We start from the raw sequence: 144,179 nt of genomic DNA on the forward strand, positions 1-144,179 counted from the left end.
TCAAATTTTAACAAAATTTTAACTAAAGAACAAACTAAGACAGTCACTTCTGCTCCATGCTGACCATGCTGAACTGCCAGCTTGCAGCAAGGCTCGGTGCTGCCTGCTCAGCTTCCCACCAGCCCCAGGCTTCCCACAGTGAAAGGAAATAATTCCTGCTGGATCCATCTGCAGGAACGGGTGGCTTCTTAGGATGGGATTCTACTTTACAGAAGGTCTGAAAAACAGCATCACTGTGTCTCTGCAGTTACAGTAGTACTGGCCAGGGGTACGGTGCAAAAGGAGCATGACTAAGCTCTACGAGCAGCTCCAAGAGACAGAAAGCTGGAAGAGGTGATTATATTCCCTACACAGAGGCTGATTTAGGAGGTAAGAGGTAGTTGCACATCTACTTCTTATACTAAGCAAAAGTAGCATGGATCCTAAGTAAGAGGGCAGCAGTAACGGGAAGCAGAGCTTGCTGGAGGCAGCTTTTAATGCTTGCTTTGTGAATGAGCCATGTTTTGAATTGCCATTTGGACCAGACTAGACTGGACAGCCTCCAACATAGCCCAACTGTTAGTGTGTCTGTAGGAATGTTTTTCCGAGTTGCAAAGTCACGGAAGTTACAAGGCATCCCCTTCCATCTGTTTCTAGGAGTAGTCACTGATAAGAGGGCATGCTTTGGGGATGCACAGTATAACTCCAAACATATTACCTCCAGCTTTTCAAACTCACAAGAATATGAACTGCTGGAGACAGCAGAGAAATTGCTAGGAGAATTCTACAACAAAAAAGACCTCATTAACTTTGAACTACAAAAAAAAAAAAAAAAAAGTCCAACACATTCACTGGAGTCAACCAAATTGCTGCTTATGAGTTGACTGATAAGAAAAACGCTAACAATCTTAGAGGTAAATCTTTGTCCTAAGTGGCCTGCTTAAAAGACGTGAGGCTGTGTAATAAGGCATTGCCAGTTCTCCCTGTTTTTGTTATGGGCTCTGCAATATTCAGTGTTTGTCTAAAGCCTGGAATCAAGAGATTAGGTGAACGTCTCTGTTTTAATTAAGAAACAAACACGAAAGGTTTTCTTCATTTTGTCATTGCTGGAAAAAAAAAAGGGGGGGGGGGGAGAAAAAGAAGAAAGAAAAAAAAAGCTCTCCAAGGGCTCAAAAGCCAAAAAGCAGGCAGAAGAACCTTCATATTGATATATAATTTAGATATATTAAATCACCTGATTAAAGTCAGTTACGTTATTTATGAGATTGAATTTAAGTCAATTACATTATTTATGGAGATTGAATTTTTAATGTTCGTTGTTTAGTAACACTGACGATGCCATATCCATGAGGCATCAGGTTTCTTTATTAAAAAACCCATCCTTTAATCAGCAGCAAAACAGCTTCAGAGAGATCCACACTCAAGCCAGCTGATTCCTTTCTGATATCACCGGTGAAGGAAAAATAGCAGGTAGCACCGATAGCTGCTGCTACCTGTATGCCTGCGACTAAGCAGGAGAGAATAAGGAGCATGCATCCACGGCTGTTTCCAAATCGACCTGCCACATGACTGCCATTAGATGCACAGCAGGATGGCAATGCCGCCCTGTGGCACGTAGAAAAGGAAATAACCTTGTGTGGAAACTTGCAGAGCTGTTGAAGAGGGATCTTCCCCTTCTGGCATGTGACCGTTGGTGAGACTGAATCACAAATATCTGAGCTAAAAGGAAGAACTTCTGCTGAAGCTGACCCTCAGTTGCAAGCAGTGCGTGCCTTTCTGGCTGCAGTACGCACGTGGTCTTGCCATTAGGTGGGACTGTGAATGAGCGTAGGCTGCTTACTCTCTCTGCATGAGACAGCTTCTTCCAAGCTTCAGAGACAGCTGAATGTAATGAACTTTCACGGTTAATGGAAGCCTGCTAGGTGGGTTTTTAGCAACTGAGCTAGAACCTGGGTCTTCTGGGCTCGGCGCTCTCTTGCTTTCTATTTTTGAATTTTGTCCTGTAACAAGTCTTAGAGCCCTTGTATGAATTGGCAACTAAGGCTTTTGGAGCTGTAATGTTTTTCTTCCCCACCCTTTTGGAAACTGATAGACCTGATCTCTAACTTGTTTTTTAATAAAGTGATTTTTCTCCAACTCATCGACTGCTCCAGCCTTCTTCAGTATTCCTCCCTGCACAAAACAGTAGGCTTACCAGTTGGGTGTCTCTGCCACAGCCTGATCAACACCGAAACAAGGCTGATATTTCTAGGAGTCATCACAGGCGGGAGATTCATCACCCCGCTGATGTGAGGTGGTGGGAGGAAGCAAGGCGTATCACTTCTCTTTCAGGATAACCGCCATATGCTATGCACAGACTTCCTCAGACATGCGGCCCAGTTTTATGCCAGGTGACATTCTGATGATAATCTTTACACTTTGGAGAGGATAATGCTTTACCATCTTATTAAGTGAATGATTAGATTAATATTATGTGGATCAGGATTATGTGATAAATTAAAAAATAACTTGGTAATTATGTGAGCATGAATTTTTCATGAATTATATGCTTAGCACTCCTGCGTAACAGTTAAGAATTTCCATGGTTTCCACATTCTTGACTTTTATCTAATTTTTGGCAAGATTCCCTGATCTTTAGGGGTTTTGTACAGTTTTGAAGTATGAGAGAGTTAGGCTGCACAAACCAAAGACTTATAAAACCAGTTCTTTGCAGACTAAAATTCCAGAAGGTGTTTTCTAAGCTTAGCATAATTACTAATTGCTTTTATTGATTTCTAACTAAATTCACTTTAATTTGCCCTTGAACTTAAAGGAAATGGGGGTGATCATCACTGTGAAAAAGAATCTATTTAGAAAAAAAAAAAAAATTATTTGTTAACTTTCAGGTTCAGTTTGTTCTGAAACTAGCTATGATTTGCAAATGATAGTCAGGTTACGATCCATGCTTTTTCCCTACCTCTGGATATCTAGAATGGCAAAAGTTAATTCATTTTTCATAATAATCACTTCTGTGGAAACAGAAAATCTTTGTAAAGACAGTTAAGCCAAGCTTCTTGAATACTGAAGGAAAAAAAAAAAAGCTTGGATCACACACAGAAAATCCTTGAAATGTCTGGTGCAATAAAACTTGGTACCGCATTTCATGGGGCCTATAAAATCTGCTCCAAAGCCACCTAAAAAATGGCTCAGAACAACTCAGAGAACGCTTGATTTAAATTATGAGAACTTCTTGTGATTTAATGGACAGAAGAGATACAGTCACCATCAGCTTAGATTTTTTTTAGCACGCTCAATCTTGTACTCCTTATGCATAACTGAATAATGTACTAAAGCATATTAAAGCACAGCGAGACAGGCTTTCCAAAATACAGGCTCTAACCGAACACCACAAATATTTCCCAATAGCAGAAGAACATGGTGTTGTGCCTGGTGTCACCAGATGGTGCTCTTCCACCATTTGTCAAAGTGTTTGCCTTCGCGTAAGCAAGTTTCTACTCTTAAAAATATGTTGTTCTAATGTCAGTTTTGGATTGTGCCAGAATCTGCTTGGAAGTAGTTGGAAGACGGGGGCAATGGAGTCAAGGTAGCCAAGTTTGCTTTTCATTTAGGGCTTAGTTGCTGTCAGTATAAAATTCCTAAAAGATATTAAAAATGTCTTTTAGGCTAAAATTCCTAATGTTAGGAATTCCTAAATTTAGGAATAAAATTCCTAAAATTCAGGCTAAAATTCCTAAAAGACATTAGACTATTAGTGTCGCAATGAGGTAATAGTATCAGAAGATGGAAGATTTGTTAACGTTTTTGATCCATTTTTTTCACCAGAAAAGGTTGTTTTCAAAGTCAATAAATTGAAGTAATTCTCAATACAATGATTGTAGTTCACATCAAAGGAAAAGTCCTATTTACTTGAATAAAGCAGGAATCAGGTAAGAAGTGGGACTGTCTTTGGCACCTCACAAGCCCTTCCGCTCAGCCTTCAGCCTATTTTCGTTTTTGCCTAACTCTGTTCAAGGCTGCACTTCAAGTGCTTGCCTTGCATCTCTACTTTTCTGTCTTTTCTACTGCTACATCACTGATATTTTCTCTTGCTCCGCTTACTACTTCTCCATTTTCAATTGTCTTTCACGAAAACTGACGTGGAAAAAGAAAAGCTGGAGAAACTCCTCCACCTTAGTCTTTCTCTTGGCAGAGATGTGCACCTGTGAGGTCTGTTACTGTTCCAGATTATCTGTCTGCACAGGGGAAATTAATTGCTCATTCTTATAACTATTTTAAGGGAAGGATGTGCCATACTATCATGACACATAGGAGGTAAAGTCTAAATCCATATATTTTGCCTAAAAAAAAGCAAAGGTGAAAATACACAACTCTCTGCCCCTTTGTAAAGATTTGTCCAAGACAGTCTGTGATCCAACAACCTCTGTTCTTTTGTTTGAACAACGAATAAATCTTAAGGCTTGATTCTATTTGGAAAAGTTTTACCTGTTAAAAGCATAACATAAGTTCTGCTTTTTCTTTTCCAACAATTCCAAATCAGATTTGCCCAGTCTAAATATAAAAATGAAACAAAACATTTCTCCCTGGTGCTAGCTTCACAGATACAGCTGTGATCCGACTGAAATTTAATATCCTGGCCCAAATCGAGGGCTGCGTGATGCATTTACAGTGCAATTGTTCTCATTTGCTTTGTACTTTCTCAGGTAAGGACTCCATGACTCAGACTTAATTAGCTGTTCCGTGGATGATACACGAGTCAGAAAAAGCCCACTGCATTCTCCCATAGATGCATTTCTCCCAACAGTAACAGCTACAGATGTCCTGAGACTTTCAAAAGAGATGTGTAACAGCATTGTCCTGAACAGGCTTCACCATGGATAATTGCTCCGTGTTGGTCTGCACTGTGCCTCTCCTTGCCTGGACTTTGCAATTTGCACCCATGTAGAAACAGAGCTGTCCCCGTGGTACCCATCCTCCCCATGAGCCAGAAAAGCCCCTGTGCCATCACAGCTCTGGAGAGCAGGGCAGAGAGGAAGGTGAAAGGTTGAAACCAGATGATTTGCTGCTTTTCAGTGCAGCTTTTCTGCCCGTCTGCATGTGTTCTGGGCTTCTAGCAGGAAACTCCATAAATATCAATTGTTAACTCCAATTTCTTCTTGGCAGCTCCTACTCCACAGTCAAAAATGTCCCAGATGAGAACCACAATTGTTGTTTGAAGGATGTTGTACTGACAGTTTTTAGGTCCTTATTATAAATAATGCCAGCCTAATTAACATTAGAGGAAAGAGATTATTAAGGCCAGAAGAGGCTTCTGAGTACGTTTCTCTCCCTTGTGCCACTATGAAAACGATGCCTCTATTTACCAGTTATGAAAACAAACTACTTTTGGTCTCCATGAGGATGTTGTCCATGGAAGAGGACTCCTTGGTAGCCTGATATTCAAAGTGGGCCCAGTAGGCACTCTCAAAATGAAGTTTCTTATCAAGTTTCTCCAAAATCGAAGAACCCAAAATGACCAGTCATTCGAATATTCTGACCATAGCCTTTGAGTGGTGTGACCAAAATCATGTTACTGCAAAAGAGAAGTCTGGTAAAAACTTTCCTATTAATCAGGTCTTCATGCTATTATCTTATTCTCCAGCCAGACCACTATGAGAGAGGTTTCACAGATGAAACTGTAAAGAGCATCAGCCACCAATTTTGCCAACTGTAGCCTACATAGACCTTGAAGGAGCTGTGTTTTTTTTTTCTTATCAGAACATCAAGATTTTCACCATTGGACTGTCTTGATCTCTACAAATTCCGCAGGCCATAAAGTTTTTCCTGTTCCACCTACTTAAAAACCAAACTGTTGCATGGCCCTTTGCTAACTACTGTCACCAAGAAGACAACTGTGAACGGGAGCTTCTTCCGTTTTCTCATCCATTACTTTCATCTTTTTTTTTTTTTTGCCTATATTTGCCTTGGATTTGCTTGCGATAAACGAGCAGCTTACTAAGTGAGATAAAAAATGGTCACATTAATTTTGCCAATCTTAATGAAAGAGTATTAAAAATGACACACATCATTTTCAAGAAAAAATTCTTGCTGTCTCCCTCTATGTTTTAAACTATTAAATGCTGGGAATAGGAATTATTCAGAGGAGAGACTGAATAGGATCTTGGTTAAACTGCACCTTCTAAATGTCACCAACGGATGCGATAGTAGGCATGTTTAAAACATCACTATTTAATGTCAACTGTGATTGCTGAAAGGGCACCATACTTTACAAAACATATCAGCCTGTCTGATGGGATGCAACGGTCTGCTGCAGCTTCTAACGCAATGGCTACTGTAACAGGTCTGTGACTTTTTCATTTCACAGTGCACAGCATCTCACTGCCACAGATGATAATTGGGAATTTGCAGTTGCCTACCGAATGGCCCCTCATGCCTATTACACTTAAGCAATAGATGAAGGGGGACTGAACAACTAAAAGGAGTTGGGCTACAACCAAGACAACAAAGAAGAAAAAGACAGTAAATGCATATAGGGGAAGACACTGCTGCTGTGCCTGGCAGTCTTGCTAATTCCAGAAATCTAGATGAAAACCTTCATGGCATGAATCATTTCATTGTGGATTGGGATGAAGGTCATTGGTGTGCTGGAGCTGCCAGGCACCAACATGGGCTGCAAACAGAGCTCACCCAAGAACTGAGCCACAGAAAAGAGGGCAAAAAATTGATACTGGTGTCAGAAGGCTTGGGTTCAGTCCCCCACAGTTGCCTTCAGCTTCTCCTGAAATTAGGTACACAACTGAGAAGATGCAATCATGATATTATTGAGGTCCATAGTCCAGGGAAATGACTTGGATCCTTTCTATTTACTCCAAGATATGTCCATGACAGTTTATTTATGTCATATATAAAAGAACATATTACCCCATCCAAAGGACCCTATACCAAAGGACCATTATGCAGGGAGTTATACTTATTTTATCGTATTTTATCTATCATGCAGAACTTACATAAAAAAAAAAAAAAGTCTTATAGACCATTGGAAAATTATCTAAGCCTATCTGACTATTTATCTAACTTCACCTGCCTAAGGATGAGTGGAGCCCTTGCTGTCGCTGTCACTACTCCACCTCATCTTTTAATTCTTGCTATGACAAAAAGCAAATATGTGCTGAAAGATACAGTGAAACCTGATTGCTACATTCAGTGGTGACCAAGTCTGTTACTGTCAGAAGTCCAGGCTGAACAGCAAAATAAATTTTATAGTTATAAAAAGTGAGGAAACTCTTTAGTTCAGCTTCATGGGGTCAAGATGAATGAAACTGAAAAATCAAGGCAGTATTGTTCAAAGCAGCTGCACCAAGAGCCAGAATGTGGCTGACCTTCACAGATCAAAATAGAGCAGGGAAGGGGAAAACTACGACTACAACTGAACCTCCTACATATTTGCAAGTACAAAATCTAGAGATCTGAGGGAAGGGAGGTTTTCCTTTTTACATTGTATGCCTCTTGGGACTTTTTTAAGACCTAATTGGTATTTAGAAGATTGATTATCTGAATGTCATAGGGGACAATGACTCTGAATAATCAGGTGGATTTGCATCACAATTAGGTATCAGAAAGCAAAGCTTCTGTAGACTATTTTATTGAGTTTCAAGTAATCAAAGTTGAGTTGTAATGACAATGGAGATGCATTTTTGTATTTTCATGCCTAGCCATATATCAGGTGTAGGAAAATTTCAGCCTTCACTGCAAAGGTGAAAAATGTTTCCAGTCCTCATGATCACACAAACAAAGAGCAAATTAAAAGAAGTAAGTATATCATTTTAATCAGCTTTGTGATGTTGGGTATCAATGCATGAGTTTTAAAGTCTATAGGACTTAGTTAGCCATCTGCCTCCTTTTCTTTACTGTGCTTCAAAAAGCCAACAAAACAGTAAGTTTTCCAGAGTAGGTTTGATTCCTCCCTTGTCTGATATGCAGTTAGTACTTAAGCCTCCAGTTCATACTGTCTTCTGGTTTTTACTTATCCTTTCCCTTTAATGTGCTTCTTTGGAAAGGAATTTTGTGACAGTACCATGGCACAGGAATCTTGTTTCTAAGTTGATGCTTCTTTTCAGTAGTTGTACTACAACCTGTGTAGGCCAATGCCTCCAAAGGTCCCATCCACCCCAAACACTGCTTCCGTTCAACTCTTCTTGTCCCTCTGCTTTGTTTCAATCTTTCTCTCCATGACAAGCAAATTAGAACCTTACAGTTCTCTGTGAGTAGAAAGCAGACAAAAAGCAGAAAGCTTGTATTGCTCTGGTGAGCACGTTAGCCGCTGGGCTGCAAAACAGTTTTCTGCAACTCTAATTAAGACATGGCCTGTGGTTATACCAGGACGCAGACTGAGCCAGTCTGGCATATTTTCGCTTTTATTATTATTGTTTTGATCACTCTGTCACAGAAGCAGTCAGTACGGACTTGCTTGTGTATGCTCTGCTGCCCTCCAACGGATGGAAAAGATGCTCTCGCATAGCTTTTCTTGTTACTTCACCTCCCTGAGATGTCTCTAGTTGCAGCCTAATACAGGGTTTATTTCTGATGATGCTCGGTGTATGGCAAAGAGCCTAGAAACTGAACGCCTGGGGTAAATTTGAAGAGAGATCGCCATCAGGTATTTCTGAAGCCGTAGTCAAGAAGAGAAGCTACCCTGCCTCCAAGCTGTGGATTAGTTTATTTCTGGGCTGTTATCACCCTGCAAATCCTTGTGTATCCACCTAACTTTACTCATGAGTCCAAAGTGCGGGCTGGGTGTTAGGAACTGGTGTCTGACGACAGCTTTCCAGCCCCTGGCCCTGCCAATGCGCTTAGTGCCACCACTGGGCAACAGGAGGCCTGCCTTGGGTAGATCTAGTGCTTGCAGATCCATTTGTGAGCTTGTGGTTTACGTCCACTGGATCTGCCAGTGGAATATGACAGAGGAATACGTATTCCAGTGGAATATCCAGCTGCCTTCCTAGTGGTCCGAACCCATGCGCGGGCCCCAGATGAGCCCCATGTTCTTTGGACAGTCGCTGCAGAGGCAGCACCAACCTAAGGAGGGTTCCTGAGGGGGAAGACCCATCTGCAGGCCAGAAAATATGTATTTATAACAGCCCGCCACCGCTGTTACTTCACAGACCACCACCAGGCTACAAACGAGGGGTGGAACCGCCTAGCAGGGCACGAGGCGTCTCAGATCACACCTCTCAGCAAGCTGCCAGACCGCCTCCTTTCAAAAATAAGAATTAAGGGGGAAATACAAAATAAATAAATAAATAAAAAGAATAAATTCGATTCAAACAGCGGTGCCAGGGACGCGAAGAGATCACCTCAGCCCGCCAGGGGCACGGGGGCACAGGGGGGTACCCCCAGGGGCGCTGCGGGCGGGGGCGGGGGCGGGGCGGCGCCGCGGCGGTTGCGCTCCGAGCGGTCACATGAGGCGCCGGGGAGCCGCGCAGCCCCCGCCCTCTTTCCCCCCCCTGCATTCCCCCCCCTCGGCCGCGAATGGCACGGCCCGGATGCGCTTGCACGCAAGGAGGGTGCGGGCGAACCATTGAGCGGGGGCGGGGGGACCCGGCAGCTGCCGGCTGGGAACACCCCCTGCTCTCGGGTGTTTGAGGGGGGGGTGGGGGGGAGGAGAGAGGACGTGACAGGCGGAGCGGCCGAACACCGGAGGGCCATGGTCGGCCCCCGGGGACAGGAGAGCCAGGGCCCCCAGCAGGTACCGTAGCAGCACCCCTCCGGCCCTTGCCCCGCCGCTGTGGGGCCGGTACTGGCCGCGGATGGGCCCGGCCCCGCGCCCTCCCTGCCCCTGACCCCATGAGGGGGTGCCTGGGAGGGGGTCTGGGGGTGCCGGGCTGCGCCCTGTGGGGGGCTTGGCAGGCTTTAACGGGCTCCGTGGGAAGGCGTAGCGGCCCCCTTCGGGTTATTTTTCCACCTTTCGTTTCCCTCAGAGGGTAAATGGGGGGGGCTGTGAGGTGGGAGCCCCCCAGCACCGTTGGCTAGTGCTGGCCTTGGGCAGAGAGCTTGGGTGCGCTGCGCCTGTGGTAAGGCACGAATATTCTGGTAGCTGGGGGAATTCATCCTATATCGTGGTGAAAAAGCACTTTACAAGAGTGCCCTGATAAAGCTTTAGGGCATTAGACCTATCCAGACTACCAGTCTGGAAAAAAAAAAAAAACCAGTTTAGTTTTTGTTACCTCCTTCCTTTGCATTTGCTTAAAATTGCATTACTTGAAAGGTGGAAATCCACAAAAAATTATCTACCTGTTTTTGTAAAAATATTACAGAAGTGCTAATGTGACTGTTCTGTTTTGTGAACCCTGAAATTGAAAGAGATCTGCAAAACAGAGAATAAATGAACTGTCTTATGGCCACAGGAGCAAAAACTATCAAGTGTGAGGCAAGCTGTGGACCTGGAGTTTGAACAGCAAAAGCAGATTAAAGTATTTAAATGTGTGGAGAAAAAAAAAAGTGATGTTTAATCCGTGCAGAAATGCATTACGTATTTAATGTTTTTCAGTTTAATGACGGAATTGTTAATGGAAGTCTAGGGTTTCCCTGATATGTCTCCTGTGTTAGGATAAAGCCTGGGAAATGTTCACTGGAAGAATGGAAGAGAAATACTGAATTAGTGTTGTATTGTTCATTTGTCAGGTTGAAACAAGAGAAGATGAGGAACAAAACATCAAGTTGACTGAAATTTTGGAACTGTTGGTGGCTGCTGGGTATTTCCGAGCAAGAATCAAAGGGTTATCACCCTTTGACAAGGTAAGACCAATGCAGTATTTTTTAAAAATCTTTTTTTTTTTTTTTTTAAGTATATGTGGGTTACATTTTTTTCCAAGTTAGTTTAGCAATTCTAGTTGATTTTATTTTTATTTTTTTAAAGACGCTTGCAACGCAAGAGGCTTTCCTATGTAAATGATTCTGCAAATGAGCCCCTTTGAGACAGGTCTCCTCTGTCTTGTAAAACATTTTTATGCAGCAAGGCCTGTTTTAAAAGAGACAATTGCAAGGGCAAGCAAATTGCTGATGTGCTTTTCTATGCATATTATGGCTTAAGTTAGAGTCATATACAGGGAACTTTGCTCCTCTCTGAATTGCAGTTAAAATTGCTAGAAAATATTTGGAGATAGCAACAATGCTTTTTACAAAGAAGTATTCATTAATTAGAAATGAGGAAGGATTTGGCTCAAGAGGCTTTGTGAAAGAATGGAATAGCTCGCTTAGTGAGGTTATTTTGGGGCTGTTTTTATGTGTCTTTAGAATGTCACGTATGTCAACTTTTCATTGTCCTAAACAGGAAGTATGTGATACCAACAGGGAGTGGAGTTCAGGCTGAAAAGAGACTTCTGAATTGTTCTAGTGCTGACTCGGTGAGAAATTCCTGAACCAAGGTTTCACCACGCAGAACTATGGCACAGTCTTTAAATGGACACTTCTGTTTTCTGCTCTTCCTTCCGAAGTAGCACAGCCCTGCTTTGCAGTACGGTTTTAGTTTCCGCAACCTGCGTGGGGTTACTGACCTTGGCTGTTAAGGAGACTGTGCACACAGACATAAAGTAGTTTCAAGGAGACTGCCTTAGGATGGGATGTTGTTGCACTTATGTCTAGAAGTGGATGCATCAGGTTTATACTTGCCTAAATATAATTGCAAAGTTACCATTTCATGACAATGCTCAACCTTTACAAAATGAGTGTTGCTATTGAAAAGGAGCTGGCTGTTAATATAAAAAGGATACTGGTTAACTGTTTTAGACTGGAATGTGAGAGGCCTATAGGGTATTGCAAGGTTTTCTAATACCTAAATTTGGTGTGTGACATGAAGTTATTTCACATTTAATCCCTTCTTTATGCTCATTGTCTTTGCATATATTTAGGTTATCTTGCATATGTTTTTGTAGGGTTGTCATTAAATGCTCAAGTAGTTTATGTAAAGTTGATGAGATGGCTCAGGAGTTTAAATATGCTTAAGGATCCCTAGGAATAGGCTCTGAAACAGATTTCTGTAGAGTTAGACATTTCCATTACAATGTTTACACTGTGCCTAGCAGTTGGTGTTGCAAATGTCAGCAAGCAAAGAATAACAGTGACAACAGTATTGTTAAATATATGAATGCAGAAATTATGATCCTTTATAAAATTTTGGTGTGGAATTATTGTATTGTATTACATGTGTACATAAATATTTATCCCATAACTATTTTAAAACTAATATTTAAGGCTAATAGAGTAATTTAGAGCATCATTAATTGTTCTGGCCTTTTTCCACTCCTTTTGTACATGGATATTGTAAGTAGAAGTTGATATATGCCTTCTATCCGTATGAATTTCAGTCTCTATGTAATAGTAGTGAGGATGGAGAAATTACGAAGCTGTAGTTTCTAAAATAAATAAAGCCTTTAAGATATGTTTGTTTTTACCTCTTCAGATTAAAGTGGAACTAACCATGCTTTTGATCCTTTGGTAGGTTGTAGGTGGCATGACATGGTGTATCACTACTTGCAACTTTGATATCGACGTTGATTTATTGTTTCAGGAAAACTCTACTATTGGTCAAAAAATGTAAGTTGTTGAAATGACGAAAGTGGTATTTTTTCTTCTTAGACAAGGAGAAGAGATGGGGGAGAATCACCTGATATTTACCTGTTTATAACAAAGTCAGAGTTTTTCCTGCTTTTCGAGATCATCCATTTTCAAAACAGTCTGTGGGTTTCTGGATTGCTCAGACTGTAGTTCCGTGAGCTGCAAAACCAGAAGGAAGCTTATTCCAAAAAAGGCAGTTACCCCCTCTGTGATGCCATGTCTGTGCATCCCTACTAAGCAGTGAAAGCATTTATGTGGCTGCACGATGAACTGGATTGGGAACTGATCCAGCTTAAAACCTACCAAAAAAAAGGAAAATAGTTGTAACATGAATCAGTTCCTGGCTCCAGTTCTCTGTGCAGCTGCACAGATGCTTGTGCTGGCACAAGAGGATGATGCAGAGGCCAAAACAAAGGGCAGAAAGAGACCACGCTGCTGGAAACTGGGGAATGCAACATTAGAAGACCTTCCTTGAGTTCTCTGTGTCTGCTGTGTTGCTGTGTAAATAACCTTTGGTTCTTCTTTCTGGTTCTGGGGTGGAATTGGAGGCATCAGCAAACGGAATCTAAATTGCTGCCAAAACAGTTACCTACTGTGATGATGACCTGATGAGACCATTTTGGTTTTATGTCATTTCTTATGCATGGAACTTAATTGTAAGCCAACCAATTCCTGTATTAGGGAAGGCTGTAAAAATCATTTATGCTGAGAAAGGGAATAATTCTAAACGCCATAATTTTTTTTTGTGTTTCTGTGATGAGCCATAATTAAAGTTTGCAGGAAGTAAGAATAGCCTGTCAAATTACAGTTGCATGAAGAGACCTATTTGCTCAACATATCTGGAAAGAACATCTTCCTGTGCTGTTATCTCAAAAGTCATTTAGCATTGGCAAGGCTTTAACACGTTTTAAAATAACGATTTGTTGGTTTTCTGTTAAATTTAGAAATGCTCAAATCATCATAGCTAACTACATAAAGCATTGGTAAAACACAAAATTAAATTTAGACTGAATGAAGATGGTGGTAGTGTGGTTTTGGTTTTAACTGCCAAGAAAATGTTTCTTATCTTTAAGAATAGCTGAATAGGAAATAATTAAGTTGTTCTGAAAATGTTCTCTTATCTTTCAAGCTGACTGTATGTAAAACTGGTGAAACAAAAAACAGGCTCATCTCCCAGAACAGCAAAAATGATTTATTTATATTCAAAGTCACACAAGTATAGTCAATTGTGATGGTCTGTAATGTTTAAATGAATGGTGGGTCAGTGCTTCTGTGATCTCAAGATAAGGAAAACTTGTGTTTTCTCAGTATTGTTCTGAAAACATTTTGATAGTGTCTTACTAAATTGCTGTGTCAACTGTTAGAAATGTTGAAATAAGCATGGAAACAAATTAGGAGATCTTGCATCTGTTGGATTAAGCAACTTTTTTAAACTACGTTTGCTGAGCATTTAATTACACCGCTGAGAGACAGTGCTGTTTCTGTGTAGTAGAATATTAGTGTGGCGCCATAGTGGAAACTGTCTTAGAAGAGTTCTGTCAGATTCTCACGTCTCTTAATAAGTGTAAGTTTTCAGGCTCCGTTCCCAGGCTCTGGTCTGTCTTATCCCTCTCACTGCCCATTTATTCTTTCAGAGTACCAGTTATCCATTGGGGCAGCGCAGAATATCACTGAGGTCAATACTGGACCACTTAATTATTTTCCTTCTTGGAAAAATAATTCTAATTTTCGCAAGTACAGTGTTCGTCCTCAGTGCTGACACCTGTTTTTGAAATGTGCTTGACAGTAGGCAACAAAAAAAAAAGTCTGGCTCTAAAATAAGGGATTCTGTAGAAGCCGAATGGCGTTCTTGTAGATGAATGAGTAACCCTTTCATTTTATCAGCTCTTACCTGAACTGTAGAATGGGATGGTTGCTAGCAAATTTGGTTTTATTCACTTCAAACCAGAACCATATGAAGTATACTATGTGCTTAACTGTTAGATGCAACACACATTTATACTCATAAAATTTCAGTAGTGACATTGAGATATTTTGGCAGTTTTATTAAGCAGGCTTTTAAGCCCTTAAAAGTGCATATCTTGGTCTTTCTTTGAGCGCCTGTCTTAAAGCTAGTGTTTTATCATGCGTGCATATATTATATCTACAAACACCTTTTCATTTCATCTGAGATGATGAGGGTTTTAATTAGCTCTTTATGGACTGATAATAAATAGCACAATGTAAAAGCTATTCTGTAAATGCATTTGATTGCTTTTCACAGCTGTGTACAATGGAAGCCACTAGAGGGAACCTTCTAACTGCTAATTGTGTTTGCAAAAATCATTTGAAATTTACAAAAGAAAAATGAAGCATAAATACATTTGTGGTTTGGTTTTGTTTTTATAACAGTGCCTTAACTGAAAAAATTGTGTCGGTATTGCCAAAAATGAAGTGTCCTCATCGTTTGGAACCACATCAGATCCAGGGACTGGATTTCATTCACATATTTCCTGTTGTACAGGTAATAGTCAATATTTTGCTGAGAAAGGTCATAGCATTTGCATAAAGATATTAGCAAAGATTTATGTTATTGTTTGTCTCTTTACTTAATTTTGGAGTAAATAATGACAGATGTACTTTCAATGAATGCTTTTGAAGAACTGAGTGGCATTGTAGATGATCCATGTTTAAGAAAAACACAAACTCTCTGAATTCTTTGAAATGGACTCATTCCGCCTCTTGCGGAACTTGTCTGCTTAAAGAAACTGAAATTTAAGCTTCTTTCAGAACCTGGTAATCTATTTTGTCAGACTGGGAAATAGAACAAGTATCTTACAGCCTATCTTTAAGCTTACCGAGTGAGTTACGCAGGTGGTGACACAAACAGCAGGATGTCAATAAGATGAAAGCCAGCTGGGATTGTTTCTTTAAACATAATTAAGCATTTCTTTTCTTCCCCTGTTGGTATCACTTGAAGACTGGGTAGAAAAATAAATTTCTGACATGTGATCCTATTACTGTGTATTTGTTGAGCAATACTGACTGACTGCATGCATGCTCACAGTTCTTCATTTTATTAAGGTTGAAGCTAACATGTGATATGTTGCGCTTGTGTGGTATCTAAAGAATCCTTGGTATGCTGTTATCGTTCTTCAGATTTTACTTTCATCTGCACACAAGAATGTAGCCCTGATAAATAGGGAAGGTGAAGACAGGTCAGCAAGCTTTCTCATTAAGTATCTCCTTTCCTCTTTCCTGTGAAAGAGTGTAGCAAGGAAGAATTTAATCAAATTCTACTTTGTAAGAAGTGGGGAAAACTTCCTGTTGTCTCTTTCTTGTTATCTTGTAGTGGGAGGCTCTGGAGGAAAACCACACTTAGCTGTCTTTCCCACAAAAAAAAAAGTGTGGTGTATGCTACTGTAATAAAGCTTTCAAGCTGTGCTCATGCTGCCTAAAGTGGGAAGTTTGTGTATTGTCAATGTGAGTTTTTGCTTCTAAACTTGTAACTTTCTACCAAAATAACCCTACCCTAGATTAATTTTTTGCCCTGGTCAGTTTAAAATAATAATAAATGGCTACATTTATCATATGTAAGACTTGTCTCATAGGAAAAATAATTCCTGTCCTAAAGTGAAAACAAACGATTTCTCGTGTTGTAAAAACGTAGCATCAGGAATTCTTTTTTCTCTGACCTGCTTTGTCAAAAATTCTGATTAGAGATACTACCTCTGAAAAGGAAAATACATGGTTTTGAAGTGATTTCTGTGATAGCAGTGATTCTCAGTCTTCATAGCTGGCCAGTAGGCAGTATATCTAATCCATGCCTGGTGAAGAAGAGTTTCTTGATGACCTAAGTTGTTGTTTTTTTTTTTCATGTGTAGAGGATCTTTTTCAGGAAACATGGCTTTACCTCAGGTCCCTGTATTCTAGAAGACCGTATAAGATCTATAATAGGCCTACTACACCATGGTGTGTAGGAATTCTGTGTTTGATAATGACATTTGACTCGATGCCATGTTAAATTCAAGATTCTGCTTACCGTCTAAATTGCAAGTCTGTCCCCAGATGATACAGAAGCTTTTTCCTTAGCTCAGCTCTGTGTCCCAAAAGGTCTTCCACTGTGCAAGTTAGTCCAGTGAACTTGATGGCAGGAATTTAGCTGAATCCTTCTCTACAAGAGGAATTGAGATTGAGCTGGCTCACTGCCATGGACTGTAGCTAAATAAACAAAAAATAGACTTTAAAAATGGGAACCCAGTGAGCAGATATGGTGCTGTTCTTCCTGCTAACTTTCCTCTGCAGACAGAAGCAAAGTTATGTACAAAATCTTGTGTTGGGATGTGTTTTGTAATTAATAGCCTGTGTTTTCAGCTCCCTTGTTTTCAGTGTAGTCCCCTGGCTTTCCAGGGATTCACGGTTGTAGCACAGAAAACGTTTGCTGGCTCAAACTTGGATCCCAAGCATGATCTGATCTCTGATATGACCTGCTGCACAGGCTGTCAACAGCCCACAAGATTTGTCTCCTCCAACATTATTTAAAGTGTACTTGAGTCTCCTGTGGCTTTTTTGTGTGGTCTTATAAATGTCTGAAGAAATGTTTTTTCTTACACAGGCATGTGGTTCTTCTTGAATGCTTCATAGGCTTAAAGATGCATCTTTTCATGATGTTGCTGTAGTTTGTGGAAAAATATTAATATCTATAACAGGGAAATTTGATATAAATGAGCATAGCCTAGTTGTAATGGCTTCTACGTGGGGTACAACCAATATTACTGGGATGAGGTCATGTCCTAAGTGGTGTCCTGTGCCGTGGACTGATGATACAAGACAGGTTCTGTATTGGTTTCTGGCATGGGGAGCCGATAACATTTTCTGTTCAGCTTGCAATTGTGTCAAAATCCAGCCCGTCTGCCCCCATTCAGACCATTAAAGATGAATGCTGTGAACAATTGAAGCTTGCTTTGTAGAAGGATGCCCAAGGACTGTAAAAAGGCCATGTGGACTATTTAGTTGTTTGTTTGAAAGTATGCTCCCAAGGACGGCATCTTTGGAGTAAAGAGGGGTTTTCCTGCTTGCGTGCAGTTTAATCGTATTTTTGTATACATGCTGTAAATCTAATACTTTCTGGAATCGAGGGATATATTGCATTTTCAGTATGGCATGTGCAGTACAAAGATAGTATTGATGGCTTGTGTAGCACAGCAGAGTTTTGAGTTTAAGTATAGAATTCTAGGCAGCAAAACTTAGAGCCTATAGCTGAGGCCTTGGTCTGGTGAGTTTTGAGGTTTGCTGGCTTTTCCGTGGCGTAGATAAAAACGAAAAGCCAGAAAACTAAAGTTTTGACATTTAAAGTTGCAGGCTAAAAGAATAATGTTTAAAGCGGTCCATGTCCATTTGTATTTCACAGTTGCTCATCATTTTCTTTTTTTATAATAAATCTAGTTGACATACAAATATTTGGATTACAGAAATCCATATAGGCAAAATCCTAACAAGCTTTGCTTGTAGTTGTAAAGATTTCATATGTTTTGTTTATGAATCGAGTACTATGAATTCCTACTAGCTGAGGCTTGCAATAATTTTTTTCCATACTTATTATAAGAAATATATTGGTATATAAAAGCAATTCAGTATAGGGGAAGCTGTAGTGCAGGCTAAATATAGGAGAAATCATGCAAGAGCATAACTAATTCTGTAATATACTACTTACAAATAACTATTCAGAAAAGTTGTTTTTGGAGTACCAGGCCCTGTTCCAAGAAGTGCTTAAGGGAAGGCAGTTTTGATCTTTAAACTGTTGAATCCCACTGTAGTGTGAACTCCGTGGATCTTTGAGGTTTGCATGGTTCAATATATTTCAGCAGGATGAAGAATGTTTGTTTTATAGATAAAATTCTGAATGTAAGGATAGCCATGTGATTTCTTGGAATTTCTTACTAGGTATGTGATTTCTTCTTTTGTTATCTTTTTAGCCAATCAAAGAATAGCAAGCATGAAGCTTATAGAAAGGCTAGTTCCGGATCGTTTTGTTAGGAGTAGGTCTCTCAGTTACCATGCTTAAACATAAATGTTCATTTGTGTGCTTAGCATGTGCTTTTAGCTTTTATCATGTATTAAAAGAAATTATGAAGCAATTTGCTGGTCGCTGCTGTTGTTTTTCTTCCTCTTTCCACCGACTAAAAACTTCTTTTTCAGTGGCTGGTAAAACGTGCAATAGAAACAAGGGAGGAAATGGGAGACTATATCCGGTCTTACTCTATATCACAGTTTCAAAAAACACACAGACTTCCAGAGGTAAGATCAAAGCTAGTTCTTTTTTCTATTACAGTGTGTCAAATGCATAGGTACAGTGTCAGCTTCACAGCTCTGAAAGCCAGCATGGATGTACCGGAGTTGTTTAGACTACGCTGATATACATCAGGCTGTGGGGTTTTGCCTTTGCTATCCCTTTGTTAATGGGTACTAGAGGAATCCATGTACAGATTCAGCTGGGGAGAAAAAAAATTAAAACTTCATTGTGACAGAAATTTATAGGTGTTAGTTAACTGTTGCTTACTATTTGCCCTAATTTTTCAGCAATATTTGTTAATTCTCTGTCAATGTTGCTTGCCAGGTAGCTTGCTCCTGGAGTGCATATAGAGCCATGCAGTGTATCCGGGCTATCTGTATGACTAGAGCTATGCTGCCTGAAATACGTTCTGAAACACGTGGCATGCTGTAGAGAATTTGATCTATCTAAACGAGTATTGTTATGCTGTTAATGCTGTGCATACGTAAAATGCCACTTATGACTTAGGTGGTATTTTAGTGTGCTCAAAGTCAGCTCTTTGTCTCCATGGATCCAAAGAACAAATCTGTTCTTGAAAACTAGATGCCTGAAAAACTGAACTTGGGAAAGACAGAAGGGGTAGATTTGCGTTAAAAAGTGATACTTCTCTCTCTTCAAAATATGATTGCCAGAGGAGTCAGAGCTGCAGTTTTATCCAGAAGTGGAAAGAGGAATCTTTGCGGTGTTTGAGATATCTCGGTCAAATTTCTTCTGCTTGTGACAACAGTCAAATGCTGCCTGCTTTGAAGTTCCATGCTTAGAACAGTGATGTGATCCTTTCCTCTTCTGTTGAAACTCTTCCTGTTCTGCAGTACTGATACAGAGCTTTCTTGGGCCAGGGGGAGAGCTGGAGTGAGCTCGGATCTCTGCGTATAGTGCAGAGTCATCAGTTCTGTTTATGCATATCCCGAGGAAGTTCCATACTTAGAAACAAATCTTTTGGTTCTGGGTTTTAATTCAATAATATCATTAAAGGTAGATATCCCTAGTATTGGGAATGACAGCAGAGTTTTATTAGTTTGAGCGCTATGGTTTTTTTGGTTTTTGTTTGGGTGTTTTTTTCTTGATTGTTATTAATGCTTAGGAGCTAAAACGGTAGGGGAAACTTCTTCTTTCACACTAAGCTTGTCCTAGCTTTTTTTTTTTGTAGTGTAGTAATGGTTGGAGGTTCCAGTAGTGGGCTGGGATTGCATTTTTGTCAGGTACTTTATAAACAAAGAACAGAAAGACTGCTGATCTGGATATGGTTTTAAAGACCTACTTACCTATCTGATGAGAGAAGCAAATACTTTTCTGTTGCAGGAAATCTCTAGTGTTTCACCAAACTATTGGTCAGCTCAGTTAGAAAGCATTTGACAAATTTGCTAAACTCGTTACAAAAGTTGAGAGTTAGTCTCATTTTTTGTATTTTTAATCACTTCTTACATTTTGCAGGATGATGAATTTATGCAAAGAAAAGAGAAGGCCGTCAAAACAGTTACTGATATCTTTGTAAGTATATTATTTTTTATGATCAAGAAGCAAGCAATTTTAGTAATGAAATCACTTTGCTGAGGAGCAGAAGTGGTTTTAGGGCTCAGATTTATGTCCTAATAAGTTGTTTTTTTAAGTATATTCTACTCTGATGTATTTATTTAGGAGAAGCTGTCTGAAAAGGAGGAATGCAATCTATTAGCAGCACGCAGTTACCTAGTAAATGTCAGCTCTGTTCGAGTGTCTTGTCCAAAGTCCCATGGTTCTTGGTAGGGTTTTCTTTACATGTCTACCAGCTCGTTTTCTAAAATTGCTTGTCAGAGCTCAGAGAATGACACAGCAAAGGTGAAATAGGTACAGGTATGCCAAATTGGGTGTTTCTTTGTTAATTGAAGAGAGTGAGTTCCCTTATCTGGTATGCTAGGGCTGTTACTTTGAAATTCGTAGATCGTGGCCCTGGAATCAACTGTGTATGTGTCCACTTCTGCAGCCAGGGGAATAATTCCATAGTCAGGGTCCAAGAATGGAACAGATAATGGAAGTCAAGGAAGACAAGGTACAGTCTGGTTTGATACTATTTTATACTACTCAGCTGGCTTGTCTGAATATCTCTGAATAGCTCTCCTGGCTTTGAGCATGCTGGCTGCTCTCCCCAGTTTGGATCTATCTGCAGAGTTGATGAAGATGTGTTCTGTCTTTTCCTCTGGATTACGGGTCTCTAGTATTTAGGTACATCTTCACGGTAGAAAAAATTTTGACATTTGTTCATCATTGCTCAGGGTATCAGACAAGCACCTTTTCACTAAATATATGCGCTCTGTCAGGATTATAGCCTCTACTGCTGGCACCTGATCTTCTTATCAGAAGATTAATTCATGAGATCTTTTAAGGTGTCAACACATGAGTGCAGTCTGTAGGAAAATGCACAGGGAATTTTAAGGGGAGAAAGCATGCAAGCTTTCCTATCTGTCCATAGGAACTGGAAGAAAGGGTATAAGCTCAAGACTCTTTTGCAGATCACCTTTAAATCACTGTGCATTGGAATTGGAAGAGAAATCAACTTTCCTAAAGGAGAGAACCAGCGAGAGTGAAAGATTAGTCTGTTGTATGAATTCATTATTAGGCCTGGGGTCTAAGAACCTACCTTTTCTCAAGGGGATGATACAATGAGATTTATGGTCATAACCAGGTCTAAAGGTTAGAAAAGGGAATATTAAATATCAGTAATGCTTACTGGGATAAGAAGTACTGCTACTGAAAGGTGAATATCTAGTAAACAGATTCTCTGGTTTTGTTCAAGTACTCAGTTATCTAATACCAAGACTAAAGTTCATGGTATGATGTCTATTCTTTATATAGCACAAGTATAGTATACAATACCACCATAAAAGCTAGAATTATTTTCATGATTTCTACTGCTTTTCTGTCGGTGTTGAAGTACATGTTATGGGAGATTCTTGATCATAAAAAGCAAGTTCATTGTGATGGGCAAAAATGTAACAAGATTTAATAACTAGAAACAAAGATGACAAATTCAGATTGGAAATGAGGTAAAAATTGTAGAGAATAACTGGCAAATTCCAGATAAACTTGCCAAGAAATACTATTTTCACTTGTTCAAAATCTCTACTTTGGGATTACATGTCTTGCTGAAACAGCTTTCAATCTTTTTTAAAGGTTATGGTTCAAGAATTGCTTGTTGAAAATCATAGTTCATGTTGTGTAAGAAATCCTATCAAGCAAAAAATGATCTTTCATTTTCCTTTACAGTCTTTGCAACTTCTTGCATTGAATCTTTTGTCCTGTGTGAATATACTTAATAGTTTGAAGTTAAGCATATATAGGAAAAGCACAAGCTTTTCACTGATTTCAGCATTTGTTTTAGTAATGTGTTTGTTTTAACCATTTTAAGCCTAGCCATCAAAGGACTTTAAGTTATTTCAATGTAAAACAAACCAAAAGGGAGTGGACCATTCCTTTTTGCTGTTGGCTCTTTGGTCATGATGATGATGGTGTGATGAGGGCTGGAATTCCCTCTCAGGAAGAAAGGATGAGAGAAAATGTCAATCTAATTGATTTGGGATGTGAACTTTTTTTCTGGTGTTTTGACATCAAATGGAGTCATAAAATTATCTGAGGTCATAGGTTCTCGGTTAATGTCCCCCTCCACCCACCATGCCTTTGCTAGCAGGATGGTACTGAATACTACAGTTCGAGTAACTTAATCTTTGGTCTGGCAACAGGACAGATGCATTTCAGGTTCACTGCACCCTAATCTGTTGTAAAACAAACAAAAATAATTCCAGTTAAAGTCAATGTTATCTTAGTTCCAATTTTTAATTTTGGGAAAGCTAAGGATCCCCTGATTTTTTTTATTTATTTATTTAGTCTGTGCTTGGGCTGGAATATTTTTTCTATTGTTGGTAAAGAGGCTTTTAAACTGTATAATTGATCTATATGGAAAGAGGAAGAAAAAAGTTACTACTTTAATGTAGTAACATATTTCATATGCCATACTTACAGTGCTGTAACAGTTGTGTCCCTGTTAGCAGTCTAACAGGATAATACCTCTGACCTTTTTTTTTTCCACTTTGTTTTTAAATTAAAAGTAACTCTATTAGCACAAAACAGTTTTCACGAATCCTTGTTTTGTTTGACGAGTTGTTGTCCAGCTATAGCATCCCATTGGGATAATGTGAGACAGAAATACTGTAGTACCAGACTTACTAAGATATTTTTGTTCTTTAAATTGCAATGCGTTTAAGGAGATAATAAAAATGATTTTTTAACTATTAAATAACTGTTTATAGTTTTTTTAAACATGGAAAGACAGATGCTGTAACAAAATGTTTAGAAATAAATTTAGTAAGATTTTATTGTGTATTTCCAAAAATGATGATGTTTATTTTAGTAAATATATCGAGTTGGAAAGCAACCAGTGGTATATATCACTCTAGATAGCAATGCCACACTTATTTAAAAATAAATTCTTTCTACAAGCTCTGAATTCATTTACTGTCTTACAGGAGGTTTACAAACCCCAGAGAAAATATAAGCGTCAGAAAGGAGCTGAAGAACTGCTAGATGAAGAATCAAAGGTTCATGCTACGCTTTTGGAATATGGCAGGTAAAAGATTTCATTTGATTGCCTGAGTGTTTTGTATTATGTCTCTTTAGAAGTATTCCATATAAAATTGGTGTGGTGGTTTCTTTAATACTACTTGAGAATCATATTGTTTCAGATTCACTCTAGTTTGGTTTCAGACTTTGTTTACTCATCCTGTAAATTCCCTGGGAACTGGAGAGTCATCTTATATATGTGTACAATGCCTGATACAGTGGGAACCCACTTTCTGACTTTGTCCCTTTAGCAGGTTATGTTTATTGAACATACTTGTTCTTTGCTCCATAAAAATAGCTTATGCAGTGATGGCAATACTACTGTTTTTACAACACAAAACAGTACAACTCGTGTCAGATTTTTAACCTCAAAAAAAAAAAAGGTAGAAAAGTTTGAGTATATCTTTTAAGATTTGAATACTGTGCTTCAGAAGGACGTTGCAGGTTCATTTAAAAAAAAAAAAAAAAGTGAGTGGTTTTCTGGGCCATAGAGATTGCACTAAGAATATCATAAGGCCTTTCCTGAGTTCATGAGCTAATAGCTCAGGATTAATTTCCAAATGGAAAGAGAGCATCACTTCTTCCTTCCAGTAACTTTACATGACAGTATTTTAAGCACAGTCTAAATTTGCAGATCATAATGGAAGAGCAGATTGAATTTGAAAATATTCTGCAAATATGCTGCACTACCTGCTTATTGAGTTTATTTGAAACATTCCAAAACTAACCTGGACCTGGTTTCATATATATTTTTTTAATAATCCAGTTTTTAATGCATTTTTATGTTAAAAACTGACGGGAATTTAATTTATTTGTGGAAGCTGGAAACAGTAATTCTTTCCTGTTGTTTTAGGAGATACGGATTTAGCAGGCAAGCAGGAAAAACAGAACAGGTAAAAAAAAAAAAGATCCAGTTGGGAGTGAGTGGGTGGGTAGGTGGACGTCTGCGTGTTAATGACATATCCTGTCTGCTACATGAGTAATGAGTATCTTTTAGCTAAATGTTCCATGATGTGGTCATTGAAGGAGGGGAGTGGTGGTGTTGTGTTGTACTTTTCTTTTGAAAGAATCACACTGCTCAGTAAAAAAAATTTGCAGCCATTTATTGCATACAGGTCATTTAATGTGAAAGAGAAACGTGATACCATGCAGTAAATAAATAGTGGTGCCTCTTGAAAAGTAGGATCCTTTTCTATGCTTTTGATGACAATGGAATCATAAGTTATCTTAGTCAGAGTATTTGCAGTGTTGTTATTTCAGCGTAGATACTACTTTGGGTACAAGTTTTTATTATAGACAGAGATGATGAAGAAATGCATCAATTATGTCATGGACTCAGCAGTAAATTGAGCATGTTAAGGTTGCCCTTATTCATTATCTCAACATTCCACATACAAATTTAGCATTTACAATTTATACATTGAGATGTTTCCAAATCTCAGCATACCTCTTTTTCCCTCGAAGTAACTGCCAGGCTGCAGTAATGTTTTATAGAGTTCATTTTGTTTGTTCATCAACTTGACTGTCTTTGAAATGTTATATATTGCAGCCATCATGTTTGTTGTGTGAATTGAGTCACCAGTAAGGCAGAACTAGAATATGAATTAGATTAGTGAGGCAATGGAGGGACCTAGAAATTGAGTTGGTCTGTCACCAATTCTTGTTATTTTAGTGGTATAAATTCCTGTGATTAAATTAGGCAATTCTACGCTTTGTGTTGCATGTTTATCGTGCCAATGTTAAGTTACTAAAAAAAATATTTTGGTCAAAAATTACAGCTTTACCCTCTATAGGAGACATTTTGGTTTAGACAATTGCCTTGTCGAATTGGTAGTTTCCAGAAGAATATGGAATAAGGGATCTTTGCCCTGGAAGTGTCTGTAGCAAGCCAGAGATGCTGTATCAAAGACCTTCTGAATGCTTTTGAAATCAGTGAGGGATGGCATGAAATGGAGTGTGGGGATGTTCTGGTAGCTGAAATATAATTATAAAGCAGATCAGCTATGTTCCATTTTTCCTTCATGTCTGTATTAGTACTTTACATTACATGGACTAGATATAATAGTTTCTTAATTTCTCTTCAAAAGGCTGAAGATAAAAAAATTGTGGTACCTTCAGGGCTCGCAGCATCAGGAAAAGCTGAGCCTTGTGATGAAGATGACCTTCAAGCTGCTGAAGAGGTGTGCCATGTACTGAAGTAGGCATGGATGTAACTAGCTTGGGTGGAGGGCAACAGTTATCTGTGCCCCTCCTTCCTCTGTTGGAAGGAAAAATTAGGTGCTTAGCTGAAGGGAGAGTTGCTTTCCAGAAGAGTATGGAACTTGAAATCAATGTACAGGAGTTAAATGTTTATTGATGTTCGATACAAAAAAAAAAAAAAAACTTCGGTTTTGGAAATTGAGCATTTTTAGGAGGTCAGTTTTTGGCTTGATACTGGGTTCTGAATACTGTGAGTTAGACTGTACTTTTGTAAAGAATTTTCCTTTATTCGGTGACTTCATCCACTTCTGATTTAACTTTCATAGACTTACTGTCCCGTTACATTCATTAAAGTGCATGTTACGCAATGTTAGTTGTATACATATGCCACTGTCGCTAGGCAGAAATAAATAAGATATTTTTATGTATAATACCTCATATTTTGTCCTAGCTTCGCATTAAAACTCTGATGACTGGAATGGCTGCAATGGCAACAGAAGAGGTAAGCAGCATGTAAAACTGATACAGTTTTTTTTAAATTGTTGTTAGTTATGTTTTAGTGGTCACTGTTCAGATTCATCATTAGTGTTTCCTACTTCATCAGGCTCTGTAGTACATTAATGTGTGGTTATAGGGGCAATTTTTATCCAATGTAAAAGTTTTCTATGTTTCTGTTAACATTAGAGTTTGGGGAAATTGCCATATATAAAAAAAAAAAAAGCACAGGCAGTTCAAAAACTCCAAATGTCTTTTTTGTTTCTTTTACTTTGATACCCTTGCAGGGCAAATTGACAGCAAGCACAGTAGGACAGATAGTTGGACTCCAATCAGATGAGATCAAGCAAATAGTGTCAGAATACGCTGAAAAGGTAAGTGTTATGTGGTTATGATTTGCCAAATCGTGTTTGATAATTAATTTATTTAAGCTTCTAAATCAATTGCTGTGATTCTCCTAAAACAACACTGTTCCATATATTGTGTGCATGACAGCACAGTCAGGATTCAGGGAAGTGTTTTAATTAGACTTAAATATGCACAAGCTTTTGGCATGAGAGCGCATATTCTGTTATCGCATATATGAGTAGTTTGGCTCTTAAGCACCTGCTTAAACTTGCTCATGAATAAAGAAAGGCCTGAGCTGATACCTATTGAAACCAGCGGCCTGAATGCATTTGAAAATGTTAAATGTTAAGCACAGGAATAGGGTTCTGCGGGACTGCTCAGAGAAGAATCTACGCCTCCTCCACTCAAATTGTTAGACACTGGGATCTTACTTGCACTGGGCACCGTTTATCAGTCATATGCTAGATCTCTCATTCTGAATCTGGTATTATCAAAAACCAAATCTTTGCTTTTATAAGTCAAGGTGATTAACCGTGTATATTAGCTCCATTCATTGTGTTCAGCAGTGATTGTTTTCTTTACAGTAATGTGAGGAAGAAATCTGGCTCTTGGAGCAATTAATACATATAATACATCACTGCCAGTTATGAGTTATAGGTCGCTCTTATTTGTCCAATAGTCTTCTCATATTTCTTCCTTTTTGTTGACACTTATGAGGTATGAAGCTTTCCCATTTGGGAGATAAACCCTATAACTCAACAGAGTCTATAGCAAATTCTTGGCCTTTCTTTATTATAAAGGATTGGAAGAACAGAAGCCCAGGGGTCATATTTCAATGTTACATTTCTTCTGTTCTGAGAGAAGGCAGCAAGACCTTGACTATTACAGTAGAACAATGATTAATACTCTGGGAAGTAAGAACTGATTCAAGTCAAACCAAAAATATATCGCTTTTCAGATCTACTGGATATGACGGAAAAGAAATACTCTGTGTGTGTGTGTGCATACACCAGGAAAAGAGAATTAAAGATGTTATCAAACAGCTTATTAAAGCATCAACAATGTTTGGATATGGTTCTAATAGTTTTAACCCCTTCTAGGTACTCCTAGTCTGAAGAAAAAAATGGTTCTTATTTGTCAATCAGAACCTTAATAGGTTTCACAGGCCCATTTTCAGTGCAGAAAGCTGGCAAACAAAATTCTAGATCTGATTTTGCCATATGCCAGGACTGTGCTTACAAGATGGTGTTTTTGCTGAAGATCAATGCGTAGTTTTCTGCATTTCCCCTCCTTTCTGCTGCTCTGTTAACTTGCTTGGTGAATTGAAAGGAAAGCTTCTAGTGTTGTTCCTCATTTTCTAAAAAAATCTTGGCAGAAAATTGTTAACATGGCTTTTATTTGCCTATCCATCACCAGCTTTTTAAGGACAGTCATTCAAAGTAGCTTGGATTTTTACTGTGCTAGAAGGATACTTGCAAATTCTCAGAGGAAGAATTCCCACACGTAACAGGTTTTGCTAGGAGTAGAATTGGATGAAGAGCTTGTTAAAATGAGATGACTATAACTAGAGAAATGCTGTCTCAAAACTACACCTTTCAAAATGCTTGAAGAAGAAACTTTTTCAGAAGTGTTAAATGGTGTTTGCAAATTGCTCTCATATCATGAAGAGTTGACTTGGATTATTTCTGGACTTCTAGATTTGTATTTGACATTACTACACACCCTACACATTGGATCGGAGTAGCATAAAATAAGCATTTCAACCATTTAGTGTGGTTAAAGTTCGTTGTTCAAGGAAGATACTAAATGTGCTATTTATTAATTTGTTGGTTTGCAGAAACCCTGAAAGGTAGGGTGAGATTCTGTGATTTTTAATGTGGGTTCCTGAGACTCAGGAAAGTGTCAAGGAAAAATGATGGCAAATTACATTGGAATGACTGCTAAGGATTAGGAAGTGGATATCCTTATGCTAAGGATAAGGAAGTGGAACTTGACTGAAAACAGATTTGAACTGTTAAAGAGTTGGAGATTGCTTTTGTTTTCCCAATGGGCTTCAGACAGTTTCAAATTGAGGCAACTATGGTGGAGTTCAGTCTCCTCTGAAGTGTATTTAGTGATAGGAGGTGGTTGAAAATGAAGAGATAAAGTTTACTGCTACAACATTTATATCTTCATACAGAGACTCAATATTTCTTCCTTTAAGAAGCAGGCTGTGAAAGTCATTACTAGCCATTTATTTTGGCTGGCAGTTTATGAGCTGCAAATAGATTAGCAATACTTATGAATATAAAATAACGTAATTAATACTGAGTTTTAACTTACAAAATTTTGTCTTGCAAAGTGAGTTTCTGAATAATGTTTGACTTATTTTAATTTGCTAATTCTTTTGGGGGCAGTTGGAAGGAACCTGGGAGGAGTGCAGAAGTGAACCTATACCTACGTGCCAGTGGGTGGGGATACCATACGTTGACTGGAAAGTTGGAGGATGTATCTGTTCAGTCCTTTTTGTCACATGCAATTGCAATTCTTTTGAGACACAGCAGCAAATTGATAATCTTGAACAGGCAGAGACACTAATGCTTTCTTAAGTAATGTCAGCTACTGGGACAGTCTAGTAAGAGACCAGGTAACAACAAACAATGTCAAAAGCAAAGTAGTTTCTATAATGTGTGCTTTCTTCCTTCTGTGCTGAAGGTTTCGCTTTCTCCACTAGTTGCAAATCAGTTCCACAGTAACTGCAATGCCGTAGTGTTGCTGCAGAGCAAATCCTTTTTAATTTTCATACCAGAAAGGTTTTTCTGCAGAAACCTCTGTATGTGGTGGTTATTTCCCAGTTTCAAAAAGCAAGCTTAGCAGCCCACTTCTTGAGGCATGGCCTTTTCTTAATAAATCATCAAGAATGGTGGTGTGGAAACACATTTTTCTTTTAGGTTCCCAAGAGGTTACATATGAGGCAGAAAATACTTTTAACAATGTACTTAAAGCAGGCATGTTTTAATGATGTCATTTTAAAAACGAAGGAAGGAGAAGGAAAGAAAAGGAAGGAGAATCTCGACACTACTGTAGGAACATTATGGGCGCATTGTGAATGTAGCTCCCATAGTAACCGATAAATTGCATCAGTAACACATGCTCTTTTGAGTTTTAAAGATCAAACCAGGGTTGATTGCCGTTTTTTTCAAGAGCATGGAGCATAGTACAAGAACAGAGGTAGAATTTGATGAGGAACTGAGTGCTCTTTGTTTCTCACGTATTCAAGAGGGGGGAAAAAAAATGTTAGGACAATAAGAATGTGAATTGCCTAAAGAAGTAGAAGTTTGTAGAGACAGCAAAAACTGTTTTGACAGTGCTTCCTAAAAGAAAGGGAGTTTTAGGGTTTGGCTGTTCTTTGGGATTTATTAACAAAAATATAAAATGCTTTGTCTTTTTATATTCTTATATATTAGTTTTGTTTTACAAGGCCTACACGGAAATGCAAGAAGTTAGAACTACTTGAATAGATTGAACGTTATCAGCCTGAAACAAAAGATTAAAAGATTATGAATATGAAATAATTATAATATGCCCTACAGATCTTTTTTTAAAAAAGAGTTAAAAAGAACAATTGTTTTTTGAACATCCCATCAGATCCAGTACTTCTACACACCTTTCCAAAATAAATGGACATGTTAAAACTCTGTGTCATGGAAGCAAGTCTAGCATTTGTCAGTTTCTGTACTGAAAAGCATTTTGTTACAGAAAAGCAATTTAGCATAAGCTAGTGTTATGATAGGCATTCCGCTTCCTTCATTGTGTGCACATTTCAAAAGGAGAAATAGTAAATTTATAGGGTTCAGTGCAGGTTTAGAGTATCATTTGTCACTACAGAGTGCCAGTTTTTAGCTTGTGATCTGTGAAGCCCCTGATACTTCATAGACTACTACAGATCTTTATGCAGGAAATTAAGCAAGCTAGTTTACCTTTTACAGTAAAATTAGATTTGTTATATAGGACTTTGCACTGTCACAGAAAAAATAGTGGTCTACAATCAAAAAAGTAAAAAAAAAAAAAAAATAAATAAAAATCACTTACTAATGGAGTAGAATGTCTTTTTCAGTTGTCTGAAGCCACGCAAAGACTAACATGGAAACCAACAGGAAAAACAATACTAACTATTTGCAAAACAACATTTGTAAGATACATGTTGTGGTTCACTTTTAGTGTTGTAACTGAGGAGTGTGGAGGAGTATTAAGGAAAGTGAAGTAGATCACTTCCTTCAGCAGTGGGTGTTTTTAACGTCAGTATTTAATCTTGCCATGTTTTACGTCATTCCTGCCTAGTAGGCACTAGCTGAGAAGGGTGCAGTGTTGGTGCCTCTGTTCATGTCTGCTCGGACAAGTTAAGGACTTACCCTTCTTTCATCATTGGTCTGCTCCAAGACGGGCGTCAAAGGAGATTTTAGTTTGTCTTCTACCAATCATAACACAAGTAAATTTTTCATTTCAAGTTGAGAAGAAGATAACATTTATGCCAAGTGTATTATATTGCCTTCTGTGGATGAGGTATTCTGTTGTTTTTTCTCTTGTCTTCAGAAGACCCCTCTGCCTTTCCTATACTTGTAATAGAAGCTTTGATGCTATGTCTTGAAGCCTCCACACGAGGCACCAGTATTTAGTCTCTCTGCTGCAGTTCGTGTTTGATGTATTGACTTTTACTGTGCACTGTTGTCAACAAGCTGTCATGAAAGCTTTGAGATCTTCAGCGCAAGTTCATATGAATTAATGTACTATTAATATAGTAAAATAGTTATTATTAATAATATATCAATTGCTCTTTAATCTACTGCAAATATACAATTTCTATTATAGATGTTATTCATGGTAAAGTATGTTTCTGGCAGCTTTCCCTTCAAAATTCAGAGAGAACAGGAGAGTGGATCCAGATTGTTGTCTTAATTATGTATTTGTGAGACACTTTCTTGGCAGTGCAAGCACTTTTAAAGACTAGTGTCCATTGCACAGAAACACATAAAAATAAAAGCGTAGAGAGGTAAATGTAATTACCACATTGTAATTATGTCAATCAGCATACTGTATGTAAACCAGTATTTCAGAATCTAAAGACACAAATGTTTAAGGCTTTTAAGAGTTATGGATTTACGTGTTGAGGTATGACATTCATATCTCCAGTTGAAGAAGTTCAGTAAATACCACTTAAGCAATAAGATTGCTTCAGTTTAAGGGGGGGGGGGGCGGCTGCTAGGCTGCTTTCTTTTTTTTTTTTTTTTTAAGAACCCTACTAGGTTTAACTGTGTTGCTGATGGAACAATTAATTTGATGTAGTATGCTGTAGTATTTTTAGTGAGTCTCATGGCACTTGACTACCTTACTTTACCTGATACCTCTGGGATATAATTTATTTGTTTGGCTCATTTCTTATCTTGATGCAAGACAGATTGGTGAGTCGTTCTTCCTGTTGGATAGTGGGACACAGCCCTTGATAAGGAAATATCACAAGTGTGTCCCAGTTTGGCATTTCCTTAGCTACTGTAGAAGTAAAAAGTAATGGTTTGAGTTTCAACAGGCTTTACTACTCTTTATTTTAGCAGTCTGAGCTTTCTGCTGAGGAGCGACCAGAAAGGCTTGGAGCTGCCCAACAGCACAGAAGGAAGGTGGCATCTCTGAATAAGCAGATTTTGCAGAAAACCAAACTCCTGGAAGAGGTAAGTATTATGTGTGTAACAAAGAAAACATCGATAAATGTGGTTGATCACCAAGTTTATGCCATCCAGAAAAGATTTGCAAGCTGTCTTCTCTACCAGCAATTTGTCATGTTCAACATCCATTTCAGCATCTCTGAACATCTTGCTTGCACATTTATTACTAAGACAATATGCCTGGTTTCATATTAAAAAAATGGATAACCCTGTGAGGGAGGGGGCTAGTTGATCAAAAGATGTTTTTAGTTTTGTTTGGGTTTTGTGTTGGTTTGTACACCTCTTTTGGAGATGCTCTGTATGTTTTTTCTGCATTTGACTTGATAGGTATGATGTTGAAACTGAAAACAGTCCACTGAAGAAACAAGTTAGGAAATTGCTCTTAAATATGTTTCATACTTCTTTAGGCTGATGGGTTTTTCACTCTGTATGCCCCATCTGTCAAAACCAGTATTTTTTTTATAGTAAATAGCACTAAAATTATTATTTGCACTATAAGTTGAATGTAAGTGATGTTTGTCACAGTTCCTCTTCATTCTAGAGTGAAAGGTTAGAAAGTATTATGCTATATTTATTGCGATATACTGAAACTTATTATAGGTTTTTTTACTTGAATTTGTATTATTTCAACACAGTAATATGAATTTTCGATGTCTATTTCAAATACAACTTTGGTACCTGGTCAAAATGATGACTTAATGCTAGGTATTGTCAGTATTTTAATACTTAAATGCAGGCTGAAGTGTCAACCTTTCAAAACTATAACGTGGCCTTATGAACAGTTAAATTCTAGCTTAATTTCCTTATAGGCCTATATAGGTTTATTTTTCTGTTTGTTTCTTTTTTTTCCTCACTGAAATAGGAACATAAATTACAGAATGTGATCTTAAAGCATTTCAGAAGTGGGGAAAGTAGAAGGATATTCACTGTATCCTAAATCATTACTGTAGAGTGGAGGCAGATACGAGCACTTTGAGCTTGCCGGTTGCAGACCTGTTCCAAATTGAAACCTGTGCTGTCATGACTGGCAACAGTTCGGTACTGCCCTGTGATAAAAGGGCATGTTCACTTGGGTTTAAGGATGTTCCAGTACGGTTCTAGAGATTTGGAGTGGATGTTGGCTTGTGTCCATCAGCCCACATCCATCTGCAGTTTTTCTGCAGACAGCAGACGTACTTGAGGAATGCTCAGTTTGGACGTACGGATACTGGAACAGCGCACCACAGCTCTTGTCCTTTGCCCTTGCACAGTGAGAGCTGTTCGTGTTCTTGGAGACAATTAGCTCAAGGTGAATTTGGGGAAGGATCACCTAGGTATGTTTACATTGTAGCATTGGAGAACTGCAACGGCTAGCTCAGGTTTAAAAAACAAATTTTGATATTGCACTAGCACACTGACCTCCAGCCATGCTGTTTTTTTTTTTTTTTCCCTAGTTGAACAGTAGGAGAGGCTGGTATATGAGCTTAGCAGTTGTAATTGGCTTTTGCAGTGGGGTGAGATAGAAGAAGTTAAAATCAGTGACAGTCAAGACCTCCTTTTAAAAGGTGTCTGTGAAATTCTGTCTTCAGTACTGCCAGTATTAAGTAATTTCTGGCGAGAGTTCTCATATCAAGTGGTTCTTTAATCTTTACGTCTATTTTAATGAGATGTGGACTTCAGGTTTAAATTACTTTCTTTTTCAGCTAGTTAGAATTCAGTCTGTTGGTGATTTGTGAAAAATACAGAAATACTAATGCAAAAAGTCTTATAAATTTGTCTGTGGAGAGGGATGATTAGAGTGAGTCACAGCTCCGTGTGGTGAATGGCAAACTCAGCCATCAGGAAAAGAGGAAAAGAAGAGGATCAGAAAGCCAAATGTGCATTTCTTTACTTGCAGTGCTTCTGCTTCACTTCTCTAACCCACGTCCTGTTTTTATTGTTAATATTTGCAGTGTTACCTTAAAATATATGGACTTTAGGGAAGATATTTATGTAAAAATTAACCTCTAAACTATTTGACAAGTGAAATAGCCAGTGGCATTTTGGTAATAATATATATCAGGAAGGTCAGGTGGAAAGTATTTGCTGCTATTAATTAAATATTCAGAGTTCTTGCAATAAGATATACTCACCTGATGAGAAAAGCCCCTGTTTGTGATGGCTTGCCTGTCATTTAACAGACAACCATTATTAACGTCTCAAATATTGCTATTCTGCATTACAGGTGTAATTAGCGTGAACATAGAATTTAACTCACTTCTTTCTCTTTGTAATAGTTGCAAGCTAAATGTGCTGATCTGCAGACAAAATGTACCGAAGCAAAAAAGACATTAACCGAGGTAATCTCTTTGTTTGTGCGCTGATTCTAGCTGGATCATTTTTGAGATATCTCTTTTGAGAAGTTATGTGTAGAGGGATGTATTAAATGCTGAAGATGACTGACAACTTTTCTATGTTAAGAAGGTTTTGAGGTTGTGAATAGGGTTATGATTTTTTTGTCTTATTGCCCAGTAGCTTTTCTGGTCCAAAAGAAAAACTCACACACTCTAGAATGGGAGGAAGTGTCAGGAAGTGGCTTTACTATGAAAAGAAAATAATGTTTATAATGGCAACAGAGCGTATGAGTCAGTAAAAATGATTGCGTGAAGTGAAATGTTAATCTATTGGATTTCTTCATGGAGTTATTTTTGGATTTAATTATTTCTGCATGTGAAGACTGCTTTTTGACATTTTATTGCTTTTAATTCTTAGATTGTTGCTCTGTTTTTTTTATGACGATGCTTCTACATAACTCTAGATCCGAAATATCGTGAATAGGATTTTTTTGTTTGGTTGGTTGTCTTTTTCCTTTCAGTGGGAAGGATTACAGACATAGTAAAGGGATTGAACTAAACATTATGGTCTGAAAGAAAGTTGTATCTGATTTTACTGTCTGATCTCATATGTCAACTGTGGAACCCTCTTCCAGTTGTGAAATCTCATTATGACTGGATTTTGTTCTTCATGAGTCCTTGCAGTCCTGCTCAAATTCAGCACTTAGATCTTCATGTTCTGTGCCTTGTATTGCCAGCATTTTGGTTGTACTCACGGCTTGCTGGATGGCATGGTTACTGCCTTACCCTGTGCTCCAACAGAATATAGAATAGTTAAGATGAGCATATTGAAGTCACTTGGCACAATGTAGGGGACAATCATGTTTTTTATTTTAAAAGTGTATCTTACAGAATTATTATTTATAACCCGTAGGTCAAGAGTTACAGTGAAAAGCTGGACAAGGAATTGGCGGCTTTAGAAACAATAGAATCCCAAGCAGATTCTAGGTAAGTGTTTTTCCTTCTTTTGTGACATTTGAAGTTCTGAAAAATGATGGTTTTAAAACCAAGTAATTGAATATTTCTAGCTTTTTTCAGCCTAAACAAATAATTAGAATTTAAACAAGTACATTTTCCAGCTTCCTTCCAAAGACAGCAAAAGATTGTCTTATTATTAAGTCTGAGTGAAAAGTGTCAATACGTAGCTGAAAATAAATGTAGATGCTTAAATATAATACAAGCAAAGAATACTAAACACAATTGAAATGTATATGAGGCCTTCCTGTTCTTATTTTCTTTATATTTGAAGCCTTCATCTTGCATAAATTAGGGTACTCTTTCAAAACTTCCACAATAATGAGGTGAGAGCATTGCAAAATCATCAAAATATTTAGGGTAATACCACGTTTTATTTTGACCATAGTAATATTTGGATTTGTCATTTACACGGATTTTATTGGAAAATTGTATAGAACTAAGCTTATTCTAGTATCTTTTAGTTCTCAATCTGTTTAATTTAAAAACTAAAAAACTAATGCAGTTTGCTGGATCTTCAAATTTAGCATATTACAGAATCTGCGAGCACTGGTGGCCATGAATGAGAACCTCAAAAGTCAGGAGCAAGAATTCAAAGCACATTGTAGGGTAAGTTTTGATTTCTTATATAATGCTTCTTTACCAAGCTTTAAATGTATCCTTTATACTTCTTCCCGCTTTGTCCCTTCTTCCCCTTCCTGTCATTTACTGCTTTTTACAGGTTTGTATTAAATACTGCCACTAGTTTGATTTTTTTGCAGAATTATGGACAGTTGCCCAGTTCTGCAGTGTATCATATCTACAACGAGGCTGTCAACCAAGAAGGTTGGAACTGAACTAACCAGAAGGACTGGCTCCCTGCTATGAGGCAGGGAGCTAAAAGGAAGACAGGCAGGGCATCTGAAGTAGTGTGGTCTTCAATGTTTTGTTTTGCCCGGGGTCTTTGTTAAAAGGCAGTTTCTAGAAAAAACGCCAGATCAGCCCTGTACTGTGGCTCTTCTTGTTCCCGTCCCTATTCTGCTAAGAGTATCTGGAGATGTGGCAACAGGGATTACAAATAGATAATAATATTACAATAAATCTAAGTTTGAGATCAGGCTGTACTAGATACCATCTGTGCTATTCACAGCCTGAAACACATTCTGTGGTCTTGGACGAGCAGTGACCTGAGGAGCACAGTGCACAAGAGGAAGGCGTCTTGAAAGTCCCTAGCTTTGGAGCAAACCACCGGAAGAGACAGAGATTGAGATAAATCTACAGTTTTCAGAGTAGAGTTTGTTTTACTGCTTAATTACAGTGTTTTGCTGCCATGTTTACTGCTGTGTTTATGGGCTGCTTAGAAATACGATCAGAGAGAATTGTTTCCTTCTCTTCTGTTTAAACAGTGTTAGATCAAATTTAATGGAATGAAAAAAAGTAAAAAGACATACTGCCTGTGGCAGATACTGAGCATAGAAACCTCATTTTCCCCAAACATACTGTTCTGGAAAGCTGTAAAGGATCCTGATGGAAACGACCTTACAACTAACTTTGTTCATTCATTAGTGTGAATACCATGTGTTGTGGTTCTGTGTCATGCTGTTGCTATTGTAATATTTCCTTACTTCCTTAGTTTCTCATTTTCTATGTCACTCATTAGTTGTTTCAGCTGGCTCTAGTATATTTGTAAGTAAGAAATAAATCCGTTCCTTTGTTTGATAAAAGCAGGCATTCAATTTTATGTAATGAGTAATAATGGATGCCTTACCCCTGGGCAAGGAATGCTGTTTAATCTTACAAATTCTAAAATAAAATATGTTGTCAGTGCCACAGTTTTGTTACAGGTCTATGGCATCAAGCCTCCTTCCATCCCCTTTTAGGAGAGGTCTCAATTAAAGGCAACATAAGTTCCTCTCTTTTTTTTTATTTTGTAGGAAGAAATGGAGCGTCTTCAACAAAATATTGAGAATCTGAAAGCTGAGGCAGCAGAAAGCGGGGAGGAAGAGGTAAATATCAAATGTGTTAATTGTTTTCAGTTTGCGTTTTAAAATGCTGGTTTAGGTCCTTCTGACTTTGGCACATTCTGGTAAGAAAATCTGTTGCAATCTCTGAAAAATTCTATTTTCTATCACTGGTAAAGCCACAATTCTGGCTAATAAACAGAGAAGTGCAGTAGACCGAAAATCACCATCAAATCATTTTGTCATTTTGTCAAATCATATATTTGACAAAAACAAGTCTTCCTCAGAAAGCATGTTTGTTTTGGTTGTCTTTTTTTTTTTTTTTCCTTAAAAATGGATTTATTTGAGGGATGGAGGCACAGGTTTTTAGTGGCTCAGTGCATTGTATGCAGTGAGCAGCTGTCTGAAGGTAGGTTTTAGTACAAGTGCATCTAGACCGAAGGCAATGAATAACAAGTGAACAGAAAACGAAAAGCTTGACTCGCTTGTATTTTCAGTGAGTAAACATTTGGTGTATTTGTGTGTCTAAAATGAGGTAGATTACAAGTTCCATGATGCTGCCGTCTTTCTGAACACAGTGTGTAAAAATGAAAACATAAACCTCAGTGTTGTATGTTTTTAAAGAAGGAAAAAAAAATCTTTAAATCTGCAATCCAGAAAATGTAGGACACACATCTCAGAGGGTTTATGTTCTGTCCTGGGCCTTGTTTATCTTTAACCCTGCCAATGAATCAAAGTATAAACATTCGGACAAGTGCAAAGAATCTTTTGATAGATGTCTTCATTTTGTGTGACTGTAGCAAAGCAGTGGGGAAAAACTATCGACAAATCTTAAAAACTAAAATATCAGTATTAAAATTATCAAAACACACTTGTTTACAGTAAAAAGTCGTCATTTTTTAAAATGCAGATTATGAATCATATTTAAAAAAGCAAATGGTTGTGTTTTAGTGGAAGCCATTAAATGGAAGATACAAATATAGAAAACAAACCCATCTGCACATTTTTGTAATTGCGCTCTCATTTGTTGCTGTAATACACAATTGTTTTGGGTTCTCAAATTCTAGGAGCCGAATAAGCTTATAGACCAGCAGTACAAAACTGAGAAAGATAAACTTCAAAAGATCCGGCTGTTATTGGTGAGTCTTCATAAATTGGACAAAATTACTTGTGTTTTTCTTACCTTGTCACTTTTAATACCTCTCTTCTTGTTGTTTAATTAAACAAAATAAATCACAAATCAGTTACAAAATAATATTGAGCCTCAGCCAACACTTTTTAAAAAAAAAAAATTGATTATTTAGTAACAAAATATTGCTGGGGGGGCTTCATCCATTTTAAGAAAAGAACGAGAAGAGGCTTTGTTTTCTCCCCTCCTAACTTTCTATTCAGGCACGAAGAAACAGAGAAATAGCGATTTTACAGCGCAAGATTGATGAAGTACCCAGCCGAGCTGAGCTAACACAATATCAGAAGAGATTTATTGAACTTTACAGTCAGGGTATGTATATCAAGCAGGAACATTCTGCTGAAAGCTAAAGCCCTGGAAGGAGGGTAATTGCATTTTAAGCTTACGGAGTGTAAAACAGCGCTTGCTAATTCTGAGGAGTTTAAGGGTCGTTTGATATTCAAATTATACAACCTATTTTCAAGGTTTTATATGCTGGCTATAAGAATTCTCTTGTGGGTGAAACCTGATACATGAGGTCTTTGGAGTAAATTCTGGCTGCAACAGGTTCAGTCGTATAGTTAAATGACCAATGTTTCTAAAAATTCCTTAATCTATTTACAAACGAGGTTGCTATAAATTTAAGTCATGCTTCATTAATTGCTCTTAACATTAGATAGTTTGGTTCGGAATCTGATGTCAACAAAAATAATGCCAAGTAAAGACAAGAACTTCAAAGAAAACAAGGCATTGTTTATTTCATTTTTGATTTATAAATATTCTGCAATATCTTGTTAGGATCAGAATACAAGTTATCTTCAACTTCTTTTAAGATAAGTTATAAAAAGTGGACGTTTGCTTGGTTGACTGTTTGGATAGCGATGTGTTTGCTGCGCATGGTATGGAGCATGCAAACTGAATAAAATTTTAAAGTTGTTCTGTCAAGCTGACAACGGACCTTACTTACTGGTGCGTATTTAGTGTAGCCTGTATAATGGCATAAGCTAAAATATATTTCTCTGTAGAAGAACTAGCTAGTATTTTAAAGATACTTTGCATTTATTATATACAGGTGCGAACCAAGCTCTTGAAGGTTGAGCAGTTCTAAAATTGTTATCTAACTTTGATTCATATCCATTGTCTTTAAGTCATCTCTAGTTGTATAGTCGCATGCTATCTTCCCATGTGCATTATCTAGCTCAGTGCATGGAATAGGTATGCTTCTTTAGTGAGTGCAAATCCAGTTCTTTTCTCCCATTGCCCCCCATTTGCTTGTTACGTGCTATGCAGTTTATTTAATCAAGTCCAGCATCTACCTGCTCAGAAGATGGAGGCTTCGTTTACATATGAAGGACAGGAAGATTAAGGAGATTTGTGGAACCTTGGGTGCAGATTTAAGAGGCTTTGAATCTTACAGGACTGTTTTCTGTAGCGCAAAATATGTGCGGTAACTTAGGATAACACTGTGCTTGGTCTCCTGGCCAGGAACCTGTACTGTTCAGGCTAAGCTTCTGGAAATTTGAGCTGAAAATCTCTTGCAAGTCTTTCTGTGAACTGTGGCATAGTTTTTTAGAGTTCTTGCATTTGACCAGATTCAGGAGATCTTCAGAGTAGACGAAAACTGTTTTTTGGACTTCTGGGTCCAAGGCATGTTGGACAAGACAATCTTCAGAGGTGCTTTCTGACCTCAGTGGTCCTGTACTGAAATGCTTTTAAATGCCAATATTCCCTTTCTTAAAATGTATAAACCAGAGTGAAATCATCCTCATGTATATGTGACTTAATCATGAACTCTGGAATAATTTTCATTAAATCATTTGATCTTTATAAACATGTACTTTTTTTCAGTTCAGGATTCTAGGCTGCATAATATAATCGTGGTAACTTTTGCCAGCTGTCCTTCTCAACTGAACTTTTTCCCTTGAGAATCAAGTGTCTTAGATTTCCTTAGACATTGAAGAACTAAAGAATAGACTTCAGAGACTTGAGTATCAATCATCATCTTGTGGACCCAAAGGGGAAAGAGTGTCTGAGCCTTACCTTCTGCACTGAGCTGTGACCAGCATCTGCTATAATCACCTAAAATAGATGGCATTATTTGAAAAGAAATGTTTTTTTTTAGTTCTGTCAGCATGCATATGTTGTAAGAAGAGAAAGGAGGCTTTCAAGCAGTAAAACCTTTCTTGTGCATTGTGAACGTTTGTACCTTGAAAGATACAGTTTAATGCACTCCTTTTTTCCATGCAATACTGTCAGATTATCCATTCCTTTTCTGTGCCCCTGCACTCCCCCTGCCCACCAATGTGCCAGCTAGGCCAGGGCAACTGTTACCAGCACAGCAGCCTCCATGGTGTGAGGTTAAAATTCACGAAGGAACGATGAACAGGTATTGGTAAGGAAGCACAGCTGATAGTGCCAGTGTGCGTTCGTGAAACGGACTGTCAGCAGCTGGGCTGTAATTTAGACACTGAGCTGTGTTGTTCTGGAGCCCAGTTATCATAAAATCTGATAGCTGTGAATGCTGCTGAAGATTTACATGCAGAGGGAACGTTCTTCCAGAATGTATTATAGACTGTGTTCCGTTATTGATAATCGTATATTATAAAAAGTCTACAAAGTATTTTTACAGGTTCCATTTCACCCCATTTATTATTCTACCCTTTTTTTTCTTTGCAGTCTCAGCAACTCACAAAGAAACAAAACAGTTCTTTACTCTTTATAATACACTGGATGATAAGAAAGTATATTTGGAAAAGGAGGTAAGAGAATGTTCCTATTGTTTTCTAAATATTCAGTCTATGGAGAAGATAGTGAAAGCTAAGTAAAAACTACTTACTCAGCCATGTCAGAGCAGGGTCAGCAGTCTTTGAGAGTAAAATTGAGACAATGAGTTCATAAGAACATTTCTAATGTTGAGGTAGAAGTGGTCTGTGTTGTAAAAAGTGCTGTTGTTAATACAGCATGTTTAATCTGCTTACTGTGCTCACAAAACGCGAGTAACATTTGATTAGCAAATATCTTTGTCACAGGACCAAATTACCCTGTTTCTTTCTTCTTGGTTAACCTAACCAACCCATCTCCAGTAACTCTGGAAAGCAAATTCCACCTGCTGGCTTGCAGCATCATTTGGTTCTCGGTGTCTCAGTGAAAGGTTTCTGCTCATATGGTTGATGGTTTCAATCACAGTTTTTTAGAATACTTTTTAAAAACATAGTTTTTAAATGTTTTTAAAATCATTTTTTTATTATGTCTTCAATTTTGGGGGTTTATCCACTAGCTTTACTGTTCTGCATTGTAACACAACAACAGTCTTACTGTGCAGTAGTCATGCTGTGCTAATACTTATTACTTGAATGTTTTGTGGTATAAACTGCGTAATTGCATTATTAAACGCAAACTTTCAAGGCAGGGATTTGGGCTTGGCAAGTATTGATGAATCATGCAGTAATTTCTTTGAGTAACAGGCATTTTTAAGCGTCACAGCTTCTTTGGAATCTGCTCAGAACTTGTTTGAATTTTTCATAGCGAGGTCATGAACAACTGTGGCTGCTGCCATGCAGCACCTATTGCTCTCTCATTTATATCAGAGATCTTGGATTTAAGGGAAGTCAGTTTAGCTTTCTGTGCCAGTGGGGCAAATGCTTCTGTTTGCAATGCTCAAGTTTGTTTAGTAAAGAACACTTTAAAGTACTCATCAAAAGGAGAAACTGCTTGGAAGGTTTAACCGCAGGAGACTTGTGAGAAGTACTGAAAGCCGAAGGGATCATGTTAATTGCTGCTGCTTGGTGAATTTTAAGTGCCCTCAGAGATGTTTAGAAAGCACGAAAAAAAATGTATGGTTTAATCTGCACAGTGAGTTTATACCAAGAGCAACAAAATACTAATGTTACAAATTCTTATGTCTGTATTGTTTAAGTGCAATGTTAGTATCTTTGTAACAGTAGCTATGCAAGTGAAATGCTGTTCTCTACTTCTTAGAAGTTCATCTTTAAACAGACTGTGAAATAGGTAGAGGTGAAGTGTGTAATGATGCATGGCTTTATGGAAGCCAGTAAAACTGACCAGCACAAAGAATACAGTGCAGAAATTCACCTGTTCTGCACTGCTTGGTTAGGCTGTATGGTATTAGGTGTGGCTGTGTGGTGAGCCTGACCGGCTCCAGTCTCTAAAGCAAAAGGTTTTCTATTAGTTCTTATTTTTTAAGACGTTTAAGCAAAACTGTTCTACTTTGACACTGCAACTAGGACTAAGTATGCTACTTTAATATAGCTATAATATACGCTTGTGCACCATCACAGTTGAACACTGGACAACTACCTGTAAGCTTCAACACATTTAAACAGCTCTTTTACTTCATTGCTTTAGTTTAGAAAGCTGTCCTGCACGAATATGTGATTTTTGTAATATTCTCAGTGGTGTAACTGGGCATCAGTAAAACTAAAAACCTCAATTTTGATCCAAGACTTGCTGCTGCCTTCTGTGGTTCCTCCACTAGGACAGATGTCACTTACAAAGACGGATTGTGGTTCCTTTTTCAAAAAGAAGCTCAGGATTTCATACAGCTGACTGCTTGTCAGGGAAGCCTTGATACCAGTCCATTTTTAGATCTGAATTTCATGTTATTGTCTGTGAAAACTCAGAGTAACATCAGAAAGGACAAATGTATATTTTCTTTCTTTTTTTTAAATTCACAGGTTAATTTACTAAATTCTATTCATGACAACTTTCATCAGTAAGTAATGGTCGTTTTTCTCTTGATAGTTGCAGTGGGTGGTGTGGTTGTTTGGAAAAAATGGGAGGGGGCATGAGTTAGTGTAAAAATTTGTTAGAAGATTTTATTAACTTAAACAGTTTAATAAAATAGTTTATTAATTCTGTTTAAGCTAATGTTTGGGGAATCACAGACTTAAAATTACTTAACTTTTATAGTCAACATATGTTTTTAATATCTGGCTGTTCGGTTGCAGTTGTGGAAAGAAATCATTCAGTCATAATTTTCCTGGCATTAATTGAAGTATTTTTCTTCATTTTGTGAGTTTGTGGTTATTACATTATGTACAAAACATTAGGCTCGAACATATTTCAGACATGTTTATTATACACTAACTCTGTATTTAAAGGTTTTGATGAAGTGTGAAGTCTTTATGTAAAATCATGGTTCCCTTGGAAGTTTAAGGTCGAATATCAGTCTGTGATGCAGCCAGCATTTGTTCCTCTGTTTTTTTTTGACTTTGGGGGCGGGTGGGGAACTCCATTGTGATTTTTTTTGTCACAACAGTACAGTGCAATAGAGTCATGGGGGAGGATATGGCCTCATAAGTTATAAACATTTTTTTCTGTTATATCTTTTTATAATTCTGTTGTGAAATTGTTTTTTTCTTATAGAGTAATTAATGATCTCTGTAATCCTATACACCTGTGCCTTTTTGTGTTTGCTCAGAAGTGTTGAGCTTTGTGATGTTTTTTCCCATTATCTAAAGTTCTAATTACAACTAAAACAACAACAACAAAAAATCCACAGCAGCACAAAAAAAAAATTAGTTATTTCAAATGTTATCCTTTGCAGCTTTGCAGCAGGGATCATAGATCTGTTTTGCTCGGTGATAAGATCTTTTTGATATTCTGTCCAGTCATTAGAAACCAATTCTTTAATTGACAACTGTGTTTTGGATTGTTTTTATTGATGGTTGGGTGTGGGGTGGCATTTTCTTTATTTTGTTTTCCTTAATCTGTTCAGAAGTATTTTGGGGCCTGTAACATATCTTGGCCTCTTCCTGTTAGGGCATAAATTATTATCATCTTTTTTTAGAATATTTACTGTTCTAGTCCTCTACTCACCTTCTTTATATTCTAATCAGCTGCCTTTATTATAGGTTTGTGCTCTTGGTTAGTTAATAGTAGTTCATTGTTTATTACAACACATAAGAGAAAGGAACAGATGCAAGCTGTCAAGGAAAATGTTTGCGATGAGCTCTGTAGTCTGTTCCCATCTCTTTGATGGTTTATACCAGCTGAAGATCTGCACTGTACTTGAAATCATTGATTAAAAAGATGAGTTTTTTACAAAGGATATTAAGCAATGTGAGTACTTGGACATGGGTAAATACGCAAGGTAATTGTAGATGAGACACATTGTCCCACGTCCCTATCAGTTATTATCTTTTTTTCTTTCCAGAGCAATGGCATCTTCTGGTTCTCGTGAGCAGTTCTTACGGCAGATGGAACAGATTGTGGAAGGCATCAAACAGAATCGAATGAAGGTCAGAGACTCTTCTCGCTTTCTTTTCTAGAACCTGGGAATTATTTCAGAAAAGCCTCTTGGTTAATAACTATGAATGCAGAAATTCATTATATGAGGTGCAAATTAAGGAAGCAACTAACAAGTATTGTCTCTTTCACATCCATAACAAACTGTTCACCACTAAAATGGTAATGGACAGACTAGAAGAGAGAGAGGAATTTTGTACCCCTGAACTTTGTTACTGGGAGTGTAGAGACTTAGCTCTTTGAAACAGCTGGTTCAAGTATCTCGCTGATATCCCTGAAGTTGATAAGAATTTTTTTCCATTTGGACTGCATAAGCACAGCCAGGCCTATGTCAGACCCACTTTCTGGATTTAACCTGATTTAGAAAAGACTAGATGTTGCTGCTGAATACACAGCCTCAGTGGAATTGTGTTAAGTGGGCTTGGGGCAATGCATGCACACAAAGCAAGCATGAGGTTCAACAGCTGCTCCAGCTGAAGCCGTCTATGGATTTATTTGCATACAATGGGGTAGTTTTAAGTACCTGGTAATAGCAGTTACTAATTTGTAATTATTGTGTTGTTCTACATTCTATTCATATGGAAATAGATTTATATACCATTAAGGGGCTTTGAGATGGTTTATTCTGTAGAGCCAGGAGATTCTTGGTAGTGGATTATAGTTGTTCATTTGAGTTGAAGTGGAAGTATGGTGCACTTCAAATCAACATATACCAGAGTGTGTACTGAAAAAGCCGTCTTTCCAGGTAAAAGGCTGTTTTATCTTAATAGCTAAGCAGAAACTTCTGATATAAAATGCAATAATTATGTGTATATAGGAAAAAAAATAGGATGGAATGCAACTCAAGCTGTCATAAAGCCCTCTGCACTACCAAACTCATAAAAACATATTGACTAGAGACTATTGTGTTGGAGAACATTGTTTTCAAAGAGGACAAAGGACGGCAGAATAGTTGGTGATGCTGTTGTATGTATGGGTCATCTTTCTGTTACCAAGGCTGATGTAACGAGTGAGTCAAGGTCAAACTGAGATTATGAGAAGACTTCAGAACAGTGCAATTCCAACGAGCGTAGATGAGTTTGAAGATGATTACACTTTTTTTTGGAAGAGTGACATTCTCTTATTGTTGTAGCAAGCAACTGCAAGAAATTGAAATGGTCTAGGAGTTCATTGTTTTGAGGAGTTCATTGTTTTGTTTTCTGTCTTGACCTCCATTATGCAGACAGAAATGAATAACAGCACAATAAGTCAAAGGAGTGAAAGCAGACCAAGAGCTCTGTGTTGTTCTTTGGGTTCTTAAAAATGAACTCTTAAATCTTCGAAGTCCATTAAAATCAATTGTTTCTCACACTTCATGTGCATATGTGTGCGTTCCTTATACAGTAGGTGACCTTTTATCCTTCCTATATACTTACAGATGGAAAAGAAGAAGCAAGAAAACAAAATGCGAAGAGATCAGTTGAATGATGAATACTTGGAGCTTCTAGAGAAACAGAGGCTTTACTTTAAAACAGTGAAAGAATTTAAAGAGGTAAGAATGTTTTGGGTTTTTTTTGCTAATGTAAGCTGATGAGTATTTGAACTGATAAAGAGTTGCTTAAGAAGTTCTGCTCAGATACACTGATTGTTTTCAAGTGTGTTATAAACCTTGCTTATGTTTAGGAGCAAAGGAGCAAATTTCTACTAAATACATGGATTTGTCTAGAACTTAAAAAAAAAAAAAAAAAAAAAAAAAAAAACACCTGCATTTCTCTACTGTACCTCAAGAGTTAAATCACAAAAAGTTAGCTGTCTGAGGAAGCTGCCAATCTCATTTTGAGAAGGAGCTTTGTAGTGCTACCTAGAAATGAGCAGCATTCGTGTTGTGGGAATGGATGAATAGCTCTCCCCTCATTAGCAGAACTGTGAACTTTTTTCTCTTTTTTTGCAAGGCTCATGAGGTAGTTCGTTGCTGCATTTCTACTCAGTGAGAATTTAGAAGGCAACAAATAGGTCTGCAACAGCAAATGCTTTCATTAGGTATTGGGGGCAGGCAGCATCTGACTTGCTGGTACATTAGGGACAGTTCTAGAAACCACCTGGAGACAAGGTGGGATTTCTGGTGGAACATCTGCCTGCCTGACTGCTCTCACTGACATCAGTGGCAGCAGAGGCAAATCCAAGTTGTTTCATTTCTCAAGAGTGAATTTGAATAGTTAGTTTAATTAATCCACTAATAGTATTCCTAAAAGTAAGAATGGATTTAGGCTTATTAATGCCATGACAGCTAATAAGAGCTATTTTACTTTCTTAAACTTACAGTATATAACATGTATCTTTTGGATGAGGTTTTAGGCTTTTGAGGCACCACAATAATGGGAAGGAAGGAAGGAAAATTGGAATTGAATTTATGTCCCTCCTACTTAGGAGTAGACAGTGGAAGCAATTCAAATAGTTTATGCTATCTTGAAACAGACATGCAGGATTGCTCTTTGACACTTGTTGCTTAAAAATTCCATGAAACTGGGGTAAGACACAGAAGCCTAGTATTCAGGTAAGAAAATTGACTACATAGTAACTTAAGAGCTTTGTTAAAGCCTGTCAGCGGATGAAGGAGTAGGTTTGCATGTTTCTGTTGCTTCTGTTTTTCTGCACTTCATTTAAAAAAAAAAGTCAATTCAAGGTTTTAAGGGTTCTAAACGTGTAAGCTTTAATGTCTAGTGACCCATTTTGGCTTGACTTAGGCATTTACTTGTGCACAAGTGTTCCTTACAATGCTTATTGCACCATGTTAACGATGTCTCTTGGTGTGATTCTTCATGTGATTCTTTAAGTTTTATTCTGAAAAATTCCTTTGTCACTGATCAGCAGGCACCACTCCATGTTACATGGGTTTGTTACTGAGTAAGCTGTATATTCAGGTCTATGAGCAGCAGCTAGGTATGTGTGAGTAAGGGAGGGAATCCAGAATCTTTGTAGTCCCTAAATACTTTTAGGGACCAGCCTCGTTTTCTGACCCCTGTCAAAGGACTGATTAATACTTCATTGATTTAGCCTTGCCTGAGTTTATCATAATGTGCTTCTGTTAATCACTGTCTCCATGATAATAAATGAAAGTAGTGCTGCCAGGCGAAATTGTTAATGGCCTCAGGAGTTTGGGGGAAAAGAAGACTTTCTGGTTTATTTTGAGACAGCTCCTTCCTGTTCTGGATGGTACACTCTGGGAGATTGACAGACTGTTCAGCTACTTTTCTGACAGAATTTTGCATCCTCTTTGTAGAAGTTAGGTGGATTTTTTTAAACAATAAATAAGCCATTTGTCTTCCTCTGCCTTGTGAGACACCTTCAATCTTGCTATCCTTAAAAATTAATAGTGGTTGTGGTGTTGAAAACTGATGGTATGTACCTATGTAAATACATTTCTTGACTTGGAGTTATTCTGTAAACACTGACTTTTTTTTGCAAACTGTCTTGTGAATTTTTAGATCACCTAAAAGTAATCTCAGTTTCAGATTTATTCAATTTATAAATAAATAGGTGGATATGCTTTAACTACTTGTAACCATTTTAGACTAATGGTCAAGCAGCATTCCTTTTGGCATGTATGTTGTGAAGTTTAATGAATGTCCTATTGAAATACGTTTATGGATGAATCAGAATTATCTTCCGCACTCATTCCAGGCTACTGTGGATTTTGGAGATCTCTCAAAATTAGAGGGTTTGGTTTGCTGATGTGAAGATCTAAGTAATAGAATTGAGAGCTACTACCTAATTTGTTTCCTTTCTGTTAACAGGAATGTCGTAAGAATGAAATGCTGCTCTCCAAGCTAAAAGCTAGCTCCTCCTGAACGTCTCCAGCTGGTGAAGTTTATACATGATTGTTCAGTCCATACATCAAATCTTTTTTGTGAAGTGATGGTTAAAAATGCAATTGTAGATATATATATATATATATATATATACATAAAAAAATATATATATACAAAAAATATATATATACAGACACAGCTGTAAAGTCTGGGTTTCTTTTCAGCATGTACTCTTTTACATTCCTTCATCAAACGGCCATGCTATTCATTATTGCCTCCACTACACAGTAAAGAGTTAATGCAGTACAGCAAAATAGAAATTATTTATTTGTTTGTTTTTCACAGAATGAACAATTAAGATGGTTTTTATTTGGGTTTTAACACTGAAGTACATCAAAACTCTGGAATAAGTAGATATGGACTGTTTAATATGTCCGGTACCATAAGATGAGCACTGCAGGATGCAATAGCTTGTTAATTTTGGCCAAAAATAAACATAAAAAATGGTTCTTGAAACTCTTCACCAGCTAATAACTCCATATTACTTTAATTTACACTCCTAGCTATAGATAAAATTCCAAAGGATAAAAATCAGTTTCTAATGGTTGACAGAAGAAAATGGAAACTTACCTTGGATAATTCCTCATGTAAAACTATAGATCTATATTTTTATAAAGTCTAGCTGTTGTATAAATTTCTTTGAAATTTCATTTTTATATATAGAGTATGTGCTTGTTAAATTAATAGATCCAGGAAAAAAACACCCTAATCCCTAGGACCATCGCATTATCCCTAGCTGGGATGAAAATCAAAGTCTGTGTCAGCTGTAACATAGGAAGATAAAGATTCAGACTTTCTACTCAAATGAACTGATGCTCACCTTTGAAGACAACAACCTATCTACCCTGCTGAAGATTTGTCCTTGAAAGTTTAGAAACTTTGTGGAACACTTTCTGAAACACTTTTATATCTGTATATACAGTATTTTATAATTCAAACAGTTGCTTTTTGTACTTAACATCGGGATTTTGGACTGACGTAATGTACATCACATATTTTGTTCAGGAAAAGGAAAACCACATTCTTCTTCCCCAATAACATTTACACTGCTGTTAGATTACTTTCTATGGCAGCACATATAAAATAAAAAGATGTTTAGAATCCAGTGACCTTCTGCTATTGTTTTTGAGGTGGTACTTTAGGCCATGTTAAAGGGCAGCTTTAGAAGCCTTAATATGCTTTTGAATTACAAGTGCATTAAAAGATGAATTCTGTAAATGTAGTATTTTGATATTCAGTCTTAGAAATGCTTTCATGTGTCACATAGCATTCAGTAACACTTCTGTTTTCTCTTGCTGCTCTTGTTAAGCTTGATGTTTCAGTGTTTGGGACAAACTATCAAACCTGCTGTATGCCAAGGAGATCCGTGGAAGGGTTAGATGTGTCTTGCACAGGCATCTGTTCACTGCACAGAATTCTCGGTGGAGACGGTACACGTTCATCACACTGCGCTACCTGATTCCACGCCTTTTGAGGACAGGGGAAGGTTTGATAGTTGTATGTGATCTCATGCAGAGTCTGTAGTGTTAAAATGGAGAAATGTATGGATTTGTTAAGATTTGCGTAAGGAGACTGTTGACATTCTGTCTGGATAAAATGTGGTGAGCTACCCCAACCGTGGTAGGCTAGATTCAATGTGTTGTGCCTTCTCATAAACGAGACTCTGTTTTTGTGACAACCAGAAACACTTTTCCTGTTCCTTCAGTACAAATAAAAAGAACCTTTGCACTGAGCCAGTTTGTACCTTACTCTCCCCCTAGTTAGTGACTGAATACGTGCAGGCTGCTTCTCTTCACGTGTATCTGAAAAATCTAGGCAAAATTAAATACCAGAGTACCTGAGGAAGGAAATCTGGATTGAGTGCTACTTGCAGACATTCTCTAGTTGGCTTTGATAGCAGTAAACATAAATGACGTCTACACACTTTGCCCTCTATAAAAACTGTAATTATTCTTCTAATTTATACATTGGAGGTAGCATTTCTTCTGATACTTGAGTAGAAATCAAGAAGTAGTATTAGAAAATGGGCACTTCTTCTAACAGCCAACTTTGTTCCTCCTCCTGTTCAACATGATGCCTGTCAGGCTAACTACTTGATCATTCTGTCCCCAGCCACTTTTACTGTGGAGGAACAAGTGTACATCATGCTATGACTACTCATGGGAGGGTGATTTTTGGGAACAGTATCCACTGCTCTAGCACTATAAATATGACAATCCTGCTAAACAGAACCAAACAAATTAATTTTGGATTCCACTGAAATTATGACAGCTATTTTTCAAAGTGAAAGGCAGTGTCAGGAGGTAACTCTTAAGTGGAATTTTCAAAGACAGGAGGACAGTTCTTAAGCAGTTATGTTTTCATTTAAAAATGCTCATTTTTTCATTTGCTGCTCATTTTCATTTTCCGAAGCTTTTGGATTTCTGCACAATCTGTGGATTGATTCTGAGAGCACAAAAAACCTGAGGCCTTAATTCATACAGCACTGCAGGGTTCAGAGCCTTGCTGCAGGGTGCAGCAATGAACTTTCTGCTGAGCAATAGTCCCACTGAGTTCTAGGAACAGATTCAGCATCAGGAAATAAAATTAAAATTAGTAGTCCACTGTGTATGGGCAGAGATAACTGGTGTATTCCAAATGGGCAACTGGTATTTGGGGAAATAAATGATCCAATGTTGAAGCACTGCCAAATGATTACTTTTTGGAATAGCTTTTTTTTTTTCCTCGTTCTTTCTATCTCTATATTCAAGATCCTGTATCATTCACCGTAATGCACATGGGAGTTGTATTTTCCACATATTCATTGGTCTGTCTTGAAGCTAAGGGTAACAACACAGCGGTAATGTGAGATCTGAACTCTAATGCGTGAACTGCCAGAAGGAGGAATGCCTCCATGCTTCATTTTACTCTTTCCTCTTTTTTCAATTAGAATAAAGTTCCAAGTTTTAGTAGTGAGAATAATTAATCATGGAAATCAAGTACCAAGGGAGGTAGAAAATTAGGCACTGTTCCAGCTTTTTTAATCAAGGTTGATGACTATCCAGGAGAGATGCTCCTGCTGTACCAGGTTACTAGGTTTGGTACATAAATCCGTGGGTGAAACCCGGTGCTTGCTGTGTGGGTGGTCAGGGGCTGGCAGCGCCTGTTCTGCTGTTAAACAGGAGGCAGCAGGCTCAGCTCTGACGCTGTGCAACGCGGTTCTCCTCCTCCTGCCCCCCGAGCCCAGCTTCTGTGTGATTGAAATCCAGGATTTCACATCCTGAATATGTATTGCTGCTCTTCTAAATATAGACGTGCAAGAACCAGTGTGGGAAGCTGATTTTTAAGAGCTTTCTAAAACTGCACTGTAGTGAAATGTTTTTCATCTCTGGATACGAAGCCAGGTTGCTTTCAGTGGCAGCATGTCACTGTGTAGCAGGTCACTGCTGTCACAGATGCTTGGGTGGGCAGAGCACAAAACTAGCTATCCTGAGAACTCACAGTGAACCTATAAGGCCTAAAATTCACCTCTTAAGGAAGCTAAATTAACATTTGACAAGGTGAAGAGTTCCAGTGCATGCTCCATCAGTAGCCCTGCTACTATCAGTTCTCAAGCTAGCTGAGACAGCCCTGCTGCATCTCCAGCCTTTGCAACAGCATCGGTGCAAGCAGACAAGAATTGCACAGTAGTCTTCTAGCCTCATGGTGCTGGCTCAAGTTCCAGATGTCAAGCCATGGTGAAGCCTCCAAACCTTAGTTTGAACACCAGCTATTCCTTTTGTAGGCAAATTGAGATTCACAAGGGAAAGGCTTATTTAAGTTGGCAATTATGAAGCTGAGCAAGTATCTAACTTGCTGCTGGGACTCTGTTGCAGTGAAGAGCTGCCATGCTAGAAATATTCAGAAACACTGTCAGCATCCTCCCTCAGGGAAGGGGAGGAAGTAAAACCCATTAGAGCGACAAATGTGGAGAGACAGATTGAGTAGTATGCGTGGGTATCTGCTTCTCATCTTTTTGTTATTGTTGGGATGGGAAAATTAGATGTTGGGCAAACAATTTAAGGCTTGATTCTAAGTCATTTAGGATTTTTTTGGAGTCACTTCGACCTGATGGCATCGATACCTAACTCATAGGAGGAGAAAGTTGATTAAAAATGACAAATAGTGGAATTCTCTCGGTTAGGGTGATGAGTACAACACTTATGATGCCAGGACTGTGGACAGGGCAGCACAGACATTCCTAGTTTGTCACCTACCTCTGAACAGCGTTACACTCGGCCCTAAACCTTCACGTAACCCCGGGGGACATAACTGACCTTTGCTTCACAAGGACTTCCTGCTGAGAGCTGCTGCTTGCAAGAGAACACAGCCCTTCGGTTATGCTAGGGTGTGGTTTGGGGCTGCTTAGTCACCCCTCGTAATTTCACATAAATTAAGCAATGGGTTGAGCGCAGCATGTTTATTCCCTCCATTCCAAACAAATCTCAAGAATGAAGCCAGCATCCTGCCCGCATCTCAAACATTTCAGTGTTGCTCCCTTAGCAGTCTCCTTGGTGCCTTTGCTAAGATGAGCAGGCTGCAGGACGGCACCTGTGTTTGCCTGGCTGGGATCACTCTGGTTGGCTTTGGCGGTCACGGTATTAGACACAAACAGCGCTTTGCTTGCAGACTTTAGCCCACGTTGCTTCAAAGAAAAGAAGGGAGATGTTCACCGCTTCTTTCTTTGCCAAACCCTGGAGCAGCATATACGTATTTCCAAAAGACAACTGCAAAGTGTCAGTAGGTTTCTATCCAACCATCTTCCAGCTTCTTCTTCACTGTTGCTAAATCCCCTTAAGCTCTTGTGCTTGAAAACTGTATGTATCACAGGCACATCTCCTTCGAGAAATCTCTGCATTATGCAATAAAGGAATCACTTTCTCCTCCGTGTCCCCTTTTATCTCTGCTTTACAAAAAGGTTCTTGAAGGCATTGTTGTAATTTTTGTTAAATGCTGTATAAATGAGAGGATTAAAGAAAGAATTGGAGTAGCCAAGCCAAAGAAAGATGCTTTTCCAGACGGGTGGGATGTTGCAGGAACAGAGGGGACTTATTAATTCTGTGATGAAGAAAGGGATCCAGCACAGCACAAAAACGCCAATTAAGATGCCAACCATCAGAGCTGCCTTTTTCTCTTTCTGTTCCCTCCATGTTTCTCCATCTGTCTGGAAAGTGATAGCTGCATGACGAGCTGTAAACACCATCTGTGGTTCTTGCGAAGCTTCCTTCACCTCAAAACAAAAGCAAACACGGATTCTTACCAAGACGATTTGTTTGAGCAAAGTATTATTTTTAAATGACAGTACGACATCTGCGCACCTACCACAAAAGGCTGCAACTCCTTCCTTCCACGTTAAAAGAAAGAAAATGTCCCCGAGTGCCAAAAGTACCAGATTTCTCATTATGTTGGAAAAGCTGCTCAGAGTGACTGACAAACCAAGGTCAGCAAGGAGTCACCGATGCCGCGTGTGTTGCAGACATTATTTTGCAGTTTATCTTACTGGATTCCTCGATACCTACCGGGAAATCAAGTTATTAGGGTCGCCTAACAAAGGGAAGTACCTCCTGCACAGCCCTAAACTAGGCTCTCCTGTGGTGTTACGTGATCTTTAGGGTTTCTCAAGGCCTGAACAGTAAATGAATTACATTCCATGGCTTGTATCAACTATAAGATAAACTTATTTTCTTCAACCTAACTGCCTGGAGGCAGAGCTCAAAACCCCATCCCTGGGGGGTGCTGGAGCACGGCAACACCACTTGTTCTTCAGAAGGGACAGAGCACACCCAAAAAAATCTCAGCTAAACCTGCAGGAAAAAATTCTATCAGAACCTTTTTAACGACAGAATGGGACTTCAGTTAAAGGCAAGTTATATGAAATGCATGTGATTTTTGGAAAATGCCAGCATTAATCACCCCCATCCACCCACTCATAAATACCTGAAATAAAAATGATTATTTTGGAAATATTTCAGTGGAAAGTAAACCCACCAGCCAGAGTCCCTTACGGAGGGCAGAACTCAGGCACCTTCTGCTCCTCCTCGACAGAGGCCGTCTCCTCAGGCGCGTCCCCCTCCTGGCGAGGCACCGAGCCCTGCCCCACAGCAGCCGGGGCTGGTCGCAGTGCCCACGCTGCGTCTGGCCAGGGGAACAAAGCACGCACCTGAAATGACGCAGCCTCAGGCACCGTGCCCCCGTTTTGAATTGGCATTTAAAATACTCCAGAAGTAATCGATGTATTCTGATTTAAAGAAAAAAAGCTTTGCTGGAGAAGCAGTATTTTCAGGTCCTCGCTTTTCCTCTTCTCTCACCTGCCCGTTTCACCCACATGGACTTGGTGTTCTCACAAAACGTCCGTCGCTGCCTGAAGAGCACCATTTCAATCGGCCTTCTGTCCGTGCTCCAGCTCCCACAGAAGTACGCATGAGAGGGGAAACGTCAGCTCCCCCGGGGTGCCTCCCGCCTCCTCCTCTCTCGGTGAGGGCCAGACACCACCTGCGCAGTGAGCCCGGCACAGAGCTCCAAGGGGAGGTGGGACTGGCCACCAGCTTCTGACCACAGGTCACCAGCATGCAGGAGCCTGCCCAGAAAATGGAACTGATGGTACACTGACCATCTGAGTGTCTGTGAGCTCAAAGCTCTTCTGGGCACTACAGTTTTAAGGACAAAGCAATACCACGAACAGTTCAAGGATGCAACCTGAGGCCCCAGAAGTTGCCCACATGCCCATAACTCATGAGAACCACAAGAACTTGACCCAGCTCCAAAGATGGCCCTGGGTTCAATCAGCCACGAATTCCACACGCGCGGGCTGCCTCCATGCAAGCTTTGTAAGGGCTGGAGGGCTGCTATTAGCATGGGCAGAGCGACTCGGAGGGGGAAGCGCTGGCGAGAGCTAGGCAATCACTTTTCAAGATGGATATCCCTGTCGTCGCCCTCCGACACGAGACGTGGCTGCAGAATGCAAGAGCGGCAGATTATGGGCGCAGGCAAATAATGGAGGGAAATGAAAATCACATCTGTCCTGACAATTAAAATGGGACACCCCTCATGTGGCAACGATCACATCGTTTGTCTGCAGAAGGACTTGCTCCGCATGTCCTTAATCACGCTCTGTAAAAAGGGATGGATGGATGACACCAGGGCGGATTTGTGACAAGCAGCCCTGAAAGATCACCTCTTAGCCCTGAGGAATAGCTGCAGAGCTACGCCGCTTGGGGAGAGCCACACAAAGGACCTTGTCGCTAGCACAGGGCATGGTTTGGTACCATATTTAACCTTCAACCCTTACTCAGAGGAGTAAGAAGAGTTCACAGCATCCCATCATCAAACCAGAGCCTTTTCTTCTTGGTACTTCAGATTTTAGAAGGTTTGTGGCTGAACTGCAGAGTTTACTAGCAGAGGTTCTTCTATCCCTTAATTTCACTTGGGAGAAAATTGATTTAATTTATTTTGACACATGATGCCACAGTCCTCGGATATTTTTCCTTGGAGCAGACATTTACACCCTGATCCAGCTCCTACTGAAACAGGAATTTCTGCAAGCTCCTCTGCTTGTTAGATCAGATCTCTGAATACTAAACAGCAAGTGAAAACAGATCATGTTATTTTCTGTAAGTTACAGAACAGCAGTTTCCTTACATTTACATAATTTTAACTTTCTCTGTTTTCATAAGTACATTTTCAATTTTAATTTTTTTTTTTTTAACTAGTTCTGCTTGGGACTTTGTAATAATGTTGTAATAGAGCAGTCTGTTGCCTGAGGAAAAATAATGGGCTCTCTCATAGAGCCTTCTGTTCAGTAAGTAAATTGGGTAAATATCCCTGGCAGGCTGGAGATACATTGCTTCAATTTTCCGTAAGAAATCCTTTGAAAGGATTTAATAACACAAAATGTTATTGAAAATGTAACTAGTATCCCTGCTCAGCAAGGCCCTTCAGCCAGTGCCTGCAACAGGAATTACAAATGTGTTTGAACCTTGGACGCAGCAGAAAGCTCACCTCTGTGTGCTCGTCGGTGCCCGGCGTACTGCAAAGCGGGGAAATCCCAGCCTTTCACAATCATTTCAAGTCGTTTGATTTTTATTGCTCTCTGTCTTTTGTGCTGCAGACCTGACTCACCTTTCTGTCCCGGTTGGTGCAAGCTTCTCCTCACTGCAAGTCCCAGTCCCCACGAGCGTGCTGTCAAAGCTGTTTGCTATACGCCAACCCACGCGGAGTACGTGGAAGGTAAAGCAGTCTGCTGTAGGCAAGCGCTGTTGCGGTGCACAGAGCTGGCAGGGGAACCACGCTAAAGGATCCCCCTCGTGCAGGCATAGGATAATCCATTGTGATTTAGCATTGCCCGAACAAGGGCACATCCAAAGAGATTATGTAGCTGCTTTCCAGCCTTGCCAGTTGTCATTTCCTGAACAAAACACAGCTCTGACTACAGCAAATCTGCGGTGTCCAGTGCCAATCCTGGAGGCTTTGCATGACTCCAATTCCTAACGTAAGTTGCAATACTTGACCGTTATCTCTGTGCCACATGGAACAAAGGAAAAGCCCACCATAACACCTTTCACCCCATTTTGGGCCTGTTGATGATCAGTAGCCAACAGGCTGTGACAGGGGAACAGGTTGCCACGGAGTCTACCACAAAGATACCTCAGTTCATACCAGGGATATGAGCACCTTTGCAGGGTGCTGAGCACGCGTCTCACTCAGCAGCTGGCAGCCCGCTATGCCTTGGGCACAGGTCTCCTCCCCTCCACCCAGACTCCTCTCCCACAGCTGCGAGTCAGGAAAAATAGCTGGCATGAAAGCACTGCTACTCTGAGGCCAGAATTAGCTTCTGAATTTGTGAAATCAGCTATTTCCAGGACAACAGGCTCTGAGAAGGGAAGAGAGGGCCACTTTCCAGTGAGAGAGCCATGAAGAGATTTCAAGGAAGGAAAAGAGCTCTCAAGTACGCATTCTCCTTCTACACTAAAGACACAAAGGAATTGCGGCCAAAAGGAGGTTGGTTTGGGTTTCAGAATTCATTCTGCACATTCATCAGCAGTTCCAGCTCGGTGCCACTTCTGGTGTTTGTCCCCAGTACCTCACTGCCGCTGAATGGGCACACGCAGCTCTCTGTGGAAACACACAGTCAGTTCCTGTGTTCCCAGTGTTCCAGTGTTATGAAGAACACGCCACCAAGGAGCTTCTGGGGAAATCTCTTGATTTAAGATGTTCCTTATAGCTTTAATGACTGTTATTACTGGTCCTTCGTGGCAGGTACCGTGTATGTTTGTACTGCACCTTGAGGGTCTGCAAGAACTTCTGATTTAAACAACAGGAAAGAAACCTTTTGGAACTTTAGAACCACTGTGATAGTCCTGATATATACTAATCAAATCTAGCTTATTACCACAAATTCAGAGTTTTGCCTTTTACGGTGTGGTTCAGCACAGAACAAGATCATTACTGCCTCAGTGCAGCTTTGGTGTACTTCTTGCTCTTTGAACAAGAGCATGAGAAACTAAAATGCACAACAAAAGATCAAAACACAAGAACATCTACACTTTTTTGGACGGTCCACCAATATTATAAATAGTACATTTGATAGGGAAAAGAATGCCTGCTTTCTCTCATGGGATTTTTTTTCTGCCATCAGCAGGAATAGCTCTGTGTCTCCCAGGAAAATCCCAGCTATTCCACTTTGCTTCCTGCCTCATCTTTTTCCTACCAGACATCTGCTGCCCCTCTTCTGCAAAGCTCCACTTGTTTTCTGTCCCTTCTCTTCTACAGCCAGAGGCAGAACTAAGAAATCGATGTCCTGTGACCCCTTCGAAGAAGAAGAACCTTCTCTCGCTCCTGTATTGTCCTGACCGTCTCCGTGGGCTGCAGAGGCTGCACTGGCCAAGGTGCAGAACAACGCTGCAGCTCCTCGAGCACTAGGACCTTGCTCACATCCCATCAAAGCAGTGGGAAGGACTCCTGCAAAACTGATAAGCTTTGGGAAGACAACAATGACACATCACCAGAACTTAATTTCTAACTCCTTACCCTGAAATTTAATCCTGACCCTGTAATTTTTACATTTAAGCAACCCTGACTTGCAGATTCTGCCATCCTTGTTTTTGCAAAACTGATGCTACAAGTGACTCAATTGATTTGAAAGGGCATTATCCATCAGTTTCTGCTGTCTTTCAAGTTGTCTCATTTATTTCAATTGGACTGTTTACAGGGAGAATTATTACCTACTGTCAACCAGGTAGGAAAGAGTATAGCTGTCAGCGACAGCGTGTCACTGCTTTTTTTCACACAATGTTCATTCACATCAGTACTGACTGCAGAATTCACTTTTTAAGGAATTTCATAAGTAAACAAATAGTTATGAAAGCACCAGCCCAGTTTAGGCTCCCAATTCTGCTTTATTTGTTTGTTTCAAGAGAAAGTAAGAAAAAAGTTCTCATTTTCAAAGGGGGAAGAGAACTGCACTATACTGTATTATATTAAAACTAGAAGCACCTCAGCTACTTCATGTCCATCTCCCTCAATTCTTTCCAAATACTTTCTAAAGTGTTTTTTAAAAACTCAGGTAAAATTTTAACCACAAAGTGACTCAAAATAGCTCTTGTAAGAGCACGGAAACATACCCTAGGTATGCCACCCCTCAGCTCGGCGAGGATCGTCCCTTCTCCGCGTGCTTATACCCACGTACAAACCACTTCAGCACCTGGCTCTGTTAGTGGAAAAGCAGTGTTTAAAAACGTCCCCATATCATCGTAATGATATTTTATTCAGAAAAAGAATGGTGAAAGACAGGAGAGAGAGTAGAGACATTAGGGGAGAAAGATATGGAATAATAAAGTGAGCTGTTGGGCAATATAGGAGAAGTGGAACGGAATTAGCCCCATTAGAGAGAGGGCAAGGGCTGGTGCTGACAGCCAGATCACTCCCGGATATGGAGAGGGATAGCCAGATCCCCTCACTAGGTTTGCACTTCCCCTGGAAATGTTATCTTTTTTAGCACATTATAAAATATATATTTTTTATTTATTTATTTATTTTTCCAAAGGAACAGTAGTGAAGTATTTGAAGATTCTTCTCCAGAATTCCCTGGGGGACTGCTATTGTTCGGTGGGCATGACGGACCCTGCTCCTATGTGCTTAAATGGGATTGGGATAAAAATCAGTAAGTCTCAGCCTCTTAACTTAGAAAGGAAACCAAGAGGAAATGCATCCTGAATGCCAGCTCCCTCAATCCACAGGTTAATTTAATGAACGTGTGCAGCAGGGCGTCAGAGTAAAGGTTTGCATGTGAATCACAAGTCTTTTTATTTAAGTCAGCAAACGAAGCTGATGGGACAATGGGGAAGGTTGGCAGTATACACCAACTGCAGATTCAAGAGGCACACTTAGAAAAGAACTTAATGTCAATCACTGCAAATATAAGATGAAGAATTGCTGGCTTGAGCACTTGCTGAGATTGTAATAATAGCTATACTGGCAAACGCCTCAGCTCCCACTGACAGGAGCTCTTTTGTCAGTACAGCTTCTACCAGCTCTCAGACACTGCCTCAGCGAACAGCACTTACCTGCCAGCCGAGCTGGGCCATGCACGGGCCTTTGCTGACAGAGCTGTGACAATTAGGAGCCAGACTTTGCCGTTGTAAAACTGACTTGCCAACAAAGTGCCTACATACAGACTAAAACTTGAGCAATAATGCCTCAGCCCAATTAACTTTCCATACTTTTAGATTACCATTAGTCCCATATGAGCATGTGTGTATGTAAAACATAGAGCATATAAAAACCCTACAAATAGTTAGATTTTGTGTTTTGAAAGATTGTAGATTAACTCCAAGCAATACATTCATCACACTTAGAACAAACTGGAAAGAAATGTGGTGCAAACAAGAGGATGGAGGCTGTAGGAAAAGAAAGGATGCCACTAGAAGAGACATTCCATCTTTTCTAACACTTTTTCTGTGTTTGTATAGAAGACAGCTTCAAAAATCAATTTATATTATAAATGTCTTCAAGAGATCAGGACACAAATATGCAAGTATGACCACATATAACTGCCAGGGCTGTCATCTCTCGCTAGAAACCCCAGACTTTTATTTATGGCCATAATAACATGTTGCCTACCATGACTCAAAATCAAATTTAGAGGGATTTAGTGGATGAGTGAGGATTGGCCCCAGCTGCATAGAAAATGCTCCATGTCTATATAGATCTAACAGCCACATACTCATCTTTTGTTATTGGGAGAGAACTGGACTTAGTAAGTACAACATGCAAACACAAAAACATACCTTAACAAATCAGTTCCACAGTTTGGAGTAAGAGTATGGGTATGTGACAGAAAGTGGAGAGCTCGCAGTAAGCACTGCTGAGCACACTTGGCATGGGTGACAACATCATCATGCAAAGACCCTGACTTAATGGGACACAAGGGGCCTTCCTCAACCCTTCCTCAGGGATGCAGCTTTGCCTTCAGTTAGTCATATCCCTGAAACAAATGAGACCTCCCACAGGTCTAGGGCTTTGCAGGATTACCAGGAATACCCTGCTCTGGTACTATGCAGCAAGCACTATGTTCCCGCTATACAAGGTAAAATAGCCCAAGTACATAAATAAAGTGTTGAATATAATCTGCTTACTAAAATCCCTTCAGATACTGATAGACCCTACAGAGATCCTACATAAAGTCTGTACTGGCAGAAAAATGCGCATGCATTTATTCTGTATGTGACCTAAGGGTTTGTTTATGTCGTTGTTTACCCTGACTACACTGTAAAAAGATAAAGAGAAAAACAAAACAATAAGGAATGGAAAATTCAAACTAAAGGGACATTTTTTAAATGGGTCTCAAGACTTGCAGTGAATGCACCTGTCACATATTCTCACAAGACGTGTAAGAAAAAAAACAACAAGAATAAAACTCTTGGAGCAGAGTAGCACTTTTTGACTGGCTAATTACAGCTCAGGTCCAGACCATAACTGAGCTAAATCCATGAGAGCCCCAGGGCACGTCTCAGTCCTCTCGCTGTGCTGAAACCACCGATGGGTGCAGAGGTGAAGCAGGAGCACAAGCGGCAGGGGGAGGCAGTGCAGGGTCTCCTCCCCATCCCTCACCCTTACCTGGGCAGCCTCGGGCAGGGGCACCACGGCATTCCTCCTGCGGCCCCCGATGCGGAACTTGGCCGCCTTGTAGATCTTCCAGTAGACGAAGAGGACCACGCAGAGGGGCAGGTAGAAAGCCCCACCGGTGGAGACGATGGTGTAGGAGGGCTCCTGGCTGACCTGGCAGCGCTCCTGCTCGGGGCTGTAGCTCTCCCCCCAGCCAAAGAGGGGGGCGAGGGAGATGGCAGCTGAGAGCGCCCAGGTGAGAGCAATCATGACGTTGGAGATGCGGCGGCGAGTGAGCAGCGTGTACTCCAGGTGGCGGGTGATGGACCAGTAGCGGTCCAGGGCAATGGCGGTCACGTTCCAGATGCTGGCCGTGCAGCACAGCACGTCGAAGCAGACCCACACGAGGCACAGCTCCCGGCCCAGCCACCACCGCCGCCCGGCTGACAGCTCCTTCACCAAGCTCAGCGGCATCACCAGGGCCGCCACCAGCACGTCCGACACCGCCGTGGAGGCCACAAGGTTGTGGGGCACCCTGTGGAAAGCCTTCACCCGCAGGATGGTCGCCAGCACCAGCAGGTTCCAGAGGAAGGTGGCGATGGTCAGGAGCACCAGCAAGGTCAGGATGAGGACAGTGAAGATGGAGAAGGGCTCCCTGCCCCTCCACGAGCTGCCACCCACCAGTGCGAAGGCAGCTGAGGAGGTGTCGGCGTCCATGTTGGACGACGAGGCATTGGCGCCCATGCTGGCTTGACACTGGCCCCGAGGGGCGCAGGGGCTCAGGGGCTCCGCCATACCCGGACTTTCAGCTCTTCCCTGCCCTCCTCTTCCCTCCCAGCACCTCCCTCCCCCTTCCCAGCGCCAGCTCTCCCCTCAGCGGTCCCCCTTTGGGTGCTGTCGCCGCCCGCTCCCCCCCGACTGCGGCGGCGCCGGGCACCCGCGGCCGCCCGCTCCCTCGGCTCCCCGCTCCCATAGCGGGCGGCTGCGGTGCGGCCGACGGGGTTCGGCGGGGCCGCGGCGAGGGGCAGGCACGGGGAGGCGGCACCACAGCTCCCGTCCCGCCCCAGGGGCCGCCCTGGGGCCCGGAGGCGCCGCCTTCGCCGGTTTTTGAGCGGAGCCGCCCGCCCGCTTGTCCCCGCAGCCCCCTCAGGCGGCCGGGCTCTCCTCGCGGCCCCGCCCGCCATGTTCTCCTCGGCGTCCCCGCCGGGAAGGCTGGTGTCGGTTTCGGTGCTGAACGTGTGCTATTTCTAGGCTGCGGCACCTAAACAAGTTTTCTTTTTTTGCAAAGGGACCGGGAACATCTCCTGTTTTTCTGACTCGCAGCAAGTTCAGGGCACGATTTGTTCACGAAGGGCCCGCACCCAGTCTCCGAAAACGTGCCTTTCTCCTGGCCGTTTCGAGGAACTACCCTCAAAATTGCTGTGTTTCAAAAATAATTTTAAGCCTGTCCTGCAACATCTTTTAAAGTCTGTAATGGACGTTAAGAGAGCGATATGCATCAAGGAGAGATGGCAATGGGCTTCGCTGCTTCCTGAGTGATAAATGGTGACAACTGGTATGACAGGATCATATAGCAACTTGGGTATATTACATTTATGCTGTGATTGAGGCATTTTATTTATGGTCTTTGTGAGGTATGCTATATTCCAGCTTGCTTTCTCTCCTAGGGTCCTTTACAACCCATAACTGGCCTTGCTACCCTGTTTCCCCATAGTCTGTGGCCAGGATGATTTCAGTGGAAGTTACTGGGTGAAACACAGCCTCTTTTCCAGTCACCAAGTTACTCGGTGCTGTCAAGAGCTCTCCAAAAGCATCTGAAGTTTTTCATGGCCGAAACAAGCAAACAGGATGAGAGAGGGTCAGTGAAGTTTGTTTCCTTGCACATGGGAGACACAGCTTTAATCATGGGCTGCAGCAGGACACTGGGACTGGGAGGATTGTTAGCTCCTATCTGAGGTAGAGAAGAAATATTTTCTGGGTCAGGGCTATGAATAGTCCTGTCTAAATTAACGCTGCTGAAATCAATGCTCTCCCCTTGCAGTCACTCTCACTGACGAAACAGGACTATCTGACAGAAGAGAAACCTCTACCAGCACCACAAAGTTACCCACAGCAAGCAGGGTCTAGCTCGGCTTGCTCAGGATGCCCGGCCTTGAAAGTTGGCGCAACAATGAGAAATTACAGAAATGAAAGACAATGACTGTAATCAGAAAAAACAGGCTGTTTTGTTTGGTTAACTTCCAGGTCCACTTCATTTGCCAGATAAGCAACAAAAAAGCAAGCGAATCCTTCCCCAGGTTCTTCACATAGACATGAATTTAGTTGGTCTTTCCTTTAGTAATTCTAGCAAATGTTCTAATGTAAGCCAGCAGCAAAGAGAAAACTATCTGCATTATTTAACAGCTTTTATAATTAGGAGAAAAGGACTTCTGTGTGCTAAATATCTCATTTTGCTACCTGAATTTTCCCCTCTATCCAATAGGCAGAATCTGACAGAGCTTCTCAAAGAAAGCTGTTTACACTACTGCTGCAAGTAAAGCCTAGAGCAGCACCTGAAACAATTAAACATTGGTGAAAATTTGTCAGGGTTGGCAGACAGCATGTGACTGCTTCACAGCTACCTCCCCATGCTTTATATTGTTCCTTTCTAATTTGTGTCTCTTTTTGTTAATTAATGCTGCTTTTAAAATGCCAGCTGAACAATTATCAGACAACATGTTATTCCTTTTAAAAAGACACTCAGACCTAAAAGCAGTAAGGGAAACAAGCAGATAAAAAGGCCTTTTAAATTCTGAATTTTTCAACAATTGCCAGACCAATTCTGTAAACTTAATAACGGAATTTATGAATCTTATCACAGTTTGAATGACTCAGCTATTAAAGAAAGAGGGAAAACAAGCAAACCCAGGCTAACTGCAGTAGTTTAATGTTTGGGGGCCCAAATAGGACAAGATATGATTTCATGTTGGTTCCTGCTCCTGCAGGAAATGAAGTTCTCTTTTTCTTATAAGATGTTACTTAATATGTGGTTTGTGGCCATCATTAAAGCAGACCAGATGATTTCAAAATCTTTCATAGAAGCCATTTCTCACCCTCCTCTACTCTTATTATGTGTGTAGGTCATGTGCCACAAATGGATAGTCACTTTCCAGTCCACACATCAAATGCATTGAAATCTCCCACTTTTTCTTTCAACTTGGCTGAAATAATCTAGTCGTATAATACGGAGGCTTGAAGAAAGTCTCAAAAGGATTTATTTTTTCTTGATAATTACCCCACTGCTGTCTTGTCCTGTGGATGCAAAGGCTTAGCATTCCTCAAAGATTGCTATGGCAACACATTGCAGTGTCTCAGGAACAGGGTATATTTTGAGAAAGAGAAGGGGGAATTTTAAAAAATGAAGAGACTGCAGGTATTCATGTATTGTAAATAACAGAAAAGAAAGTAAATGTTACATAAAAGAGTAAGAATAAAAAAAAAACAAGAAGGAAAAAAATCAAACTCTAAAACTGACAGTCTTCTACTGAAACAACAGGACCATCTACTTTAGTTTTCTGTACAGTTACAGCATTACGAGTTGCTATCATGTCAAAGTGCAATGAAAACAACGAATATCCTTTGTTTTATTCACTGAAACTTTTCAGGGACTGGTACTTTTCAGAAGCCACAACCTGCACCTTCTTAGTTTCTTCTCTCAGCCAAGAGTGGTACTGTGTATGCTCAGAAGATATATTACCAACTGTTTCATTGTTCTTAAATAAATAAACAAATAAATATGCAGTTAACGACTTGGAGCTAGATGATGGAACTAAGGATAAATACAAAATATCTTTCCATCTGAATGTTTGGAGCTTTGTGGGCTGAACAGTTTAAGGGATACAAAACACAAAAGGGTGGAAAATAGTGATCTGTTTATAGTAGAAATACTTTACATCTTCCTTTGCAACTTTTCTCACCTTTCCCTGGTGTCCTGAGAATCACTTAGAGAGGAACAGACTTGTGGCTGAGGTGAGCAAAATAGCAAGTTACAAAAATTTTCCCAGTCCTTATCACTTTACCAAATACCATCTGCAAAATTCACACTTCTGACTGCTGACATTGAAATGAATCTTGTCTGATAAAATTTTGTCATAATTATTTTTTTTTATGTCACTTTGAGTGTTCTTCATATAGCTTAATCCTCTCTGCACCCTCATAATTCCTGTCCAAGCTCCCTTTTGTACAGTTGTACTAAAGAAAACTGACTTCATTATAGAAAACTCTCTGTTTTCTAGCACTTTTAAGGACACCGTGCTGCTTAAGAACAGATTTGGAGGATGGTGATTCATCCAGATAACAGAATTTCAACTTATATGAGCTGATGAGCCAGTTTTCATATTCCTGTTTGCTGTATTTTTATAGCAAACATATAAGATTTAAATATAGTTTACTTTTTTTTTTTTTTTCAGAAGTTTGCTTTTATCTGTTAGAAATAGAAGCAGATTATTTTTAGACTGTTTTAAGGGGATTACACTGAACTTTACTGTTTTGACTCATTTTCTTATTTAGATACAAGAGTCCTGTAAGAGCTTCTAGCAGATGCAGTTTTATTCTGGCCTGTGTTTTCTCTTGGTTCTTTAATAGAAAACCAGCCTCCTTCATAAAGCACTTTTCAGAAAACTCAGCTATAAAAATCCTACAATAATTTGATAAATATCTACAAAAATTGGAAAAACAAATCCTTAATAGTCCTTTGATAGCTGGTTCCAAATTTGTATGATAGAAAACATGATAAAGAGAATCCAAATGTCACACAAATGCTAGACAGTATTGATTTTCTTAGTAATAATGTCTAAGACGTTAGACATTATTTTCTTAGTAATAATGTCTTAAAATAATTTCCATTCAAGTATCACTTTTATGAAACCTAAAAGGATGCAAGTCACTAAGAATGAGGTTTTTAAACATGAGGACTATTCTGCAGAGATCTGTACACCTGCATGAATGAAGTTTGCCACAGGGGATTGTGCACGTATATTCTTGTGACAGACCATGAATCCTATCACAGATAAAGCCAACACGTGAACGTGAAGATTATATAGTAGCACATTAGCTGACATTACGCTTTCCACCTGTTATAACAACCACACTAAAAACAAACAAAACACCCCACCCCACCAAGGCAACAAAAACCGTCAACTAGTAATCTATGATTAAGTCTAATTTGCTTGACCTTGACTGTTGGCTCCAGCAAGAATATTTTGCTATTATTTTGGCCATGTAGAAGACATGGACTTTCCATTTGTGAATATGATGTTTTTAAGTGTCAGGTTTAAAGTTATTTCAGAGCCATCCATTGATTTCTATTTTAATTGGCATCTGATAAAGTCAAGGTGCCTTTTTGATTCTTATTCTGACGAACTCTAAACCTGCGTTGAAAATCTTTTCATATTTGCCTTTTTAATTATCCCTCATGGCAAAACAAAAGGGCCTTCAAATGGCGATGTAAGAAGTCCTGGGCTCCCTCCTTCCTCTTCAGCTTCTGAGTGCACTGAGAGCAGAAGGAGCAGCTGTCACTGGTGGTGGGGATGCGGAGCAGGCAGGCATTTGCCAGCAGGGACCAGTTAGTTAAGCTAGTCAGCCTGTTTTCTCTTCCCATACAGAAAGGTTTTTATTAATTAGAAATGACAATGTATCAAGAACACTTATCGAGGCTTATAAGGAAGACTCACTGGCTCCTACAAATGCACATGGTCTGTTAACCCCTATGAGTGAACATATAGTTTTAGTTGTGCAGAGTAACACATTTAATATATTCTTGTGACTCAACATTCAACGGCAATTGCAACCACTCTCAAAAGAGCTCAGAAAGCTCGGCACAGCTAAACTTCTTCAGATGACAGCAAAAATAAAGAAGAGCTGTTGCAAAAAAAAAAAAAAGTTACACATGATTGTGCAGGGGCTACAATTTTATTTTTTAATTCTGACCAAGGGGGAAAAATAGCAGACAATTACATTTTTCAGTGTTGTAGCTTACAAAAGTGTTTGGGAAGATGGACTGCTATCGTAGAGCAGGCTCAGATATTTTCTGAAGGGTGAATGCAGTTCTTAAGCTGGATGACACTGATATAACAAAGTGAGTGCGTGTCTAGACAGCACCCTGAATTTCCATTTGTCTTCCCTTCTCTTAGTGGCATCCATCCTCTAACTCTTCTCACAACTCCATATCAAAAGTTTATTATGGCGGCTAAGAGAAAAAAAGGTAATCTCTTCTCCACGTGGCTGTGCAATAAAGAGATATGACACAAGCAACATTATAGTATTTATGACTTTGATGCAAGCCAGCAAATTTTTTAGAAGCAAAGAGCATTTCGGTTCAAGAGGTTGGATTGCTATTGTCACGGCTCAACATTTTCTATAAATCTAGAGCAAACAAAAGCATTGGGAACAGTTGCATGAATTCTCCTGTCAAGATAAGAAGCTAAAATACTGGAGAAGCAAGCTAGTAGAGAGAAGTCAAGAGTAGAGACAAGACAAATTTTATTCTGCATATCCAGCCAGCTGATTCTACGCTTCTTTCAGCATTGTTATTTTAGTTTGGGGGAAAAAAAAAAGGGCAAACAAAAAACCTTCTAAGAACTAATAATATGCTATTTTCTAACATTCAAAAATGTTATTTTTGAAACAGGTATGGTCTTAACTTTTCATCTTTCTCACGAGAGCTTGCTTCCCGTAAGCCTTACATTACTAGCTTGAAAACCAATCATTAGGATATCTAAACCATTGGTAGTTCTGACACATGAAACAATAAGGCCAATTACTGCCAAGATGTAAACACATTTCTTATTTACAGCAAGTAGATACCCAGTTCATGTATTCTTGCTCTACACTATCGATAAACATGCCCTCTACATACAACATTCACCCTGAAAAATTTGATGACAACCGTTCAGTCTGGTTTCGTGCTTGTCTGTAAGTCGGCAGCATTATGGCATAGGAAACTTGTATTGTGACAAGATTTTTCATGATTATGAGCAGTAGCTTGGCAATGGAATTCTCCTTTATGGGCCTGTTCTGGGAACTGTCAAAAAAAAAATCTTCCACTTCAAGCAGGACAGTTTTGATCACCCCTTTAAGTGGTTTAAAGAGTCCAATTTCTTTGTCAAGGTTCTCAGAGAAAGAAGGCAATTTCTCAAGGCATACAATATTAGTCCCCAACCTATCAGTCACTGTTATGAGACAAGCCTTGAGAGTCTGATGGCTAAGGTCTATTAACTGCTCACAAGATTGATAACAGGCTAAGTTTCAAAGGAAACGGTAGATTTCCAATCAGTTTGACAATCTTTTAAACTTCTTGCAATACCATAGCAGAATAGATGTTGCCTGATACACAGGTACTTCATCAGAAAGTCTTTTTTCATTTATGATTCCTTAAACAAAGCAAAAGGCAACTGTGCATTTGCACAAGCCAGGAAGCTGAAGCTCTTCTCTTTCAATACTAACTAGGTCTCAGCTGAGGAATTTTTCACCTGCTTAATCAGAAAATTACAGTGTGAAACAGCCAACTATGTAGTTGCTTCAGTCTGTGCAGCTATTACACACTGAAAATGCATAAATAAAAAAATATTAATGTTTTTTTTTTTTCCAGGGTAAGCTAGAGCAATACCATCTAGTATTTTCATCTCCCAGATGAGATTATTTCAAAGATTCCTACAAAGCAAAAATACCTGGGAGGAATTGGACAATGTTGTGCAAAACCTCTACTTTTAATGTCAAGACTTCAGAAACTGACAGTGCCTCAACTCTTCCAAAGAAAAAGGTAGGTGGAGCTAGAAGTTGTCCAGCTGCCTGGAAAGCAGACAGCCTTCTGCTCCTGGAACGAGTAGGAATGACAGAAAAAAAGCAGTTCTCTGCAAAGCAGATTTTTGCGTACATCGAGAAGCGGCAGGAATGCTGACGTGCTTTAAGCCCAGCCAGCTGTCTGTGCAAGCACTCGGTCAGACAGGCAGTCACTGCTCTGACACCCAACTCGCTGTGCCCATTATCCCAGCTTTTTTCTGTTCCAAACTGATACTCCATACTTCTTCGTTAACACTGAGTGCTTGTGCGCTGATCTTTACAGCGGTTTACTGCAGTTTTGCATACAACTCGTCCCAGGTAATTAAGGTGGCAGTTCATCTAACGAGTCCTTTAATAACGAGTTATTTCATTGTAAGGCAAGTTAATTCCCAGACTGCAGCTGCACAGATTGCAGATGCAGACAGAACCCTTTAACCGTATGATGCTGTACATCTCAGATAATTTTTAAAATGTGCTATTAAGAAACAGACATGAGAGCTATTTTGACATCTGTTAGTTATAAATGTATAAGCAAACCCAGAATCAAAGATTAGATCTCAATGAGTCAGGCATCACACAACCAATTAGTATCGCTTATCCTACACAGCAGATTCTGCTTTTTCATTATAACCCTGGAAGCATGAGACATTCAAATCGTATTAACAGGAATCTACTTCAATATTTTGACACATTAGAAGTCCTTAGTATCCAACTAATATTAAGAGCCTTGAAAAGCTGTCCAGTAGTGCTAAAAGTGAGCTGTTTCATAGAAAAGAAGAAAGGCAATGCTACGTTCTGGATGCTGTAAGCACCCACAACGGAAGGGTCACACTGTTTTTCTCCCCCAGATTATTGGGTTTCTCTATGGGTAAAAAGAGAGACCACCAGTTTTTCTGCAATACTTCAATGCACACATTATCTTATTTCAAATCTGACGTACTACCTCACAAGACCTAAGGGTAACAGTTGTTTACATTGGAATAACTACAGTTGCTTTTATATTCTTAAGTAGTCATGGTTTACGTTCTGGATGATACAGAATGAAAGAAAATACAAGTTGTTTATAAATCACATGGGGCCCTGATTTCTGGATTCTGTGACATCTTATTCCTTTCCTGCATTAATGGATGTACATTCCTGAAATATTATCCTCCCTCCCCCCTCCCCCCCAAATTATCTACTTCTACAGTGGTAGAGATCTGAAAATAATATATGTAATATAATTACTCTACTTTCCCGCGCCTTGTGCTTTCTTTTCACTTATTGTCCATGCTTGTTCTGTTTGCAACATGTATTCGGTCCTCTTCCATTTCTCCCTCAAAACATCCTTTTAGGATATTTATACACCCTTTAAATTTTTTACTTGGGCACAAGCAATTTTACTGTTCATCACCTAAATCCTGTGGAAGTATCTTTGCCTCATTGCATCAGCTTTATGGAGCATTAAAAAAAAAATAAATTGAAATTCCCACACCTTTATCTGGGCTGAGTCCTTCCAATCAAGCAACCTGCTTTTCTTATTTTTCTTTGCCTATTCTTAAGAGAATACACTAAACGTTACCAGACAGGTGAATTGAGATTTCAACTGACCATGAAGAAAAACCAAACATTTCACTAGAATGTTACCATTTAATCACAACATTAAGAGAAGCAGTTCTAAGCACGTCTCTGATGTAGTATATGATTTTTTTTTAAATATTGGACATTTGGTATGTTATACAGATACCATGACTTAAAATAGTTACAAGCTCAGTCTTAATTTGATTCAAAGGACATGCTCTGTTCTGAAGGAATCTTCCTATATTCTCCTGGATAGTTGATGTTCAAAGAGTTCTGTACCACTGAAACTGCAATGATTCTTGCGAACAAAAATCTTTTTTTTTACACTGTAAAAAGTTTTTTTTTTCATAGACCTATAACTCTTCTGCATTTCTGAGCATACTGAAGTCTCTTGTAACACAAGTCATCTTCATGCTGCAATCTGTCCCGCATTCTATCTACTCCAACAATTTCCAGGTGTGCATGTAAAAAGGGTAAATATAAAGCAAATTTTTCTATAAAAAAGCTGAAAATATTTTTTCTTCAATAAATCTGTAGTATTAACTTGAAATAATTACAAGCATGGCAAAATTTGCAGGCTACCTGTCTTTATTCTCCTTTCCAAAGAGTCTTCCTGAAATGAAAGATGTTCTTATAAACAAAACCAAATTTCCCTAAAAACGCCAACAGAGCAGTTTAAAATGGAAGTAACTGTCAGACAGTTTTCGTGAAGGCAGTCTATTCCAATGGAACAAGCCATTTTAATGAATGCATGATTAACGAGAAAACTGCCGATTGTCTGATTTCTTGTTAATATGCTTGAAGATTTTAGCTTTGTGGACGTTCTTCGATTTCTGGTAACCAAACCCTCCACCTCCGCCTCTTTTCTGTAGCCTTCTGCCTTGGTTGCTGTTCACATCTGGAATTTTGTGGGTTAAAGAACTTAAAAAAACTAATTTGAAACATTACTTACTAAGGAGAGAAAAAAGTAACAGCATTAATATAAAAAGTTGAGTTGCAGAACTACAGATCAAATTGAACCTGTGCCTGTCATTCTAATGAACACTTTTATTCCTCCAGCTGTACAATTAATTTGACCAGAGTACCACTGCTTCAACTTCCACCCACTGGCAGCTTTGACAAGAGGGCCCTTACCCCTCTATTTCAGTATTCCACAATTAAACTTAACTACACACCTTTCAATGAAAACGAGGGGGCATGAAGGACAACAGCACCCTGGAACATGTATGCAACATTCCAGCACCTACTAACCTGCAGCAACTGAAGCACATACATGCACTAAAACAGATGTTTGTAAACACTCAAACAGGAAAAATTGCCGTTTAGGATTTTCTTTGATAAACCGTTTTTGAACATGATACATGTATGTGATTAACAGCAAAGCCAAAACAAAACAAAAACCAGAATTTGAAGTAGCACAGGTACTATAGCATAGCAGGAATTCAGCTTTGAAACACTGCAGTAAAAGGATACTGAGGTCAACAAATGGAGGGACTTTAAAACCAAATGAAAGGCTGACTTTGTTAAGATCCAGGTTATTGACATTATATATCTGCTTCAGAGAATGGGAGTCATAAGCTCTAATGTAGGCTTTGTATGCTTCCTGGGCTGACTTGTGAAGAAAGTAGTTCTTCTCAATCAGTTTCTCCAGCTGGTGAGGAGGAAAGAAAAACAGAAAGCATGAAATTATGGCTGTAACAACTGTATGAATTATGTGCAAGCAAATTATTTACTGTGCAAGCTGCAGTGACATTCACTACTCACTTCAGTAAGACTGCACTGTGATGTGTGTGTGCACTCTGCTGTTACGGTGCTTTTAAAAACAGAACAACAAAAAAGTCTGAGGTTGAATTACACTATGAAGCCTGTCTCATTTGACTTCTAGCATACATTAATTTGGCATACTAATATTAAGTTAGAATAATTAGGAAATAATGACACCTAATGTAACAACAATCCTCTTTCTGTAAGGCCTGTCTTCAATACTTCTTGTATTGCTATTTCAAGTTTAATTTATTACAAAGAAACTTTACAGAGCTCTTATGAAAAGAATGACTCTCAGAACTAAACAATAATAAAAATTCTTATCTATGGAACTATCTATGCTATTCTCTTCAACTTTGTGCTCCATTGCTATTTTTGTAGCACTGCAGCACAAAACAGATTTAGCTGATGCTAGACTTTATTACCATCAAGGAGGTTAAAAATATACTTGGAATATATACACTAGCATTTCTAGGTGTTAGTACTGGATTTCTTACATGCTGTAGGCTGAGCACATCATCTTAGAAGACATAAGATATTCCAAATTAATCTGAACATGCACAACCGTTCAATGAAAGCCACTGAAACATCATGTTTAGTACACTGGACAAGAACATTCTATTCGAGAACTGAAGGCATATTTACATCATTATGATTTTGCAATATAACATGAAAAAACAATCCTTACAAGCAAATTCAGATGATGTAATGATGACAATTTAGTACTGGATATTAAAATCCGTATTTGATTTCACAACATTTTCTATCTATAATATCATACAGGGACAATATGACAGGAGGATTTACTACAGAATACTCACCTACAGGAACTCTTCTGAACATGCACACGTACTTTTAAATTTTAGTTGCGATAGACTATAACATTACCTGTATAAATTGTTATTATACTAATGTTCAGAGTACCTTTAGTAAGCCGTTTCATACCTGAGATTGGATATCTGAAATCTTTGACCAAGAAAATTCGAATTCACTGAGTGGTACCTTTAACAAACAAACAAGAAAAGTATCTACATTATGTATGTGTTACTGTACAAACAATGTGTTTAAGACCTAAAACAAACAGGATAAGACCCGTCAGATAACGGAAGACTTATTTTTTAATAGTTTAGCTATATCTCTTAATAAATAATTATAACTGTGAAGTTCAAGGACATTTTTGTGAGTGAAAAGATTACCTGCACATATTTTAGGTTTTTGACATCTTTTTTTCAAAGCAATAATCACACTATTACTACCCCTTATCATAGATACATTCATAAAGTGCCTTTGCACCAATATATCAGTATTATCACATCCTTTCAACTAACATAAAGACCCTCATTATGACACTTTTACCACTTTAGCTTTTGCTTTAGAAGCTACATTACTTTAATTACAAGTGGCAAAATTCTAGACTGTATACAACCCCCCATAGAAAGGGACTAAGAAACTAGGAGCAGTTCTACCATATTAAAAGGGTTACACTTGAAAGAAGGCTATCTTTATTTTGAAATTGAAAAATTGATTCTTTCAAAAGAAAAAAAAAAAAACCTGCACTGGCCAAGCTCCCAGTATCTTTCCATGATGGGTCATAAGAAATTCATTAAATAACACAAGCTGCACAGTTGCAAAGCAACTATAAATATACTCAATAGTTACCTTCGAGTCTAAGGTCAGCAGCACAAAGTCAGATGTTCAGTTAAATATTTTCAAAGCAACAGAATAGTTCTTGTTTATAAGTTAAAATGTTTCATTAATCATTACAGTTTTTGCCTTTGAAATCTCGGTTGCACTATGAAACCATAAAAAAAAAAAAAGGTCTACAGAAGTTTACCCTGGCTTGTTTCAGGTACCGAAGAAAGCCCAGCTCTTCCGGTCGTAAAATGAGCAGAGCATGTCCTCTACCATTTATACCTCTGGCCGTTCTACCAACACGATGAATATACTCCTTTTTTGCAGAGAATAAGAAACAGTAAGTCCAATCAGTCTTTCAAGCACTTAATAACACAGTTACACAGAAAACCACTTAACATTAATATACTGTAGCGCATCACCAATTATGTTTTAAGAACATACACTGACACATGGATAAGGCAAGCTAAGTGTTGATGATGCAAAGCACAATTAGGTTGAGACAGAAACCCCTGACTAGAGGTATCTTACCTTTTATTGAGGGAAAAAGAACTGTAGTGTCCTGTAACTGAAAATTTTACTTTGCTTTTGATATATTTGCTCTACATATTTGTCAAGACTTTCCAGATCTGAGTTGTTCTTGTTTGCACTGGACATTTATTCTAATGAGAATTCTAATTTTTAAATAAAAATCAATTTTCCATTGAAAAAGCTGTCAGGAGACTCAGGGACGCATATATATACCTCATGCTCCTTCTAACAGATGTTTTGTTTTTTAGCTGATTAGATTTTAAATTACTTCAGTAGCATAAAGAATAATGTTTTACAAAACTACTCTTAAAAAGGTAACAACGGTCTCAGCTAGGTGCAGCATCATCTCCCAGGATCTGCTAGAGTAAGTGGAAGAAATCAGCTTCTAGATGCTAACATGGCTGAATCCTGACCTCTGTTGAGCAGAAGATTCAGGTTTCTCTGCTACGTATGTAGCTAGGAATTGAAAGTTTTTTTATTTCCTTAACTTACTTTTGGATCATCTGGAGGGTCATACTGGACAATCCAGTCCACTTCAGGAATATCCAGTCCTCTGGCAGCTACATCAGTGCACAACAGAATTCCAGATTCTGCATTACAGAACTGGAAAAATGTCGTAGTACGTTTTGTCTGTTTCTGCTTGCCCTAAACAACAACAACCAAAATATCATAATAAACCCACACACATTAGGGATGAAATGTCAACTATAAAAAGTTTACCAGCTTGAAAGCTTAAGCGTCATTTCCCATATTGTATCACCAAAACAAACAAACAAACAAAACCGGCATCTTTCTATCTTACGGACTTACACAGACCAGGCAGGTTAAAAAGCAATGCTACCACAGCAAATAGCAGAGGTCTGCATGAAATAGATTCTCTAAGAGCTAGCGTTTCTAAGGCATTAAAAACCCACTCGCATAAACATTACTTTCACAAGCACTGCATAAATGCCTGAAAACGTTCAGAAAAAGGGTATTTGCAAACCTAGGAGTATATTAGATTACAAGTTAAAACCAAACCAAACCCATGTAACAGCTTGTAAAAAACTTGTAACAGCTCTATTGAAGTACAGCAAAAAAAAAAAATCCCCCCCCCCCCCCCCAACAAAACAAGCAGCATAGTTGCAGTCAGTTACAATTATTTCATAAACTTTCACTCAATACTCTCACAATTTTGTCTTTTTGATAAAAACTGAAGATACTCATTTAAAGTGCTAGAATTGGTATGTTAAAACCAAGTATCACCCTGGCCTTATGGAAAAAAAAAATAAAAAAAATAAAAACAGACATTCCAAAGATCTGAGTGTTTGGATTCCTCTGATAATAGCTTTGCTCTAAAAATTGAGTTTTGTTTCTTGTGAAAGGCAGCGTCTTGGAGAGAAACAGAAAAGCAGGCTACACACAGAGGATAAATTAGTATCGGTATTCAAACCTCATTTAGAAAACAGTAATATTAATAGCATTGCAGTGCTCTTACTACACTATTTTTACTTTATCTCATTCCTCTGCAAACTAACCGAGATCAGCACAGTTTGTTAGCAGAGTATCTGTTTATTATAAACTGAAATGAAATAAATAAGGTAAATGAAAGATCCGTAACAACTTACAGGTGTTATCAGATTAACTAAAAATGAAATCTATGTATAAAATACTTACATGAATGGCCATAACAGGCAGATCAATGTAGTTGAGTAATTCATAGTGGTATTTCACTGACATACATGAAGAAAAAAATACCATTAGTTTCTTCTTCCGGTTCTTCTTAAGGAATGTGAAGAGCAAAAGGAATCTTTTTTCAGACGGACATACCACATAACCCTGGAAATTATTTAAATATTGTCAAACAAAGTTGTATGGAACACATTTTATCTCTACTAATACAATTAAATCAGAGGACTGTTATCTTGCAAAACAGATGTACCAAATAGTTAATTTTCCAGCTATACAGTTAGAAACCACTTGATTTATTTCCTGTCCCTCACCGTGTTATACGAAACTCCTAAAGTAGAGTTGATTGCAAGAAACTTACTCTGCTGATTTGAAATAATTCTCTAATGGAGAAGTATTTTTTAACTAGTTCTTAAAACATAATATTTCAATGAAGAACAGTTTATACAATAAAAATCCATTTCAAGAACTTCTGAATTTCTGATATTAGGTATGAAAATTACTGCATAGGCTTGTTAAAATTCTTTATAATTTCAAGAATTTCATCTAGTTTTTGCTACAAGTTTACTCTTTAAATGTAATTTGTAACTACTAGTCATTTTAAAACACCACTCACCATTCAGTCAACCACACAAACCGCAAAACTACTGTACAACTGTATTTAGCTGGCATCTCAAGTAGCAACAGTGAAATTTATAGCATTCTCTAGTCCTTAACGTGGTAATAGAATTACAAAGAGAACTGGAGCTTAAGTAGGTAGAATGGCACAGATAGGAATGGCAAAGTGTAACTAACTGTATTATTATTCAATGAACTTTTTTAAATCATCTTTCCTGCAAACACTGACTAGATGCACAAAACTTACAGCTAGCAGAATGAATAAAGCCCTTTACACAACTGATAGCTTTTGCCCAGTAGGATGTTAAACACTCTCTAACACAGTATTTATACAACCCATTTAAAAACATTTAGGGCAGTGTATGTTCACAGACGGGTGATTCCCCTTTTAGTAAGGTGTGTTTTACCTGTTCAAGACCATCAACTGTTGCTGTCTCCTTGTTATCATCAACCCCAACATACAGTGGCTCTTTCTTCAGAGAGATCTTTGCCAGATCTTCAACCTTTCTGGTTTGTGTAGCGGAAAAAAAGCATTGTCTGTCTGCGCTCTGGAAGTATTTTAAAAGAAAGCCTAATTTTTAAAAGGAGAATGCAAATAGCAAGGCCTTAAAGTCTTTAGCTACAAACTTCCTTGAGCAACTCTTCTTTTTTTGCTTAACTTCTAATGCACATTTTGTTGCATTATGCATTGTATATTTTATTTACTTAGTCTGTTACCATCTGCAAAACGAAAATATTCTTTCTCTGGGAGAAATGTTAATTAGCAACTGCACTTCAATTTAGAGACAAAACAACAATTTAGATAGACACTTACCTTGTAATTCTAACTATAGATTGATTTCATTTTTATGGGTATTAAAATATTTTTGTTTTCCAAAACATGCTGCATACATTTACTACTTCCATGCTTTTTACTGAATTTTGATAATTAAAGGGAGAACCTTGGTGACTCTGAGATTGTGCTTAATGTATCAATCGCAAGGAATAACTAAATCAAACTAAAATAAAGCAAATTTTAAGGTAAATACTGAAATAAACTTCTACTGTTCTTGTAAATATGAATAAAAGATCCAACTGCAAACCGGAAGACCTTTTTCCTTATATTTAAGTTTTACAAGGAAATAATAAATTGTAGGTAATAAAACAGGCAAAGAAAGATGAATGAGATCCTGTAGGTGTTGAACTAAAAGGATCTCATATGAACAGATTTATATTCCTAAAGTGCATAAGAAAACTCTGTCCTTTAGATAAATGATGCTAAATAAAATAACACGTACTAGCTATCAAGAAAAAAGACAGAGTAAGACAATCACTCTGAGGTACATCTACAGAACTATAAAAATTAATGACTTCTTTTACAATAATTGAGTCATAAAGAAGACAAAATGTTAGCCAAGTAATTTCCAAGAAAGACTTTTTTTTCTTACTTGGTAGAAGTTTTATGATCTGTTTCATTTCTTCTTCAAATCCAACCTCTAAGATACGATCCGCCTCATCAATTACCAAACACTGCAAGTTCTTGTACATGAAACCTGGAGTGTTCTAGAAGATTAACAAATTGAGAGTCAGACAGGGACAAGTATTTTATTATGTTTTATTAAGTATTAGGCATCGGTATTTTACCTACCTGCATATGATCCAGAAGTCTTCCTGGTGTTGCTACAATGATGTTGATTCCATTCCCAAGTTTCTGTGCTTCTGCTGATCTGTTACTGCCCCCCATTATCAGACCATAGGTGTGAACATGATGATTCATAAGTTCTTTAAGAACTCCATAGGTTTGCATCGCAAGCTCTCGAGTAGGTGAAAGAATAATAACACCTGTTCCTAAAACAGACATCAACCAAACAAGAATAAGTTACGGAAACTTGCCCTTTGCAGTCAAATCGACAACTGGGATTCAACCATGAAACGACGAAAAAGCTTACCATTTCTGGGCATGAATTTTAACTTGTAGATGAGCTCTACTGCAGGAATGAGAAATGCAAGTGTTTTGCCGCTGCCTGTTTTTGCAGCTGCTAAAATATCCCTGCATAAAACAAAAATTACAAAAAGAAGCGTTTAGTTAAACCTACAGAGAAAACAGCAATCCCATTCTGGATGATGTTGACAATGTAAAAACGTAACAGAGCTTAAAGGAAGCCAGTATAGTTAATACTAAGAAGTCTGTGGCAGATCTGGTCCACAGCAATTGGTCTCTGCCTCCAGAGACTGTGCGACACACTGTACCAAGAGGCCACTGAAAACAGACTTCCCTGCTTTCAAAGCCAAACGCAAAGCAAGTTCCATGAACTTACCTCATTATCTGTTCACAGATAACAGATACACTTTGTTAACTTGTATTAACATTTACAAACAAAATATTTAAAAAAAATATGAGAATATATTTATAAAAAAAATTTAGCTGTAAAAAGTCACATCTCATGGATTTATCTTGCTAGCAAAACTTCCACATTTGTTGTCAATATAGTTATTAAAAACACATTTCTTACCTGCCTTCCAGAAGGGGTTTAATACTTTTATGCTGAATTTCTGTCATGTGAGTAAAGCCCATGTCATTTATGCCTTTCAATGTATTCTCACTGACAAGACCATCAAGGGAAGTAAAAGAATTGTCTTCAAAGCCACCTGAAGAGAAGGGAAAACAAATTTCAAACTTAATTCTTCAACTCTATCCATCCCAAGACTACCCAGTTAGAATTGATGTTAAAAGGATTATTTCTTATTCCTTCCTACCACAAAATCCTAAGATGTTGACAAAACACTCTGTATTAACAGGTCCCTAGGAATACTGCAGACAGCTGTTAACAGTATATACGAGTGCACTGCCTCTCATTCTGATTTATTAGCCATACACCTCCATTTCACTGACTTTTTCTTCCATAATGAAATATGTGTGCGTGTATGTTATAAAACTGATTTTCACTAGTAATTTTAAGACCAACAGTAGTGTAGATATAATGCAAATTTCAAAGAACAGTAACTGAAAAATAGCTCTACAGTGGTTAATATCACGCTACCTGTATTCAAACATATAACTTTTATTGCAAATCTGAAAACTGCAACTTGCTCTAGAAGAAAGCTTAAGAACTTGGGATTTTTGTACATCTATGAAAAATAAGGACACAAGATACCTGTTAAACCTAGCGGTAAACTAGGTACTTCATCCTCTTCCTCCTCCTCTTCCACTTTTTTCTCTCCGGAATCCTTCCCGTCTTCATCTTCTGCCTCCACAGACTTGTCTTCCTCAGTTTTTGCTTTTTTAGTTTCTGTACCTAGGGTGTTATTTTTACAGAAAACTCGTTAATCACTGTTAGGAATATGAAAAACATATTCATCATTAAAAGCTGAGCCACAGACTCACTTCCTTTAGCCTGTAAATCACCACTATGAATGTCATGAGATAGGAGGGGTCATGAGAAGGGGTGGCAAGGTTTCTATGAAGCCTTCTGATGCAGATAGCAACACATTCATTCAAGTTCCTTGCACACAATCCACTTTGCATTGTAAACCAAAGCAGCTTAGAGTATACCATATGATTTTTTCTGGGGAAATGACATAACTTGAACAAGTTACAAAATTATTTCTTATTTTCAACTTAGACACCAAGTTTCCAACGCCATTTGTGCTCAGGTCATGTGAAACTTAACATCTCTGTTCCATTTTAGGTACCTGAATTCTCAGAGAACTGCATGAATACAGCACGTTATTTGTACAACCATGACAAGCGTCACAAGGATCTAACAGGTAAGGGATTGAAGTTTCAAATATAAGTATATATACATATATATACATATATATATATATATTTTCTAGCAATACTTACAGGATGCAATTTTTGGGGGTAGTTATTCAGTATATTTTAGTTTCATTCATAATACACAGATGTTGCCAAATGCAGGACAGAATGATAAAAAGGATGTACTGGCTGCACGTTCAAGCACAGAAATCGTCCATACGTCAAAGCTCTACTTTGAGAGCCTAACCAGTAAAATATCAAAACTTAACATTACAAAGCATAATCCTATGGAACAATTAAGTTGGTTGCTACAGGTTTAGTATATATTAGAGTTCTGATCTTATAGTTAGAATAAATGATTAAATCACTTAAGAGAATGTAAGCCTCAAAAAAGTATTTAAATATCAATGCGGTACATAAACAAAATGTAATACGGACCTGTTCTCTACTCTTACTCATTTTTTAACAGCTAGCTTCCCATTAAAAGTATTTTGATGCACATACAGAATTCTGTCTTCGCAAAAAGAAAAATCACAAGGTATCAGCTATTGCACTCGTTTGCTTGATGTTTACAGAGTAAAAATTGGGAAGGAAGATATTAATTTCAGATTAGGTTGTGAAAACCCTAAGATCCTTTTTCCAGTTATCCAATTGCTTTAGGATCATTTCTTGCAAAGCGTATAAAGAGTGGTCCTTCTACTCATTAGTGTACTCGTATCCCTAAAATATCATTATAATGCAAATACGTTTTACAGAAATCACTAGAAACACTGAGTGATAACCACCTCTTTCGCCAGCATAATCTAGAGAAACACGACAAATACAGGTAGGGCCGTTAGGTTTGTGCGTAGGGGAAATCGCCACCAGAAACACACGACCCAGCAGCATGTGCTCTTCTGTGCTGGCAGCGACCAGGGCAGGGCCCAGAGCTGCAGCAGTTGGGCACAGACAGTAACAGCTCCCAAGTATATGCAGAGACCCCTCAGATCTTCAGTTACTTTATTGTACTTGATCAAATATACCACGGAAGACCTCCAGGGCTCTAAAACGTGCACCAGCCCAAACCAGGGCACTTCTCACAGCCAACATACCCTCTCTGAAAGGGCACAAAACCGAAAGAAGGCTATTTTGTTGTTGTTGGGGAATGTCTCAGCGGTGCTTCAGCCGTGCAAATGCATCCCAGCGTACCGGCGAAGACAACGTACCGTTCTCGGGAGCAGCCGCCGCCTTCCTCTTCTTCTTTTTCTTCCTCTTCGCCCCGGCACCCTCCGGGCACGGCGCTGCCGCCTCGGGGGCTTCTGCCTCGGGGGTCGCCGCCTCGGGGGCTTCCTCCGCCGCCTCCTCTTCCTCCTCCGGGGGGCTCAACGAGGCCGCCGGAGGCGCTGAGAGGGCAAAGGAAACAAGCTGTGAGCGGCGGAACAAGGCCGGCGGCCGGAGAGATGCTCCACGGTCCCGTCCCGGTCCCGGTCCCGGTCCCGGTCCCCGCCGTACCTGCCCGCTCGGCCGCCCGTAGCTTGAGGTTGCGCTGCCGCAGCTTGAGGTTGCGCTTGTGGATCTTCTTGCGAAGCAGCCGCATGGGCAGGTTGCCCGCGGCCACCGACACCGACATGGCGGCCACACGTGGGAACGTTGGCCCGGCACGGCACGGCCCGGCCCGGCCCCGCCTCGCCCGGCCCGGCCCCGCGCTGCCTGACGGGCGGCCCGCAGCGGCACCCAGCGCCTCGGCGGAGGCAGCGCCGCGCTCCCTGGGCCCGCTTCCTCCTCGTCTTCCTCCTCCTCTTCCTCCTCCTTTTCCTCGCCGGCCGTTACCCCTGAGAGGTTCCACACCTCCCTACCAGCCCCTCGAGTTCTAGTGCTGGGCACTTCGGCCTTCATCCCTTTTAGCGTCCCCCTCCTTCTGCCTCCCCATCCTCTCCCAAAGCGGGATGAGCCCCTGACATCTGTGCTGTTGACAACACCCTTCACATCTTTCGTGACCAGCAGATGGCACAAATAGCACAGGAATTTACAGCGGATTGCTTTGGTTTCTCAAGCCAATGACGGCTATGGTCTTGGAAATCTGAACGGCTGCAAGCTGTGTAATGCTCAGCCTGCAATAACTTGCTGTAAAGCAGATTAAGCTGCAGAATTATTACTCTACTAATTTCGAAGTGTTTATTGCATATAACATCTTCTTTTAAAGTTACTGCTGTCAGAGATGAAACAAAACTCACTCTTCATCATCTGTAATTGTTATCTTGATGTGTTCATATGGATCACCAGGATGACTATTGCTATTATCATTATTGTGCCAGAACTTCACCAGTTGATACATAACATTTTAAAAAATATTTTATTTATTAACAATGTACCTGCATTCAAATTACTAATAGTTACTAGATGTTCACAAGAGAAACATGACAGATGGCCACTTTTCTTCAGTGTGAACGCCTTGATCCAGAAATATGAGTCATTATCTGAGAAACTTTAGAAAGGAAGGTGTTATAAAGGCATGAGGAAGACACAGAGAAATTATAAGGCATTTGCAATTCTAAAAAATATTGTTGTTTCTGAAAAGCTTGTGAAAGGAGTGGGAAGTATGACCAGAGAAGAAAAATTAATCTAAGCAGGCATTGCTGGAGCAAGAAAAGATGTCCCTGATTCTATGTGATGTCTAGCAACACTGAATGAAGGCCAAGCCAAAATGAAATTGTAACACTTTTACATTTTATACTTGAAACTGGAACCTTGCAGGTGAATAAAAACCGAATAACAAAACCATTATTTAATTTATTTATTTATTTAAGCAGAAACTGAAAACAATATGTCCGCTTGGCTAATTCTTTCACTAGGTCACTTTTCTTCCCAGGTACAAAGATGAACAGCTTCAACAAGAGGAACTGAAGAGTAAACTGGACTTCAGTATACCCCATATTAAAACATTTTTACTGTTTTAATCCATATCTCATTTAATTTCCTTCTGAACTCTTCATATTTCATAACTGCAAGTAGTTGCCATGGTTGTGGGGCAGGATGCATCACACCTCGCTTGCAGCAAACTTCACAGGTGTTCACTGTTGGGACATTCTGGACAGTTTGAAAAGTATGGTCTGTAGCTTGGTTTTTGAGATGCTATACTTAAAGCTGTGGCACTGAAACTCTGAATCAGGAAAGGTGACCATGTCCATACTTTGACAGACTGGATAATGGGTCTGGCTGCTGGCTTATTCAACTGACAGAATAACTCATCTCCCTCAGTTGTGTTTTGAAAATAATGGAACCATCCTCAGCAAGAAAGGCTTTTGGTTCAAAACTCCAGGGGAAGTCAGTTCAAGGTTGAGTTTTAAGCAGGTAAAAATTTCTTGCTGAAAGTCATGTAATTTAAGTTCTGGATATATATTTCCATCTTTTCTCCCTGTCTACATAATATTTTATCTACAAAATATACTGTTAATTAGCTACAGGCTTGTTCTTCCTAGTCTGTACTGATTTATAGTTTTGTGGTTAGATTTACTATTGGGATGCACTTTTAACCCAGGCAGTGTTCATTGCTGGAATATGCTTGTTGTGCAGATAGAGTGAATTAAAAACCTGGGCAGGAGAGAGCTGACACTAATACTTACGCTGAGGGCAGAGAACATGATGTCCTTCAGGCATTGCATGGTCCACATGTTCATATCTCAACCAGTACTGCCAGGATCATCACCATTTAGCTTTCACCTGCACCATTGCACCTCCAGATCTGCCAAGAATTGGGACCTGAAAACCCTGGTATGGTAAAACCCTGCATAAGGAACTCACCTCAGTGAGTGTCCACATTGGGTCCCAGCTGGCTTGGCAAGTCTTTGTGAAATTACATTAGTGTGGCACGAGGCCCAAGGTATGTTAGATCCCGCCGAGCAGGATATATTGACTTTGCACTAGTCATGTGACAACATGATTTTACTGCTTTTCAATAAAAGCGTGGAGCACAAGGAAAACTTCGATGCATTTGCAGAGAAACGATGATCTTTCATCTGTGTAAACAGATGTCAGTGCATTAAATATGGAAATTTGGAAATTAGGACCCATTAGGTTGCTAAGTATCATGTGCTCCAACATAGCTTTGTCTCAGCATCTTGTAAAAGATGTTGCTTAGAGTTTGCAAAGTGTACTTAGCTGGAGATTTCAAAACATGTTTTATGAGCTCCTTTTTGTTTTTGTTCTTTTTCTTCAAGCAGGAACTGCAGAAAGTCACAAAAAAGAGTGTCAGAAAGCAATAATGATAATTTATTCATGGCAGGTCCAGACAATATTTTAAACCACTAACTCATCTCAATATTTTTTCTCTGAAGCTTGGCATTTCTTAGATTTTATATGAATTCCCTGTGGCACATAAGTCTCATTTCTGTCCAATAGGTTCATTTGTAGTTGCTTGACTTGTTGGGCAATCGTTACGAACAATAGGATTTTCTCAAGTCATTATTGAGTTGCTGTCAAAATATCTCAAATTTTCTACACATGATCTTGCAGGCAGATTTGTAGGGAATCATGTTTGGGTTAGCTAAGCTTTATGGAGCTGAAGAAGTCCATATTAGAAACTCTAGATTTTTCTCTGAAGATAAATGTTTTTAATACCCTAATGTGCTGCTGATGGCACTATTTTATCCCCCAGAGTAAATTTATCATGAAAGCCAAAATTGAAATCTTTTCTCCCACTTACCATTAATTTATTTATGTTGATTAGCAATGCAACATGAAAGTGATCATTGATTTCAGTTGCATAAGTTCAGATACATAGTGATAATTTATCAAAATCTCATACAGAAAAGATAATGAAACAAAAGTGCATAGTCATTTTTGGATACTTCAAGTTGTGATACATTGCTGAGTTAAGGCTGACAGGCTTGATTTTCAAAATGTAGAATTGCTGAAAAAAATTTTTTTTGTGTGTCTTAGGTTGGGTATGGAAAAAAAAAACCAACAAACCATCAACAATGTCATTGGTGAACATCTGCACCATTGAGTTATAAATGTTGAACTGAAAAACTAATACTTTTATTGCTTGTAGCCACAAACTAGAAGACCTTTCAGAACCATATTTTCATTTTTACAGATTATAGTGTTCCCCGTTAGATTAAATTTATTTGTCAGTCTAATACATTCTGGACAGGCATTGGGTTTAAAATCAAGTATCATATAGACAGATACCTCTTTTTATTTTTTTAGCAAGTGTGTCTAAGTTATGCAAAAAAGATCTGTACATGTATGCAAGTGTGTTTGCAGAAAGAATCAAATTTCCCACTTACTTGAGAGATACAATTCTAAAACCTGGACTTTGGAAGAGAAAGATTACCTACCTGAACTGGTGTAAGTGGTGTAGATATAGATATATAAGGACATAGATATATAAAGACATATGGCATAGAGAATAGATGACCTCATTTACAGAACATTGATGTCAACTTGAAAATTGCTGGTTAGAAATTTCTGGTGCACACTGTATTTCCATATGGTATCGTTGAGTAGCATTGAATCTGTGAGGGAATTTAAAGTACGCCTTTGAGTTTAAGATAGAAAATTAGAGTATCTGTGTTTGTAAAATACAGACTGGGCTATCATAATCACCATTTTTTTCTCTAAGGTTTTTAGTTTAATAGTGCTTCCAAATAATGTCTCCCTCATGGGTCATATGGAGTTATTGTCTCAGTTTTAACTATCATCACCACACTTTGTCTAGCATATGGAAAACAGCTAGATTCAAACCAAATCTGTGAATTTTTCAGGAAATTTCTCATTTTCCCCATATTTTACAACTTGAGCTATTCTGTGTACCAATTGTAATGCAGACTGACACATCTCTGAATGCGTTTCAAATCAAAACCAGTGCAGACCTGCAGCCGGAATGAAAAGTGGAGAGGGGTTGAACTGTATTTTATAGAACACCTTGTACATTTTACATAGTTCTTGTGGATTTTCTGGAACATAAAACTGCTCAAGAGTTTCTGAGAAACAGTTTAATACTTCAAAGTGTTAGGCCATCACGATTGCTGTTATTAGTTCATTAAAAGGAAGACAATATTATAGAGTTGGAGTAACATGGATCATGCAAGGATAAGGAACTGAAATAATTTTAATTGTTCTAATGAATGACCCCTTCTTTTATTCACATAGAGGACCAATGTGTAATCTCACCCTTGCAGACTTCAGCATGGCTGGCTATGAAATCCTACTGTCTCACACGATCTGAATAGCAGCAGTCCAGGTTACTGCACTAGTCTGGGCTCTTCCTGAAGCGATGCACCCAACAGATAGCAATGACCATCTTCACATTCACCCACTTGACCTTTCAGTGCTGGAAACCCACAAAATCAATTGTGAGTTGCAAGGAAAAACAATCGGAAAAAAGGGGTTCTCTGAGAAACTTGCTGCTCCACCTTCAAGTGGGCAGTCCTCTGTCCCAGATCTGTCCCAGATCTTTGGTTTGACTATTTATGGTTAAAAAGAATTTCTAGTCAATAACAGTTGCTGCAAAAGTTCAGGATTAAGGCACTGTGACAAGACACATAACACAAGGAATATTTTGAAGGAACTTCAAACGTCAGGTCACCACAGAATACGTAATTCCTAAACAAGGCGTCTTTTGGGGAGGAAGTTCTATGGTGCACAGCATATCCTAAGCCACAGTTGGGATCTCAAGCTGTCATCTCAGCTTGACTGGCTCAAGTTGGAAGTATGCAGAAAAATGTTAAACAATGCATTCCACACTTTTTAGCCCTAATGTCTAATCTGTGGTGGTTTACAAAGGAGTTTTTGTGCTGGCAGGAATACGTTAACGTGGCTTTGTGGCAAGGCAATATATTTTTGGAAGTTGTCTTGCACTTTTATACATCTGCAACCTCCTCCCTTCATCAAGAGGAGACATTATGAAGTTTGAAGTTACAAATCTCTTCTGCAGAATATGAGCCCCACAAAGTAAAGGCAGTTGTTCATCTTGGAGGGGATACGTTTGAATCCAAAACTCGTCTTTAGGACAGAAGCAAGACGTTAAGCTCTTTATGTTAACAGGAACATGAGTTTTTCCGCCTGGAACATGATTCAGCAGAGGTCCACCAATGTAAAAAGAATTTATCTTCCTCCCCACCTGCACAAACCAGTGTCTCAGCTATCAGGGGTAAGCGTCCTTCTGTGTGAGGAAGATGATGTAGTGGGTACACACCCCGTGCTACCCTGTGGTTTTACCTACATGATCATGGAGAGGACATGAGAACATGGGATGGAAAATCGACCTCGACACTAGAGGCACGAGTACGTGAGTTGCAAGGAAAAACAATCTGGAAAAAGGGGTTCTCTGAGAAACTTGCTGCTCCAACTCCCAGTGGACAGTCCAGGTCTGTCCCAGATCTGTCCCAAAATCAATTCCCTGTTCTTGCAACCACATTGGCAGCTGGTCTCAGATGCTTGTTATTTACAGATAGTGCCCAGCTGTGTGTATTTGTTCCCATCTACAACTACATCATTGACTCTGCTGCTATCGAGGTGATCAGCTAATTGTGTGAGATCACCTTAATTAAACTGGTGAACTAGACTGTGTGATGTTTCTGGGAAAAAATTTTCAGTGTTTAGCAAATGCTACTATGCATTAAATGTTGTAATTCTTCCTTGCACTAACAGGGATTATACGTTGGCTTCTCACAGAAATTTAAGCTAATGTCAGTATTTTGGACCTCATCTCTGAAATACATCATCACTAGGGCCCAAATTCTCTAAAATATTGCTTACATCTCTCTGAAATGAAGGAAACAGTTGGAATCATAGAATTCCAGAATGGCCAATATTGGAAGGCACCTCTGGTAATTGCCTTTTCCAACTCACCTGATCAAGCAGGGTCAGCTAGAGCAGATTGCTTTGGACTCTGTCAAGTCAGGTTTCTAGTACCTCCAGTCAGGTTTCTAGTATCTTCAAAGATGGAGACTCCACAACCTTTCTGGACAACCTGTACTAGAGCTTGACCACTCTCTCAGTGAAGAAGCTTTTCTTCTTTGTTTACATGGAACTTGCTGGTTTTTGATTTGTGCCCTCTGCCTCTTGTTCTGTCACTGGGTACCGCTGAGAAGAATCTGACTTCATCATCTTTACTCCCTCCCATCAGGAATTTACACACTCTGAACCTTTTCTTTTCCAGCCGGAACAGCCCCAGCTTTCTCACTTTCTCAGATTCTCCTTGTATGCCAGATGCCCAAATCTCTTAATCCTCTTTGTGGCTGTTTGTTGAACTTGCTCTGCTACGTCCACGTCCTTCTTGTACTGGGAAGCCCCGATCTATACATGCTTCATATGTGACTCACCAGTGCTGAACAGAGGGAAAGATCACCTGCCTTTTTGTTGTCACAGTGGGACTTTCTGTTATAACTGTGTAATTCACTTTTGCTAAGAAAACTTCACCATTTCCAAGATGAATATATAGTAATTTTGTATTTAACACCTACACACTGTGAACCAAAAACCCAAACCAAAACACTATACTCTCAGAAAACAAGGTGATATACACATTTTTACTCTCACAGAGGCAAGGAGAGAGCAAATAATACATAATAATGCAAGTGCAGTGCACAATTTGTTCTATGCTAATGGCAGCCAGGAGGATACCATGAAGATAACTGCAGTGTAAAAGCATGTGTGGTATGCAGGTGAATAGTTTTAGATTCTATTTTATTCTGTCAATGTACAACAAGGTGTTTCCGACATTTATAATTCAAAATTATGCAGTGTATTTGGGGTACTCAGAACATACCTGCCTCTTTCTATTTTATTTATTTTTTATTTTTATTTTTTTTAACGGACGAAATAATCATAATAGAATCATAGAATAGTTTGGGTTGGAAGGGACCTTAAAGCCCATCCAGTTCCACACCCCTGCCATGGACCCCTTGAAGTCCCATTTAAAGCCCCCTTTAAATACTGGAAGGCTGCTCTAAGGAATTTCTGGAGCCTTCTCTTCTCTAGGCTAAGTAACCCCAACTTTCTCAGCCTTTTTTTTTTTTTCACAGGAGAGGTGCTGCAGCCCTCTGATCATCCGTGTGGCCCTCTTCTGGATCCACTCCAACAAGTCCATGTCTTTCTTATGCTGGGGGCCCAGAGCTGAACACAGTACTCCAAGTGGGGTCCCCATCCCACCAAGTTTCCATGATGGCAATCAAATCAAAGTTTTCGAGCTGGCCAGTGGCTACAAGCTCCTCCTGTTTGTTACCCATGCTGCGTGCATTTATACAGAGGCACTTAATTTGGGCCTTGAACTGTCTAACCTTTTTTGACTGAACATTTTTGGAGGGCTGGAAGGCGTTCCTCACTACTCAGAAGTGTGTGAGTGTTGTGATTTAGGACCCTATAAACTGGGCAAGTCTATAGATGTCTGTTTCAACCATTCTTCCATCCATGTTAAGTGTTGATAAGTAGCCTGTTTTGTATGTGACAGTGCAAAATAATTTTTGCATTTTTTTTTCATAATTTTTTTTGCATAATTTTGCATTTTTGTAGGTAACCACATTTATTAAGATAGCATTTAGATTCATGATAGTTCTTCTGTGTGAGGATCCATTTTTTAATATTTTCTGTTTTAAAGAAAAACTAATTGAAGGCTTTTCAAAATACTCCAAAGGCTACAAGCAAGGTCAAGTGATTTATTAACAAATTAATCAAACTCCAGTTGTAGCAGCTAGCTTATAACTTACGGTATGACAGGTTCATAATCTTTAAAATGATTATTTTCTCAGGTATTAAATACTTCCCTTTTACATTGTCCTTATTAATGTAAAGAATCCTAGCAAAAATATTACTGTCTCCTTTTTAGAAGGATTGTGCCTTTTATATTGCCTTTTCATTTACAAGTCTTCATTTAAAATAATTCTATTCAGATAATACTAAGTCACAATTAAATTCAGAAAGAATAAGAGATCTGAGAAAATAAGTGAAATACTTATGGTCAGCTAAGATTTTTAGCAGCTACTTTGAAGATAAAATTTGAATGAGAGGGATGGAGGTTTGAACATTCTGGGTGCACGGCAGCTGGATGGAGACAGGTCTGTGGCATTTTGTGGATGCAATGAACACAAGATGTCACCCTGGCTGTGAGATAGCTCCAACACAAAAATGACATTAGCTGAAGAGGAAAGGGAATGAAGCGCTGAAGTTATTTATTATTATTATTATTATTATTATTATTATTATTATTATTATTATTTTATAAGTTGACCATTGTGATTCTTCATTTAAAAAAGATAGTAAGTTGGTAAAATCATTCAACTAATACAAAACACTGTTTCAGAACAAAAAAAAAATCTACAGATCGCTGAATATTTCTAATTCAATGCTATTATGCATTTTTTTTAATTGTTGTCTTAAAGTAGGTTCTAGAAATTTGAAGACAGAAATGGCCTCATTGAATAGTAGCCCTACGTTTGTGGTACCTGTTAGTGAAAAAGATAATGGAGAACAGAGTGCAATATTTCTCTGAGTTATTTTCAGACTGATTCATGTTCATACATGTACCTAGAAGTCTAAAAGCTTATAAAAGGATGCAATGGCAAGTCTTTAAAACCAATGTTAGCTACTTTTACTTATAAGACCCTTTCAGAATGCCATTTAAAGAAGTTCTAATGTTCCTGAGAATGAGAATAGTTCATTAATAGTCTATTATGTAGTATTGCACTTTTGGATTGAACCTCAGTGGTAGCTAGAACAGCCAGCACTCCATAAGAGAATGCTTGTGTTATGGGACTCACAGCTTTTATGGTTCAAGCCTTTATAAACTGTGTCAAGCTGTGATAGTTATAATTATTGCACACATTGGCTTAACCTATGTAGTGTAGTCATAATGCATTAGCCTTTCCAGCTTTCTCTTGCCTGCTCTTCATTACCTGTGACATTTTCCCTTAAAGGTTCAGAGCAAGCGTGACTTTATGATCAGCTGTAAGCTTTAACTAAACCAATTCATTTTTCTGTAGAAGACTGTTGTGGAAGAAACCAGGAGATGGCAGTCTTTCTTAACGGATCAGAGTTAAATGATACTGGTGATTACAATTTCTGTCCTTGTGCCCCAGAGTAGGCAAAAATGTGAATCGAAATGAAGAGCCACACTTGCCTTGCCAGCACAGCAAGTCATTGCATGCTTGACCCCTTTGGAATCTTCCAGAGCCTTTCTTTTCAGGTGTCAGATTTTCAACAATCAAATAAATCTGGACACATTTATGGTCTTTCCAGTCTTCGGACTGGCCTTAGTGCAGCTAGGGGATCAAAATGGTTTTAACTGGCTGCAGTGCTTTTAGTCTTTGTGCCTGTAACCTGACTAGAACCAGCGCCACATCAGCTGGGACATCCTACACAGTGGGATGTCAACATACAAAGGTAGGTGATTGTATAGTCTTACTAGAGGAGTAATCAGATTCTTCTGAGCTGCTGTCAGCAAATATAAACCAGTACTTCTTACTTTTCTGTATGTTTTTCTGTAGAGTAAGCACCAGGGACTCTATGGCAGGGAAGCACAAAAATGGCTTAAATCAACACTTTGTCCTCGTTGTCTCAGTCCTTCTCAAAGCTTAGGAAAACATCATCTGCCTTCCGGTATTTACTGGATCTAAGCAGCAGTACTGAATTTAATTCTAGCAAACTATTAATTTTATATCTCCATAGTCATCATTGTTATTCAGCTCTGAGAGTGACTGTTGTCATATTTTCCCTTAAATTGCAGTAAGGTGCATGGAAATGACAAATGTATGGAAAGAAAGAGCACATTTTTCATGACAATATCAGGCTTAAAAATTGTTTGGACTGATATTGTCTGTCCTCTGTTGGAGCAAATTCTTGCTTTGTACCTTACAACCATTTCAAACTGTTTTCACCACTCACTGATTAATAGCAATAGTAACAAGAATAAAAACTTTTACGCAATGCTGGATAAGGTATAGAGATGTGGAAGACAATGTTTTTAAATAATCCAGTTGCTATCTGAGTTTATCATGGGTCCAAGCAGAGGAGGAAAAGAATATATTGTTCCAAATGTCCAACCATATTCTTACTTTTCACATTTGTCATTATTATTTATTTATGATTTAGTGGTAACAGACCTCATTGTAATGCTTGTGTGCAGAGGTCCTCAACCTTTTTTCTACAGCTCACCATGTTCAGTTCGATGCATGTTACTCTGCCAGAAATGTTCAAAGGCATAATGTCTAAGGCATAATAATTAATAATTATTAAATTGTGGAGTTGTGCAAAGAGAGGTGCTCTATCTTTACTTAATAATGGTACGGGTCATTTACTAAGCATGCAACAGCACATCAGATGCTGGAATTCTGTTGAAGGGAATTAACAGGGCTTTATTAGAAGATATGTCTTAGTAAAGGAAGCAAGCACATGTTGATTGAAACAGTGCTCAGCCGTGGCCAACAGTCAAGTTTCTACATTCCCCCATACTCTGACAGGTTAAAACATTCTTGAGTAAATTGGCAGGTATAAAGTAACAGTATTAATAATATAGTGAAATTTTTTGCAGAGGTTCCGTTATGGGACTGGAACTCAGAAAATAGGTGTAGAATTTATGCATGCTTATCTATAGTAAAAACCAATCTTTGCCCCAGCTCTCTCAGAGAGCCTGTCCTATCTCAGCCCTCTCTACAAACACCAGGAAGGAATCCTGGTATTCATCTTGCTTTGTGGCATTTTGGGGGTATATGCCTTAATTTCTTTCCTAGGGGATACTGAGTGGGGGAAAAAAAGTTTTTAAGGTAAGATTGGGTGAAATGGAGAGGCTTTTTATTTTGTTTTATTTTCAGAATGACATTGTTTCTATGTGATCCTCATTCTTTGGATTAATGGTGTGTTTCACTCTTTCCCATCCATGTCCATCACGAATGAATATTAGCAAAGGAGGAAAAAAGGAGGCAGCAGATCTGTACAGGAAAGCTCCAAGCAGAGAGCAAATGTACTCACTCTATAGTGTTTAAAAGGGCAATTTAGGGCTTTAAATGAAGCCTGAAGTACTTCTTTCCTGAATGACAGAAAACATTAATGTGTAATTATGTAATTTCACACAAGAAAGCAAGAAAAACAAGAGAGGCCTAACTGATTCAGGTGGCAAAGTGCCAAAAAAAATAAAAAATAGGAAAGGAAAGGAAAGGAAAGGAAAGGAAAGGAAAGGAAAGGAAAGGAAAGGAAAGGAAAGGAAAGGAAAGGAAAAAGAAAAGAAAAGAAAAAAAGAAAAGAAAAGAAAAGAAAAGAAAAGAAAAGAAAAGAAAAGAAAAGAAAAGAAAAGAAAAGAAAAGAAAAGAAAAAAGAAAAGAAAAGAAAAGAAAAAAGAAAAGAAAAAAGAAAAGAAAGGAAAAAAAGAAAAGAAGAAAAGAAAAGAAAGGAAAAAAAAAACTTGAGCTGGGATTTATACAATTCAAGAAAAATAAAAAAAAATAAAAAAAGATTCACATGCAGACCTGGATCATAAAACATACATATATTTTGCAGATGTGCAGCAGGTCTTGATGAATGAAGCAGATCTCTTTGGGACTTCTTAGGCTTTAAAGCTTAACACCACAGCTAGCATAAGCATTCAGAGAATGTTTTCTGTTTAGATAGCAAATGTGGAACACAATTTCTGTTGTATAAATTCTCTTTCAAGTGCAGTAAAAGGAAGTGTTTGATTAAAAAAAGTGATAGTTCACTTCAACAAGAAGATTTAGTTTTACTGCGCCACTAAGAGTCATCATGTTCTTCTAAAAGAGCACATTGCCTCACAGATCCTGACAGTACTGGGACAGTGCTTCGCTGATGCCAAAATGCCATGTCTCACATCCAAGCACATGCCACATTTCAGTTACCACCTTGTACGTGTCCTGTATCCTCAAAGATAAACCTGTGTTTTCTCAAACATCCTGATTTGCAGCCTGAAATTAATGGCTCCTTGTCGATCATCTCACATCAAGGACAATAAACATATCTGCTGGTGGATGGTGCTCATGAAGAACAGTGGAGACATCTATGGCATAAAGTCAACTGTATTCCTTGTGCATAGAGGCTGCCTCGTCCAAGCCCATATCTCACATGGGTTTGGGCAACGTAGTCTCTGAGATAAGCTGGATGCCAGATCTCAGCTCCCTCAGTCCTTCTCCCTGAATTTCATGGGCTTGTTACAGGACTCTGGCGCAATAAAGTCAGGACAAACCATCTGGCAGAGTGCTTTGTTGTACTTTCTGTTGAGCCATGGGTTTGTGCCTCGTGCAGGTGAGGTGGTGAGGTTGTAAGTACTGGAAGGCATATTTCAGAAGCCCAGTAAGGATGGTGTAGGTGGAGCCGGGTGCCCAGCCATTGAGCAGAGCACGTTGCGTAGCCAGGGCTGTCCAGAGCTGGGGCAGTGGGGCTGGGCAAACCCACACCAGAATGACTATAGGGTGCGTCCTCTCAGACTAGCATAGACGTTGTCTCTGAATTCTTGATTATGGAGTCTTAAACAGTGCTTGACACAGAAAATCATTTTTTATGGATGAGTTTCACCGTGAGATTCATATTTTCATATTTCTTTTTCAGCTGAGCTACAACACTTTACTCAATCTGGAAATCTCTCCCTGAATATTTATATGTTTCCTCTGTAATTATGTCCTTAGGAACACAAGGAAACAACCGGAAAGAAAATGTGTCTCTTTAAAAAGGCTTTTAGCAACATGTAAATAAACATGGTAACTAAATTTAACCTGATTTTTGAAGACCACATACAAGACACTATAAATTTCAATAGGTTCACTGAGGTCTCTTAACTGTTAATTTATTTTCTTCTTCAGCTATTTTAAGGATGGATTTTTCCTTACCTGCCACTTAGTTTCCTAGAAAAAAGACCCGATCACGGCTGTTCCTGTTTAAGGAGGAAAACTCAATATTTTGCAACTGAATATGTCTCTCGATCCTCCACTTATTTAAAATAAAACTTGCTATGCTGGCAGATTTAGGATGTGCAGATTTTGGCCTCCTCAGAATACATATGCCCAGTGAAAGTAACATTTTTAGTTGTATTCTGCACTGATGATCTAGTCATATTCTCACACTGGCTGTTGTTGTAGAGCTTTTGGTCGCTGTGACACTTTCTCTGGAGTATGAGTGCTCTGGATAAGCAAAAGTAAGTTCTGTGCCACAGAATTAGTGTTAGTAACATTTTTTTCTGACAGAAGAAGATAAAGCATTGAATAAGTCTGTCCCTGTAGGTGATGCTGGGAGACAATGAGAGAGATAAAAAATCGAATTCCCCAGCCAGCCTGATATTAGTGTAGAATAGTTACTTCCTCCAGGAAAGCCAAACCTCAGCTCCACCATGCATTTCTACACATGTACATCTTTCACACCTTTATAATTTCTAGGTAGTTGAATACCTTCCAGAAGGATAAATAAAGTAATTAAAAATATTTTAATTACTTTTAATGTTATATTTGGAATTACAGTTCCTATCATCATGTTATCTTTCCATTAAACAGCGCAGCATTAACAGAGACACAGACCTATGATGCAGCATCTGTGGATTTGTTAAGCTCTCTTTCATTATTAATTTCTTGTTTGCATTGGTTTCAAGACAGATTATTTGATTCTTCTCACGTTTTCAAAGCCATTTGTACACGATTTTAAGTGCGGATGATTTGAAAGCTCACAGTGTCCCTACCTGACTTCTGTGATTTTGCCTTTTTATATTGCAGTGATGGTCCTGAAGGAAGAACTGATCCTACTTAAAAAAAATATCTCTGTCTTGTTATACTACTCTTCATGGGGGAAAATGTTTATAATTGCAGCATATAATTTGCTACTGTTCTCAGACAGCTTTAGTGGTATAAGCAGTATTCGGGGCATGTTTGAGAGAAACACTGTTATTAATAAAGAACAGACTGGTGAGCTGCTATGAACTGTGTAAAGATTAAGATTTTCTTATTCTGGTTGAGTGGAAATAGAATTCTCGGTAAAATATTTCAGGATACAAATCCAGTAATGGTACAATTAAAAAAAAAAAGTCCAATTACATGCATAAGTGCAGATATCTGACTTTTCCTCTCAAAGATTTGCCCCCAAAGTTAAAAAATAAGAATAATTACTCCTAGCAACATTTTCTGATCATTTATGCTACCTGGATTTTCTGGAGTACATTTTCAGCTCATGGATTATATGTGCGTATCTCATTATCACTAATGAGAATTTCAAAGCAGCATATAATTTTACTATGCTATTTAGTCTGACTTGTATTACACCTGTCAGTCTGACTTCCACCTGCTATTTCATTAATATTTAAATGTTAATATTTAAAGGTCAAACTTAGCCTGCAGTGATATTAAAATATATTATTCATTTTCATCTGACTTGAGGAGAACTTCTTTGGGATAGCGTTCATTAGATAGGGAAAAAGGCAATCACTAATACTTCGTTGCCTTTTTTATGCATTTTTTTCTCCTCCCTCCAGTAGAAATTAGGCAGTTTCCATTTGAAAGACAGAATAGAGAAACTTGTGAAGGTATGAAGTATAATTCATACTGCAGTCAGTGGGAGTGAGCTGTCACTCTTCTCTGTACCTGAGGAATCTTCCACTGAAGCAGTCACAGAACTGAAAGTGTTCACTGGAAAATAAAGCAAAACTGTCTTTCCACTAGAATTTCTCAATGCTAGATGTATCTATCAAGCTCAATCCAGACCTAATACAGGTCTGTGAAAGGTGTAGTGTGATCACAGGATCCAGACTAAAACCCACTCCTGCAGTGCTGGGTTCTTGAAATAAACATGGAGCACATTTCAACAGTATGGCACTCTTGAATAAAAAGAGAGATTACATGTTAAGTGCAGTGGTGTGGTAAAGAGAGTGCCCCAATTTAAATAGCTTTTGTAAAGATTTATATTTTGTACCCACAAATATTTAGGTATGTTAGTAGCTGAACTGGGTACTGTATAAGGGATTTTGCACTTCAAGCAAAACTGGATTATCCCAGAAACTGCTTATCTGTGTAAATATTTGTAATGCCAGAACTTAAGGTTAGAAGGTCAGGTTTGCAAATAATTATGAATACAGAATGTAAATTCCATCAACCAATGTTATTTCACTTGAGACCATGCTAGTGCTAACATTCTTCCATGACTAAATCATCCTGAAAATACCATGGAAATTATAAAGCTTTTGTTTACTTGCTATGTTGCAGAAGGTAGCCTGGTCCTGCAGAGAAAATGGAAGATGTCCTACAAAGAGTGAAGTGGATCTGCATAGATAATTTTCAGTAAGTCAAAGTTGTTTCTCTTGTGGATTTAAGAGAGTCTGCCATGCAAACACCTAAGAGGAAGATAAAATTAGAGCTGTGTATATGAAGTTTATGTAAATGTTGCCCATACCGCACATTTGCTTGGAGTTCTTTCAATATTTGCCTGTGTGCAAACAAAAGGATCCTAGGAAAGACCTAGTAGATGCTATGACTTACTGACATCAGCTGTGTGCCACTGCTGCAAGAGCAAACAGGATATGGGCAGCAGCCATGTTAAATGCAGCATATCTGTCCCATCCACACTGTGTGTTTGGATGTGTTTGAAGAATGCGGGTGATCCAGCCTTTCTCGTCTCAATAAGATTCTTGTCTCACAAGATTGTGTTGTCTCAATATACATAAAGGGTTTATGCAGTCCTAAACCGAAATGTATCCGCATAGTGTGGACACAGTTGTAGTTTGGACTGAGCAAAAGTTTGATCAAATGTTGATTATATATACATACCTCTGGTGCTGGAAAGCAATGCAAATTGACATGTTCTATCCTAAAAGAATATTAAGCAACAGGGGAACTAGGCAAAGTGTCTAATCTCTACAATGGAAGTGGAAAGAAGCATGTTTGTTGATGTCAGTTGGAATAAGATCAGTCTGCAGGTGCCTAACAGTTTAAATAATCCTGAGCTGATATTCCTAAATCTGTACTTATAGTTGTTTGCCACTATTTAATGCCAGGTTGTGTGCTTTTTTTTTTTTTTTTTTTTAAACACAGATCTACATATTGTACCATTTGAAAGTATATTGGTTTTCATAGGCAACCTAAAGAGACCATAGTCTTTGAGTCTTTGAGGTTGACTGCTAATGTATGACTCTGAGGTGATAAATTAAAATAAATTTTCTTTTTTCATCCAGGATTTTACCTAGCTCAAACATCTTAGAACAGAATTTTCCATATCTGTACCATGAGTCAGTGATTCTAGCTTCTGCTATCAGACATAAAAATAGAAAAATGTAAATGCATATACTTTTCATAGGAGAGATTGTCATCTGCTATGTAGCTGTTTATCTGAAACATAATCATTCTTATGAACCTAGAGCTACCTTCTTGTAAAGGTCTGATGTGAAGTTATTACTAATTTTGTGACTCTCCTCAGTTTAATGTCATTAATCAACGTGATTTTCCCACCTCAGCCGGTGCTGTATAATCAAATGCCCTTGCTGTATCTCTAAATGACTCTTAAAACACAGAACAACAGTAGGAAAATAGTTGCAGATACATTGAAAGACATGTTTGAAGTGGGATGTGATATAAGTAGCTGATCTTTTATCACTTTTGGCAGATCATAAAAGAAGAAAAAATATTTTTATTAGGCTAAGTGAATCTTCCTGTATTCAATAGTTGAACAGTTCCTCTGGGGTGTGTGTATGGAAAACAACAAAAAAAAGATTTTCTGCTGTCATAGAAACCACCCTTAATGAGGAGGTTGTAAATAAAAAGAGCACCCTCTGGCTTCATATTATGTTGAATTCCTTTTTAAATACAAAAAAAAGGATGCTTAGTTTCTCAAACAGGGAGTTTGTTGATCCTATTTTGGATTTGGCTGTATTTTCGTGAGCAAGTTTAGGAAGTAATTTTTGACTAAGAATTGAAAAATGTGCAGAACCTAAAGAGGCTGCATAGGCAGCCATAGACTTTTACCTCATCACAGAGTGTGTTGGATAGAACATGCCTCTTGGCATGGTGGAGCCAGGAGATGCTCACCTCTTCCCTTACTGTATTGTCGCCCTCCATATACCCCATCAGGTCTAGAGGGAAGAAACTAATACAGACATTTTCCTGTAGCTCAGATCTGACCAATAAAAAACCCACCCATGACTCATGCTTTCCAAAGCAAGGAGCTAGTTGGTGCTTTGATTGATAAGTGTCCGTCTGACAGCAACATTTGCCTAGAAAAGAAGTAAGTTTTATTAAAGTGTTACAGGATGAACGCTCCAAGATTAAGGCACATGCTATTGCTATCAGCATAGAAATTTTGGCACATATCAACTGACTGGTTTGGAAAAGATAGTATACTGGTATATTTTAGCAAATATCGAGTTCAAAATCACAGAAAATGTATTTCTGTTCATTTTACTGTTGAATCTCAGTGTGATCCTTCTCGAACTTTATTTCTAGAGGCAACTTTAAAAAATGCCAGTTTTAGAGAGGAAACTGTATGCCAACTAGTCATATTTCTGTGAACTGGAATAACAGCTAGTGGCGCTTTTGCACATCACGGGTGCCATTCATATATCTGCTTTTGGTGCAATATAAAATTGCATATTGCAGATTGGAACTGCACTGACCTTTTTATCCTTGACACTGTGATGATTCTTCTAGCAAGATAAGACTGGGCTGGATTGGTTTTCTACCAATGCCTGTGACTAGCTCTGCAGTGATGTCCATCTAGTTGTTGCGACTCTCTAGAATAAGAAGCCAAAATGTTTATTTTACTATCTGTGAAAAGGAAACTAAAAGACAAGACTGGGTCAATGCATTCTAGAGACCAGCAGGGATATTCCTATTGGTGTTTCCTTGTGACCCACAGGAGTCCAGCTGCACCACTGTAACACAGAGACGATGGCAAAAACACTCTTAGGAAGGATCCTACACTGTCATTTTTCTGATGTCAATCGTACAGCACTGTCACAAGGACAAACAAGTACGTGAAAGCAGCCACTTCGCAGCCTAGTTAGGTCTATGTGTTTAACATACATAATGGAAAAGCAGTCAGTCACCCACAGACAGGGCAATGCTGGTGGCTGATTATCAGTAGGTACAGATACTGTGTCTTTTGCAAGAAATGTATTAGTATTTGCAGTCAAGTCAGGGCACGACTAGGAACATTCTGTGTGGAAGTCTGCTGTTCATTTCAGTAGGGTCTGGGTCAGCCCTCAAGGCTATACAAAGGGCATGCTGAAGCTGGGTATCCATGCTGTAAAAGTAAGTATTTCATCATAGTCCTGTCTTTCTTGCCATTGCTAGTTTCATTCTAGTACATGCTCTATTTTCTTTCTTCTCCAACTGGTCCCTGTGTTCTTCCTTAAAAATATGTACCTCTACCTTAAATTGCATTTGTAGATCAAAAGGTATCCCTGTAAGGGTAGCCTCTTCCTTCTCAACAAGGCTGCTCTCAGAGAATAATACTCATTGACTGGTGTGACAAGAGACAGCTCTGAATGATTTTTTTTTACTGTATTAGCAGAGTGCCTGTGAGGTTTGCTCAGCCAGTACCACAAAGAAAAACACTTCTTTCCTTTTCTCTCTTCAGCATTAGACCCATTTGCTAAGTCACAGCTGTGCAAATACACTGACAGCGAAGGTGTTACACAGGTGAAACTGGGCACCTCTTCTGACCTACACAGCCTTCCCCCTTGATGATAATATTGTACAAGAAATAAAGAACCAGTGTAAGGCTTAGATCTCACTGTCTTTCTAGATAGAAAGAATATTCTTTCACAGAAAGAAATGGTTTAGTTCAAATAAGAATTAAATGAAGTGTCTGGAACTTTTTCAGGTGCTAATGGCTGTGGTGTGGTGTAGGTTGTAGAAGCCAGGATAGGCAGGTGTTCCAGGGCGCCTTTCAGGCAAGACACTATGCTAGGGATGATGGAAAGACATCACATGTGGGTTTTGCGGTGAGAGAAAGAGGGGGTGGACAGGGACAGCATGGACAACGTATCTTCTTGGTAGATGCTTGTTTGACCAAGAGGCTGAGAGTCCTTCAGGGCTCAGTACCTTCCAAATCCAGAAGTGGCTTAGGGCAAATGCAACCAGACCTGCATGGAAGGAGGCTGTATGATTAGCAGGTGTGTTTGCAGAACAACTGAAAAATTAACACTGGAAATGTAAACTGTAGGACCAGCTAAAACTTACGTAAAGCTATGTAACTTATATTTCTTCCCACTTCAAAGTAATGCTTGTCTAGATTAACAATCTTATTCAGAGCAATGCAGTTCATTAAGAAATTACTGAGATTGGTAAATTAGATATTTTGAGGCTGAAATATGCCAGATTTATGGTTGGCCATACAGTGTTAACTATATGCCTAGTGTTTTAAATATAATATCCTACATTAGTTCTCAACAGGGTTCTTGCCTTAGTGCACAGAAGGGACTTACAAAGGGAAGGGAATCATGGCAACTGATCTGGCTTTGACTAATTGCTGCATGCTTGCCTTTGTTCCTAATAGCTCCCATTTATCTTAGTTTCTATTGCATATAATGGATACTTAACATCAATCCAGTGAGAACAGTCTGTGCTTCCACCTGAAGATTTCAGGTCCTTTATAAATGGGACCTTACATTTGCAAGCCTTCAGAAAATTAAATACTTCATTTTACAGAGACATACACAAATATGATATGATTTTGGCAGATCCATAGGCATCGTAGGTTCAAGACAGAGATATAACCTAGATATATGGGCTCCTGACCTTCAATTTTAATAACAAATCTCTTTCTCTTGTCTTATGCCTATTTTTTATTTTTAATTTCCAATACAAATGGGAATCAGAAATTTACGATCACTTTCAATAGATCTGCTGCAAACTGCTGGGATTCTATTTTATGACATTTTTAAATTTCAGACTTGGTGTCTGGGAAAAAAAAAAGAAACAGTCATTTAGAGACAGCTGTAGATCTGTCTGCATATTGCTAAGTGATGAGGTTTGAAAGTGAAGTCTGTTGATACATCCAGCAATGTTACCAGAGAAGAGTTTTAAGTAGAATGGACTTTTCTTTTCATGGTAACACTATGTGAAACTGCGAGTGAAACTTTATCTAAACCTATATCTTAAGCTGTAAATTCATTACAGTTTCTTCAGTTCTGCTTCCTACTTCATTGCATGCACTTGTCATAAATCCTAATGAATAAATTGTTTTGTTACTTCCCCCTACCTTGCACAATTATTGTGTGAGTCTGTGGAGATGAAACCAGAACTGTGAAAGCATTTTCCCCCAAGAGCCAATGTAGGTAGTCAGCGTGAAACTCTGGATGATGAGAATTGCAGAATGGCATGGGAAGATGGGATGATTGTCCCTCCTGGGGACCATGCATTTACACAGTCCAAGCCCTATGCTTAGCAAGGTGGATTTTTGCTTGAAAATGCTAACCTGACATTAAAGGCATAACTAAGAATTTGTTTGGCCAAAGTTGAAATAGCAAAAGTAGTGATTTTAGGGTGAAAAAAAAAACAAACACCACAGTCCTCTAACAAACATGGCTTTATTGCCATGCATAACTATAGGTTTGTGGAATTTAAAACAATTTTAATAACAAGCATACTAAACACTTTTTTTTCTTTTCTTTTTTTTTAATGTGATGTGCACACCACTGTTGGAAGGTGTGATTGCAGCATGGGAAATCAAGTCTGTTTGCTGTAGCTGGAATGAATACCGATAGCAGCAGTGTTGTAGCAGCACAGGCTTCAGTGTGAGCTGCCTGTGTCTGTCATAAACTCCGGGTGGATCTTTGGTGGATCTTTGCAGATAAAGAATGTCAGCTGATATGTGCTGGAGTTGGTCCAATGTTCCTCATGGTAATTAACACCAAAAAAAAAAATCTGGGCCTGAAGTGCTGTTAAGACCTCAGATACCCTATTCGTTCTTTATTTGGGTAAAATTGGTATTGTCTCAGGAACATAGAGAAAGAAGAAGAGAATAATAGTAGATGTTGTTCTGGCTGTAATGGAGGCCTGTTTACAGAGTGAATGATTTGTCTACTTGTCTGTGTGGAATGAGGCTGCCAAAATTCCTGCCAAAATATAACCACTAAAAATAAATATAATCATTCTAATGTCTTTGCTACATACTACGGCAATTTCTTCGCATGAAGTCTGGCAGAGGGTATCCATTAGCATTGAAATCTACTGTGCAATTTAAGAAATAATATTTATCTTAATTCTTATTTCTTTTTATCTTATCTCCCTCCCCCATTCTGTCTCCTCCCTGCTGCAGTACGATGTAGTGCTAGTGAACACTGATGAAACCAAATAAAGTCTAATCCCAGACACTCATTACTGGCCAATTAAGTTGACACCATAGCAGCATTTAACACTTCTGACTGGGAGAAAATCTGTGGAGAAGGCTGGTCATGATATTGAATTCTCAAGGGAGAATATAGTTTTGTTCTTTAAAGTGTTTATTCAAGTCTAACTTGATTTCATTCTCTCTTCACCACGTTCATCTCACAAAAGCAGTCTTTCTGTGCTCAGTAATCTCAATCTGTTTTCTTAAGGTGAACATACACAGAGAAGCCAAGACCTTTTTTCAGTATGTAGGGAGAGAGATTTATTGTTCCTATTTCCTAATGTTTCTGTTACAGCAGTGTCTGTGAGCCTTAGATGAAATGCTCCTTACTCCAAAGAAGTATATAGCTGAGAAAATCAGATTCAGAAGGGAAATAAAGGCAGTGAAGTACCACAATGAGTGGTGGTGTTTTGAAATTCAGTGTTCATGCTATTTGAATTAACATACTCTAGATTTAGGTAAGATTATTCATTACAGAATTACTGTTGAGATCCGTACTAAAGCTAAGGGTAAATAATAGAGGGTCAGTCATAGCTATGAAGCAGCAATAGACAGGCTATAAGCAAGTGCCTGTGCGTGAAACATCTCTTCTTCAATAAAAAATATAGGAGTATTAGAGGGGAAAAGAGGTGATCCTTGTCTCTGAGGAACAAGTCCTTGGACTTACAAGTTGTGAGTATAATCAATAATGTGTAAGTACTGATATCTTTGAATTATGAAAGTTTTAAAATATATAAAATATGAATTACAATTTCTTTGTGCATTACCAAAGAGGCTGGGCTCTTTCATAAATACATTACTTTGGGAATAGCAATGACAGCCATTTTTCCAGTTACTTCCATCTAATAATGGCACTTTGACAGCAGGAGCAGCCACAGTAATGCACTGCAATATAAAGTATACTTTAAAACCATTTCCCTCACTGCAGCTGCCAAACACAGCATCAGATATGTCCTGCTTAGTAGTATACATACATTATTTTAGAGGACATAATAGACATCTCACAATTTTGCTGAATTGCTGCACTGACATATTTTAGACAATTAACCAAAATGCTAAATTCACAGAATCCCTGAATAGTTGAGGTTGGAAGGGACTTCCAGAAATCATTTGTTTCACCCCCTCTTCTGAAGGCAGGGTCAGCTAGAGGAGGATGCTCAGGAACCTGTTCAGTCTGCTTCTGAATAGCTCCAAAGATGGAGATTCTACAACCTCTCTGGGAAACTTGTTCCAGAGTATGACACCCTTCTCAGTGAAAAATCTTTTACTTACGTTTACATGGAATTTGCTGTTTTTCAATTTGTGCCCATTGACCCTTGTTCCTCCAGGCTTTCCCAATGATCTCATGGTTATGGGATTGCCGATGAAGATCAAGGTGGAGAAGTCATTGAGTTCCTCAGCCATTTCCATGTCCTTTGTTACAAGGGACATGTTTTTTGCATTACAATGTCAAACTTGTAATGTAAAAATATTTTAACATGAGAAGTCATCACAGCACCACTATGGGAGACTGCACAGAGGTGCTTCTGTGTGTTTGATCTCTGCTTTCACACCTGTCTCTCACTGATAAATGTCTTTCATTTTCTGATACAACAGTTATTTGACACAAGTATACTCTGCCCAAAATCTCAAGTATTGCAATCCAGCCTGTCAAGATAATCCAAAATGTAATCGCCTGTTCTGGAAGTGCAAGAATGCATGTTGTAGTGCTCCATATTTTTTTCTTCCTAGTAATTGTGGTGAGTTCCTCTGCAGTTGTAAGCACCTCTGAGTTTAGTAGCACATTTCATTATCAGAAATTCAGTCTTAGAATCAAAACCAAATCATTTATTATGGATAGTTAGCATTAAAGAAGATATATGCATACTGCCTTGTGGTGTTGTGCTGTGTATATTCTAGTGAAAAGAATTTTGTTGAATCACTTCTTATCAGAATGAGATGAACATATGCACTAAGGTTTATGATAACTTCTGTAGAGATCCCCCAAATTAGGTGAATAGGCAAAATTTAAGCAAAATTTCTACCTGTGTGCTCTGCTGGGAGGCAAACATTATCAACCAGATGATCTGTATCTATGTTCTTATTTTTCTGTTTTTATATTTTCCTTTTTATTTACTTTTAAAAGAAAGCTGAAATGGTATATTTGATACTATGGTGCAAAATGCTTCTGTTGCTCCTGAATCAAAGATTCATATAGCTCTGGCTGAGGCTTGTGAAAAACAGCCTTTAACTTGATCTGTATGCTCTACTCACTCACCAGTTCTGTGGCAGACGGCTGTTTTGCTTCACATCAGGTTTCTGACTAGTTCTGTAAGGAATCTATGGCAAATGATTTGCAGGGCTTTCTTTCTAGGTCAGCAGTTTGCAAACAGCGTTTCAAAACTCAATTAAAATGTCCCATTTTCTCATTGGCACGAGGATAATAAATGGAAGAATTTCAAGGCTTAATATGTCTTTCCTTCAGAAATACTTCAGATTACACAGCTGTGAACAGAGGTGCTTTATCAGAGATTAGTTTGCTCAGATTTCCTCCACAACTGAAAATTGTTAACAAGAATTCGATTACTGTTGTGGGGAAGTAACTTAGGAAATAAAGGCTATTGCTGGCTTTTCGCTGAAGGAATCACTTAAAGTAATAGTATCAGTTAAAGGCAGTTGATGTTGTTTTAGGAGTTTCTACTAGTGTAACAACAATCTCTTCTGATGCAGCATCAGGTAAAAGTAGATCTGCAATATGTGCTGCTCTTGAATTTGTTTCTATGTCTTGTGCTATATCTTATGTGCGCTGTTGACAGCTGAGATCCAAAACGTGAGAGTGATGGTGTTTGTCTGCCTCTCACCAAAGCTTCTTAATGGTGAGTTGCTGTCTGGATGCACACAAGTGAGATACTGCTATCACTTCTGCCAGTCTTATTTTGCCCCGCTGAACAATTTACTCCTTTGGACATGATGTAAGGTGAGGTGCTCCCCGTCTCCTCCTTGTCCCATAGCAGTTGCGGGCCATATTTTAGCTCATAGGAAGTGTGAGTCCCTGGTAGTCTGTACAGCTGAATTATGTGTTCTCACCTGCTCACAGCATTTCTGCCAGTAGCCATGGCTTTATCCAAGTGGAATTATATCAAGGTAGAATTATATCACTATGTAGAGCTAATTCTGGCCCAAGCACTAAACATGTGGGCATAGAAGTTTAGTCCTGAGCTTGATCTCAGTTAGGCACCATGTCTTTTGGCACACAAACTGTGTTTTTGTTGAAGAAAAGTTAAGTTTGTATCAAGCAGAAAAACAGTGTTGTTTAATGGATTCCCCCCTGCTAAATATGGGACTGCTTCCTGTTTATCCCAGCTCTTCTCACCCATATATCAGCAGTTTTCACATGGCCTTCCCTAGATTTGATCCATCTCACCTCAGGGTGGTTGTGCACAGTCTCCCACCAGTTTCCCCTGGCTTATTTCCTCCATCAGAGGAATTGTCATGCTCATCACTTCTTGCTGCTCCTTCTGAACTTTAATTAGCTCTGCCCTAGGGGCATGTGAGCTCTACTTTGACAAAAGTGGGTTTGCTTGCTAGGCTAAGTGCAAATTTTGTGAGGCTTTCACAGGACCTATCTTGAATAGCTTATCTTTGCATTGAGCTCCCTCATCTGTAATGAATACATTTCAGAGATGAATCTGTGCTATAAAATTTTCGTATGAGGTTGAGTTCTTCCATAAAAATATTTATCAAGTTCTGCTCACCTTGACCATAGCAGCTAATTCCTTTGTTCAATTATTCACAGTCCTGCAAAGGACAGTGCTCTAATCTATCTGGGCTAACAGAACTCAGGACTAATACCTCTAAAGTCTGGATCCAAAGTTCAAATAGCAACTTAATCACAAAATGGGCGGAATATGCCAGTGACTTTGTATTTGAAGTGTCTGTTCAGAATTTGAATTTGAAGCTTTTTTTTTTTTTTTAAATTTATGGATATACTTGGAGGCCTTATTTTGTTTACTTGAAGAAGAAAAAGAGGAGTCAATACTGCCTCAGAATTACATTTAAATATATGAAACTTTGGTGCAGGTATATTAATGACTTGACTTTTTACCGTGTTCTCAGTCTCTGCAGCTTTTGTTAGCTTTAGAGAGACTTGCAATCACCTGGACTTCAAACCACAATTTGTTCAACTTACTTGACTCACCTGTGACAGAGCTGGGAGAATGAGTCCTAGTTTTCATTAATGCCTAGTGATTCTGAATACATCAAGGTTTTAATTGCCAGAAAACTCATAAGAACCCTTTTCTTTGACTCCCTTTCCTCCACACCCCTTGTCTTAAAAACATTGCCAAAGATCTTCCTTTGAAAAGTCAGGTTCCTTTATTTCCAGGTTTCAGATTAAAGCTGAAAATGCTAAGTTCTGAAAAGCACTTGCCACTCACAAAGGTCCTGGCAATAACTCCTTTCATCTGATTTCATCTCTAACATCCATCACAATTCACTCTGCCACTTCTGTGAATCTGATTCTAGTGTTTTCACCCCATCCTGTTAAATTGAGAAGAACATTTCTATTGATTAGGAAAACACAAGGATTAAGCTCTAGCATGTGCTTTGCTCCGTTGTGCCAGGGAGAGCCTTATAACCAATTTATAGCATGTGCAGCTTCAGCTTACCGAGAACAGTTCCAATATCTAACTGTCTGTTTACATCAAGGTTGACATCCTGAGGCAGGTAGTTATTTTAGATTTTTATAAGTGATGTGATCTTTCTGGGAATTAAAATTTTTGTTTATTTGTTTCTGTTGAGTCTGAATTCATAAAAAACAATCAATTCAAAAGCATCTCTCTGGCTTACCTAGGCTGGGTTCAGCTGACAAAAATGCCTCCTTTTGCCACAGAGGTAGAAAAGAGACAAAAGGTCATCTAGCTGACCCTCTTCTTGGGCACTGTCTGTGCTTAAAGAGCTTGTGCTTACATTATTTGATGTTTTGTCCATTGAAACAGTGTGATGTTTAAAGAGATGCTGTCAAGCTGAAAGGATTAAAAGCAGTCGCTGCCATTGTGTTTGTTTATTAGACTGAGACTGCTTGCTGTGTTTTCTTTCAACCCCGAGTTTCTACAGGCCTGGCAATTAAATAGGCAAGACATTGGTTTTGTTCATTATGACTATGTTTGTAAGGCTGTGCTAAATGACTTTACCTCAGTTTGGTTATACTTAGCAATATGTACTTAATCCAAGCAAAAATTAAACTAAGATAATTCCTTGAGGTGAAGGTAAAACCAGGCTTTGGTGCCCATAGGCACCAAATCATATTGTTCTGTTTGCAAACATCTTGAAAAAAGAGATCTGAAACTGTGAACCACCAGCTGTCATTCTCTGACTTGGCCACAGGTTGCCCATTATCGATGCAGAGGACTCAGAAGGTGCTCTTCCACACTTGTTCCTTATGGGGTCTAGACTCCCAAGTCCCATAGCAATAGGAACTGGGGCACCAGATAGCCCAGGCCATGTAGATGAGGTTTGGCAGTCAGCAGAAGCATGAGTGAAGCTGAGATCAAAAAGGACTAACCATGCAGGAGCCACATCTGGCCCTTGTCATAGAACTTGTTCTCTTGGGCCCAAAAGCTGCTAGTTTTCCTTGTCTTGGTGTCGGGCTGTTGCATCAGAGATTTCCTCAGATATGTGCCTCTGAAGGCTGCCTCCTCCCAGGAGGCCTCCTGTGCATGTAGCCTGCAGAAACAGAGCAGATCACAGGACTCCTCCTTGTTCCTGAGTGTGACTTAGGCTGCCAGCTCTGTTGTCAAACTGATGTCAGTCTAAATGAGAAAGCAATGTGTATCTAGATGGCATAACACCTGTAAAGATGTGCCGAGGGTGAAGTTGTGAAGACCTCATATTGTGGACTATGCCTGTGGTCTCATTATATTTTTAGGTATATTTATGCCTACAGATATTGAACACAGTCTCTATATATCCAATGTATCAGGAAAAGATGTTACCCTTTATTGAAGGCTGTGCTCAAAAAGCAGCTAATTAACATGGAAAGCATATAGAATATGGTGGCAAAGATTGTTTCTTTTCTTTGCTGTAAACTCAATTTGGGAAAAAAAGAGACTAATCTCAGTTTTGAAATCGCTTTAGTTCTTTGCTTCTTTTATACATTACACGAGGAGAAGAAAATGGGAAAATGATCAGAAAAGTTGCCTGCATATATTTTAATAATAACTTTAACATAAAAAAAGAAAAATTCATAATTTTGTTCTAGCATTTCATCTCCATTCAGACAATACAGAGGTTACTGCAGAGCTCATGCCTTTGATTTCTTTACTTTGGCTTGTGTACCAACCAATTCTTGTTAAATATTTATGGACAAGATTAAAGACTTTATAAAACTTAGCAGCTGGCAGCTGTCCTCGCCTAAAGGATAACACAGAGTTTTCATTTTAATTGGATAACTATGTGACCGAAATATGCAAACCCCAAGGGAAATACAAGAATTGAAATGTGTAAAGTATTTTTTTAAAGAAAATATTCTTTTACATTCCGTACTCTCTTTTTCCTTTAGTAGCTTTTATCTGAAGGTGAAATTGTCATTTCTTTTTCATTTCCCTCTTCTAAACTTTTATTTAAAGATTTTTTTTTTCTTTTCGTTTGCTGGAGTTAAACTTTTCAGATGGGGTTTCTTCATGAATTCACATGCCTGCATTCTTCCTTCCTCCTCTCCCTACATTATTTCAGGCTTTTGTGTTTACTTAATTACTGCTATTTCTATGTGAGTGGGAATATTCTTATTCTACTCTTTAAAGATTAGACTATGAACACAGTCTCATAGGTTAAGGTCTTCCTTATTAGCTGCCTATACACACATTCTTCTCCTACTGTATATCAATACTTTATATACATGTTACCATCCAGCTAAAAGAGAGAACAGCTGAAGCTGAGCAAAAGCTCGGGATCATAGTTCAATCCTTTTCTCTGTGAAACTTTTGCTTCTGACTTTCTAGCACTGTTTTCCCTACCTTCTTAAACTATGTTGTGGCTACTGAAAACAACAAAGCTGTGGCTATCTTTCCATGAATGTCTGCATGAATTGGGGTAAGAAAGCAACAACTGCTGCTTCCTTCACCCATTCAGAACCTCATATTATAGGGACCAATACAGTGAAATAATACCATTGCTGACCCCTTATTTTTTCCCTGCATGTGCTCATGTTTTCATTCTTAAACTTGTTAAGTTTGAAGCCATTTTCTTTAATACTGTTCCTTCAGATATTTTCACGTGTGTATTAGCTGGGCTATATAATCTAGTTGTCACATGAATTGTCAAGGCAATCAAAACACTTCTAAGAATACTTTTAGGATCACATGTATTCATTTGTTTTGTCCAGAGTAATATTTGCCTGACTGGGCATGTAATATTATGCTCAGTGTAGCTCAGCTTTGCAGCTGAGTTGCAGTGGCTTTAAAATTACTGCTAACCACTTATGACCTAAGTTAAAGCAGGCATCTACTGTCTTCATCAAAAAGCTTGGGGGAAGCTAGATATTTCCTAGCAGAGCTTAGCAGGTTGAGAGGAGAGATCACAGGACACAATGTCATTTTTATTTTTTATTTTTTATTTTATTTCCCAAGAAGAAGAATGGTGGAGAAGGGCTATAGAAGATGACAGAGGTCAATGGAGAGACGTCTCCTTCTGTTTGAGGATCACAGCCTTGTTCCTGGAATAGCGCTACAAAAGCTGAGTGGAGGTCCTTCAAAATCCATTTGGAGAAGGTGCCTTCTGTTTAGACAGTAGTTGTCTGGTTAGAAAGCTGAGCACCTCCAGTGACACCTCCACTCTCTGAAGAGGCATGGTCTCCTAGCCTGTAAGTTACTGGCAGAGTTAGGATTGGAGAAGGAAGTCACCATCAGCAGCAGATGTAAGTTTACACTGAGTGGCAAAATTAAAGATTCAGAGAACCAGAAAGAAAAAGTGATGCTGATCTCTAGCTCAGTGTTGGTGCTTTTGAAGAAAGATAGGAAGCTAGATTCTAGTGATTGTTCCTATGTGAAAAGTTTAGGAGTCTGTAAACTGGCAGTGACTGGTAATTCTGAGGACTGTAATTTGGATTTACATTGCTCAAATGGAAATTAGACAGAACTTTGGAATCAAAGTCTTCCTTCAGATAAATTTTAAAATGATTTGCCAAAGATCACAGGTGAAGTACCTATCAGAGAAGAAAACCCCAAACTGGCTTCATAAATTATAAATTGACATGTCCATATAGGCCCTGTTTTTTTTTTTTTTTTTTTTTTTTTTTACCTCCAGTGTTACTGATCCTGATATTAACCTCCATTTAATTTCTCTTATCCTTGTTGGCACTTCAAAGCATTGACATTTTAGATATGACACATAAATGCATTGTTAAGATGACCTGCAAAAAGCTGGAGGCTATGGATTTACACAGGAACAGCTGGACCTATGTGCATTTTTGTGTGCTTGTCACCTTCCAGGGACAAGCAAAGGGTAAGCTGGTTTTCTTTTTTTGTTAAAGGATGTAATTACTTCCTAGGCCTACTTCATAAAACTATGTGGTTTTCTAGCCTTTGTTAAGAATTGAGTACTTATTGGAATATTATAATGAAGAAACATCTAATGAAAATGACCTTTTAATTTTTTTTTTCATCTCATTGTAGCAGATAAAGAAAATCAACGGGTGATAACATACTAATTATAATACATTTATTATATAATTTATTATAACGAATATCTCCCATAGCTTGATTTGCTTTAAATAGGCCCTTACTAGAAGACACAAAAGAAATCAACTGATCTTTTTGAAGTTATATAAAAATTTTTAAAATACTCTTACCCAGTCTTTTGTTATTAATGTATCTTGTTTCCATTCTTAAGTCTTGGACTGTATTTTGGAATGCCAAAATTCTTAGTTAGAAATAGGGTCTTCAGTAGCTGTAAAAACAGCTAGGTCAGTGTTAATATATAGCAGAAAACACTGGTCAAAGTGCACCGGATAATTCTTATATGCCATACACATTTCAAAGATGAGTACTGACATAAAGGTTTATTGACATGCTAGGATTTTCTCTTTTCTTTCAATAGCAGAAATTTTAAATATTCAGAGAAGTACTTATGTTTCTTTTCTGTCATTGCAGCTAAAGATACAGGCCAATAATTTACACTTCCACACATGTTTGTTTTAACCCTCTGTGATTAACTTTCATTCTGGTAGAAAATACATGGAGATCCAGGCATAGAAACCTTTGGTTTAGCTCCTTCTGTAAGGATTTCACACCAGCCATTTTGAGTAGGGACAACTGGAACATACATAAAACAGACATTGTCCAAAAGATTAGATGCATGAATTAGCTGCACTAATTCTTTTGCACTTTATATAGTTTCTGTGACAGAAACTCTAATATCTCAAATTACTTTAAAAGCATTTCATCTTACTGTTTCCTTACTTTGTGACTCAAATACTACTGAAGAGCATACTTATCTTCTGTTTTTATTCTTTTTTTTTTTTTTTCTGATGCAATTTCTGGAATTAAACAAACACATTGCAAGAAAAAAGAAGAGATATTATCCCCACACCATCTTAATCTCATAATCATGCTAGTGCTATGAGTAATGTCATCCAGCATGAGTCAGTACCATGTGTCTGGTACCATATTTACTCCTCTAATCTGCTTTCTGTGACAGACCCATAGATAGGATAAGGGAATTCTTCCCATAGAAGTGAGTTTTTCATTAGCTCTTCTGGTTGGTGTTTGGGATGTATGATCATTTATGGTTTGAGTCCCATCTCTTTTCATATGATGGAAAATGTTTATTGTATATAGCAGCTGAAACCTCTTAGAGGCTGGACATCTAATCTAGATGTGACAAAGTGATGAGAAAAGTCTGTTTATTAGAAATGAATCCAAATACCATCTTGCAGCAGTTATGACATCCCATTCTGTTTTTGTTCTGACTTTCAGAGCTTACTTCATGAGCTATGTGTCTGTGTGTGAGATTGCAGGAGTCCAAGGCATTTAATAAGGCAAAACTCCTTCCTATCGCATTTTAGGAGAATCCTTCACTGGACTGCATGGGTTAGAGGAGTGGGCTTCTCAAAGATATCTCAGGCATTAGTTGTGAAGATAAAAATTGGCTCATGCTTGTAACTCTTTTGTTTTCCTCTTTGTGTCAAGTAATGCTTTTAGAAGAGTTTTTAACAGAAGAAGAGGGAAAATGCTGAAAAATATTAAAACTGAAGAGATTAAAGTATTAAGTTTTTTTGTAGTTGTTCTTCAGCAAGCAGAATCTCTATATTAAACTCATGTATTGCATGGTGGGCTGTAAGACATTAGTGGGTTGAAAATATCACTGTAGTTAAGAACTCTGAAGAAGAATATATGTATATATATTTGCTAGAGTATGCTTGAGAAAGGTGTACTTTAAAAGGTTTCTGATGAACACAGCTGGTAATTCACAGAAGCTAAACAATCCAAAGGGATTCACATTTGTGGATGGTTTAGGGAGGAAAAGTGGTTAAGTGATGCTGATTACCTGCAGTTCCTCTTGACTCAGCCTCTCTGAGAATAGATTCTTCATATCTCTGGTTCAGAAGGGCATCGGTTTTATCCTGAGGGATGTCTCAGTTCCCATCCTGTACTCATTACTAACTCAGCAGCTTGTAGGACTCAGTGCCAGTGCTGGCCTGTCAAAATCCAATAATAGGTAGTGCTCACCTTCTACACTGCCATTGCCTTTAAGCTGACATCTGTATCTGCACATCTAGGTCTTGGTTGAACCCCACCTTTAGCAAATTGGACCATTAGTCTCAGAGATCTTTGACAATATTCAGAACTGAAAGAATTCACTGATAAATAGCTTTTTCACAAGTTCTTGGGCCAGGCTGAGTACAAACAGCTTTTCAGAGACCAGTTGTCTACACATGAATTGTCATCTCTGAGGATACCTCTTCACAGTTAGGCTGTACTTGAAAGTACATGAGGAAACCAGATTGAGGACTGTTGCAAACAACTCTGGGTTTAAGTTGAATGGTAGAATGAACTTGAGAAGAAAAATGACAACACTGATTGGGGATGGGTTAAATGCAACAGCGAATGGCAACCCCTCATCCCAGGGAATTGAGAAAGATGTCCTTTGATGTGGCCAAAGGAAGAAGTAATGAAGTATAAGGCATAGGAAGAGAAAGAAACTCTCTGGAAAAAAAAGAGTTGCAGGAATGAGGCTGTCAGAGATGGCAGAAATGTAACAAAGCGTCATAGTGTAAGGAGAAAAACTGTAAGGAAAAGCAGAACAGAGAGACAAAAAAGCATCAATGAGACTGCAAAACATCCACATCCTGGGGAACCCTCTTTTATCTTCTATAAAGTTCTCTGCTTGCAAGAAAGCTCCTCAGTGCTTACGGGAGTGGCATAGAAGTTTGACCCACGGTAAGAATGAAATTGATAATAAAGTGGTCAGAAGGGAATAACAGAAGGAGCTTACCAAATTATTCTTTAGTCATCAAAATCCTTACAAATGTACTTTATTTTCCCATAACTTTCAGCCTTTTTTTTTTTTTTTTTCCCTATTTATATTTGGGATTTAAGTATTAGGCAAGCTTAGCATATTTATCTTTTCCTGTTCACTCTTTCAGATGAAAAAGCAGGACTTTCGCTCCTTTCCAAGACTTTGCCACTGAACCTCCTTTACTGCTTAAGCAAACTTGGAAAAGGCCCACAGAAAGTAATTACTTTTCTATTCTCACTCTTCTTCCTTCCCCTACCCTGACATTTCAATAGGTTTTTATCACTGAATATTCAGATTGAAAATGGAAAAAAAGCAATTAGAAGAAATATAGCATGTTTACTTTGGTCACTGCAACCTTACTTATCTGCAGGCTTTGGCCCAAGCGTTAGAAGCCCAATATCTGCCTTCTGACAGTTTCCAAAGTTCCTTTATGCACAATAGCACAGCATGGGGAAATTTCTGAAATAAGCAAGGAGCTATGACTAAAGACCCTCCTAAGGCATTAGTAGTGCCTTGAAAAGCAAACTCAAGATGAAGTATGCAGTTGCTCACAGTTGGAATAACAACACTTAAAGTGTATAGTAGGAATTTAATCAACACTTATTTTTTGGCAGAATACTTGTCTGTAGGACAGCTCTGTTTTTGTTGGTCACTGCTTCCTAAGCAACATTTTATGATTTTTTTTTTTTTTTAATGTGCAGAAAATGTTCTAGGTGCTTTTCAGTTTGAAAGGAAGATGCAGTGTTAGTATCAAAGGCAATACCAGTAAAAATAAACCTGGGCAGAAAGAATGCCATATCCATTTTAGGCTTTGATCTTCTGGACAGGAGTTTTACCTCAGAAAGTTTTTATCCTGAAAGATAAAATTGGACAAAGAAGTAACAGGCAGGCTATTCATACCATGGGTGGTGAAAGGCAGAAGCAGAAATCCTTTTGATGGACAAGAATTAGGAGTTGCACGTGCCTTTAGCATCCCCAAAAGATCTGTGAGGAAGAATGTGGGATTTAAGGGACAATTTTATTTTCTATTATCTCTCATTTAGTGGTGGGGAATGTGCTGGGAGTCACATGCCCAGTTCATGAATATTACCATCTGTATTTCTCAGTTGTGCAATCCAGTGGGATAGCAGAGATTGAAAGTGCATTTCACCTTCTCCTCACTATCTTCCTCTGTTAGGATTAAGCAGAGGGCAGTGGGATTTGCTTTCGCCTCCTCATGTCTCCTGGGGAAGGCAGGATCTGAGGAAGGCCGCAGCATAACATGGTTGTGGGGGCCTTATCCCCCATTTTACAATTTTGCATCCACCTAGGGTTAGACCATTATCTGGCATAAACTGAATAAGGCTCCAGTAGACCAGATGCAAGTTAGCTTCTTGAATTTAAACACACTGAATAACCCATTGGCTAGTAAGTAAGAAAGATAGCTTTTGCAAAGAAAATAGCTTTTTAAAGCAGTATCTTTGCCAGGTGCTGGTTTCCTAGCAGGATTCATCCCTCTTTTTTCTACTTGTTTGTGGTAGACTGAAATTGTTGGCTAGGTATTGAGCAGTCCATTGAGAGCTTTGAAGTTCACAAGGTGATATTCGTATTTCTCCAGCATCCTTTCATCCTTTCCAGGGAAATATATATACGTGTGTGTATATATATATATATATATATATATATATATATATTTTTTTTTTTTCCCCTCGGTAGTTTCTTAATGATGCTTTGCTTCCTCCTTGCTCTCTCCAGCAGTCCAGGCTGAGAGTCAATAGAAAGACCAATGGTCTTGTGTCATGGGTTCTCTGAGAAACAAGAACAAAATTTATTGCCAGATGGGGGAAACGGAACAGGAGAAAGCCAAGGCAAATCATGAAATAATTTGTTGTGCTCTAAAATAATCCTAATCTGTGAATTGGAAAGATAAAGAAGATAAATTAAATTCTGAAAGGATTTAGTATTCCTGAAAATTTATAAAAGAGCCCAGCTGAATTCATATCTTTTGTCAGGTTGTCTATTCACTCTCAACATATGTTTTTTCTTGCACACAGATCTAACCATCTTCCTAAATAATGATCACTAACTAGATGGTCTTGTATGGCCTTGCTGAAGATCTTGCTGCTAGACAAAATTGCTCTTGGCACCTGCACTGGCTATTAGTTTGGGTAGGTCTGTGCATGACATGTTCTAGGGTGTTGAGGCACTTTATATTTTACAAACATCCAGTGGGATGTTAATACTAGTCTGGACAAAGCACTGTTTGTGGGATCTGACAGGATTAACAGACCATCTCCCTCTGTATAAAGCTGGCAGAGCTGTGGCCTGCATACCATGCCATCACAGCTCCTCTTCCATCCCATCTGGATTGTCTGCCTGCAGGGCTTGGTCCCAGCCTGAAAGAGTTAGCAAGGTTGTTGAACTACTGTCAGTTATCACGTCCCCAGGTAGTTAGGGAACAGGCAGGGATGTGGTTATAGATTTTGTTTGCTGGCTAGAGAGCTGGCAGCTTGGCAGGAGAGGAGTTCAACATTGGGATCAGATAGCTGTAAACTGCCTGTCGGGAGGACAAAGTAGAAAGGGATTATGACTCTGATGAGGTGTGGATTATAACACTACCTGTTATTTGGGGTTGTGCTAAATAACAAGATGCAGCTGCATGAAGGCAAATGAGTAAATGTGTTGCTGAAATTGTGTGTTAGATTATGTATCCTCACACAGTCTCTTTAAAATCATTGGCATAGGGGTGTCAGAAGACTTTGATTTAGCCCAGCAGCAAGGCAAAGTTGCAGCTGAATGATATCTTTCCTTCCTGAGCATTTTTCTGTTCTTTTGCAGCAAATAAACCAGCAAAGTTAAGCAGGCTGGAGCTAATGAGAGGCCACTGGAAAGCAGTATGTGAATAATGTAAATGTCTTACTATGATAAGATGCTGTATTTTCATTAGGTTGGAACAGCATTGACAGGGCAGCTGAAGAGCCCTTTGGCAATATGAAGGCTAATTACTTGCCACGAAGAAACGAAAACTTGTCAAGCGGGAACTCTGTCATTGCTCAGTTCAATAAATCAAGGCAATAAATCATATCCAACGGAGTCCCTCTGCCATTTTAGGTATCTGTAATGTGTGGGGGAGTGGAGAAGCCAAACACTGGAAACAGTATCATCTTAGAGAAGGGCTGATTTTGTGTAGCTTATGAAAAATTATTTCCACATTTTTTTTTTTTAATAATGCAAATGCACTGAGTAAGGTAGAGAATGGTAAAAATGGTGCATCTGTAGATGAGTATAGAGGGAAAATGAACAGTCAATGGAACATGTTTATTGTTTACTTAGGTGCTTGGGATAAGAACTTAAAATATCCTGTTTTGGATTCCTCACTGCACAGCATCCAGATTAGCTGATTAAGGGTGTTTTCAGTAGTATAAATAGCTCCTCAGGCCGAACCAGTTCTCAAGGGGCAGTGTTGTCTCCTGATTGCCTTCTGGATTAGGGGACCATAGAATATTACACTCCACTGGGCATTGTTCCAGCTCTGCTGCCAACCTTCCTGACCTTGGGTAACATTGCATCTCTCTGTGCTGTAGCCTTCTGTAAGAGGAAGCAAATAACACTTAGCTTATTTCTAAAATTCTTTGAAAATTACATATTAAGACGCCTAGCAAAAATTAGTAGTTAACCATCTTTTTGTTGATTTTGGTGTAAGAGGACTTACTAATTCAAAATACCTAAAATAGCTTCAATACTGCCGATAGAACTGGGTTTTATTCTGACTGGAGGAGGCTACTGCTACTCATTTTTTTTCCTTTTTTTCTTTTTTTTTTTTCCTTTGATTTGATTTGCAATTGTAAATATTCTCTGAAGAGACATGAAGAAGTTGTTTCTGAACTATTTGAGGTGGTCAGCTTCTGCTGAGTCTGTTTGCCTATTTGTTTCTAATTAAAACCAGCAACCTATGAGCTCAAAGATAAATGTTAATCTTGTTTGTTCTTGGCTTTTACTTTTATATTTGTTCTGAACAAATACCGTGTCATATTGTTTTTCCCTGTCAGTGATCATAGCAATTCAATTTCCTCCCAAATTATGTGTGTAATTAGTATGTCGTAGTTTTTATTTTATTTTATTTATTTATTTATTTTACTTTTGTGGTAGCATTTATTTATTTATTATTAAAAATTGCTACGTCAGGTGACAAGAGAATCTTGAATTAAAAATATGTAGAGGCTGTAGATGTCTAAAAATAGCTTAGATTAAAGAAGAATTGCTTTCTTCTTCTCCCTTGATTTTTAAGTATAAAAGAAGATTACTTCTTCTTATTGCCACTGAGGTGAGTGTTGAGATTCTCATTGATTTTAAGCATAATTTGTCAGGTACCAAATAAGAATCACTTCTTATTGTGTCTCCTTCAGTTAGTGGGAATACCCACAGCAGTCCTTTCCCCTGTGCACCCGTTGTCTTTCTTGGGGAGAGGGTGTGGAGAGAAGGAACTGGAGTCTTCTAGTAACAGCATTCAGGAATGCCAGTAACAGCAATTGGCATTCTGTGGGAAAGTCTGTGGGTGACATGGTAAGGAGACCTGCATGGTACAGAATAAATCCCTGAATAAAGTACCCAAAGGTGTTTGTACATGAGTAAATAGGTGACATATTGATAACAAGTTGAAGTCAACATCAGAAAATCTAGATCTAATGGGTATTTCTGAGATCAGAGTACCCTCAGTCCTTAGAATCAGTTTTGAACTACAGAGATAGGAAGTAGCAAGGAGGGTGACAAGTGACACTGGTTGATGATCTATCTATTTTTGAGATGCATAGAAGATGATATAACACATTGACTGTGTTGACATACTTCCTATGTTTCACTTCACTATAAGCTTGCTGGGGGGCAGCAGGAACTGTTAAATTACCATTAAATTGGCTTTAGCTATTCATTTCATATGGGCAGCCCTTCCTCTACTCCTAAACCTTGTTGCGTTCCTCATCTCTATTCAGCGAAGTTTAAGCACATGTTTAAATCTCACTGACATTAATACATTTTAAACATTTTCTGGAAGTGAAGCCTGATGCACTTTTCTGAGAAGTTTTAAAAAGCTCAGTTTTTCATCTCCTTGTCCTCTGAGATACTACAGACATCAAAATCAGTGATACATGAAGGCCTGCTTAGCTTCCAATCACATTATCACATTCTTAGCAGGTAGAGTGACTTTTTTTTTTTTTTTATTTACAGATATTGTAGTGTCTCACTACAAGACAAACTTGAACGAGAAATAGTGCTAGGTCAAGGTAAGCTCCATGTGAAACAGCTGGGCTATTTCTAGAGGGAAGGAGACATGTTGAAACTTTTTTTGTTCTGTTTTGTTTTGCTTTTTCCCTGAATGGTATTTTTGTAGAATATATTTCCTGTCTTACTCCTGATATTTCTGCATTTGCCAGATGCCTTCAGAGTGATGCTCAGGGGGAGGAGGTGGAAGAGGGTGGATGGCGGGGAAGGCCTATTTGGTTTCTTTCCTTTGTTTCTCGCTTCTCTAGCTTGTTAGTAATAAACACTAAAACTTACTATCTCCCTATGCTGAGTCTGTTTTGCCTGTCATGATAATTACTGTGCGACCTCCCTGTTCTTATCTCAACCCTTGAGCACTTTGCATCATATTTTTCTCCCCCATCCCCTTTGAGGAGGGGGAGTGAGAGAGTGGTTGTGGTGGAGCTCGGCTGCCCACCCGAGTAAAACCACCACAGGAGAGAATTTTCTTTGTTTTTCTTGTTTCTCCCCTCATAATCGTGAGATCCTTGTCAGTCCATGTTAAGGAAAATTCCTTTCTGCACCCAAATGTATATGATCATAATCCTGATAACAAGACATGTTGGCCAACCCATGGAAGAATGAGCGTTCTTCATGCCGTCTCTGATCCATGCATGCTAGTGTGCTGAATCTGCCCAAGTCCACCCTCAGAGGAGAGCAAACTGACAAAATAAGCTGAGAATTTGGGATAGGAAGGTGAGGCAGGAAGAAGCCGATCCTTTTTGATTTCTGGGAAGAAAGGCTGAAGTATTGTAATTAATGCATAGTTAAGATGAAGTTGTGCTTTGTGTTGAAATTTTTCATGATGAAAAACAAACTGAAATGAGGTTGTTTGGCCAACGCTAGCTAAATATTAAAGCTGGAAAATGCATCCACTTTGTTGACTCAGTGTTAAGAGTAACAGGTATTGCTCTTGAGAAGAGAGAACAAAGGTGTTTCTGTAATTAATATTTAGAATTGCAACAAAAAGTACAAGGTCTAATTAAGCCCTACTGTAAGACCATTAAGAAAACCAGATACGTTCATAGAGATATAGTTGGTCCATCATGATACACCAGTAGGTGTAAAAGAGAAAAGTAATAATCCTGCTGTAATTCTCTCATCTTCACTGGGTAGCTCATTAAAATCTCATTAGTAGAAGAGTTCAACTTTTGTCAAGTTCCTTGAGGCAATTTTATTTTATCAAGATAACACTTTTTTTTTTTTTTTTTTTTTTGCTGGCAACTGAAAGGGGAATTACCCTCAGGTAATGCATTTAAGTGGAAATACCCTAAGATCTTTTCACAGTGAAAAAACTGTCGTAGTGGCCATGTTTCATTCTCCTCTGTGTGTGTTTTAATTAGATTGCAAGCAAGGACTTTTAAAAACATTAACATATAACATATTACAAAGTGTCTATCAGCAGTTCTGTTATAAACTTCCATTTTTAGGTTGGGTTGTATAAAATCTCATTTTAGGATGATAGTCAGCAGTAAAAGAAGTTGGAAACCATACTGCATAGGAACTGTGGCATATTTATCTCATATTTCAAAATCACTTCTCAGAAATTGAAATCTTGCATTTATGCCATCAGTAAAGTCTGAATGTAAGCTTTTTGTAACTAAAAACGGTAGTCCCTGGCCTAGGAAGTAAAACCTTGAGGGCTGAGCTACAGAAAGAGGACTTACAGGATGAAATTTTCAGAGGTATTTAAGCTCTTGGCTTTTTAATTGAAAACAGTGGGAGTCATCCACTTAAATGCCCATAGAGATCTGAGTCTCAGGTAAAGCTGTTTTTAAAACGTGTAACCTGGTGCCTGCAGGAGACGTGAGAATGCTGTTAAGCATGTGATGGAGGAAGCATAAAGAATAATTGTGCTGTTCAGAGAGCTTCTTAACTTTAGATCAACACTGACAAGTGGGGTGTCTCATCTTGGATCCAGACTTAAAAAAGGATCTGGGGGAAGGTTTCATGAGACTGCTAAGCTGACTTGGTGTCCAGAGATGTCCCACTCCTTGCTTAGTCCAAAATGTATCCTCCCCGCTTCCCTTCTGCCATCTGTGCTGATCTTCTGGTCCCATTAGTGAGAACATTTTGCTTACTAAGCCCACAGATATCCAATTCAGCAAAAAATAGACAACTTTCTCTCCTGCATAGTATTCACGTTCAGTCAGATGCACCAACTTACTCAGGGATGTCAAGTGTTAGAGCCAGAGTACGTGAAGCATGTAGCCAAAATATGGGAGAAGATGAGGCTGGATTTCAGCCTTTTGAGGCAAGAAGCCTTAGTTCAGGTTGATTCACAGCAGCTAGCACAGCTGTTGCACTGCGCTGTGTTTAACACCCCCAATACCTTAGACCTTCTCTTAGTACATGACCTCACTTTCCAGGATGAAGAGGAGAGGGCATGAGTCCTCTGACGTCATGCACAGGTTGCATACATCAGGAAAGCTGGTTTAGCAAATTGCCCTTTGCATACAAAGAAAAGTTTTAAGTCTGTATCTCTGTTTTCCAGGAGAGCACTGTAACCACTGGATTCTGGAGGTACCCTTCCTCTCAGCCTCTCCTACTGAAGCCACGTCAGTGTGCAGTGGAGAATTTGGCAGTGCTGGCGTGGTGAGGAAGAATCATCTTGGGTAAGTCAGTAAGAGCCCTCCAGCCTTGATGTGGGTGGGGAGAAGCAAAGGGCTTTCTGAGTCTAAGCCAATGCCACGAGCCAGTCTTTGGAAATCTCACCCTGAAATGCTTTTGCTCACTCAGCCTTTCACTGCTCAGCTGGGACCACGAATGCCGTTTGAGATGAGAGGTCTTGAAATGTGGGCAAAACTGCTCACTAGGAAACTTTGGAACCTCCCATTTGTTTCAGATGGCCCACCAAACAGCTATAACATAGTAATAAAGTAAAACCTGGATTGACTATCTAAAGAAAAAAGATCTATTATCTCTGAGACATTATTAATCCCATCTCATTCAGTCTAAATATATTTCAATCTGATTAATATTCTGAGCTGTAGTTCTAGGGACATTCTGTACTCCTCTCAAGCTTTCCATTTATGAGCATGCTAAATTTGCATCTGCAGTATGCAGCTTAACGACAGGTGATTTTCTAGTGCTAACAACAATTTTGTACCTAGTTTGCATGCACAGTGCTATATTAAGGCCGGCCAATCAATACTGACTATTAAGAAACAGGAAAAAAGAAAATCACAGTTAACATTTTAAACCACTTTTAGAAATGTATCCCGAGGTCTTAAATTTATGTAAAAAGCATTGCCTACCTTGCCTATGTGTTAGCTGATTTTTTTTATGTTGTGCTTTTGGAGACCTCTGATGTACAGGTATCTATCCATACACATGGTATTCCATCTGGCATGTGTCCTGGGAAGCTTACAACATTGAGAGTGTCTCTGTTTTTCTGATCACTCTCAGTGGATGTCAATGAGTGATGGGAATGAGTGATGAGCTATGTTTTTTATTTTATTTTTATTTTTATTTTATTTTATTTTATTTTATTTTTTTCCATTGATTCATTTGTACAGGGAAGGTTTTAGAAGTCAGTAACTTTTGAATCTTTGGGGTAAAAAGTTTTGATCAGGTAGTTAGAATCATAGAATATCCCGAGTTGGAAGGGACCCATAAGGATCATCGAGTCCAACTCCTAGTTGAGGAAGTGTTGGCAGAAGTAAAACAGAGTGAGCTTTGGAAAACGTCTGGTGGGGAAGTTAGGATATGGGCCTTTCATTCTTTTAGGCAAGGTAGACTGGGGTGGAGGTAGTTGTCCTATGGACATAGAAGTTTCTGCTCAGCACTCTGAGGTTTGGCTAAAACACATTTTATGATTTCCGCTTAATTTTGAGTTAACCCCATTAAAATTCTGGATGTAAGCTCTCCCAAAAGCAGCAGTGCAACTGAGAAATCTAGTCTTGTGACTAGACAATTGTAGATATGAGTTGGTAGGCCTGATATTTTTATTTATTTATTTAATTATTAATATCACTATCTTGAAGTAGAAAGCTTGTAGTTTTCAATATCATGGTTTTGTGACAGAGAAACTAGATATATTAAATCCCAAGTACTGCCTTGACCCTAAAATCTTTAATACACAATGGGATTCTTAAGTCTTCTGGTTCCTTGGGTGAACCATTATAAATGATTGCAAGTTGGGTATACTCCAAAGTTGAAAAGCCTGACCCAGGTTCTGAGAAGAAAAGCTTTAAGAAATTTTCAAAAACTGTGCCTTCGCCATAAAACATGCATTTTTTTTTTTTTAACTAATCATCATTTTCTAATAGAAATCTACTTCATTGTAAGGTTTTGACGGCTTGTAGTCATAACACTGTGAGAGGTGACAGACAATAGTGTGGGAAATTATTTCTTGTACAAGGAAAGAAATAGCAGATAAACTGAGCAGAAACCACTCTAGCTGCATGAATGAATGCCCAGAATCACTGAAAATAAGGCCATTTGGTTTTAGGTTCTTCAATATCTTTCTAGCTGCAGTATTAGAAAAATGACCAGTAATTTCTAAAACACTGTGATTTTTATTCTAGCATGGTCAATTACGTTTCTTTTTTTTTTTTTTTTTTTTTTTTGGTCAACTCTATTTCTTTCTTCTTCTTTAATATTCAGGATAATTTATTTCTGTCTCACGTCCAAATCCAAAATTATTTTATTGCCTGGCTTACTTCCAGAACATCATGGACTCACGAAACTCTGTGCTGCATGATGATACAAGGTAACTATCACATTCCTGTGCCTGCTGAAATACCAGATGGGTGACAAAACTGTAGTGTAGTAATTTGGTCTTTTGTTCATGTTTAGAATACATTACAAATAATTTTCAGTATAAATAACTTTTAAAAATGTATTGTGATCTAACATTCCTTACTCCAAATAAAGGTAAATGTCTCTAAGGTTCTCTCATTTGGCAGTGAAAAGTTCTTTCAGCTCAGGTACAATCAGGTGTTGCCTTCTGAAAGCTCCTTGGCAAAGTATGTGGCACACTGTGCAGGGGCAGTTGAACTGCAAATGGTTTTTAGAGAAGGCTGGAGCTCTGCTGAAATTCTAGGCAATGCTATAAAGCAAAGCAGTAATGGGAAGTTACTGTACCTTAGAAAGCCTTGGGTCCTTATCCTAATTATGCTGTGTTCCCTCCAGAACTGAGTACCAAGGTGTTTAATGACCCCTTAATCCTCCTGTACTGAGCAGTCTGGGCTGTGCTGCCACACAGACTGTTACTCAAGACAGCTTTCACAAGAGCTAAAGGGAATTACAGAAAGGGAAGATAATGCGTTAGAGGCATCAGAAATTAGAGTTGTTCCATTTCAGATTGTCTTTCAAACAAATGTGAAACCTTGGGTTTGTTACCTTGTGGTAATGGAAGCAATACTGTACAGCTCCCTTCTCCGGATTCTACCAACAGCAACTGGTGAAGCACAGAGATAAGCAATTATACTAATTAAAAGTGGAGAAAGGCAGTCACCAACTCTGGACCTCAGAGACCAAAGTTTAATGCACGTGGCAGAAGGGTGACATTTGGAGTACACTTCAAGATATGCTAAACAAAGATAACATTTAAAGTTTCAGTCTTGGAAGACCAAAATGCAATAACCTGTGGTTAAATGAAAAGACAAGAATTTTAGAAATTAGTCAGTGATGGGAGAGGATGGAAAATATAATATAGAAGCAGATTGAAAGAATTTATTTCCTGATATACACATGCAAACTAACAAATATACTGGCATTAAAATTAGTAATACTGAAGATGTGTCTGACTTAACTAACGTTTTTCTTTTCTTAATTGACAGATCAAGGGGTGTACTGATACCCAGTGATGATGATATGACATTGTCTTGTTCTTGAAAGAAATTGAGAATGGCACTGTTCATGATGTCTGAACTGTTACAGCATCTCTGTAAATTGTGAGAATGGTTCAGTGAAATTGGAAGAAGATGTAACTGGAATGAGGTAGATATTTTAGTGGTTCTATATATTAAGATACCAAAGGTATCTGGTATTTGCCTTTTTTAGTGATTGCCAAGTGCTAAAACCTTGAAGTTGGAAGAAAAATTGCCCCCTGGAGAGGGCCATAAAAAGTACGCGCAACTGAATCCTGGCATGCCCTGTGTTGGCCCTGTAAACAAAGGGTAATTTCACTGAGTTTGCACAAAGACTGTATAAGCCAATAAAAAATAATCAGTGCTAAAGAGAGCAGTACTCTGCTTATTGATGTAGAAGAATTAGAAAATATTGGTTTATGGACACTGCAATCAGTAAATTTAATAAGTCTCTCCTGTAGTTAGTCAAAGTAATTAACACAAGGGCACATAGGGCAGCTTGAGCCAGCAGACACTGGCACTGGTATAGCTGACTGTAAGAGAGCCATTAGCTAATGATTAAGTAGTTTATCATCAGAAGTCAGCATCTGTAGTCATAAGTACTTATTTATAACTATTTCTGACTGGTACTAAAGTTACGTTGGGGCATAACATAGTCAACTTCTTGAAGGGAAAAGGAATATACTCTCTTTTACATAGGAGATTTTTCTGCTTTGCTTGTTTCAAGACATCATGTAGTTTTTCTGTTCCTGAAATGAAGAAATGGACACTGAAGAGAAGTATATCTGTGAATACTTGGCTGTAAGAGTCTCCTGGGGATGAATCAGTGTGGTGCATCTGGAGAAGAGGATGGAGAGCAAAATCTTTCTGCAAAGATACGAGGTGGAATCAGTAAAGGTGGAATCCCTCCAGCAAAGAGGTCCATGGACCTGGGACTACAAAGGTATCAGGAAAAAAGTAGTGTGTTGCTAGCAAAAAGGAAAGAATGACCTCTGTTTGTTGATCAGAGTAGGAGGTCAGGCAACTTCACAGGCAGCATTTATCTCTAGGTTTTTAGGTGTAGAGCTGGTGTCAAGTGGACAGAACAGAAGGCAGGAATGTGGTTGGCAGATAGGTGTCTGCAAAAAGCTACTGCATTTTCTGAGAAGAAATTATTTTGGAGAAACACATTTTTGTGCTTTTAAAAAATAGTTTGCTATTATTTAGAAGTACAGATGTTATTTGACTAGGATATATGGTGTCTCCAGCGATGACGTGGGACATTAGAACCCTTTAAAATAGGTTAGAGAAGCCTGAATGCAGTCTCTTTGAGTGTAGGGTAACTGTCCTGTACCTCAGTAGCTGCAGTGAATTGTAATTCAGTAAGGAAGATCATACAATATTTTGCCAGATGAGCCTGTTAAGAAAAGAACATAAGCAGGGTATATCATCAGAAGCTTCCTTTGTTAAATTTCAGTCTCTAACTCATTGTCCTTTTTTTTTTTTTTTTTTAACACAAAAAAAAACTTATCTGAAAAAAAAAAAAGAAATTCACAGGTCCAATTCACTTGCTGCTGAAAAGTGGGAATTTTGGGGGAAAAATGAGCCATTGTAAACTATGAGTAATGCTTCCTACGTCTTACCACTTAGAGCCACCAGATTTCTAGCTGAAAAATCAGGTGAAAAAGAAAATTTAGACTGTCAAAATGTAGGTTTTTTTCTAGTTTCCTGCCATTTAATGAACACACAAAAAAGTATGTTGTATTAATATTTTTTTAAAGCACATTGCCTTCTGTTTCTAGATACAAAACCTTATTCTAAGATTCTCTTAATTCTGCCAAGCTTGAGCCATTTGATCCAAAGTGTCTTCCTGTTTGTAGTCACCCAGGGGACAATTTTAAGAAGCTCATGCAGCTCCAGTCCTGGGAGTCCCCAGCCTTCAAAGAGTTGCATCTGCAGCTTTGAGGTTCCTCTCATATAGTTATTTCCGAATGCAGAAATACAATAGAGGGCTTGATGCCGTAGCAGGCGTGGAAAGTCTTCTTTTAGACCATACCTTCTAAGAAGTGTTTGGGCCATCAAGATGTGTAGTTATAGTCAGTCAAGGATGAGCATTATCTGGAAACCTCTGGTGTAACAGCTGGGGGTAAAAAACCAAACAAACAACAGATATTGATTCTGGTTGTAATTTGGCAATTACAAAGATGTACAATTTTACAGTGAACAATTTTTTTTTTTTTAAAGTACAATATTCTATTGTACATAGAGGGCTAATCAAATAAAGTGTAGATTAACTTTCAACTTTCATGACATACAATCTCTCCAGACATATACAGGGAGTACTGTCTTGTACCACTTGCCTTTCATGTCTTCTGGAGGTGTCCACCTGTAACTTTAAAGTTTTAAGTCAGGGTCTATTAATTCCACTGCAAAAACAATTGTTGCATAGTCTGACCTGAAATTTCAGTTTCTAATACAAATATATACGTATCGCATATATTTCAATACCTTCTCTATTTCACTATAAAATACTGTGATTTTCATTGGTAGATGTGTGTGTATGCTGGAATGTAGGACAGGCAAATGGAGTTTAACTTGCACTATTTCTGAACTATGTGTAACTTCCTTACTCTCTGTTGTGATCCCTTGGACATGTATAACTCCCTGTTCAGTGCTGGTATAAACAGACCTTTCAGCCTTCTTCTCTTCATTTCTCCATGGAGTCTTAAGCAATAGAAAAGCAAGAAGCTGGGGAGTATGCCATCTGGCATGCTCCCTGAGTGCAAGGAGAGACAGTACCTTGGTGCAAAGAGTGTGCCCGTCTGTTTCATGCTATGACTTCAAACACCATTTGGTGAAAATCTGCAGATCAGGGCAGCTATTATACAGAATTTGCCAAGCTTGGGTTACTGTTGCTTCTACTTTATTATTTTATTTTGTTTTATTTTTTTTTTAGACACGGAAGAAGAGAGAGAATCCTGAGAGCAGAGCTCAACTACAGAAACAGACCTGAGAATTTGTCCCATTTCTATTGCCAATCTAGTGCTAAAACTGTGATGCATTTCTGCTGAAATGTAGTGCTATCTAACATTTCACTGCCAATCCAAACCTGACGCAGCAACTGTCATACCTCATAGACAAAAGATGGGAATATTTGCACACATCTAACTAGAAACTGTCAGAATGAAACAGAATGAAAAATGGGAAGGAGTGGAGGTGGTAGGTAGACCAAGCTGAACCTATAGAAAAAGGGTTTGGGGAAAACTGAAAATAGGAATAGAAGGTGAGTTAGGCAGTTACTTTTATTAAAAGCAAACTTTGTAAGAGACCACATGGGGGCAGGGCTAAATCAAAGATCAATATCTCTGTGAAAATTTCTGGTATTTATATTGAAATGCTCATTTCATGTGAATAGATCTCACTTGTACTGGCTCTGCTCATGCAAATAATGGGTAAGTAAATTCTGATGAAGACATAGAAAGATCACCAATGAAGGCTAAAATAAGTATCCCTGAGCTTCTTTTGACTGGAGAACCTCTCTGAAAATCCTCCAGATTTTCTTCAGTGCAGCAACTGCTGTAGTCATCAGTCTGTGTCTAGTGTAGCAGACAGAGTTAGTATGTCTTTGCCTGGTTTTGGCTGCCCATAAAAATGGCTGCCTGACATCATCAAATTGCCTTTCCATAGCCCAGCAGAAGTTGATGACATACATGTCACCAAAAACTCTGCTTTGATACAGTATGAGAGCAGTAAGAAACTTATATAAATTGGTAGTGCATACATTAGGGATTGTGGATTAGTGAAGTCCCAGAAATTGAGCCCTCAGTATTGAAACAAGAGATTCACTCCTGGGAGTTTTACTGTCTGTGATGTTTGAAGAGAAGTTGCCATCATTCAGGCTTGTAGGACGTAAGGATTAAATCCGCAGGTTTATTGTTGGAGGCACGGTGTATGTTATCCCTTAATGAACTAACAAAGAATACATACCAAGAAACAGATGATACCGTGGGCTTTCTGTAACACAACAGACAGATGAGATCCAGCCCCCTGAGGCTGTTTGGATTTGGGATTTAAAATTTTGGCCAAGCAGAGGTACTCAATGTATGAGCATTTTCTTTTAATTGCAGGCACTGTTTGTAGGGGTTTTTGTGTGCTTAATGTACAACAACCTTTAATAACTAGGAATCAATTTATTTTATGTCTGAAGCAATTTTAACAAGTCCTCACTAGGAAGTCTAGTACATGGTTTCAGTCACCAGCAGGAGGCAAGGGGTAGAGGCCAATTCCTTAATCAGTAACTCCTCCGTCAGTGTTGCAGGTGATTATACAGCTTGTAGATACAGCACGTGCACAATGGAGAGAGCTGCTGTCTTAATCAGCTTCACGAATTGTATTCCTTAATTGAAAATGTTAATCACATAGCCGTTAAATTGTTAATAACCAGGAATCTGTATGCCATTAATCTGAAATTGCTATAATCACTGCATGCACAAGTGTAGATTTTCACTAGTGAGGCTGAACAATTTATTTAATTTTGTAATAACAAGTGTATCATAATTGAGTATTGCACAAATAGTAATTAAGTGCAAAAGTATGTTTTTTTCTTTTTGCTTTCAATTATATGTATTTATTTTTCAAAAATGCAAAATGCAAAATGCTTGAACTTTTTTTTTTTTTTTTTTTTAATAATCTTTCTGAATTTGGGAGGAAAAAAAGTTTCTGTGCTTATTTCATCCCAGCCTGAGTCTTTCTTATGGTTATCCTAGCTGCAGAGAGAAAAAAAGGAAACAAAAAAATCTACACTTCCCTACAAATGGAGCAAGACTGTCTGCTGAAGCCAGTCAGCCACTTTTTTATTACCAAATGCATCTAGGTTATAGAAATTTGCACCTATTTCTTTCCTATATGAAGATTCAGTGTTCTTTTTAGGTACAAAAATTCTGACCATAGATTAGGACCAAATCCAAGCCTCTGTGGGTGTTTAATGCTTGTCCTTACTGCACTTCCTTCAGAAGTGCTAGTTATGGCTTTTCTGTATGGGAGAGTTAGAGTAGTCAGCTACGCAAAGTGTGGTTCTCTCTGCTGCGTTCCCTGGGAGTGCAAGCAGGATGTTGGAGGTAGTTTTCTTCAATTCTGAAACCTTTGTAGAATCAATAAACCTTGTTGACATATGCAACAGTTCCTGTTTTGGAGGGGGTAAGCAAGGCTTGGATTTACCATGCACTGATTCATCCATGAAGCAGTAGTGAAACATCACATTTTTTTACTAGCTGATTTTACAGTGCTTCAACATTAACTTTCAGAATGACCACCACTGACTCACACCACAGTGTCCCACCTCCTTCTTCTACTTATGCCCAATTTGTCCAAATTGAATCTGTGCTCTTTGCTTTGACAACCAAGGTAGGAGATATTACAAGAATTTCATGTGGGAGTGTGGAGAGGTCTCAGCAGTTTGAGAGCTCTTCTTTAGGTTTAAAACATTTTCTCTTCCTTTACCAAGGAAGAGACCATCGCAGCATTGAGGTAGTGCAAGTAGGGCCAGTAGGCCCTGGAGACCAAGGAGCCCATGTTATATCCATTTTATTGAAGCAGAACCAAGGCATACAAAGTACCAAGGATCAAACACATCTGCAACAGATTTTTAATTCTTGTGGAAAATCTATTTTTTTTTCCTTAAAAAGATTATACTGTGTTCTGTAAGCTAATTGAATGTATACAGGAATGTGTCCATTAATACTGCTTTGCACTGTAATTCCTGCTTCAAATTTCTTCAGAAAAACAGAACAAAATACACACGTGTAAATTCACTCTTGTTCATTGTTTGATCTCAAGCTGCGGTGGAGTAAACTTTCCATGCTGCATGTGAGAAATTAAGTATACTGGCAGCTGTGAACATCTAATTCCCCCTGCTGGTTGCTGACAATGTATTCCAAAGTAATGTTTTTCACTAATTATATCCGGCACTGACCATGGAAACCTTCCACTATCCCATGGAAGAATTGTAAGATTCCTGTGGCTTTTTCATTTAATTGAATGTGAATATGAGGGACTGTTACTATTCTTCTTCAGGGATCCAGTGAGACTTCTACAAGTAGCAGAATTTTAGACTACAGGTAATGCTACATAAGATGCTTGCTTATCCTTTGTTTTCATTTGGAAAAAACAAACAAACAAAAAAACCACCAACAAAACCAAAATATTCTTAAAATAAAATTCAAGAGACTGTTCAGTATCCAGCCTTCTCCAGAGAGGTGTCATGCCGTCAGTTGCAAATTAGATGAAAAGGAGATGCTTTGCTATTGCTCAAACTTAAAATTCAGGAACAAGGAAAGAAAAAGGAGAAACAAATCACAAAACAAAAATGAGTTACTTCCTGGGAATTACACTTTTTTTTTTTTTTTTTTCAGCTTTGTAATACGGATTGTTGAAAAATTCTTCTGCATTCATCCAAGAGCGATTGTTTTACTGGGGATAGTACATTATTCAGTGAAAAAAAAAATCTGCTTTCATCTTTACTACATTATTGCTACTACTGAATTAGCCTTGAGAAAAATAGTATAAACTCTAATCTTGTAGTCCTCTTTAGACAAGAAAGGAGAAATCAAATGTTCTGCTTAAAACTATGGTACATAACTTTGTTTTACATTTTTCAATGCAAGCTATGTAGAGAGAAGAGACTGGAACACATGGAGGGGTGGCAAGGTGCTCGAGCTGTTCCTCCCAGTTTGTACCCCTATGAAATGGAGCCTGAAACTTGCACTGCTCTGCATCTCCTTGTGCAAGTGCCAATTTTTGAATATACAGAAAAAAAAAGGTTTCATGGAGGTTACCTTAAATTGTAAACTTGTGGAGCTGAAGATGATGTTCATTTTTTGTCTGTACTGAACCAAAAAGATGTCTGCTAGAGAAGTCGCTCAGTGATAGCAGCAGGGAGGCAAAGGTGAATTCCACTGACAATAATCCAAGAAGGATGAGGGGGGCTCCATCAAAAGACAAGATGAGCAAGAAATGGATCACTTAAGGAGAGAGCAGGATATTTTACCAGCAGAGACTAGATGATACTTGTTTGCAGTGGTTTTTTGAATATTTGAAATTTTGTTAGGTGAGATGGAGCGAGTTTTCTTTTTATTTCACAGCCACAGCTTTAGCCTGACTATCTATTTATATTCACGGATGTGGGAGTTGCATTCAGTGCTGGTTTATGACCATGACTGGGATTTTCTGGAAGACTTTCAGACTTCTGCTTGTTTCATATTTGTCCCTGAAAATTGAAGAGGTGAACTACTTTGAGCATGTGATCCATGTGAGTATATTTTCAGCTGGAACAAAATCTGGCATTTACAAAGAGTAGCTTAAATGAAAGAACATTTTAAAAATCTTGAAATAAATTCCTCCTGCATAGGAGGGATTTTTTTTAGAAGCACTAAGAATAGATAATTCTGACAAGAATGCTAAGGTTTTAATACACTAGTTTGTATGCTTGAAGCATTCAGTAATCAAATGCCCAAGTACCGTTTATACTGACATTTACAAATCACAAACAGATTTATATATTATGCTTCCAGAACTTTATCACAGCAAAATCATACTCTAGTGTTTAAAACTGATTACAGAAGAAGAATTAAAGATTTACAGTTATGAGAATGCAAGCAGCTGTCTAGTGTTTATTATATGGGACAGAAAGTAAGAGGAACACATTTTAAAAAGCTTAGAATAACCTTCTGAGTAAGGTACTAGATGGTTACTCAGAAAGTTTATACTGGGCAAGACACCTTACCTCTCTGTTTCCTACCTCCCAAGGAACAATTGTTTCTTTCTACTATTTTACAGCATTCTTACCCATTTAGATTGTGAATTACATTGCAAAGGATTTAGAGCTGCTTTAGATATTTTTCTTTTCAGTTATTAGATTTCTTGAAAAGCAACTCCTGCTTCTCCTCAAAACTTGTCTCACTTGTTAAAAGGGAAAAATTCTAGAAAATTCTGCCCTAAATTCCTAAAAAAGCATTCTTAGGTCAGAAGGTTTCTAAGGTTGCCTCCTGGAGCAGTCATGATGTTCTGAGTTAAGGCTTTTAGTTGTGATAAATGGGAAAATGGTACAGCAGAAAAATCATCCTGGATTTCCTACAGCATAGGCAAACATTCTCAAGGAATCTGGGATTTGTTTTTCACAGCATGTCTGTGATGGATACGAATATTCACGTGTGTGGTTCATGCCAATGCACGCAAGAACCACAGTCAGAGCTTTCAAAGAATGTGCTGACTCTCCTTTTCAATTAATTAAAATGCTATTTAGTTAAGAATTCAATCTACTTTGAAATAATAAACATAATATAAACTAATATAAAACTAATGATAATGAATAAGATGTTTTTAAGTGGTTTAGTGTTGAGCAGTTTGTGGAATATGAATGCACAGCCTGAGGAGACCAGTCAGCGTTGTCTTGGCTTCCTGGCTTGACCTCAGACTTGCTTTCTCCCTGCAGACTTGCCTGGTGATCATGGGACTAAGACTGGCTCTCACCCTGCCTCTGGGCCTGATCCTGACCTACACTGTCTGCTCAGCATCCTGCCCTCTGCTTGGTGAGGTCCCTGAGCCCTCCTGCCCTGCTGTCACCTTGGCTCCTGCTCACCTTCCCTCATTGCAGCAGCCAGCCATTTGATGCTCCCTGGCACAAATACTAGTGTAAGAAAGAAAGTTTCCATTTTAACTTGTAAAAGCATTAATTGTAATGTTTGAATTTACTTCTTACATGCCAGTATGATTTTTGGGAATTCAATGGAGGTAATGAAGTGAACATGTTAGTGAACAGTTTCACATTAAGACCATTCATCCAAATATTTTGGTTTTGACTCTATTCATCTCATTCTTTCTCAAAACATTTTCAGTATCTCGTCAATGCCTCAATTCAGATTGTTGTATGAAATTAACATTGTTGTGTTTATGGGCACAATTATGAAATGCACAGCATTTAAAATAGTGTTAACATTTTCCTAGCAATGAAAGTATTTTATATGAGCAGTGCTTTTGTCATTTTCTCTTTTAATTCAGCAGATTTTTTCTACTAGTCCTTTCCCACAGTAATACATTTTTTTAAAATTAATTTATTTTTTTTTTAAATGTTGGTATGTTCTGAAAGGTTCTACTCTCCTGAGAGTTGCAAAACATTTATTTAAAATGAAAATAAAAATTGATCTGTACTCCTGACCAGTTTTCCATCTTATACACCAACCAGCAGTCATCAAAAAAGAAATGACAATGGTAATCGTTGTAATAATATAAACACAAACACACAAACAAAATCATAAAAAAAGATAAAATATTATAATTGAATTCCTATCTAAAAAAAATGTTTAAGATTTCGATGCAAGACTAGATATACAATACACTTGCTATTATTTAAACCAATAGAGAACAGATTTACAGGGCAGACAGAAAACTAAGGCATTTACTCAGTCAATGAATGAGCTGTACATGAAGTGCTACTGCACCTGAAGTTCTCTTCTCTTAGAATTCTCCAAAAAGAGACAGAGAAAAATAAGAAAAATAAGAAAAAAAAAAAAAGAAAAGAAAAAAAATAAAAGGAAAAAAAATAAGAAATTTTTCAGTTTTGAGATAAAGCATCATGTAGATTAATTTTTTTCAGTCTTCAGTCTTCCTTCTGAAACATTACATGTTTGTGGATTGCAAACTGGTCCTGCTTCTTATTGTCAGAGCACAGCCCACTGACACAGTGGACTACATGGTAAAATGGCACTTGAATAATTCTCTGAATCTGCTGCACTTTTTATCAGTAGCTAGAAAATCACTCCTGTAACAGAGCTGTGAGAAAGTCGGTCATAATACTATGCTTCTTCCCATACAGAACAGACTATTTTATTTTAATAACTTGTTATAACTTGTGAAAAGCTTCCACATTTTCTACCTCATCCACATTTTTTATTTTGGGATTAGAAATATGCTGAACTACTATCCAATTAGAAATCAACTTCAGATCTGGTATATCCTTTTGGCACTACAGTGTAGCCAACATTTGCAGATCTGAATAGTTAAGATTGCTCTCCCATTACTCAACTAAATCTGCAATTTTACCATCCTGTTTACTTACTTTTCTCTCCAAAATGAAATTAAAGGAGGGACTGTAAGTGTACTGTGGCTTATATTTTCAAAGGTATCTTGTAAAATAGTGTTAATTTCCTTTTTGGAAGCATAGATAGCATTTAGTCCGTCTAAGCTTAAGGGTTAGCAGGAAATGTTCTGGTTCAACTGACATATTTGATTTGCAGCAATATATAGTGTCTGGTCCTGATAGTTATTCTCACACTGACTGGGCTAAATTCTTGTACCCAAGTAGATCTGGAGTCCTTGTCTTCTGTAGATGTTTCTGAAGAAAGATGGTTCTTCTTTCAAGCCACCTGACTGATGTCCCAGGTTCCAGCTCTCCAGCACATTTGCCTTTGCAAATCACTGATCAGTTCTGCTGTTCTCTGAAGAGGATCTCTCCAGACCTTTCACACTGTATTTCTTCATTGCTTTTATAAAGGGACCACTCACCTCATTTAAAAAATAACTGAGGGTTTCTCAAAATTTTTCTTGTTTATAAGCAAGTAAAAAATAGGCTAGAAGGGCACTTAAAAATATTTTGTTTTCCAAAAGTTCTTTGTTTGCCTTTTGAAAAGATGTACCCAGTCTACTGTTATCTTGCAGACCACAGCTTGAGAGCACTTCTGTAACATACCTCAGCACTTCAGCACAGTGGCTTGGATTCCTGCTTTGAGGTGGGCGTGTAGGCTGCTCTCCACCATTGCTTCTTTGGTGGCAGCACCTTCTTCTAGTACAAATATAAAAACAGCTTTCCAGAACAATTTCCCAGTCATTTCTAGGTAGTCAAACGATAAAAGACAGACACTGAGTTTCATACACTGTCAGTAAAAGCCACTCCTCCCTAGTGCAAAGGCCAAGCAGAAGACAGCAGCAAACACATGGCTGTGTCACGAACTGGCTCTTGCCAGCAGATTGCCAAGTGAACCTTTACTTTCTGAGCAGACAGATTCAAAGAGTGGGAGAAAATATGCAGCACGCAAGTGAAGACTAGACGTCGAAGGATAGAGGGCATGTAATGTCTTCTATAATTTTGTTAGTTGCAGCAGCCCTTAACTGCATTTTTTTAATGTCAGATGTAATTCCAGTGTTGGGATTGTCACATCTGTTGGTATGGGGGAATCAATAAGCCACTGAAATAGAAGCTTCAGTTGAAATTTCCTCTTTATTCATATACAGAAACATCTCTCATGCTTATTTCACTTCTCTGAATGTGTTGTTTGTGACAGACAGCCAGAAAGTTGCTGGAAGGTGAGAACTGACATTTTGTTGCTAAGAGAGGCTATTTAAACTTTAACAGAAAATACTGGCATTGTTAAAATGTAATTCAAGCCAAAGCAATGCTGAAACTTAGAATAAGAATATCAATAAAAGTTGATTTATATAGGAATATCACAACAAATGACGAAAGTGTCTGTTAATCCAATGACGTCAGTCCTATCATTGTAAATTTGTTATTTAATTTTGATACCTTCACATGAAAAAAAGCGTGAACTTCATTCAGCATGCTGGGCATTGCTGCCGGCTGCAGTGGTTGGAGTAAAATATCATGAATATAAATTTCATTGTCAGACTTGCACATAACCAAGAAAGGTGAGCATTAAGAGACTGACAATACAGTCCTTTGCCCATGGGGTAACAAAAAAATGACATTAGTACCTACCCAGTGGCAGAGCAATGGAAGAACTAGTGTCTTCCTGGGGAGCAGCTGTGGTCATGATTTTCTATGGGATAGTTTCACTTCCAGTGGAATCAGTTTAGTTTAATTATCTTGCTAATCAACTCTTCAGTCCATCTTTTTCCCTCTTGGGGTCACGTCTGTCAAGGATGCTTCCTTCTTTTTTACATGTTTTACATGTTTTACATATTTTTAGGCACCCTACCTCTGTCCACTTCAAATTGAGGGCTGGGTGTAAGTTGCAATAAAGTGGAGGATGAGGTGCAGCTTATTTTGTTTCAAAAACCTTGGTATGAGCCTGAAATTGCTGCTCAAAATCTCTATGTGAATCATAGCGTCTCTGAAGCTCTCCCAGACTTCTCTGTCTGATTAAAAATGCTAGCACATTTCTAGTTATTTTAATCCCATGTTGTTTAAACAGCACGGTGTCAAAAGCTGCAGAGAAAGAGGAGACAGACAGGGCTGGCTCACAAATGTATGTGTGAGAAGGAGCTCATCACTGTCTGGAAATAGAGGTGTCTAGAATATAAGAAGTAATAAATAACAATATGGGGAAAGGTGGCTTACAGTGAAAGAAAACCAAGAAGATAAGGCTGAATAAAAGAAATGCAAGGGTGAAGATCAGAAAGCAATTCTTCAAGAGGAAGTCTGTTAGTGTTTGGTACAATGCCCACTGGGAATTAGTCCCCTGCTGAGACTCGGTCTGTAGGTACAGCACTGCACACAGAATCATGAACTGTGACAACGATGCTCAGGCCATTTTGTGCCCATTTCCCTTTGTTTACAGCATTCTTTGGTGACATTGGGTATGCCAGCTCATGCTTTGCTACAGACAAATGTCTCAGCCCGAATCCTGATTCAACAGTCACTGACATTATTTAGAAGCAAGCAAAATGTTAGCTCAAGTTTCTAATGTTAAAAAAAGAGCTTGAGTGCTGCTGGTGCTCAGAGGCCAACCCAAGCATTAGCCCATGTAACCTGGATGGCCCAACTTGGAGCACACAAGAATTGGTCAAACCACTGCAGCATGCATTTGTTCATCAGCTACTAAATTAATTACTAAATCCATTAAAAATGAATGCACTGTGAGCTATAATCTACCAATGCCAATGTGGGTTGTACTCAGATAACTGCTTTTCAGCTCTCATCTTCCATTTTCTTTCATCCTTCCCTAAACTGGAGGGGGATACACGCAACTCCTGGGGAAAGGCAAACTGTCCAGCTGAGGACTGCAAGTGCCTGAACAACAGTTGGTTTTGTTTCCCTGCATTGCCATCAATATAAATTACTGAATTGTTAATGAGATGGCCCTGAAGGATGGTTCTCCTGATCAGGCAGCAGCTGTTCTAGCATACCCTGGTACTTAAATGTGCTTGTTGGCCTATGCGTGACAGCCTTTGATGTTTGCAGCTGTATAAGCAGGGAAGGCAAACAACATAAAAGATCACTTTAATTCCACGGTTGTGCAATCAGCTTGAGTGCCTATTGCATGAGCTCTGCAAGACCCAAAGTTTGCTGTTGTCTCCTTTTGTTGGCAGAAGCCAGATTCCATGTGGGCCAGGCTTGGGCTATGAGGTCATTGCTGGCTGTGACCAGTGCAGTTCTGATAACTGCTTTTTGCAGGCTGAGGGCTTTCTAGCTGTCTGCAGTTCCTCTTGTGTGTGTGCAGAACAGCTGCTAACTACCTGAGAGGGAAGAGGGCTGTGAATTAGCTTACTAGACAGAAAATAGGGTCTCAGGAACCCCAGCTGTCCTCCTGGGCAAGGCCAGCACTGGTGTACCTGTAGTGTAATAGTGCTCCGGCTTGAGCGTGAGCACTGGTTTTCTGTGAAGATACGAGCTTTCCATCTGTAACCTTCCCCCATTTTATACTGTGAACTTAATTTCTTTGTGTGCTATTTGTACTATGTTCAGCACACCAGTTTTCTCCAACCCCCCCAGTTCAATACAGCCGTTAATGAGAGGTTGTGCACATGTTCTGTGTTCTGGCTTCTGGGTATCTGCTTTGGTGGTCTATAGTCCATTGAAAGTGGAGAATATCTCAAATCATATTTAACATATTATTTTTGAGTTTTTTAGAAGACGTGTCTTTCTGAAAAGAAAAAGGAGCAGAAGAAATAATGTCTCAGTCTAGGAAACTAAGAAGGAAACAGTTGTGTTCACCAGATCTATTTGATACGCTCACCAGAAAGGCCCCAGTAAGTGACGTTTATTAGGCATTGCTTCCCATTTTATCACCTTTTGGCTGAGAAGCTCCATATGCGAAGTACAACTGTTATCATGCTGGTATAATAGTCTAGCATATCTCTTCTCCCAGTGTCAGATGTAACCTCATACTATATAACAGATCTGGACCAAGGCAATGAAAGTAAACTGTGTTCATTTTCAAACCTGAAAACTCAGTCTCCAAAATGTCAGCTTTATTTTAGGCCTACAATGTTGTTGAATTAGCTGTAACGCTGACAAAGAAATTCACATAAATGCCTAGGACATGCAGTTGCCATGAACTGCAGGAGAAGGAAATCCCATGACCAAAGCCAAACCATGTGCACCCCACTTTTTTTCTTTTTGGCAGTGTAGGAGGGGCAGTATTCATAAGGACACAAGTAGGTCCCACAAAACCAGCAAAAGATCTCTCAAAGGAATTTATGAAGGTAACTTTTATAGTAAACATTTTTTTTCTTTAGTTCCAACTACAAAACAAATGAAAGCGTGAAATCAAACATGACACCCCACCTGCAGGACTTGACTCTGCCAGATGGAGCTGTGTTTAAATAGCACCCTGTTGCCAGTTCCAATAAAGCAAAATACACAAAAGCTAAAATCTAATGGGAGAACTAAAAATGTTCAGTTCTTGGAAGTAGACCAGAAAAAGGTGAGAGCAGAGAGCATGCCAGAGAAAACTCCTGCACTGAGATCAAAAGGAAAAAGCTTGTTACCAAAGCAGGAACCCAAAAGACTACGTATTTCAGAAGTGCTGAAACTTGATATTATGAAATGAAGCACAAGTATTTCAAGAGAAGTGGGGTCAAGGTGTACATGTATTTAGATCCTGCTTAATGGGCTTTTCCAAGATTCTTATTAGCTCTGAACAGAAGCTTTACTGAAGATAATATTTTTTTTTTTTTGGTGAACTTTGATATCGGCTTCTGGAGTCAATCAATGCACTTCCATTGTAGCCGCTGTATGAATTCCCAGTTACATTAAGCATAGGCATCAAGGTCTGCAGCGAGAACAACAAGCCTATGTGTAGCTTCAAGACACCTGTGTTAGCTGTGAATTTTGAATCATTAAGAACTTAAAGTTTAGACATAAGCTTGTTTTGGGAGCTTGAGTTGCTCAAACTTCACAGTTTCTTCTGTCTTTATTACAGCATTTAATGTTCTGCTTAAGGTCTCAGTTTTCAGTTCTTGGCAATTATATGGGAACTGCAGCTTCTGCTAAGCTCTTGAGATTGCAGAGAAGAAACTTGCAAATAGGCATTGACTGAACTATGAGGATGAAAATAAGAATCAGAAGGCAAAGAGTAAAAAATTGTATTTTTTAATTGAAAACTCATGGTTGTGAAGCTTCCAGTTTAGAATAGCTGAACCGTTTGGGCTGACACTACTGGCACACTGCTCAGGAGAACTGACTAAGCAGTACTTGTTCAACAAGAATAGCCACAGCAGTGTCTTTAGGCGTATTACAAGCTCCAAAACACAGACCATCTACAGATTATTAATTACATTTTTCCCCCCAAGTGCATGAAATTAAGTGCTATCAATTCCAAGCACACAGAGGAAAACAGAGGGACTTCTGCCCTTCACCTGTTCTAAAAGTTGATTTTAAACTCCTGTTTTAAGTCCATCAGTAACTCTTTTTATCCTCCTGTGTAGCAGGCACAGAAACACTTTGTTGCATGGCAGTACTACCAAGTGCACAACCATGAGACAGAAAAACAACAAAGTTGCTGGCTCATTGTGGTTCACACTAATCAGCAGCTCTGAGATGTTCAATTAACCAGTGCGAAATGCAGCCCCACTGGCTCACCATGCCCAACATATCGAATACATACGTAGTTTGCTCTCACTCATGGGAAATGTCTGTGGCATCTTGTAGTGAGTGACTGGTGCTTATACAAAGTTATTTTACATTTTATAAAGGATTTAGGCAGTCATTATTTTTTTTCTGCATGAAAAACTTCAGACCGGGGCTGTGTGTACCATTTTATCCAGTGTCTTCCACTATTCATCTTAAAACACATAAAACAGAAATCCTGATAATTTAGTATTTATAGGCTGAGAGGGTTTCTTTTAGAATTGACCAAAACCAACAAAATTGTTCCAAAATACTACAGAATTTTGTGGAATCTGAGGTATTTACTGAGTTCAACTAAAAGTATTAAGTAATGCAGCTTATTCAATTTGTTTATGACTAGGACAGTTTCTGGGGAGATGTGTAATCTGTCAGATAACATATATGTGATGCTGTAGTAACACACAGCACTCCTAGATAAATGTATAACTTATTACATGTATAATATAGCATAGGCAAATAAGAAGACTCTCAGGACCAGTCCTAGAGACATCTGGGACCTGTTTAGGTTAATTGCTGAGTGCTTTGGAAGAACTGGAGTCACCTGCATCTTGTGGAAGGCGGGCTGGAGCAGGTGGCCACGTATTGAAGAAGGAGGGGTTTGGAGGAGTAGCGGTTTTGTGGGGGTAGGAAGAAGCTGACCCAAACTACTTTTTAAGACGTGTGCTTCTCCGACAGTTCCCTTTGATAATGGGAGAGAAAATTTGATGAACTGCCTGCTAGAAGGTGAAGGATGTGTCCTCGGTTGGATGTTGCAAGCTGATACTGAGGTACCTTGTCTCTTTGTAAAATGTCCTTCTTGGCACTCGTTTATGTTTTTGCACTTTAAAAGGGGATTAAAATAGGTTGTATATTTGTTCGTGATTTAATTGTAAGAGCATGCAGAGCCTATCTAAGGAGAGCCAAAAGCTGTCATGCAGGGACAAATGAGAGACAAAGCTTAGCATGCTAGAACTAAGTGCTTTATCAAGACTGCCAGAACAGCCTATGATTACATACTAAGCAAATAACTTATGAATAAAAGTATTGAGCCAAGAGGCTCAGTAATGGGGAGCTCCTAGGCTGTGCGATGGGGGTCCAGATTCTATTAAGACAAGAAGAACAGAAAAATCCCATGGTCTTTGGACTTGATCTAAGTAAATGGAATTTGGGAATATCTTTGTGGATTTCTGAGCTCTTTGTTTTCAGTTCAGAGAAATAGCCGCAGTATGTGCTATGCTCTGTCTTTTTCCATGTGTCTCCTTACCTGGG

The 144,179-nt window shown here is 38.7% G+C and overlaps 3 protein-coding genes across 6 annotated transcripts; 1 reads left to right on the forward strand and 2 right to left on the reverse strand.

Annotated features, from left to right (window-relative positions):
• Positions 1–9,584: 9,584 nt before the first annotated feature.
• CCDC93 (coiled-coil domain containing 93) lies at positions 9,585–50,510 on the forward strand. Of its 3 annotated transcripts, XM_035555975.1 has the most exons (24): positions 9,585–9,721; positions 10,657–10,770; positions 12,473–12,567; positions 14,980–15,091; positions 18,766–18,864; positions 20,333–20,389; positions 23,398–23,498; positions 24,345–24,384; positions 25,579–25,671; positions 26,142–26,192; positions 26,473–26,559; positions 32,119–32,235; positions 34,485–34,547; positions 35,455–35,528; positions 36,083–36,164; positions 37,469–37,540; positions 38,563–38,634; positions 38,888–38,996; positions 41,340–41,422; positions 43,358–43,395; positions 44,839–44,923; positions 46,348–46,461; positions 48,704–48,770; positions 50,088–50,510. In XM_035555975.1, exons 1-23 carry the CDS (start codon positions 9,680–9,682, stop codon positions 48,755–48,757), a joined length of 1,854 nt encoding a protein of 617 aa, XP_035411868.1. In that variant the 5' UTR covers positions 9,585–9,679; the 3' UTR covers positions 48,758–48,770; positions 50,088–50,510. The 3 variants fall into 3 exon arrangements, with proteins under 3 accessions (XP_035411868.1, XP_050567437.1, XP_050567438.1); XM_050711480.1 differs by having other exon boundaries at positions 9,623–9,721; positions 48,704–50,510; XM_050711481.1 differs by lacking the exon at positions 9,585–9,721 and adding an exon at positions 11,306–11,378 and having other exon boundaries at positions 10,682–10,770; positions 48,704–50,510.
• Positions 50,511–53,212: 2,702 nt separating this feature from the next.
• On the reverse strand, positions 53,213–62,881 carry LOC118252566 (5-hydroxytryptamine receptor 5A-like). Of its 2 annotated transcripts, none has more exons than XM_035555973.2 (2): positions 61,910–62,876; positions 53,213–54,026 (listed from the first exon to the last, which is right to left on the reverse strand). In XM_035555973.2, exons 1-2 carry the CDS (start codon positions 62,690–62,692, stop codon positions 53,694–53,696), a joined length of 1,116 nt encoding a protein of 371 aa, XP_035411866.1. In that variant the 5' UTR covers positions 62,693–62,876; the 3' UTR covers positions 53,213–53,693. The 2 variants fall into 2 exon arrangements, with proteins under 2 accessions (XP_035411866.1, XP_035411867.1); XM_035555974.2 differs by lacking the exon at positions 53,213–54,026 and adding an exon at positions 54,184–54,311 and having other exon boundaries at positions 61,910–62,881.
• An 8,439-nt stretch (positions 62,882–71,320) lies between these two features.
• On the reverse strand, positions 71,321–83,038 carry DDX18 (DEAD-box helicase 18). Its single transcript, XM_035556116.2, is given in 15 exon segments — positions 71,321–72,173; positions 72,749–72,926; positions 73,985–74,041; positions 74,874–74,987; positions 75,695–75,847; positions 76,859–77,020; positions 77,896–78,015; positions 78,017–78,036; positions 78,916–79,030; positions 79,116–79,315; positions 79,417–79,517; positions 79,981–80,116; positions 80,623–80,763; positions 82,433–82,609; positions 82,719–83,038. Coding segments are annotated over 15 exon segments (1,935 nt in total). The 5' UTR covers positions 82,837–83,038; the 3' UTR covers positions 71,321–72,030.
• Positions 83,039–144,179: the final 61,141 nt, after the last annotated feature.

The sequence above is a fragment of the Cygnus atratus genome, chromosome 6 (assembly GCF_013377495.2).
Source record: "Cygnus atratus isolate AKBS03 ecotype Queensland, Australia chromosome 6, CAtr_DNAZoo_HiC_assembly, whole genome shotgun sequence".
Lineage (NCBI taxonomy): Eukaryota > Metazoa > Chordata > Aves > Anseriformes > Anatidae > Cygnus > Cygnus atratus.

What these genes read in the sequence shown, in the direction of transcription:
- LOC118252566 (XM_035555973.2), bottom strand. Translation starts at nt 62,692, where the DNA reads ATGGCGGAGCCCCTGAGCCCCTGCGCCCCTCGGGGCCAGTGTCAAGCC. An exon ending in CCCTGCCCGAGGCTGCCCAG is followed by an intron (nt 54,027 to 61,909) that starts GTAAGGGTGAGG and finishes TTTTGTTTTGAG; the next exon opens with GTGAAGGAAGCTTCGCAAGA.
- CCDC93 (XM_035555975.1), top strand. Translation starts at nt 9,680, where the DNA reads ATGGTCGGCCCCCGGGGACAGGAGAGCCAGGGCCCCCAGCAG. An exon ending in ACGCTTTTGGAATATGGCAG is followed by an intron (nt 23,499 to 24,344) that starts GTAAAAGATTTC and finishes CTGTTGTTTTAG; the next exon opens with GAGATACGGATTTAGCAGGC. An exon ending in GAATCCCAAGCAGATTCTAG is followed by an intron (nt 35,529 to 36,082) that starts GTAAGTGTTTTT and finishes CTTCAAATTTAG; the next exon opens with CATATTACAGAATCTGCGAG.